The sequence below is a fragment of the Plecotus auritus genome (assembly GCF_963455305.1).
Source record: "Plecotus auritus genome assembly, chromosome: 4".
Taxonomy (NCBI): domain Eukaryota; kingdom Metazoa; phylum Chordata; class Mammalia; order Chiroptera; family Vespertilionidae; genus Plecotus; species Plecotus auritus.
The window spans coordinates 61054949-61199127 of record NC_137775.1 but is presented as its reverse complement, the minus strand read 5'-3'; the positions used below and the strand labels follow the sequence as shown (position 1 = coordinate 61199127).

Below are 144179 nucleotides of genomic sequence, written 5' to 3'. Positions count from 1 at the left end.
AGAAAAACAAAAAGAAAAAATCCAAAAATATGAAGATAGTGTAAGGAGCCTCTGGGACAACTTTAAGCATACCAACATCCGAATTTTTGGGGTGCCAGAAGAAGAGAGAGAGCAAAATATTGAAAACCTATTAGAAGAAATAATGACAGAAAACTTTCCCTACCTGGTGAAAGAAATAGACTTACAAGTTCAGGAAGCAAACAGAACCCCATACAAGAGGAATCCAAAGAGGACCACACCAAGACACATCATAATTAAAATGCCAAGGGCAAAAGACAAAGAGAGAATCTTGAAAGTAGCAAGAGAAAAACGGTTAGTTACCTACAAGGGAGCACCCATATGACTGTCAGCTGATTTCTCAACAGAAACTATGCAGGCCAGAAGGGAGTGGCAAGAAATAGTCAAAGTGATGAACAGCAAGAACCTACAACCAAGATTACTCTACCCAGCAAAGCTATCATTCAGAGTTGAAGGTCAGATAAAGAGCTTCACAGAGAAGAAAAAGCTAAAGGAGTTCATCACCACCAAACCAGGATTACATGAAATGCTGAAGGGTGTTCTTTAAGAAGAGGAAGAAGAAGAAAAAGGTAAAGATAAAAATTATGAACAACAAAGTGACATCAAATACATACCTACCAACAAGTGAATCTAAAAATCAAGTGAATAAAAAATCTGAAGAACAGAATGGACTGGTGAATATAATAGAATCAGGGACATAGAAAGGGAGTGGACTGACAATTCTCAGGGGGGAAAGGGTGTGAGGGGTGCGGGAAGAGATTGGACAAAAAGCTTACACCTATGGACGAAGACAGTGGCAGGGGGTAAGGGCATGGGGTGGGGTGGGGAATCAGGTGGAGGGAAGCTATGGGGGGAAAAAAGAGGAACACCTGTAATAATCTGAACAATAAAGATTTATTAAAAAAAATAGTTCCAAGGAAAATAATAAGGAATTGAATAATGGCCATAAAACTTAAAAAAGTGAGGAAGATATAAAATAGAGATGTTAGTGGATTTGGCATTAGAAAGGATCTTAGTGGAGAGGAATCAGACAAACACACAGGATTCTTGGTAGTTACAACAAGTGAGGTAAATAAATCATAATCATTCGACACAATAAAAGGCTTTATGGACAAATATATTTGTATTGTTATCTGTAAACAGAAATTTATAAATAACCAAAATGTTCAATGATAGACAAATGGGTAAGTAAACTATGGTGAGAATGTAGAGTATCGTTTAATGATCTGACTACATACCTAGACCTAGGGAAACACAAAGTCCATCGTAAAACCTGAGGTACATGCTCTTCCTGAGTTCATGTGATTGTCTCTCCCTCTCTATTTGCGGAAGCTAAGGGTGCTAGGCCTGGCAGGGTTTCCGGGAATCTGGGGAGGATGTGAGAGTTAGGCATGACTTGCTGATGGCTAGAGAGTTTAGGCCAAGAGTGATCTGAAAAGCTGGTCAAGGAGAGCATCCACCCGAGTGCATCACTGCGGGGAGGCCGGGCATGTGAGAAGCAAGGCCTGAGGGTGTCGGGTAACTGAGCTCAGGGGCAAGTAGGAGGTGGACCCTGAAGGGAGCCACTGAAGGGTTTCATGGGTCAGAGGTCTTACTCAGGATGAGGAGGGCAAAGTTAAGAACTCACCCTAGGAAATGAGATAGGGCCTTCACTAGCACTCACATACAATCCATTTCCAGTGAGCACAACCACACCAGCAGAGCTGCGGGAGAGGCATTGTGCTGAAAACAGCATAGCTTTATCTCAACCCTGAGCCAAGAGACTCTGCATTCCATGGCACTGAAAGAAAGATATTGGCTAGGACCAGATAAACTAGAGTCCTTTATGTAACCATGCTTTTTTACATTGTATTCCAGCCAACAAGCATGCACAAAGAATACATTTAGCACAAAATAAGGGCTTCCAGGATGGTGCTTTGCATGCCCAGAGTGCTGTGGTATAATCTTTGGGTGGGGATTGTACCTTCAGTCCTTAAAACTCTTAAGGGATCCGCATTTGCCTGCTACAGGAAGGAGGATGTGGTTAGTTATGCAACCGTTCGCTGTAATGTAAGAGGCCCCGTGGTGTGCAGGAAGGAGTTCTGAATTTGAAGACAGACCAGTGCAACTTTCCTGGCTGTTTGACCTCAGGAAAGTCATTCAATCTGAATCTCAGTCTCCTCTTCTGTAAAATAAGACTAATGGCGCCTTTCTCATCTTTCAGAATTGTTGGGGTGACCATGAGATATTAAAAATAAAAATCTTTAATTGTCTATAAAAATAAATATAACTATTTATAATGTACTACATAAGATAATATTCACATAACGTACTGAAACCTATTCCTGCCTAGTAGAAAATCTTAAACACAGATAGGCCTAGGGTCAATATAACATGTAAATGCTAATGATTCCCAAACCTTGCTTTCTGTTCAAGGCCTTACTTCTGTGGACATCACACAAGCCTCAAACTCAGAATAGCAAAAACTTAACTCCTTCTGTTTTCTCTTTCTTAATGAATATCACTGTCCAACCAATGCCGAAAACCAATGGTTTGCTCACCTCACCCTCCCACTCCATAGTTCACTATTGATTGTGTCCACAGAGGCATCGTCATCCATCCCTATCATTACAGCCTTAGTTCACTTCTCGCTCCCTCTAACTGACCATCATGCCTCTGTTTATGACTCCTTCAGTGACTTACTCATGCTATTGCAAACGATATCTTTCTAAGGGTTAAGTCCAGTCATAACACTCTCCTACAGGTCTTCCGTGTCTTGCCATGGTTGTCAGTATAAACCTAAGCCCTTCATGATTGACCCTGTCTCCTTCCAGAGCCCTGTTCATGTACCTCTCCTTCTGCTCCAGAATCCAAACATGCTGACCTGCAGTCCCCTGAGTGTGTGGCAGTCTCCCCATCTCTATGGATTGTCAGTGCTGTTCCTGGCATGATTTTCCTCTTTAGCTCACTCTTGCTGGTCTTCAAGGCTCAATAAATACCACCTCTTCCAGCAAATCTTGAATGATCTCCACCTCACACCACTCCTCACATACACACACCCCAACTTAGACCTTCCAACCCTATGGCCATAGTCTCCCATAATATTTCTCATACTGTAATATTTTCTTCTCTCTTTCACTACCAGATGAGCTTCGTGAAAGCAAGTACTGAAACTTGCATTGTTTCCTTTCCAACAACTTGTTCTGTGTCTGGCACACTCCTGTTCCTGGCCAGATGTGAAGAGTTGAAGAGATCCACCCAAAAGGAATCTTCTTTTGAATTCCTGCCCAGATAGGAGAAAGGTCTCTTTAATTAGGCATGACCTTGAGGTTGTCCAGCAGATGGAAAAAATAGTTCAGTCATTTAATTATAGGCCCTCTCTTATACCAATGGCATTTCAAAGGAAGGTTCACAACAATCTGGTTATTCTTTACTATGAGCCTGAAGATCAGCCTCAGCAAGTTGGGGAAGGTTCCTTTTATTAGGCTCAAGGCCAGAAGAGAAGACAATGGGAGAGTTTTTCCCAAGGCTCAGAGAAGAACTAGCACCTCAAACAGGAGTGGCAAGTCCAAGGGAGTCAGAAGGCCAAAGAGAGATCACTCCCTGGTGGGTTTAGACCCTTAACCCCTCTACTTATCACAGGGAAAGAACTTCCTACCAGCATTGTGAGCTAATACAATATCCTTGCCCTTGACCTGTCCCTGGGGGTGACTTGGAAAAAAGAGAATAGAAGCTTTGAACACTTTTCTAGAAATCTGCTCCTTGCCTTACATTATAGAAGCCAACTTGACTGCAATTTCTTCCTCAAAACAATTACTTGCCAGGCCTAGGCACTATACAGAAATGCCAGGAGATGTGCTCTCTCTATATTCACTCTTGCTGGAAAGTCAATGCCCATTCTCCCATTTTATCCTAGCAGAGTGGGTAGGTAATCTGCTTAGATCAACCAAAAAATAGGAAGGGAGAGAACTTCTTGGACTGCAGTATGTTTTACTTTTTCTTCTCTGCCAGACATATTTCAGACAGATAGAAGAATGAAGATGCACACCAACACACACACACCCTTCAGTGAGCAAGGGTTTTCCAAGCGTCAAAGCATACAATTTAGAAAAAGTATGAGTTAACATTTCCTTATATATGATCCAACATCTTGTGTTTGAATTTGCATGTATCTCACCTATTAAAAGTTAGTAATGATCCAACATCTTGTGTTTGAATTTGCATGTATCTCACCTATTAAAAGTTAGTAACTGTCCTACTATGTAAGTGACCCGTGTGAGGGGAAAACAACAACAAAATTCACTCCCACAGGCAATGTTCTTCTACCTTCGGTATCACACACTAGATCTATTGAGGCTTTGCAAGCCTTTCAGAATTATGAAAATTTGAGTAAAATTGCTTAATTGTCAGTAATAAAAACACAAAGTTATTTTTTTCTGTGACTTAACCAATAGCATCTAAGAACTTGCATTAGCATGCCATTTATTTCACAATCAGACACCAAATTTGTTTTGATCTATATTCATTTTTAAATTGTCTTCACTTCAAGGAATGATATGTTGAAATTTGATAGTCTCTGTGGTTTTATAAATCACCCTAGGAAATGGTTCATCACGACTTTGCTGGGCTTCTTAATAAGTTTTCATGATTAATGACCATTAAGGGTTATTAGGACCTTAACATGATAAATATTAAATGGCCATTGTGGTAATTACTGACTCTTATTCAGAGTCATTTTCGCAGTGAAAGATTCTGTGAAAGGTCTCTGGAGGAAAACAAAAATATCAAAGACAGGCCTGCATCTTAATAGAAGGCTTAATCTTCAACTTCTGATTTTCATTGAACTGTTTTCCAACCCAGTCCACCCCAGTAAGAGGGTACATGTGGAGCAGAGCTTAGCGGAGAATCAACAGGCAGCCTCTAGGGCCATTTTTTGGTGCTTTTTTTGGGTTTGCTTTTTATTTCTTCTGTGTTCTAGGTTTCCTATTCCAAGTAGTCACTCTGAGGTGAAAATGAGAGGGAAGGCTATTTATTCTCTCCTCTGAATTTTCTTAGATGAGGAAAAGCTCACCTGCCGTTGCAAGAATACCAAAGAAGCCATACTGCCTCGTTAATAAGGTGAGAGTACAGTACTCTCCTGCTCCTGTCCTTCTAAAGTTCAGAGTACGAACATGCAGCTCGTTTGCCTCAGGATGCTGCAAACCCACAGCATCCTGAGGCAAACTAGGAATTGCCCAGGCCCCTTCTAATGTCAGCAAGCTGAGGGAAACCAAAGAGCTGAAAAAGAAAGGCAGGCATTATTTTTGATGCTCAGTTAATAACATTTCAAGGGGATGATGTGGGCAAAGGTAGGGAACAAATCGTAAGAAAATGTGAGCTGAGTTTCATCATTCCTCAGAATTTATCCAACATCTTAAACCAAGTTTGCCAAGAGTTGAATCAATTTAACTAGACTAAATGTTACCGTGTAGTTGGAAGCTGTGAGGATTAGGCAGTTGTGGCATATTGTGTGCAAAGAGGTAAAGGGTAGTATATGACAGTGGTCGGCAAACTCATTAGTGGCTCTCAAGCCGCAGTTTGCCGACCACTGGTTTAAGGAAACAGATTACACATCTCTTTGACTCACAAAAGAGCATATAGCTTAGATGCAACTAGAAAGAGTTAAGGACAGAAGCTTCAAAAGAGATGTTTTCAGAGTCTTGGATCCTAAGATCACATTAGACATGTGTTCTAATAATGATATCTTGAGGGGTGGGGCGCGAAAAGAAAGGGCAGATGACAGAGGAGGAAGTAACTTCACTGGCACCTGGTATGCGGGTGCACAGCCACTGCAGAGGAGCTGCCCCTGGACTCCCTGTCTCGCTTCCCTCCTCCACCTGAACATTCAAAACAGGAACCAAACCCAAGGTCAGAATGTTCCGAGTGTTGTTCAGAATGAACAGTCAGGCTTCTGTGTTGCTTTCTGGGGCGGTGTTTTCAGGAAGACGTGTCTTCTCAGCATTGCTCACTTCTAAGAGCCTGAGATTTGACTCTGATTTTTACTGATCCTGAAACCGGAACTAGCTCAATGTCATGACCCAGAAAAAATCATAAGCTCCTTGGGATAAATGTGAGAAACAGGCAATTCCCTACCAGTTCTAGAATCAAAGTTCTAAGACACCTTGGGAACTCAGAGCATCTTTCCCCCACAGAAAGATGTTAGATCAGCCCGCACAGCCAATGCTACTCATCATGCAGCCAAGATCGTGCTGTGCTAACGGCATTCTAGAACCTGTCGCAGCTTCTGGGCAGACACATCACAGTCTCAAGTACATTTGCCAGACCACAGCCCCCTCACTTTCCCAGTTCAGTGGCAAGATCCCCCCAGCTTCCAACTCCAATCCTGCTGAGCCAAGCCCCAGTGAGAGCTTAAACTGGGATCTACAGGAACAGCCCCACGGGGCCTGGTAGAGGCAAGAGGGGGGTGTAAGTGGGAAAGGAGAGAAAAAGAAGGGGAAGGGCGAGAGGGGCATGTTGTGGAACAGAGGTTTTAAGAGGCGTTACTTCCTTGGGTAGTGGTTTCAGCAGGGCCTCCTTTGGAAGCTGGAGGAGAACAGCAACCATCAAGATTGTCCACTGTTGTCCTGACTGGTGGGTGCCCCTTTAAATGAACCTTACTGATCTATGGTTCAGACCCACAACTCACCTGGCTCCAGGCACCGCCTCAGCAACTGCTCTGTAAACCATGTTCTTCACCTTCTGCCCCTTGACTAGAACGTCCTAGCTCAGCCGGGTCAGTGCTTATCCTTTGGGTCCAGCCCCAGAGGAGCAGGTCAGGGATGTTTCTGCTTCCAGTGCTGACTGGACCTTGGTCAATTTTCAGAACATATTCTGGAATCAAACCATTAGGTTTCGGTGGCCAGGACAATGCAAAGATTACCTGTTTGTCCTCTCAAACACTAAAGACCCACTATAACCTGGACTTAGGGTCTTGGAGAAACAAGAATAAATACTAATGGTGGCAGATGGACTCTTGGTGACAACACACTTCACAGTGTGGTAATTGTTACAGGAGCAGTTGGAATAAATGCTATTGGACCAAGAGGAGGGAGTAACTCTCCCCATTCCTGTGCTAGGGACTTACAACAGAGCTGAGCTCAATTTGAAGCCAAACTGAGTGAAAACAAATAGAACCACATTTTGGAGATACCACAGCAGTGCATCTAGGTTATCCTGCAGCCACCAAGATCAAAGTAGTCACAGTTCCCCATCCAGTGTGGGCTCATTGACAGTTAGTTTAAACAGATCCCCTAGGTGCCCATTTACACCGCCTCCGAGCCACGTGGTTTTCCTTCCCACCTCCAACCTGCAGATGGTCTCATTTGGGGGATGCCATGTGACAGGTAGCCTGCTTCAGAGAGTGGAGAACAACACAGTGACAGTGGGATCCACTGGGCTACGCCCTGATGACACCGCCCTCTGGGCTTTCTCTGCTGGGTGACTCAGGTGTGTTGACTGAGCACTTAGGTCGTGTGAATCCAGCTCTTTGTGGCTCAACTGCCTCCTCATTAAAATGGAAATTTGCCGACCTTGCAGATGTGTTATGAGGGCTGCGCTAGTAGTACTTGGAAACACATGGCATACTGCCTGGCAGGACTGAATGACTGGAAACTGCTCATTCTATTTGTCCCTTTTCCCTTGAGGCTGCCCTGGGGGAAGACATTTCAAAGTAGCTTCCTCTGAAATTCTCAGAAGCTCCATCCCTCATAACCAATGTTCCAGGGTTGAGGTTGTTCCCTACTTGGGCCCCAGTGAGCCACCTGTGTTTATGGGATTGTTCATCAGGACTTGGTCCACACTCTCCTGAGCCAGAGACCAGGAGATGTCACCAGACGGTTTCTCCCTTTGCCTAGGCATCTGTGGGATTTCCACCGTCCAAACCTCCTTCATTGCTACTTGCTTTGCAATTACCTTAGGGCAGTGGTCGGCAAACGCATTAGTCAACAGAGCCAAATATCAACAGTACAACGATTGAAATTTCTTTTGAGAGCCGAAGACCTACTTCTGCGCATGGGCCACGAAGTTTCAATCGCACTGTACGTGCGCACCCGCATGTGGTATTTTGTGGAAGAGCCACACTCAAGGGGCCAAAGAGCCACATGTGGCTCGCAAGCCGCAGTTTGCCAACCACTGCCTTAGGGTAATGCTCCCAGCAGATGCCATGCCCACTGGCCAGAGCCTGGGGCCCGCTTTCCTCCGTTTCTCGTGGCTGAGCTGGTCTTTCATCCTGCACCCTAAGGGCCACAGCAAGGGAAGGGCCAGGCAGGGTGCACGAGGCCAGGCTGCTCTTGGTCAAACGCTGCCTCTGAGGTCCCTGCTGGGAAGCTCCTGGGCCACGTCCAAATGCACGTGATGTGGGATGTAGTCGTGGGACACACACTGTGTGAAGAGACTAGTCTGTGGAGTATTTCCCCGCCCTGTAGAGTTCTTTCCTTTCCCCACGTTTGACCAGGAAGTAGGCTCTGATCCACTCCAGGCAGCGGATGGTGGCTGTGAGTGTGTCTCAGGACGGAGGAGGGAGAGCAGCCTGCCAGTCTCTCTGGATTTTGCTTTCTAAGGCTAAACCTTTACAGAAAACATATACAAGGTTTGAAAGAAGCGAGAGGAAGAAGTTACAAAGAGAATGCCTTGAGGAAATAAGGGCTACACAGGCTTCCCTCTTGCTTCCTCCAAACTGGAAATGGAGGCCTGGGCAGAAGGAGGAGAGGAGAGACCAAAGGCCTTTGGTGCCTGTCTTAGTTTTCCATTGCTGATAGCCAATGAGCACACGCCCAGCAGCTGAAACACTCACTGGCTCCCAGTTCTCGGATCCAGCGTGCTCTGAAGTTCTGTAATTCACCATCCCAGGGGGGCAGCCTGGTGTGGTGGTCTCTGCTCAGAGCATCACTAGGCTGAAACCCAGGTGTCAGCCAGGCTGGGTGCCTGTCTGGAGACTCTGGAGAGATCGCTTCCAAGCTCATTCAGGTTGCCAGGGCTTAGTTTCTTGCATTTGTGAGGCTGAGGCCCATGTTTCCTTGCTAGCTGTCAGTCAGTCAGGGCTGCTCTCCGTCTGTCCTCAGGCCAGCAATGGCGTGTTGAATCCCTCTTGCGCTTCGAATCTTTGACTTCCTCTTCTGCAAGCAGCAGGGGGAAATGTGCTGCTCTTGAAGGGCTTATGTCATTAGATCAGGCCCACCTGAATATTCTCCCTAATGTAAGTTCAACTGATTTGGGACTTCAATTACATCTGTAAAACCCCTTCACAGCACCACCTAGGTTATTGTCTGTTGAATAACTAAGAACAGGTATGTGAACCCCTAGGACAATGGTCGGCAAACTCATTAGTCAACAGAACGGCAAACCGTGGCTCACGAGCCCCATGTGGTTCGCGAGCCACAGTTTGCCGACCACTGCCCTAGGACAAGGAGCTTGGAGGCCATCACAGAATGCTGCCTATTGCAGTCCCAGAGCACCATTTAAGGCCATGGAAGGAGTGGCTGGGTGATGTGCCCACAAACACAGGACTATAGGGAGCCCTGCGAAGATTTCCACATGCCCTAGGCTTGGCTCGAAATTCCCAGTCCTGAAGTCACCACGTGGAACTGGGCGTGGGCATCTGAGAAGTGACCAGCAGTAATCATACTCTCGAAACCTGGTACTGTCACAGCTTAGGCAGGCAGTAAGAAGTTAAATTGAGTTATAGACATTCACAACACTGATATTTCCTACACACCCACAAGATAGCAGTGGGAGACCCTAGTTTCTCCAACACCAGCTATAGTACCTGCTATAGCTTTTCATTATGGAATGAATGAATGAACAAAGAAATGAAGCTAGTAATTGTAAGTATTTGTAAGATCTACCAGCTACTCGAATCAATCTATCTTTCAGGTAACAGGAAAACAAAACAAACCAAAAGCGCATTAGGGCACCTCATTAAATATATGTGCTTGATGAAAAGCTTTTACACATTATTTTTTAAATAATTCTTTAATCAAGATAATTGGAAAAATGCTAGATCTCAGTGGTAATAGGTTTCTTTCTACAGGATATTTTTTTTTACATTCTTTAAAATGCCAATGTACATTATTAATTTTTTTAGTTGGAATAGCATATGCAGTATTTCCAAAATTTATTTGACACAACGCTTTTTTTCTTGGAATATATCAGTAAGGATGAGCTAAGTAATGGTGCAGTAACAAAATCTCAGTAGTTTATAACAACAATGCTTTATTTTTTATTCACTTTACATAACAGCTGCTACATGACTGTAGCTCTTATCAACATTGTCTTCACTCTTAGATCAAGGCTAAAAGAGCAGCTCCCATTGGGCCATTGCTGGGCTCATGGAGGAGATAAAAGGAAAATGGTAGAATATTGTGAAGGTCTTAAGGCTTTTGTTGAAAGAGGCACACAGCATTGTATCTGCCATTTCATTGGCTGAAGCAAGTCACTAGGCCAAGCCTGATGTAAATACAGAGTAGATGTGTCATCCTTCCACAGGGAGCATTTGGCAATCCTGGTTCTGTGTGGAACACACTTTGAAAAAACCTGCATTAGGAACACACAACTTGAAAATCACTCTGGCCTTGGGTGACAGAGAAAGGAATGGGGACCTCAGGGCAGTGCAGAATTAGACCACATTCAAATCTTGGATTTCAGCTCAAATCTGTTATACTTATAGTTTGCACTTCCCTTTCAATTTGACAAAAACAGTAGATAAAAGAAAATGGTATAATTATCCAAAATTTTACTCCTTTAGATTAATATGCCTAAATATATTTATAAAAGGAGGAAAACATTAAATATTCCATTATCTTCTGCCTAAAAATTCTGGCTGTGGACATATCCAAGGACAAACTGAAACCTGCCTGCTTTTCTTGGAAGGGAACAGGGTTGGTTTGGTTTGCTTTCAGCTATGAACGGGATGGGGCTCCATGAGTCGTAAAGTAATGTTGGTCACGGGATGCCCTATCTCTTCCCAGCTCTAGGCTCATCGTCTCTGACAGGGCTGTGTTCACTCCCCCACTTGGCAATGTGTCACTGCACACAGGGCTGGATGACTTGATGAAAAGCAAACAGTTTTGCTAAATGGCTACCTGACTGCAAATTACCACTGAACCAGTAGCAAAGCTGGTGATAGGCTTCACAATCCCAGTGATAGAGCATGGCATTCTCTTAATAAGAACAAGAAGATTCAAGAGAAAAGGCACAAATCTAAGTTAATGATTGAGACTTTGTTTTCCTTTTCTACATCTTGCCCTCACCTCCTTTACTTCTGAGCTAGGCAGAGGACAGAGATAACTTGCCCCAATTAAGGAAAAATAAAAACAAAAGTTATGCTAGTTGCAGATGCTAAATTGACAGGCTAATAGCTGATCCCAAACTTCACTCCTGACTGCAACCTGAATGCACATTAGATTTTTTACTTATAATCCCAATAACACGTTCACCCCAACGAATCATTATCTGGCATTTCCAGAGTAAGGGTCATTAAGGAGCTCCACTCTCTTAAGAAATACTTTCTGGGGAGAAACCAAGATGGCGGCATACGTAAACACCTAAACTGCTGCCTCGCACAACAATTTCAAAACTACAACTAAAAGACAAAACAGACCTCATCCAGAACCACAGGAAGGCTGGCTGAGTGGAAATTCTACAACTAGAAGGAAAGAGAAAAGCACACTGAGACTCAGAGGAGCTGCAGGAGGCAGAGGTACTGAGACACGCACACGGAGAGGACTGGCAACTGAGTGCGCAGCTGGCTTTCTCAAACAGGAGGGGGACAAAAGCTCTGGACTGCACTGAACTCCAGTTCCAGGTGAGACTCTTGGGACCCAGACTCATACGGGGTGAAACTGGACTGTCAGGAAAGAGAAAAGCACACTGAGACTCAGAGGAACTGTGGAAGGCAGAGGTACCGAGGCACACACATGGAGAGGGCGGGCAACTGAGTACGCGGCTGGCTTTCTCAAGCGGGAGGGAGACAAAAGCTCCTGACTGCACTGAACTCCAGTTCTGGGAGAGACTCTGGGGACCCAGACTCATTCAGGGAGAAACTGGACTGTCTGGCAGCAGGCGGAACTCGAGGGCGGCTTTCTCTCAGGGGTGCTTGCAGCGATTACCAAGGGACACTGAGACACAGGGGCCTATTAGGGCAGGGCTGATGGGAAACCAATGCTGTATGCTCCTCCCCATCCAAGCTGAGCACAGAGGCTTTTGCAAGTCTTGTCTCATAAGGGTGTCTCCAGCACAGAAGTTCTCCCAGCGTAGACACAGCTGATCCTCACAGCCAATTGGCCTGGAGGTCAATTCCTCCCAGTGATACCAACAATAATCAAGGCTTAACTACAACAAGACTGTGCACACAGCCCACAAAGGGGTGCACCAAGAGTGTCCACCTCAGGTAACTGGGGAGGCTGAGTCACTGGGCCCTATAGGACACCTAGCACACAAAGCCACTCTATAAACACAGGGAAGCAGCCAAAATGTGGAGACAAACACATCACAAATGAAAGAAATGGAGGAAAGCGAACGACTGGATATAGAGTTCAAAACCACGGTTATAAGGTTTTTCAAGAATTTTCTAGAAAAGGCTGATAAATTTAGCGAGACCCTCAAGGATATGAAAAAGGACCAACTAGAAATTAAACATACACTGACTGAAATAAAAAATGTTATACAGAGATCTAACAGCAGACTAGAGGATCGCAAGAATCAAGTCAAAGATTTGAAATACAAAGAAGCAAAAAACAGTCAACCGGAAAAGCAAAAAGAAAAAAGAATTCAAAAATTTGAAGATAGTGTAAGGAGCCTCTGGGACAACTTCAAGTGTACCAACATGAGAATTATGGGGGTGCCAGAAGAAGAGAGAGAGCAAGATACTGAAAACCTATTTGAAGAAATAATGACTGAAAACTTCCCCCACCTGGTGAAAGAAATAGACTTACAAGTCCAGGAAGCGCAGAGAACCCCAAACAAAAGGAATCCAGGAGAAACCAAGATGGCGGCATAGGTAAACACCTAAACTGCTGCCTCGCACAACAATTTCAAAACTACAACTAAAAGACAGAACGGACACCATCCAGAACCGCAGGAAAGCTGACTGAGTGAAAATTCTACAACTAGAAGGAAGGAGAAAAGCTCACAGAGAATTGGAGGTACGGCAAAGGGTCTTTGTGCGCGCAGAGAGGAAGGGCGGCGGAGTGCCTGGCTGGCTTTCTCTGGCGGAAGGGGGAAGGGAGCCCCCGACCGCATTGAACCCCAGTTCTGACTGCACTGAACACCTATTCCGGGCGAGCCCCTGGGGACCCACGCTCTTGTGGGGGGAGTCTGGACTCTCGGGCGGAGACTCGGGAGCCGGGGAAGGCGGAAGACTGAAAGTCCGCTCGCGCCAGTGCGCACAAAGGCTGCGGGAGGCTGCCACAGGCTTTCCCTAGCGGAAGGGAGTGAGAGGCTCCTGACGGCACAAAACCCCAGTTCTGACTGAAGTGAGCCCCAGTTCTGACTGCAGTGAACCCCAGTTCCAGGCGAGCCCCTGGGGACCCACGCTCTTGTGGGGGGAGTCTGGACTCTCGGGCGGAGACTCGGGAGCCGGGGAAGGCGGAAGACTGAAAGTCCGCTCGCGCCAGTGCGCACAAAGGCTGCGGGAGGCTGCCACAGGCTTTCCCTAGCGGAAGGGAGTGAGAGGCTCCTGACGGCACCGAACACCAGTTCAGACTGAAGTGAGCCCCAGTTCTGACTGCAGTGAACCCCAGTTCCAGGCGAGCCCCTGGAGACCCACGCTCTTGTGGGGGGAGTCTGGACTCTCGGGCGGAGACTCGGGAGCCGGGGAAGGCGGAAGACTGAAAGTCCGCTCGCGCCAGTGCGCACAAAGGCTGCGGAGGCTGCCACAGGCTTTCCCTAGCAGAAGGGAGTCAGAGGCTCCTGACGGCACTGAACACCAGTTCTGACTGAAGTGAGCCCCAGTTCTGACTGCAGTGAACCCCAGTTCCAGGCGAGCCCCCGGAGACCCACGCTCTTGTGGGGGGAGTCTGGACTCTAGGGCGGAGAATCGGGAGCCGGGAAGGCAGAGGACTGAAGGCACACATGTGCTAGCAAGGGCAAGGCTGATGGGAAGCCAAGACTGAGACTCCACCCCATCCAAGCTGAGCACAGAGGCTATTGCAATTTGGCAAGTCTAATCCTATAAGGCTGTCTCCAGCACCGGACTTCTCCCAGCATAGACACAGCTGATCCTTACAGCCAACTGGCCTGGAGGTCAATTCTTCCCAGTGATACCAACAACAATAAAGACTTAATTACAACAAGGCTGTACACACAGTCCACAAAGGGGTGCACCAAGAGTGTCCACCTCAGGTTAACTGGGGAGGCAGACCCACTGGGCCAAATTGGAAACCTAGCACACAAATCTACCAACTCAGGGAAGCAGTGAAAATGCGGTGTCTAAGAATCAGATCACAAACGAAAGAAATGGAGGAAAACAAACGACTGGATATAGAATTCAAAACCACGGTTATAAGGCTTTTTAAGAATATCCTAGAAAAGGCCGATAAATATAACGAGACCCTCGAAGAGATGAAAAAGGACCAACTAGAAATTAAACATACACTGACTGAAATAAAAAATATTATACAGAGACCCAAAAACAGACAAGAGGAACACAAAAATCAAGTCAAAGAATTGAAATACAAAGAAGCAAAAAACACTCAACCGAAAAAGCAAAAAGCAAAAAAAAAAATCCAAAAAGTTGAAGATAATGTAAGAAGACTCTGGGACAACTTCATGCGTACCAACATCAGAATTATGGGGGTGCCAGAAGAAGAGAGAGAGCAAAATACTGAAAACCTATTTGAAGAAATAATGACCGAAAACTTCCCCCACCTGGTGAAAGAAATAGACTTACAAGTCCAGGAAGCCCACAGAACCCCAAACAAAAGGAATCCAAAGAGGACTACACCAAGACACATCATAATTAAAATGCCAAGAGCAAAAGACAAAGAGAGAATATTAAAAGCAGCAAGAGAAAAACAGTTAGTTACCTACAGGGGAGCACCCATACGACTGTCAGCTGACTTTTCAACGGAAACTATGCAGGCCAGACGGGAGTGGCAAGAAATTTTCAATGTGATGAATAGCAAGAACCTACAACCAAGATTACTCTACCCAGCAAAGCTATCATTCAGAATTGAAGGGCAGATAAAGAGTTTCACAGACAAGAAAAAGCTAAAGGAGTTCATCACCACCAAACCAGTATTATATGAAATGCTGAAAGGTATTCTTAAAGAAGAGGAAGAAGAAAAAAGGAAAGATAAAAATTATGAACAACAAATACATATCTATCAACAAGTGAACCTAAAAATCAAGTGAATTAAAAACCTGAGGAACAGAATAATCTGGTGAATACAATAGAATCAGGGGCATAGAAAGGGAGTGGACTGATAATTCTCAGGGGGAAAGGGGTATGGGGGGGTTCATAAAGAGACTGGACAAAAATCATACACCTATGGATGAGGACAGTGGGGGGTAGGTAAGGGCAGAAGGTGGGGTGGGAAATGGCTGGAGGGGAACTATGGGGGAAAAAAGGAGAAATAATTGTAATAATCTGAATAAAGATTTATTTAAAAAAAAATCAATAAAATATATTAAAAAAAACAACAAAAAACCTGTGGTACATTTACACAATGTAATAGTATGCTGCTGTAAAAAAGAAGGAACTCTTACCATTTACAACAGCATGGATAGACCTGAAGAGCATTATGCTAAGTGAAATAAGCTGGTTGGAGAAAGACAAATATCACATGATTTCACTCATGTGGATTATAATGAACAACATAAACTGATGGACAAAAATAGATCCAGAGACAGAGAAACACTGAACAGACCATGAAACCTCAGAGGGAAGGTAGGATAGGGTGGGAGGGAGAGGGTAAGAGATCAACCAAAGGACATGTATGCATGCATATAAGCAAAATCAATGGACACTGACAATAGCAGGGTGAAGACCTATGCTAGAGGTTGGGTTGGGCTGGGAGAGGTCAATGGGGGAAAAAGGAGACATATGTAATACTTTCAACAATAAAGAATTTAAAAAAAAAAAAAAAAAAAAAGGAATCCAAAGAGGACCACACCAAGACACATCATAATTAAAATGCCAAGGGCAAAAGACAAAGAGAATATTAAAAGCAGCAAGAGAAAAACAGTTAGTTACCTACAAGGGAACACCCATATGATTGTCAGCTAATTTCTCAACAGAAACTATGCAGGCCAGAAGGGAGTGGCAAGAAATATTCAAAGTGATGAATAGCAAGAACCTACAACCAAGATTACTCTACCCAGCAAAGCTATCATTCAGAATTGAAGGGCAGATAAAGAGCTTCACAGATAAGAAAAAGCTAAAGGAGTTCATCACCACCAAACAAGTATTATATGAAATGCTGAAAGGTATTCTTTAAGAAGAGGAAGAAGAAGAAAAAGGTAAAGATAAAAATTATGAACAACAAATACATATCTATCAACAAGTGAATCTAAAAATCAAGTGAATAAAAAAATCTGAAGAACAGAATAAACCGGTGAATATAATAGAATCAGGGGCATAGAAAGGGAGTGGACTGACAATACTCGGGGGAAAGGGGTGTGGGGGGTGCGGGAAGAGACTAGACAAAAATCGTACACCTATGGATGAGGATGGGGGCGGGGGGTAAGGGCAGAGGATGGGGTGGGGAGCTATGGGGGGAAAAAAGAGGAACAATTGTAATAATCTGAACAATAAAGATTTATTAAATTTTAAAAGAAATACTTTCTACTCATGACCTGCGGCTCTGACCCCACTCAGTGCAAAAAGAGAATCGCTTTTCAACGCAGCTTTAAAAATGTGATCATAGCGATTGCACTCTCACCTGTCACTGCCCCTACCATTCACTAAAATACCTTAGAGGGATTTTTAATACACACAACATATGCACTTACATCTAAGTTAAAGCATATAAATATATATATCAATAGTTTTAAATTCAAATAGCTGTATATTGATGTCTAGAGAAACGATGTTTGAAATCCTCTATTGTAACAAAACGTTTTAAAGGTGGTTTTAACTAATGACCTTTCAAAAGACCTGGAGCTGGCCCAGTGACTGTTTTTGGAACATGTGGGTTTATTCTTTTCTGGGCCACATGTTCCGAACAACATAACTCACAAGGCTTGTGTTTTCATCTCCACTCCGAGTTCTTTGCTTCATACACAATAGGACTGACCTGGATTTTGCTTTGCCTGAATGAAACTGTCCCTGTTCTCATCCATGTCTCCTCGGGTTGTAGCCAACGCTGCAGGAGGCTGTGATGGATGTGCTAGGTCTTCAGAAATGCACAGCTAGGGAGGTTACATACCAAAGAAGTCATACTTCAAGGCCCTTAAGTGGATGTATGCAAAATAAGTTATTTCGCACTGTTTAAAATGAAGACAAATCCAGCAGTGTTCACAAAACAAAACCCACCCTCCTTCCTGTTCCACATGGTCTTTATTGTAGTCTAATTAACTTAAATTATTTTGTTAGCTAAAATCTATAATTAAATGTAATAAGAACCTCCCACAACTTATAACTTAAAGAAGGAGCTAATCATCTTGAAACATCAAGTAGTTTCTCAACTTGACGTTTATTATAAAACTGTCCAGAGAAATGGAATATGATATTTTATTCTTCATCGAGGCCATTAAGAATATATATGTTAGTTATTGCTTTGGCTCAGTGTTATAAATTATTTCTCCAACCTTTTACAATACCAAAGAACTAGCGGAAATTTAAAGACAGAAGGAAAGCTAGGGCTGTGTCAGGAAAGACCACAGCTGGTGAACAAACTCGGCGGGCAAACAGGTGCTCGGGGCCCAAAAGAAAATGATGTAAATGTCACCGGCTTAGAAATATTTTAGATCAAAGTTTTACATTTCCCTTTTACAAAACTGGTCTTCAAGAGAATCTGAATCCAGTTGCCTAATGGCATAAAATCTTAAACTGATTGCAAAAGGAATGCCACTCCCCAGCACCCGCCTCCACACCCGTTTATGCACAGTAAAACTTGCAAAAATGTGTAAATTGGTAGACAAGAAATTTACCGTAAAGAGTTCTGCAGCTTCAGGAATCTGAAGGTCGTTTTCTAAGAGCCTAAGGAAGAAAGTGTCCGCCCTGCTGAGAAATGATGACAGGTGATCTATCTTGCGCTTTCCCCGCTCCTGGCAGATGAGGCTCCCGCTACTCAACTGAGAAAACAGAACAGAGGCAGCTTCTTCTCCAACTTCTTATCTGAAAGCCACAGGCCTGCTTTGTCTGCACTCCTGCTCTCTGTGCTCTCCTGTGAGACGGGCACAAGAGGTCCTGCCCCTGTGAGGATCTCCTTATTCTCCAGAACCTTCACAGGGACATGACTTCTGCCCTGTGTCTTCTTCCCTGCATCCTCTATTTGTTCTTTTTCTCTGGGTGGTTCCATCATCACATAGAATGCTCAGGTCTCCATTCTCAAGAAACAAGTGACAAAAGCAATTAAGCTCTTCTAAGCCCACAGAACCCTCTATTCCCAACTCACTGCTCCCTGCTTCATAGCAAAACTTCTTAAAATGGGTAGCGATTCACTGTCTCCATTCTAGCCCCTTCTCCCCTTCAGTCCACTCTTATTAATCTTCACCCTACCCTCCACTGACTGCTCCTGCTGGGGTCACTGACAAACTGTGTGCTGCCATTTCCAAGGGTCATGTATCTGCCCTCCTGTTACCCAAACTCCCAGGAACTCTCCAAGAGGTGACCACGCCCTCATTCTTCAAGCATTTCCTCTTTGGGATCAGCGACTCCACACTTTCCTCATTCTCTGTCTGTGTCTGCCAGTTTCTTCTTTCTCTCTTATGCTCCTCTTCCTTGATCCAATTTCTAATGTTAGATGCCTCAAAACTCAATGTTCCTTTTCTACATTTTCTCCTGGGATTAAATATTATTTATGTGCTAATGACTCAGGAGTCACCAGTTAGGATTCGTACTGCAAATAACCAAAAATCAAACTCTGTCTTAAGCAATAAAGATGGTTTATTGGCTTACATAACTGAAGTACAAAATGAGAAACATTGATTTAGAGTAGCTTTCTCAGTGCTCTTAGACAGAAAATATTCTTTCTTAGAAGACCAGAAAATGAGACTCTGCATGGCCCACTTGTCCACATTTCTCACAGATCTCCTTCTGATTCAATTCCTTTGGGTAGGGTAATGCCATGTACAGAGTGGCTTAAATCTAAGTTACCTGAACCAGTAACAATGATGTGGGAGAGGAAAGGTTGTCCTGATTGAGATAAAACAATCAAGATCCATATCAGGTTTTAGGTGAGGAGTCAACTCCCTCCAAATAATGTTGGTGACACACAGTGGTTGTGGGAAAGAAAGGATGGTGGGAAATATCCAGACATAATATCCAAAATTATGCTTTATTCCTTCTCTAAGTCCCAGACTTAAATATTCAGCTACCTATTTGACATCTTGTGACATGATCAAACTAGCATTCTTGACTATCTCTCACTCCAATCTGTCCTCCACCAAATTCAATTTCTTCTCCAGTATTCCCTTACCAGTAAATGGAACCACTATCACTTTGCTAAAGACTAAAATTTAGAGATTACCTATGAATTCTTACTTTTCCTTATCCCACAATCTAATCTGTCAGCAAGTCTTACTGATTCTACCTCCCAATTAAATGTTGAAGCTGAGGAGAAACCAAGATGGCGGCATAGGTAAACACCTAAACTGCTGCCTCGCACAACAATTTCAAAACTACAACTAAAAGACAGAACGGACACCATCCAGAACCACAGGAAAGCTGGCTGAGTGAAAATTCTACAACTAGAAGGAAAGAGAATAGCTCACAGAGAATTGGAGGTACGGCAAAGGGGCTTTGTGCGCGCAGAGAGGAAGGGCGGCTGAGAGCCTGGCTGACTTTCTCTGGCGGAAGGGGGAAGGAAGCCTCCGACCACACTGAACCCCAGTTCTGACTGCACTGAACCCCAGTTCCAGGCGAGCCCCTGGGGACCCACGCTCTTACGAGGGGAGTCTGGACTCTCGGGCGGAGACTCGAGCTGGGAAAGGCAGAAGTCTAAAGGCGCACGCGGGCCAGTGTGCACAAAGGCTGCGGAGGTTGCCACAGGCTTTCCCTAGTGGAAGGGAGTCAGAGGCTCCTGACGGCACTGAGCCCCAGTTCTGACTGCAGTGAACCCCAGTTCCAGGCGAGCCCCTGGGGACCCACGCTCTTGTGGGGGGAGTCTGGACTCTCAGGCGGAGACTCGAGCTGGGGAAGGCGGAGGACTGAAAGCGCACATGCGCGCAAGGGTAAGGCTGACAGGAAGCCAAGACTGAGACTCCACCCCATCCAAGCTGAGCACAGAGGCTATTGCAATTTGGCAAGTCTAATCCTATAAGGCTGTCTCCAGCACTGAACTTCTCCCAGCATAGACACAGCTGATCCTTACAGCCAACTGGCCCGGAGGTCAATTCTTCCCAGTGATACCAACAACAATAAAGACTTAATTACAACAAGGCTGTACACACAGTCCACAAAGGGGTGCACCAAGAGTGTCCACCTCAGGTTAACTGGGGAGGCAGACCCACTGGGCCATATTGGAAACCTAGCACAAATATCTACCTTACCAACTCAGGGAAGCAGTGAAAATGCGGCGTCAAAGAATCAGATCACAAACGAAAGAAATGGAGGAAAACAAACGACTGGATATAGAATTCAAAACCACGGTTATAAGACTTTTTAAGAATATCCTAGAAAAGGCCGATAAATATAACGAGACCCTTGAAGATATGAAAAAGGACCAACTAGAAATTAAACATACACTGACTGAAATAAAAAATATTATACAGAGACCCAGAAACAGAATAGAGGAACACAAGAATCAAGTCAAAGAATTGAAATACAAAGAAGCAAAAAACACTCAACCGAAAAAGCAAAAAGCAAAAAAAAACAATCCAAAAAGTTGAAGATAATGTAAGAAGACTCTGGGACAACTTCAAGCGTACCAACATCAGAATTATGGGGGTGCCAGAAGAAGAGAGAGAGCAAGATACTGAAAACCTATTTGAAGAAATAATGACCGAAAACTTCCCCCACCTGGTGAAAGAAATAGACTTACAAGTCCAGGAAGCACACAGAACCCCAAATAAAAAGAATCCAAAGAGGACCACACCAAGACACATCATAATTAAAATGCCAAGAGCAAAAGACAAAGAGAGAATATTAAAAGCAGCAAGAGAAAAACAGTTAATTACCTACAAGGGAGCACCCATACGACTGTCAGCTGACTTCTCAACAGAAACTATGCAGGCCAGACGGGAGTGGCAAGAAATTTTCAATGTGATGAATAGCAAGAACCTACAACCAAGATTACTCTACCCAGCAAAGCTATCATTCAGAATTGAAGGGCATATAAAGTGCTTCACAGATAAGAAAAAGCTGAAGGAGTTCATCACCACCAAACCAGTATTATATGAAATGCTGAAAGGTATTCTTAAAGAAGAGGAAGAAGAAAAAAGTAAAGAGAAAAATTATGAACAACAAATACATATCTATCAACAAGCGAACCTAAAAATCAAGTGAATTAAAAACCTGAGGAACAGAATAATCTGGTGAATATAATAGAATCAGGGGCATAGATAGGGAGTGGACTGATAATTCTCAGGGGGAAAGGGATATGGGGGGTTCATGAAGAGAATGGACAAAAATCATACACCTATGGATGAGGACAGTGGGGGGGAGGTAAGGGCAGAAGGTGGGGTGGGAAATGGGTGGAGGGGAGCTATGGGGGGAAAAAAGGAGAAATAGTTGTAATAATCTGAATAAAGATTTATTTAAAAAAATTTAAAAAATATAAAAAAAATTAAATTGTGATTGTAAAAAATAAATAAATAAATAAATAAATAAATAAATAAATAAATAAATAAATAAATTAAATAAATAAAATGTTGAAGCTATTCATTTTTCTGTGGCCCTCCATTGTTACCTCTCAGGTTCAAGCCATCAGTATCTCTTGCCTAAATTACGGATGCTCCCTGACTTATGATGGGAATGTTTTATGATAAAACCATCATAAATTGAAAAAATTGTAAATTGAAAATGCATTTAATACACCTAACCTACAAAACATCATAGCTTAGCCTAACCTACCTTAAAAGTAGAACAGAACGCTTATAGCCTAATAGTTGGGCAAAGTCATCTCACTAATATTGCCCAGTATCACTAGATAGTATCATACCACTTATCACTAGCCTGAGAAATGACCAAAATTTTAAATTCTAAGTATGGTTTCCACTAAATGCATATTTCTCTTGTACCATGGCAAAGTCAAGAAATTATAACTCGAATCAGCATAAATCAGGGACCATCTGTACTGTCATTCTGATTCCTTTCTTACCTTTTCATAATCCATTCTACACAGCCTCCAGAGCAGTCTTTTCAAAACATCAGAGCATTGCGTTTTTTTAAAACCCTTCGCTGACTTTTCAACGTATTTAGATGAAAACCTAAGCTCCTTATGTGGTGGCCCTGCAATATCTGGCTCATGCCCTCCTCTCCATCAGTATCTATCTCATACCAGTTTCCCTTATTCTCTACATTCCAGACACAGGCCTTTCTTCACACCCTAGTCAGCTTGGATCTCCTTTCACTGTTGAACTCTTAGATCCTAATCACCCATAATTTTACCATAACTTCTTGTCCTTTGAGTCCCTCACTCTGTTACTTCAATCACTCCTTATTATGTTCTCTAAGCCCCTGACTCTTTCCTGATCCACAAGTATATCAGTCACTCCACCAAAGTTCCTTCCAACCCATCCAAGACAATAGGATATCATCATATACAATAGTCAGCATAACAAAGTACACATTTTGAGATAAAATCAGATATGCAGGAGACTTCTAGAAGCTAATGAATCCATTTCCTCTCCTCCAGCTATGTTGAACTTAGATCTATTACATTAGGATTTCTGTCTCATATTCTTCGTCCTTTAGGTACCTCTGCAGCTTTCCTGAGCAAAATTTCCATATTCTACATTTTGAACCTCTATTCTGAAGGAACTGCTGAGTCTCTATTGCTCTGCAATGCATTGATCGGAGAATAGGAAGAAATACAGTTAACTCTATTAGGTTATGTTTTGCTTGAGCTGCAAGGCTAAGATCGGTTCTGATATAGGTGTGGAGCTTGAATTTATCCATTTTTGTTGCTCTCTATAGTAAATGGTGTCCTTGAAAAAGTTTGCTAATAACTGGATTTGGGTTTGTGCTTCTATCATGTAGACTCTTCTCTCTTTCTTTGTGTCCTAGGAAGATTTTAAGGCTGAGTAGCTTTTATAACTAAAATCAGAATCTTTGGGTGTATAAACATTAACAATGAATCAAAAAGATAATGGCCTATAAAGTGATGAATAGACTTCTATGTAATTTTTCTCAAAAAGTACACATCAAAAATCATATAATTATTAAATTCACCTTTAAGTAGAGAACAAATACCTTCAAATTATTTTGACTCAAAGAATAGAAATATGACTATGTGGATGGAATTAATAAAGAGCAAGAGCTGAACATTGGGAAATTTTGTGGAGCTAGGTTAATTTTGTAAAGCTGATTGTAAGTGATTAGAAACTGTTTAAATTTCTTCAGAAAAGGTTCTTGGAGTAAGAGCATTTCCATTAGTATTGACAAGAGAAATGGAGATGCAGGGTATACAGCAGGAAGGAAGACAGAAATTATTCTACTTAGGGAAAGTGAGGTAAAACTAGGCAGTTCAGAAAAAGCTCAAGAGGAGGAGTGCACCCAGAGGTGGGGACTCGTATACGAGACTATGGTTGGCATTCGATGGAGGTGATTAGAACCCACAGGCAGGAATTTGAATTTCATGCCAGAGGTCACTGAGAAGTCCTCGAACACATGTGACCCGTTATATATGACCCTACCGGACACTCCCATTCTCTTTTCCAGACCCCACCTCCATGAGCAGTTAATTGGTATTGCACAACCCAGTCTTGTGGCTAAGACAGACCCACTTCGTTTCTTAGAAATTACCCAAAATATTTGTAGCTTGACTAAGCTGATTTAAACCACACAGCACCAGCATGCCATGCCTCATGCTCTCTGGGCTGCAGCTGTGGACAGGCGGCCCGCCTCTCAGCCAGCGGTGGCTCGTGCTCCGCTCGTGAGGACTGCTGCATAGGTTACACACGACCCCACTGCTCACGGGGTCACTGTCTAGTGGGGATGCGACTGTTTCCTGTCACGTTTTTTTCAGAACTTAAACACTCCAGGCATCCAAGCCTTGAGCAAGATCCTGAGCTCTTCTCAGAGTTGAGGTATTTCGTGTCCAGATCCAATCAAATCTTTTACAAACCATTTCCTAATCCAGGAAAAGCTGACTCTAACCCTTAGGTAAACCTAAAATGTATCCTGAAAAACAACAAACAAAAGCAAATTAAATGAAACAGTTGGAAAAAGACTTCCTTTGTTCTGCCAAGAAGATTCCGCGTTTGCCCCAGGGTCACAGCCAGGCCCTGTGGAAGGCAGCCAGCACCCAGCCCTGGGCGGCTGAACCAGACCCAGGCTTGCTGAGTCGGCTTCTCATGCTTCAGGGGGAGCAATGATTGTTATCAGCTTCTTTACTATCAGAGATGCACCAAGTCTCCAGAGAATGTGACGTTGATCAACTCTAGGTAAACTGGACAGACTCTTATTCTTCTGTTTAAAGTAGCAGTGCTTCTTCTGGAAACATCGTTCTATCATAAATTAGAAAGCACATGCAAGGAGAAATTTTTTTTCTCTCCAAAATGTACATGAAGAAAAGGAAAATGGAAGAGAGGTCTGGAAGGGGGCTGCTAAGAAATGAGAGAGACCACCGGCTGCGTTTGTTCTAAAAACTTTTTTTTCCCCCCACTCCTCACCCAAGGTATTTTTCCATTGATTTTTAGGGAAAGTGGAAGAGAGTGGGAAAGACAGAGAGAAATATCGATGTGAGAGAAACACATGGGTTGGTTGCCTCCTGCACATGCCCTGACCAGGGCCCGGGCCAGGGAGAAGCTGCAACAGAGGTGCGTGCCCTTGACTGGACCCTTCGGTCTGCAGGCCGACGCTCTATCCACTGACCCAAACCTGCTAGGGTTCCGGAAACTTCTCCTGGCCGACATTAATTTCATTCTGCATTTGATATACATCTGCCTCCTGATAAAAGCAAGGGAATAAAGTCACAAACTCCGGTTTTGTCATCACCATAAAGCCATGCCCGGGAGTGGCCTGGCAGCTTCGCCCACCGGAGGGCCGCTGCTCTACTTTGCTTTTATTGTTTCTACATTAAGCTCCAGGGAAGCCAGCAAGGAGCTCCTACCAGGCAAGTGTTGTAATTCATGAAACCCACGAGGAAGGGCCCTCCCCACCAGTGAGCCCCATGGCTGAGCCTGGGCGGAAAGCAGCCTGAAACCAGTCACACAACATAGAATGGTACGAAAGATGACTCACCAGGTCCCAGGAGAATACGTGAGCGTGACTGGCTGGTGCACCCAGGGCAACTCAGTCCCAAAGGGCAGAGCTGACAGGCCTGCCTCCCACCTGCGTCCCTGGCCCTGGGGTTAAGGAGCTGGAGGTGGAGATGCTTAAGGGACGAGCTGGCTGAGGGAGCGCTCCTTTTGGGCTGGTAGCACTGCAGTGGCTGCTTGTTTTCAGTTAAGGATCTTTGTGGCCAACAGATACATCTGCTCGAAATGCTCTCCAGGGTGTGATGTGAAATGATTTATCCAGAGGCTGCACAGCTGACATCCGATAAAACATTTGGAATCAGTTTAGACGTGCGTTACCTAGAAGCAGCATTCCCTCCCCACTGCTAAATTTAAGCTCTAGGAAATTTGTTTCTCATAGGCTGTCTCTGTCCTGGAAAGAGCATGCACCCCTCTTCCCCAACCCGTGGATTTGAAGTGTATAAATCACCCGTTCTTCTACCTCCCTTTGTGTAAGCACACATGCAGACGCACACACACCCCTATCTCTTTTAACAAAAACATTTCAGAACAGAAGAAGGAATTCATGGAAGTGATAACGATGAGCTTCCCAGGCTGAAAAGAGGAGGGCGGGTGCCTGCCAGTAGCTCACAAGCAGCGGCTGCCTGACTCCTGCAAAAGCCTCAGAGGGATCATCAGGTCCCTCAGCCGCCCTTTAGAACAGAGACAGAAACCGTGAGATTATAAATGTCCCCACAGAACCCCTGTGTTACTGGGTCCCAGAGAACCGGAGGCTTACCCTGCCACTCACCATGCTGGGGTGTGAACAAGCTGACGTGCCCAACAGCTAAAACCTAACAGGAAACAGTCAACACACACACGTAGTCTGATTCAGTCAACCCTATTCTATGCTTGAACATTAAGAAACTTATTTTAAAACTAGAGGCCCAGTGCACAAAATTCATGCACAGGAGAAGGGGGGCTCAACCCGGCCTCCACCCTCTCGCAATCCAGAACCACTGGCTCCTAACTGCTAGTCTGCCTGCCTGCCTGATTGCCCCTAACCACTCTGCCTGCCTGCCTGATTGCCCCTAACCGCTCACCTGCCTGCCTGATCACCCCTAACCACTCGCCTGCCTTCCTGATTGCCCCTAACCGCCTCTGCCTCAGCCCCCGCTGCTGTGGCTTCGTCCGGAAGGATGTCTAGAATGATGTCAGAAGGTCGTTCAGCTGTCCAGTCTAATTAGCATATTACGCTTTTATTATTATAGATGTTTCTTGATGCAATTTAAAAGCAAAATCAATATGTGGATGTTAATATCCTTATCTCAACTATAGATTTCAAAACAATTTCAAGAAAGAACGAGCCAAGTTTAAGCAGAACCCAGGAAGAGTTCCAGGGGCTCAGGGGCTCTGCTCGCAGCGCTGGCGATTATAACCCACAGTCACAAGGATACCACATCTTTCACTTTGCCCACTTGGCTTGGTTTTGCATGGTGATGATGCTACTTACCTGAGTTCTTCACCTCGCCTGGGATTACTGAGCCTGAGAATGGGAGGCTATAGCAAGGGGGCCAGGAAAGATGCCTAGGACTCTACCCAATTTGTAGCAGTGCTCATAAATGCCTCCAAGTGCAAGAAAGAGTCAGCAAGCCTTGTTTTGTCTGAGTCATCTCCTCCTCCAAATGTGGCTCAGCAGGAGCATCTGACCAAGTACAGGCTTCTGTGGCCCTCTCTTAAGGTGAGGCATCAACCATAGCCACTGTGATGTTTGGACCCCAGACCTGGGAAAAGCCTTTGGCTGTTCTATGCCCAAGGTGGCAGACCTTCTGAATACTTACCACCTTAGAGAGTGCAAACCAGGTGGGTTGCTTGGTCCCTTGAGTTTCCAGGGTTTTCTATCAAGGCCTTTTGCCAAAACTGCTGTGGCCACCATGCGTTGTGAGATTACCGGGCTCTACCAGTGAATGTAGCTAGAAGTTTCCCCTTGGCATTGTCAGGGATTGGCATTAAGCCACTGGGGGAGAAAGTGGTTCTTTGTGGGAAGTCCTAGTGTCCCACAACATACAGCATGTCAGTGGTCAGAGCATCTTCTTCTTAAGCCACATCATCGATGCTTCTGGCCTCAGTGAGCACAAGGAAAACCACCTGCAGTCCTCAGGGCCACAGGAGAGCTTTAGCCTTCCTGGGTTCTACCGTGTGGCTCACCCTCGGAAGTACTGCTGAAACACCTGTCCTCTCACACACTCACTGTGGGACTTGCCACCGGGAGGATGTGTTCTGAAAAGTCAAGCCATCATTGGCAACCTAGTGTATGTCAGTATATCCTGGTGAATGCAAATTGCTGTTGTGTGCACTTACCATATTACTTTGTGAACTCACTGCATGACACATGGATTGCAAGGCCATCTATAGAATGTAACTGCCTCTAGTCTCCAGTGACAGAGCTGATGTTCTACACTGGCTCTGTCCTACAAATGGGACTACGGATTGTCAACATATCCTGGGTGTGCCCTAGCCGGTTTGGCTCAGTGGATAGAGTGTTGGCCCGTGGACTGAAGAGTCACGAGTTCGATTTTGGTCAAGGGCATGTACCTGAGTTGCAGACTCCATTCACGGCCCCCCAAAAAATCAATGGAAAAAAATGTCCTCAGGTGAGGATCAACAACAACAAACAAAAACATATTCTGGGTGGCAATTGGTGGTCACTGCCTAAAGTAGAATTACCCGGTGGGAGGTATCTTAATGAAGGCCAGCCCACGCCCTGCTTGGTTACTGAAATGTTCACTCAGTGCTCAGGACAAAGTTTGATTGATGTATAGAATGCACACAGAATGCAAGTTTTCTCTTTGATTAGAACATGCAGTGATTATGGAGCCTGGCACTATATACTCAGTCATGCAAATCGTTTTTGAAAGTATCCCAAGATGCTTCATAGGCAAGAGTCATGAAGCCAAGCTTTAGAGTTGGATATAAAACTAGACACGGCACTGAGCCGTATTCCTTTTCTAATGAGAAATATTTGCAGATCCCTCCTATTGCGACAGGAAGTAGTTTGGGTTCTGATGAGAGCAGTGTATAACACTGGCTGTCCCCTCGGGTGTCCAGGGCTCCTGGTCAAGGCTGGGCTGTGCTTTCTACAGAGGAATCAGGGGAACTTAATAGCTTTGATGGCAACCTACTGAGATAGGAATAGGTGTAAATCAGGTTCTTATTGGGAGACTGTAGTACTAGTCATGGAGGGGCGTGGTGTGCCCGCGAGCTGACTGCAGTTCAACCCAACCACCGGAGTTCAGCATCTCTGCACTCACTGCCAATCCGTGCGCCACCTGCCCGGCTCCTGCTGCCATCGCTTCCTGCTGTCAGGCAGCACTTGTTCAGTCTGCAGAACTAAATTGAGTCATCTTCCTGTTAAATTGGTGCTTAAACCTTCTGTGAGTTGAAATCCTGGCCTTTATAGCCATTACTGTCATTGTTCAACCATAGCCACTGTGATGTTTGGTAGCAGCTGGAATCGTGTTCTAATGGGAAACTCTGTAGGAAATAAATGCCAGATTTAAAAGTTATAAGGGCAACTGAGCAAGTGCATGTGTCACTAAAACTATTATTCACAGCGGTTTCAGGTTTATTATTCTCAGTGTTCTAATGAAGAGCACACATTTAAATGCTCCTGCACTAACCCAGGACATGGAAGCACTGTTTGGATTCGGTAACCAGTGAAAACGGGCCTCTCCTCGGTGTGGAGCTGACTATGAAGAGATTTTTAAATGTGCTCTGTGTAAAGCCAGGCGTTCTGAGTATCTCCAGAATTCAAACCCAGTCCTAAGGAAGCACTGGAGTGTGTACCAGGGCCTGGCCTTTCTAACATTCAGATGGGGGCTGAGTACAGCTGTCCGTGGACACAGGGCCATGGAGTTAGTTCCACACAAAACATTCTCCTGCAGGACGGGATGGAAAGGCAGGGACTCGGAATATGACAACCAGCATTTACTCACATGACCACTCACAATGAATGGGAACTCAGAACTGGGCCTGTAGCCTAGTCCAGTACCTGGGGGGCTGGGATGGAACGGAAGAGGAAGTAACTTGCCTGTGATTATCTTGGAAAGGGAACAAGAAAGCTACTTGGTCAGGGGAATGTTTAAGCCCAAATACATCAACGTATTGACATAGCTTTGTTGGAGGATTACATTGAGATTATTTTAAAAGTTCTTTTTTGTTCAAAGAAAATAGCAAGGACAGTATCCATAAAGCACATTGACTTTGGTCATCATATGTGGCTTGATTCCTTCTAAGTACAACCTTAACAATTCTTGGTAAATCCGTATTTCAGTTCTATAGAGAGAAGGATAGTACTTTGCAGCCACTTCCTCATTGAAATGCAGTGGTAAGGGAAAGGAGGTAAACTTTGGGATTCCTGCCGAAACCGGTTTGGCTCAGTGGATAGAGCGTCGGCCTGCGGACTGAAGGGTCCCCGGTTCGATTCCGGTCAAGGGCATGTACCTTGGTTGCAGGCACATCCCCAGTGGGAGGTGTGCAGGAGGCAGCTGATCGATGTTTCTAGCTTTCTATCCCTCTCCTTTCCTCTATGTAAAATACCAATAAAATATATTAAAAAAAAAAAAAAAAAAAAAAAAAAACTTTGGGATTCCTCAGGAAAGTGCCTGTTTCTGCTTGTCCATCGACCTTGCTCAAATTCCACAACCTGATTCTCCAGTCCCTCACCCCGAAACCCTCTGTGAGCTTGTCTGTCCCGCCCCCAGAGCCCTGTGGTCAGGCTCTGCCTTACCTGCCTCTGAACCCCACACTTAGGGTTGGTGATGCCCACTGCCAGCATGGGACCCACGAGCTCGAGTCCTGCTGCCAGCAAACCCTCCAGTCTGCCTAGACCCCAGGTTGCTCATTTCTCCAAGTTGTCCTCCTTGTCAGGATTGGGTCTTTGCCCAGCTTTCCCTTTAATTTTTGCCAGTTAGTTGCCCTGTCCACTAGACTCTTCCCCCTCAAAGACAGGCTGCTATATCCTGAGCATGAGTTACTAGTGAGGAAGCCCTGAAGTTGGCACCCTGGCCCCACATCCTCTCATCCAAACGTGGGCAGGTCACCTGGGACCATGGCTCTCCTTTTCTGGCTCCAGGAGCTCAGGTTCTCAGTCTGTGCCCCTGTTTCCTCACTGAGCTGGAGGAGTGTGGCCATCCCACATGCACTTTTTTTAAAGTTTTGTATTTTATAGACTCATGGGTGCACAACGAGTCCCATGTAGCCTTCAATCAATTTCCACAAATGGTGATGTCTAAAGTTAGCTGTAGCACATCACAATTACAGGACACTCTATAGCGATGTAGTACACTGTCACCAGGGAAGTGACATTAGTATATTACAGTTAACCAGACCACAGACCTTACTCAGTTTTCACCACTTTTTAAGCCTCTGTTCATTTGTGTATGTATGTGCACATAGTTCTTGGCAGTCTCACACAGTGTGTAAATTTGTGTGTCAAGCACCACAATCCAGATACAGGACTGTGCCATCACCACCACTGAAGCGCTTCATGCTCCGCGTCTGTGCCACCTCTCCCAAACACACCCTCCGCACCCAGCGCAGTCTGCTCTCCATCTCGGTACTTGTGTCCTTTTCAGAATGTTATACAAATTAAATCATAAAGTACGTAATCTTTTCATTAAGAATAATACCCTTGAGGTCAACCCAGCTTGTTGTTTGCATCGATGGTGCTTTCCTTTTATTGATGAGCAGAATTCCACTGCCCCATGCGCCAGTTGTTCAGCTGAATGAGGATGGCGGGACTATTGCCGCCGCCCTGGGGACAAGCTCCGCAGTCCTCGGCTCAGTGAGTCAGTAGCGGCACAGACCGAGAACCACTCTCCCTGACTGTGGGACTTTGGGTTAAAGGAGCTTGAAGTTACTTCCAGCATTTTGCTATTACACTTACAGCTACTACGAACATTTGTATCCAGGTTTTGGGTGAACCTGAGTTTTCATGTCTCTCAGATAAATGCCCAAGAGTGCCGCTGCTGGGTGATATGGTAAATGCATATTTAGTTTTACGTGAAACTGCCAAACTATTTTGCAGAGTGGCTGTACATTTCACATCCCCACATTCATTTTAGCTGTTCTAGTTGGTGTAAAATGATACCTCACTGTGGTTTTAATCAGTATTTTTCTAATGATTTATGATGTGCTTATTTGCCATCCATATCTCCTCTCTGGTGAAATATCAGTTAATATATTTTGCCTGTTTTATATTGGTTTTTTTTTTTTTATAAATGTTCTTTATAGTCTGTAGATTGTCTTTCATTCTGTTAGCAGGGTTTTTCATAGCACAAGTTTTTAAATCTATTGATTTATTTTATGGATTTTGATGTCATGTCTAAGAACTCTGCAGTATAGAAACTAAGCACATGTTTATGTGTGTTTGAATCTGCATAAAGAACGGAAAGGACACCTGATCTAGTTAAAGCGTGGGGAACTGTGGGACCAGGAGGATGTGGGCAGAGTAGGAGGTATGCCTTTTCATCTTTTCCTATTAAGTTTTTAACTATGTGAATAAATTAATTTAAAAAATAAGAGCATGGGCTTTGAGTCAGATCAGAATTTCAATTCAGGCTCCATAGATTGGTTGTTGGAGTTTGGAAAAGTTATTCATTACTTCAGTTTCCTCATCTGTAAAATTAAATGTAAAAATAGACAAAATACCCCAGGACTTTTTATGAAGATTAAATGAGATAATGTATGTGAAAATACTCAATTTAATAAATGGATTAATTATAGGATTGAATTAAAATCATGAACCAAAGCAAAATTTTTATTTTAATATAAAACAGCTTAAATATTTCCTATTGCTTCACAGTCATCTTTGGTGACATACTGCTCAGTTTTTCTCGGCTGTGACATTCTGCTAGGGAACTATAATGGCTGCATTTGTGATCTCTGCTTCTCCAATAAATGCTGTTTTGATAAGCATTCCTAATGCTTATAAGCTATGTTCTTTACACCAACTAGCAATTTCTAAAATTATCATTAGCTAGGAATTATTAGTTTTTTATTTTGTTTTGTTAATCCCTACCCGAGGGTATTTTTCCATTGATTTTTACAGAGAGTGGAAAGGAGAGGGAGAGACGGAGAGAAAAACATTGATGTGAGAGAGAGACATTGACTGGTTGCTTCCCACACGGCCCCAAACAGGGCCAGGGTTTGAGCCTGCAATGGATATATGTGCCCTTGATAGGAACCAAAGTCAGGACCCTTCAGTTCCTGGGCCGACACTCTATCCACTGAGCCAAACCGGCGAGGGCAGGAATTATTAGTCTTAATGTATAGGTGAGAACCGAGGGCTGAGAGGTAAAATGACTTGATAGTTTGTCTAATTTCAGAGCTTTTATATCTAACTTTGTCGTCAGTGTGATCCAGAATATTCTCCATGGAACTCCAGTCCCTAGGAATATTACTAAAAAAAAAAAAAAAAAAATTCATTGGTCAAATAAATTTAACATACATTTTTAAAAAGCATATTGTAAAAGCCCTTCTTCAGAGTTTGTAATGTATATTAGCAAATCAAAGGTTCTGAGAAGCCCTGCAGTCTTTAACCCAGCATTTTCCAAATTAACCACATATGCTAGTATATCTATCAGCCCCGCTCAGAACTGGCATTCCATAGAAAACCTTTTAGGGAACCTTGCACTCAGCATATGTGCTGCCCTGTTTTAAAATGCTTGATATTTCTGTACTATCTAATCCTAATATGAGTGATACCAAAGTGCTCCAGTTTCACAAGAACTCTACAAATAACATATACGACATGATGGTATCTTACTGATGAAAGTAATAATCCTATGGCAAACTTAGTGAAATTATACATCCTGCATATGCCTTTGGTTTCTAAAGATAACCCTATAGGAGTAGCAAGTTTATATCAACAACTCTAAGAGCAAATAATAAACATAAATCTTCCTAATAGCCTGGTGTCCCTCTTAAATGGTGCACTATTAACATGTTCAAGATAAAAATGTAAGTTTATTGGAGGAGCTCTATTTAATCAAAAAAAATGTTAACATACAACCAAAGAATAAATCTATTTTTTTTTTTAAATCTGAGTCACTACCTTTAATTCCAGTACTTATTATAGGCTCTCTTCTTATAGGCTCTTAGAAAATACTATTTTATATTATTTCTGCCACTCAGCTCAAATGTCAGGAGGAACTACGCTTTCTATTCCGTGTCCTGGAATTCTACCCTCTTATATAGTAATTATTTAAACAAATTCTTGATGATGAGTGTGATGTTGATGGTAATGGTCTTAGATACACCATTATGGGCATACATCTAACATGAAATCATACTAAATGCCTCTTTTTCTAAAAGTTTTCCTTTTGTAATGTTGGCAAAATGACTCCAATACACTCTTTAATAGTAACAGCATCAGAGCAACGAGCCAGCCCAGGCTGGCCACTGTTATGTTGCTCTTAGAAGGTAAAGGAAAATTATGTTTTCATTCCAGCTTGCTGTTTTTTCTTTTTTTCCATTTTGTTAGGATTAAAAATAAAAGGAATATTAGAGTTATAAAACTCGAATGTTTTGTTTTTGTTGACAAGTGCAATTAGTAATCTGTTTCAAAATTATTTAAAAACCTTTAAATGACTTAATAGAAGTCAGTGACATATATAACAAAAAGCAGTTTAAAGATACAATAGTAGTAAATTCATTTTCCCTAAAAACTAGTTTAAATTAAAATGAAAATAAGTTTTATTTCCTCTACATGTTATGCAAGAAATGAAGAACTGGGAGTTACAATAACCAATACAATACCTTGATTACTTTTAATAGAACCACCTGTGATTTTTCCCTATGGACTACTTTACAAGGGTCTAAACTAAGACATCTAATAGTGTCAGGCATAAATTGTCATGAATTGAACTTAAGATTTTCTTATTATTAATTTTTTTCCATGAGGGTGGATATTACTTCCTCTTTGTCCTAAGCTACTAGAAGTATACAAAAGACACTTTGATAATATTCCTGAACATACTGTTTCCCAGAACTTTAAGTCTGGGTCTTTAGAGTAAGCTAAACTCTGCAGTGGAGCAAAATTTAGCTTGATTTGATGTTCATGACTTACAAAACAATCCAACTTTATTTTGCCTCTGACTTTTAAGCTTGACTCACAGTAAGATGAAAAATAAATCGATAAATGCATTTTGTGAAACTGTTTAAATGTTTATCCACCTACCGACTTCAAATATCTTCATATAGAACACTAAACTATTACCTTTTTTGTTCTTAAGCTAAAAATTGTGATACAATTCACAACTTAAGATTCTAAACTAATGCCATCTGTTGCTATGAATCTGAAAGGTAGTGCCTCATTTGGCGACTTTCATTACATTAAAACCAGGTAATTTGGACTTGTGAACTCCCAGTAACCCATAAAAATGCTCTAATTTCTAACTTGGGAATTAGAAATTAGAATTCACATGTTCTTAAAATGCAAGCCTCAAAATAGTGATTCCTGAGGCTCAAAATTAAAACCAATTTTAAAAAGTTTAACTTTAATAGAAATCAACCCCAAGCATTCATAAAATTTAATATATTTTGTTAACTTACTGCTTTGGATTTATGTTCTTTACTGACTGACGGTCCATATAGGAGGAACCATCAATTAATATGTTCATTAGAAAAGGGTTTATTCAAATGCTTATCTACTGCTCTAACTATATGGTATATATTGGTAATACCAGAATACACAATTTACTTGTCTCTTCATATCATACATAATTATAGGATTCAAAAGTTTACTTTTATTTTAACAAGTCTAAAAAGTACTTATTTTCAGGGCTATGAAACAAAATTTAATATATGTAAATAAATTAAATGCTTGTTAACACTCCACCAGATTTTGCCTTAAAATATCTGACAGTTATAGTGTAGAGTGAAGATAGAGACTTTATTCTTATACATTTTCTTAAACTGGGTCTGATTTTATGAAGGAAACACGGCTTAATAATTGGAGCTTTCACGTGTTAACCAAGTTCAGGGTACTTATTTTATACTGTCTCAGATTTTAATATTAAAACAAGCTAAATCAATATACTAAGCAAAAATTATGTTTGGTTCTCTCTTCTATAAAGCCATCTATCTACTTACTAAATTTTTGAGCTTATAGTTAATTTAAAAATTTTTTAATTACTATAAAATACACTTGCAGAGCTTAGAAGTTAAAACTGCAAATGAAAGCGAAAACAAGCAGAAGAAAAGAAAATAATAAAGGTCAAGATCAAAACCAATGAAAAAGAAAGCAGGAAAACAAAATTGATAAGATCAAGGGGAAGGGAGAGAAAACAGAGATTACCAAAATCAAAAGTGAAAGTGGGGACCTCAATACCAACCTCACAGAAATTAAAAGGATTAGATAAAAACACTATGAACAACTTTATGCCAACAAAATAGACAATTTAGATAAATTGAAAAAATTCTTAGAGATAGAAATTATTGAAACTGACTGAAAAATATAGAAAACTCGATAGACCTGTAACATGTAAAGAAATATAAATAAATTGAATAATTACAAATCTTTCCATAAAGAAAAGCCCATACAGGTCAGATGGGTATAGACTTATTGGAGTGATCACCTCATAAAGTTATATAACTAATTACTATGTTGTACACTGAAACATATAATATTGTATGTCTATTGTAATTGGGGAGAAAAAAACCCATACCCAGACTGCTTCACTGGTTAATTCTATCAAACATTTAAGTAAGAAATAATACCAATCATTTATAAATACTTCCAGAAAAGAGATTGGAATATTTCTCAACTCATTCTATGAGGTCATTATTAAGCTGATTCCAAAGCCAGGAAAAGACAGCAAAAGAAAACCACAGACCAATATCCCTCATGAATTATAGTAAAAATCCTTAATGAAATAGTAAGTAGTAAACCAAATCAAGACCCTCTTCTCTTTCTGCAGTGCTGTTAAGGGTCCACTTCTTGACCTATTGGTAAAGTACTGAGTGGATATTTTTGTCTTGGCCACTTATGGTTCAAGATTTTTAGATTTAAATACACACAAGAAATAAAAGAATGACTAGTCCATGCCTTAAAAATGTAACTAATTTAGTAGAAGATGAAGATTAATAGAAAAAATAAAAATGGCAGAATATGACAAGTACCCTAAAAGGTATAAAGTGTTTGAGGAAATAACCTAACTGACCTATATATTTAACTGTTTTTATTTTATTTTTGAGGGTACATGAGAAGAAAAAGACAAGAAAAACTTTATAAAGGAAATATAGTTTGGGTTGCCTTAATCATGAATAGGTAAAATTTCAATAGGTGAAGAGAAAGAAAAATTTAGGTAGAGATTTGCATGAGCAAAGCTTGAAGTGTATCTAAAGGGAGAAACATAAGGTCAGGTTTGACACTGCCACTACATGTATCGATTTAGGGGGGGGGGGAAGGCACTTGAGGCCACGCTGAAGATAGGAACTTACTTAAAGTGTAGAGGAGTAATTTAAATTTTCAGAGCTGGTTGAGAATGCAATGGTTCTCAACCACTTTCTCAACCTTTCATGTGTTGGTGAGATCAAAACTATCTTCATAACATGTTATTTGCCTTTTCAGTTGTTCAAGTTTCCAGATGCTACATGACATCTGATATCATAAGACAGTGAATGCAGAGGCAGATATGAGAATCTGAGTCCTCTATTAAACCAGGCAGTAAAGACCCAAACCTGAAGTAATGAGTAAAAACATAAACCAATCTCATTCTTCTTGCTATTGTTTTGTAAAATAGTTTCATTAAAATGTTATTTACATTAACATATAATGGTTTATGATTTTTATATGAATTAAATTTTTTAAAAGTTCTCATTTTATTTTTGAGAGAGAGGAAGGGAGGAGAGAGAAATATTAATGATGAGAGAATCATTGATCAGCTGCATCCTACATGCCCCCTATGGGGATGGAGCCCACAACCCAGGCATGTGCCCTAACCTACAATCGAATCATGACTTCAAACACTGAGCCACACCAGCTGGGCAAAGTTTGTTCTAATTTTGAATACATTAAATTTGGAAAGATGTTACCCATATATATAAAAGTTACTTGGGGTCCTCAATAATTTTTATCCATATAAAGGGGTCCTGAGACCAAAAAGTTTGAGAACTTCTGAAAAGAATTAAGACATTAAACACAGTAGTAATAAAAATGAAATGGTAAAGATTAAATAAAAGATAACTCAGAGGAAGAACTGATAAAATTTTAGGGGCAAAATGGGGAAGGACACAAAATAAAAGTTCAGCCTGAATGATTTGGGAGAATAACAGATTAAGAGATAAGGAAATTAAAAATAATTATGTTTTGACACACAAAATGTCAGCCAAGCCGCCAAGTACAGACATAGATGAAAATGAAATATAAAAAGGCTGAGATACAGTTGATGGTCATATGTGTAGGAAAGACCAGGCTGTTTTGGTTTCTTGGATCACTTGTCCCCAATTCCTTGTTGGAGGACTGTTTTAGTTTCTTCTGAAAACAATCGCTTATACCACAAATTCTGGAAGCTTCTGGGTTACATTATTTTTACTGAGTGCTTTTTAAAATATTTTCTTAGTGGCAGTCTGGTGTAGTTGTAGGGGAACCAGACAAAAGACAGAAAACCTCGTTCTCCTTACTTTCTCTGGAGTTCACATTCCTCAATTTATAAAATAAAGGGGAATGTGCAAAGATAATCTGTAAGGCTTTTTCAGATTTAAAATTTTTATGAAACAGCTATCAACCCCTTATCATGAACACACATATATCCCCCAGCCTCCAAGAGCTACAGAACCAACCCAGATTATTACCCAGCAATACCTTTCCCAATTAACTGCGTCTGTTATTGCTCCTAGGTAAACTAAGACTGTCGTTAAATTTATTGTGAAAGCCACCTCTGTAGAATTTTAAGAGGCCTGAATCTTGTATTCTGCCAACAAATTTGAGTTTATCTAACTGGTAGACTTCTTGATTTTGCAAATTTTAAGCATATCCTACTCTGACACCTACTTCCTTCCCCCAATCCCCTACCTACCCATCCCCATTCCAGGCTAAATAGTTCCATGTTTGTTTTGCTTCATCTTAAAAACCAATCCTGTCTATTCCACTGATCCTTTAAGTTGCCTTTTGCTAGAATTTCTTCAATTCTATTAAAGTCTTTCTTGAAGTCATGAGATTAAAGATGAACTAATAATTGCAGGCTGAATGTCATAGGGAAAAAACACATCAGTTTCCTGGGCCTTTTGGTGGCAATGTATTAGGTGCTATCTTCATGGAACAGCTTATGAATTATAGTTTCTAGCAGTGCTTATCTTTCATTTCACGAGCAAAATAACTTTTTTTCAATGAAATTTAATAGGATACCCTACAGTATAAAACAGGCCATAAAATGCAACTGCTGACTGGGGTTTGTTGAGGCCTGAAGCCCCACAGGTTGGATCAGCCCTTGTCCCTCCTTCAGATCTCATCCAACCAAGGCCCAGTGGTGCCCAGGCAGCATGAAGCGCACATAGAAATCCATAGCATTGTTATGTATTAAAGATGTCAACGTACATGTGAGAATCAAAGTTTCAAATAAATTACTCAGAAGGCCTCTTTACTGCAACATCAATAAAACATTCATCTCAATTTACTCAAACACATAAAACTTTTTCACAGGTGCATTTTAGGGAAACTGACCTTTTTTAAGAAGTCAAGGAATGGATACAGCATTCACTTAAAACAAATACTGACTATAATAACAGTAATTCCTCCTATAATAGATGCCAACATAGTACAAAATATCAAACACACATTAGCAGTGATCAAGATTAATTTTTATTGCACATTTGCTTACAAGTTTGCTTCTTTCAGATAGAGCTAAATAAGTACTGAGTTAGTTTCAGCCATTCTTCCATCATCTGAATTACAGCAGTGAATTTCTTGCATGTTCCCCTAGACTCATGTTCCAGAAACTAGAACATTAGCCTTCCCTATCTGTCTAGGTACTGGAGCACAGACTTAACATTTTCTAAAATTGTAACCACTCAAAAACAAATAGCACACTGTAAAGAAAACAATGTGTATGTCTTCATATAATCCAGGCTCAGAGAATTTCTGATAACATAATATTGTAAAGGCAATTGTAAACCCATCATCTTCTAAATTATTTAATTCTTTTAATGTATAATTAAGCATTGATTTCAGAAAATTTTAACACTTTGGAAAACTGATTCTCTCACAATTAGGCTTTTATAAGGTCTCCCCTCCCATGAAGAAACAACCCACAATGACTCCAAATCTTATTGAGGAACTATTATCTGAGATTAAGCTGTTCAGTAGTGTTCCTATTTCCTTTCCACTGTACTGCACAGTTTAATGCAAATGGAGAATATGCTATCCAAGCTGAAATAATATGGCATTTGAGCAGTTCAAACTTTAAACATACTAGAATGTTCATAGCTTGATGAACAAAAAAACACAAGAATGGAAAATTACTATAGTAAACACAAAATTTTGGCCATTAATGGAGCAAAAAAGTAATGTCTAATACTCCTACTTTAAGATAGTCAATATTATAGCAAAAAAGAAGTGACAACAGCTATTTGGCAAAAATCTTCTAAACTGTCCCAAGTTTTCAAATGGGAAGTTATTTTTAAAGCATCACTCAAATTTTACACTTCACTCACTCACATTTTCCTTTTTAGACTTATTCAGAAGAAATTATTCTATTTAAACTTAATCTAGTTGTTCCTCTGACACACTTTTAAAGAAAATTACTAAAATTGCGAGTCTAAGGAACTTTTTAATCACTCAAATATTATAAGCTTAAACTGCAGTATAGAAATGAGATCTTTCTTACTCTATCTAGAATGATCTTGTTACCAAATTTGTGAAAACTCTATTCCACAGCTTTTCTGTATAACAATCACAATTTATGAAAAATGCATCTCAATTCCACAGCAAACTAGCATCCATGCTTATTCCACATAGGTACTGCCAGTGGTCCCTGCGGTGTCCTTTCAACAATGACAAACTCATCAGGATTGCCAAATGCCTCATAGTAAACCAATAAATCTTGTATTGCATGCTCCTCAATCTGAAAGGAGGGAAGAAAAAAAAAAAAAGGATTTGTTTTAGTCTTTTAATTGCCAACTGAGGAGGAGGATGTTAGCATTCCATTTTCCTTCTGTGGAACTACCACCATCTGGGAATACAACATAGTGGAATTAAAATTAGGCACCCTACTATCCTCTTGGCAAGAAGAAGGCTTGAGGCCTCAGCAAGGATAATCAGTACCCACCTTTCCTTGAATTTTAATCTTGAGTAGAAGAAAACAGAAACTGAAAATAGTTGTTAAAATCCACTCATTGTGAGATAATTTCTGTTATTGTACAGGTCTTTGAACTTTTGCTTCTCAGGTCTCTAGGGCTACTGTGGGTCTTTGTTTCCAAGCATGGCTCTTCGGTCTTTCAGCTTAAGTTTGTGGAATCTTAATACCCTTCAAATAAATTTTCTTTTCCTTAAGTAAACCAGAATTGGTGTGTGTTGCTTCAAGAACTCAATGATTCTTACTGAACTTCCAAGGCAGGTGTAATATGCTATATAATGCCAAATTCTCTACAGGTCACTCTTAAAACAGTTCAAAGAATCACCAGTGCTAAATATATTAGCACTATCACAATTTATTAGTTCTAAATTAGTTATCCTGAATACGTCAATACTTAGCTGAATCTGTTTACTTTTATATTGCATTTGCATTTTAATCTGACAAACATATGCACCTACACAAAGCAAACAAACATAATTTTTTAAGATCTAAGGATAAAATGTAGTGTAGAACTTCCCTAAATTAAACCCATTTAGGCATATTCTTTACCTGAATTAAAGCCAAGGGTTTTTCTCGACTTCTGATAAGTGCTGCTTCCTGTTGTAGTTCCTCTTCTACAATAGATGCGAAAGTGACTGGGGCTACCACAGGAGGAACAGTCAGTGAAGAAGATAACCAGGGACTGAAAGAATAATAATAATGAGTTTTCATTCATCTTCCCAAAGTTCTGCACACAGTACCTCCTCTGAAATACTCTTTAACAGTGTTACATTTTTTTCCCAGTGACCTACAACATAAGGGACCTGGGAACTTTTGCATTCAGTTAATAGAATGATGAGGTGAGAAACAGAAAAAAAGGAGAACTAATATTTTATTTGGATTAGTGCTGTAGAGAAAACTTTGGAAAACTCCAAAAAGTGGGATGGGGCAGAAGCAATATAACAACAGAAAGGTAACTCAAACTGTGTAGCACATTGTACTCAGAGAATACATTCTATTCAATATCATACTATTCCCAATATCTTAATATTCTCTTTCAGTGCTAAGCAATGGCCTATCTTTGGAGGTCCCAAAGCAAATCAATTAACCTTACTTGTGACTTTCCAGAAGGGGTACATCTGAAATATGGTTGCTTTCTGGTCCTGGGGTGCCATGAGTAGAGCATCTGCAAAACAAATGCCAAACGGAAGACTAAAGCTTCTAGTTACACATCAGTAACACTGCATATGAACAGGAATCCAGAGGGAGACTGCAATCCCAAACCAGGGACAGATTAATGTGTGCAGTTAGACTTACCTTTAAAATTATAAGAAAAAAAAAATCTATATGTACTTATAAAATCTTGTATATAATATACCATAAGAGAAGATTTTGCAAGAAATGGTCCGTTTGTTTCTTTTTATATTCATGGAGCCATTTATTGTAATCAAACATACATTAAGAAATACAGACAACTTTGTGAAGAATGTTTTACATTAATATTTTGACTAAAAAGTGACAAATTTGCACTACGTTCCAAACATCGTTTAGTTATAATGTTGATGAGATACAGTAGGAATTTAACTCATATTTTTATCAATTAGCCTAGGGTGAAATTAGTTTCATTATACCTCTTATCTCTTAAAGTTGAAGAACCTATCAATGACATTAAAAGAGCACTTACTTGTATATAAAAACAAGATAATTAGCTTCTAAATTTTGTGAGCGACTAATATACACTGAGTGGCCAGATTATTATGATCTCAAAATGTATAATAATCTGGCCACTCAGTGTGTGTGTTGTGTGTGTGTGTGTGTGTGTGTGTGTGTGTAAATATTAGAGGCCCGGTGCATGAATTCTTGCATGAGTGGGGTCCAGCCAGCCTGGCCATGGGCAGTTGGCCGGCCTACATGCTGGTTGAACTCCTGGTAGAGGAGACAATTTGCATTATTAGCCTTTTATTAGATAGGATATACATTGAGTGGCCAGATTATTATGCATTCAGAGATCATAATAATCTGGCCACTCAGTGTATAATCTAAATTTTGTGAGTGGCTAAAATATAGTAAATGTTTTGACAAGCTAGGGACTGCAGATAGGAAAGAAATATACGATATGATCTCTACTTTCATGAAAAAACAACATATAAAATGACATATAATACAACAGAAAATAATTTAAGACAGTGTCTAACAAACTGAGATGTAGAGACCAGAAGGACCTATATAAAAAAGATTTGGTCATTTGAGAAGGCCCAGAGCAGAAAGGGGTGTGAGATGAGGAGAGTAGGAAGCATTCCTGTATGGGGGAAAATTAACAAAAGTACCAAAGAGATGGGCTAATTATGGAATTTTAGAGTGAGAAAGGTACCTAGAGATTATCTAGATTAATCAAGTGCCCTCTTTCAGCAATGAGCAAACATAGACCTAGACAGGTTTAACAACCAAGTCTGAGGGCCTGGAATATTAACTTCCTGATTCATTTATGCACATCTGGGTGTGGGGCAGCACTATGGTGCTGAAAATCAAGATGATTAAAACTCCGAAAGAACTTTGGTAGGGAAATTTTTAAATGTATTTCAGCAATGATAAAACATGAGAATACTATAATTGATATCTATACCAATATGTACAAAGAACTATGGATTCACAGATGAAATTAATAGGGAAGAGGACATATGCTATTGGCTTCACTGAGGAAATGACATTAAAACTGAGGAGAGTGACATAAAGATAAGGTTTTGGTCATACAAATACATGGACAGTTAAAAGATTTTGGTGGCTTTAAGTAAACAGAAGAGTATGGAAGAGATTAAAAGGGAAATAAAGTTAAAATGAGGCAGAGGGGCCAGAATGCAAAATGCACTGTAAGCTAGAATGTTTAGACCTTATGTGTGGGCAAAGCTACTGAGAATATTTCCGTATACTTATTTAATCTTTGCAATACTCTGGGAAGAAAGCATGTATTATTTCCCTTATACTGATGAGGAAACTAAGACTCAGAGCATTATATAATTTGCCTGATTCACAAATTGGGTAAGTGGCAGAGACCAAACTCAAATCCAGGCCTTTTTCAGAGTACAGTGTGTTCTATTATCACAAAGCTATCATTATTTCTAGTATTCCCCTTAGTCTAGAACCGTGGTTGGCAAACTAAGGCTTGCGAGCCACATACAGCTCTTTGGCCCCTTGAGTGTGGCTCTTCCACAAAATACCACGGCCTGGGTGAGTCTATTTTGAAGAAGTGGTGTTAGAACAAGTTTAAGTTTAAAAAATTTGGCTCTCAAAAGAAATTTCAATTGTTGTACTGTTGATATTTGGCTCTGTTGACTAATGAGTTTGCTGACCACTGGTCTAGAATACATTCCACGACTAATATCTTCTCATTCTTTAAGGACTGGCTCAAAAATCACCTCCTCTCGGCTCCTACAACAAAATTACTCTTACAGAGCCTCACATGCTGTATTATTATTGTTTACTAGAGGCCGGTGCATGAAAATTCATGCACTGGAGGGGGGGTCCCTCAGCCCAGCCTGCCAGTCTGGGAGCCCTCAGGGGCGGGAGGTGACCCGGCAATCAGGGAAAGGTGACACCCCCATCACACCTCTGCTGCTGCCACTGCCGGCAGCGCAAGCCTCGGCTGGTCCTGGTTACCTGAGCCTCAGGCAGCAATGGGTGGCTGGGCAGCTGCCATCCGAGGCTTGCCTGCACCTCGGGCCAGCCCTGGGGGGCTGCGGGGACTTGGGGACTCCGGAGGCAGGCCCGCTCGGCCTTGCCACGCGCCTGCCACCCTGGCGTGGCTGAGGGGACTAGGCACCACCATCTTGTGGCTGTGGGTGCCGCCATCTTTGAGGGTGGGGCAGTCAATTAGCATATTCCCTCCTTATTGGCTGTGGGCACCGCCATTTTTGCGACGGCATGAGGGTCAATTACCATATTCCCTCTTTATTAGATAAGATACTCTGTTTTACTACTAGACTAGTCTCTTAAGATATAGGACTGTGTCTCACTCATCTTTGTATATCAATGTCTAACACTTGGAACTTAGCTGTTTATGAAAAAGTAATTACAGAATAAATTACTGAAGCAGAAAGCCAAAAGATTTTTAAGACCGTGATAAAAGCCCTAGCTGGTTTGGCTCAGTGGCTAGAGCGTCGGCCTGCGGACTGAAGGGTCCCAGGTTCGGTTCTGGTCAAGGGCATGTGCCTTGGTTACGGGCAAATCCCTAGTGGGGGGCGTGCAGGAGGCAGCTAATCGATGTTTCTCTCTCATTGATGTTTCTGGCTCTCTATCCCTCTCCCTTCCTCTCTGTAAAAAATCAATAAAATATATTTAAAAACAAAACAAAACAAAACAAAAGACCGTGGTAAAAGCAGAGGGCCTAGTCAGTGAGCTCAGTGTTTGAGTGTTGACCTATGAACTAGGAGGTCATGGTTGGATTCTCAAGTCAGGGCACATAGCCAGGCTCAATCCCTGGTAGGGGGCGTGCAGAAGGCAGCTGATCAATGATTCTCTCTCATCATTGATATTTCTCCCTTCCTCTGAAATCAATAAAAAAAACCACATGTGTATATATGTGTGTGTGTGTGTGTGTGTGTGTGTGTGTATATATAATGTATATTTAAAACCAGAGGGTTTTGTGTGTGTGTGTGTTTTAAAGTAACTTATTCCTTTGGATTACTGGTAACTTCTTTCTTCCAGATGTAGGTGATGAAGTACAAATAGGTATAGTTACAGGGTTCTTAGTTTTAATGATGTTCTATGATTTGATATCTACTGGATACCTGACCTATGATATCCAAAGTCTCTAGGATGAAAAAAAAAACAGAAGAAAAAAAAAAGCCAAAAATATGACCTAGAAAGCTGTTGGGATAAACATGAGATGATGAAAATCTAGATTAAAATGGCTGTAAAATAAATTTTAAAATTCTACATTCTGATGGAATAGATAACTAACTACCTTAAAGACTAAATGCAAATTCCCTCAAGTTCCGTGAAAGGACCTAAAAGTCAGTCTAAAGCTGGAGATAACAGACCTAACATAGTGACTTAATGGTGATCAGAAATCATCCTGGTGTCTAGAGATCAGCTAAAGTGTTTTGAAACTTTCAAAGAAATGGCAAAAATAATAATATAGAACCAATTATTATTTAATTGTTAAGAAGATGCGGCTACAAGCTCTCTTAGAAAATGGTATGTCACTGGCTAACAGAATTGAATATTAGGACTAAAGTATCTTATGTAGGCCTTGTTAAATCAAAGTTAAGCAATCAGAGCTTAAATATAACAATTATCTATGAAACATTTTGTAATTTATAAAGTCCTGTCATATACATTAGTAAGTCTTATACTAAACTTACAGGATAGGCATTACTGTTTTTATTTCATACTAGAGGCCCGGTGCACGAAATTCGTGTGTGTGGGGGGGGGTCTCTCAGCCCGGCCTGCACACTCTTCAATCCAGGACCCCTCGGGGGATGTCCGACTGCCGGTTTAGGACCGATCCCTGTGGGACATCCCTCTCGCAATCCAGGACCACTGGCTCTTAACTGCTCACCTGCCTGCCTGATCGCCCCTAACCACTCTGCCTGCCTGCCTGATGCCCCTAACCGCCTCTGCCTGCTGGCCTGATTGCCCCTAACTGCTCCCCCTGCTGGCCTGATCACCCCTAACTGCCTCTGCCTCACCCCTGCCACTGTGGCTTTGTCCAGAAGACGTCTGGTCTATCTGGTCTAATTAGCATATTACCTTTTTATTAGTATAGATATGAAGCTGAGGTTCAGGAAAGTTCACAGAAGCCTATTGTAAGCGTTAGACTAAACTCATATCTGTTTCATAAAATTATAATCCCAGAATTCTTTCTAATAATTTTTTAGTGGATAATCTCATTAATTATAAAATTATCCAAACAACTTTATGTCTATCGACATTTCATCTTTTTTTAAAAATATATATTTTTATTGATTTCAGAGAAGGAAGGAGACAGAAACATCAATGATGAGAAAGAAGCATTGATCCATTGATTGGATGCCTCCTGTCTGCCCCATGCTGGGGATTGAGCCTGCAACCCGGGCATGTGCCCTGACCGGAATCAAACCTTGACTTCCTGGTTCATAAGACCACACTCAAACACTGAGCCATGGTGACCAGGAAACATTTCATCTTAGAATGAAGTGAAAGTGTTAAATAAAAAATAGAAATATGATTAAGCAAGTATAAAAATAATTCTAAAATTTCAGATAATATAGCATTATTAAGCTTAAGGTATTTGCAACACATTGTTCCAATAAACAATTTGTATAAAATTTAGTCTTCTGAAGAGAAATACAACATAACTTTCCAGCAAAATCTTACAAATATTTGTTCAAACTTAAAACCATTAATCTTGCTGAATTTAGACTTTAAGAAAAAACCAAATTACTTTTCTCATACAGTTCACTTTTTAAAAAGAATTTTGTACTAGCTTAACTACAAATAAGATTAGAGCTGATATAACAATTCTTGTCTCATAAGTAGTTTTTCTTACTAATTAGAAACACAAGATCACATGTTCTGCTCAGAATTACACAAGGAGGTATTTAAGTGAAAGGAAAATGAAAGAAAACATTTTAAAATGAAAAAAACACATAATAATAAACAAATAGAAATGGCATAAATCTCTCTTTACTACATTTTTACATCCCCAAATAACATTGCCATTCTTGGATTTCCCTGGCCTTGAGGTGGGGAGAGGGGGGAATCACATTTTTAACAATTGGTAGAATTTCTTGAGATAAGTCCCCTAATCTCTGCTCCCCCTGACCCCGCCCCATTCCCTCAAGGCCCATAAGGATTCCCGTCTTCTTGATTTAATTTCCACCATTTCCTCTGTTTACACTGTCCCTTCTCTCTTCTTTTAAAAATTCCATATTATGTTAAAAAACTTGTGGCAATGAAATGTATCAATATTTTTTCTATTATTACTTATATGGCCGTAAAGATAATGATCAAATATTTGGGATTGAATACATAAAAGTATTTATGAAATAATACAACTGTGGCCCAGTCATTTTTTTCCTTCTCTGAACCACTCATCTGGGACTTAGATATTACTCTATGACATATTTAATACTATTATTAAACTGTACAGCAATTCCATTCTTGTTCTGTCATTTAACCTCCGTGTGTGCACATTTAGACTTACTAAATATATTTTAAACACATTTAAGGCTAGGCCTGTGTATTATAATTTTACATATAACCGAGAGGCCAGCAGAATTTTGTCCATATATCAGGTGTCCCATAATTTAGTGAATTAATAAATATTTTATTTTATCTGTTATGGTTTATCATTTCCTTTAAAAAACTCACTTATGAACTTATGATTACATTATGACCTATGGTTAAATTAAAATTGAAAACTCAAGCTGTTTTCTTTCCCAGTGATCAGATGGTAACACATAGCTATTTAAAACATCAATTTCCACTTCTACCCAACGTATGGATGGCATAATACTATCATATACTCCTTTAACTAAAATTTCCAAAATAGTACAATAGCACATAACACCATTCACAATTAAGAGCCCTGATGTTATAGCACACTCTAGTGATCAACTATGAAACCACATGTCCTTAAAATTTTAGAGTTCCATAAAAATAAAAATATGTATCCCTGCCATGGCTGATGTGGCTCGGTTGGTTGAGCATTGTCCCGTGCACCAAAAGGTTGTGAATTCGGTTCCAAGTCAGAGCACAAATCCAGGTTCAATCCCCGATGGGGGTACATACAGGAGGCAACCAATGGATTTTTGACATTCCTCTCTCTCTCTCTCTCTCTCTCTAAAATCAATCAAAGCACATTTTAAAAACATTTATCCAAAGAAAATAAGAAATTTTAATGTATAGTTACAATATTTAAAATATTTAAAAATGAACTTCATACTTTATCATCTAAGGAATACAATATCACTTGCTATATTACAAACGTTACTTGAGGCAGAGGTATAATTTTATTTCATTTATTTATCCTGTCATTCAAAAATGCTCACTGAGCACCTACTAAATGCTAGGAAACATTCTAAATATTGGTGATGAGCAAAGAGATCAATCTTCCTTGCTGTCACTGAACTATGGACTTGAATATACAGACATTAAATACTTGTAGCAGAAAACATTAAACAAAGAATCCTACTGAGAAGTGTGATGAATGAGAAGTGCACGGAGGACATACATAAGAGGAACCTAACCCAAAAAGGGAAGTCAGACTTTTCCAAAGAATATGACTGAATAGAGACTGAAAGAAAGTCAGAGTCGACGAGTCAAGGGGTAGGTAGGTAGAAAGAAGGAAATGGCCCAGCCTACATGGCTCAGTGGTTGAGCGTCGACCTATGAAACAAGAGGTGATGGTTCGATTCCCAGTCAGGGCACATGCTGGGGTTGCGGGATCGATCCTGTGTGGGGCATGTAGGAGGCAGCCCATCAATGATTCTCTCCCTCTCCCTTCCTCTCTGAAATAAAATTGTATTTAAAAAAAAAAAAAAAGAGAAAGAAATGGCATTTGAGAAACTAAGAAAAGGCCAAGATGGCTAGAATACAGAGATCATGTTAAAAGATAAAGCTAAAGAGGTTGGCAGGAGCCAGGCTAGGAAGGCCTTGAAGACCATATTAGAATTCTAGCTGTTATCCTAAGAGCAGTCAAATCTGCATTTTAAAGAGAACATACTGGCTCAATATATTGAAGGAAAGGAAGAAAGGCTATGGCAGGACCAGTTAGTAGGCTTACTCAGGTGACCAGGTGAAAGATAACAAGTCTGAATGGGGGTGATAGCAGTAGATAGAAAGTTTAGTAAATGAATTTGAGAAATATCCTATATAATAAATAGGTAATATGTAAATTGACCCTCACACCCTCACACAAGATGGCCGCCACAAAATGGCCGGCAGGGAAGGGTAGTTGTGGGGGACTGGGTCTGCAGGGGAGGGCAGTTGGGGGGGAATGGGTCTGCAGCGGAGGGCAGTTGGGGGCAACTGGGCTGCAGGGGAGGGCAGTTAGGGGCAACCAGGCCTGCAGGGGAGGGCAGTTAGGGGCAACCAGGCCTGCAGGGGAGGGCAGTTGTGGGGGGAACAGGCCTGCAGGGGAGGGCAGTTGGGGGTTACCGGGCCAAGAGGGGAGTGGTTAGGGGGTGATCAGGCAGGCGGGCAGGTGAGCAGTTGGGAGCCAGCAGTCCCAGATTGTGAAAGGGATGTCCGACTGCCGGTTTAGCCCCGACCCTGTGATTGGGGCTAAACAGGCAGTTAGACATCCCCCGAGGGATCCCAGATTGGAGGGTGCAGGCTGGGCTGAGGGACACCACCACCCACCCCCAACCCCAGTGCATGAATTTCATGCACCGGGCCTCTAGTTTAAGAGATAAAAATGGCATGTCCTGATGACACACTGGACATTGGTGAGGAAGATGAACATGTCAATGCCATTTATCAAGGAAGAAAAATAGGCTGTTTAATGTTTTCTCTATATATTTGTTTGATTTTGGTTTTATGAGAGAGGTATGAGGAAAATATTAAGTTTGAACATATAGTTTAAGGTGTTTCTGAACATCCAAATGGGATAGAGATATCAAGAAGGCAGTTGGATAACTAAGTCTAAAGCTCAGATGATAGATGTGGGCAGCAATATAAATTTTGAGTAGCTGATAACTGAGCATAGAATCTCATGAAATAGATGGTATAGAAAGCATAGCCTATAATAATTAAAGCCTAATATCGTTTGTTCAACCTTTCGACAGTTGCTATGACGCGCACTGACCACCAGGGGACAGGCACTCCGATTGGCAGGTTAGCTTGCTGCTGGGGTCCAGCCAATGGGGACTGGGCGAGATGAGCTGGACATGCCCTGGAGCCTTCCCCTGGTCCCTCCCCAGCCCTGATCGTGCACCAGTGGGGTCCCTCGGCCTGCACCCTCTTGCAATCTGGGACCCCTTGGGGATGTCCGCAGGCCAGGCTGAGGGACCCCACCAGTGCACAAATCCATGCACCAGGCCTCTAGTAAAGTGATATGAGAAAATGACCTGTAATTGAACTTGAAGTACAATGAGTCACATTAAAGTCTATGGTGTTGGCAATATGGAGGTCACTGATTTAGCCTGAATTGTTTTAGTAATGGGACTGGAAGCCAGAATATATTATGAAGTGAGTGGGAGCTGACAGCTCTTTGGATAAATCTGGCTGTGAAGGGAGTAGGGCAGTGGTCGGCAAACTGCGGCTCGCGAGCCACATGTGGCTCTTTGGCCCCTTGAGTGTGGCTCTTCCACAAAATACCACGGCCTGGGCGAGTCTATTTTGAAGAAGTGGCATTAGAAGTTGTTTAAGTTTAAAAAATTTGGCTCTCAAAAGAAATTTCAATCATTGTTCTGTTGATATTTGGCTCTGTTGACTAATGAGTTTGCTGACCACTGGAGTAGGGGATTGGTAATGATAGGACAAGTGCCAGAAGAAAGTGTGGGGGTTGAACGAGGAACTGATTACCTTACTCAGACCACATGAGAGTCCTGAGCTTATTCAAAACCAGATGGGAAGAATCTACTTAAAGGGAAAAGGCTGAATATCCACAAGAAAAGAGAGGCTTAATTCATGGTTGAAGAATTTTGAAGTGTAAAGGGGTTAAGATACAAGCTAAGGTATAAGTATTAGCCTTAGATGGAAAGGATAACTCTTCTACTGCAAAACAAAAAAGGAAGGTAAGATGAATACTAATAGAGGCAGATTTCTGTGTCTCACAGTAGGCAAATAAAGAAGTTACATTTTGAAAAGATGGTCTACAGGATATCAGTCATTATACATCTTACAAAACCAGTGATATTCTTAAGTTTTTCTTATACAAAAAATACTATATATTATATTCAGAGGATAACCAAATTTTAAAAATTCTTCTAATTAAAAAAAAACTTGTCTGGAATAGATGTACTTAATGAAATATTTTAATAACTTTTTTAAAATTTTCTACTACAGTTTACAGTCAATATTATTTTGTATTAGTTTCAGATATATAGCACAGTGGTTAGAAAATCATGTACTTTACAGAGTGGTCCCCCTGCTGGCCCAGTACACAGTTATTATAACATTAACTATATTCCCTATACTGTGATTTACATCTCTATGACTATTCTATAACTACCAATTTGTACTTCATAATCCCTTCACCTTTTTCACACAGCACCCCAACCCCTGCCCTCTGTCAACAGTCTGCTCTATGTATCTAAGTCTATTTCTGTTTTGTTCTTAGATTCCATATATAAGTGAAATAATATGGTACAGGCAGTCCTCGGGTTATGTCGCGCCAGAGGAACAGATCTCCGACATAAACCGAGGACCTACTGTATTTTTCTATCTCTGATTTCACTCTTTTTTATGGCCACGTAGCATTCCACTGTTTATATGTACCATAGCTTTTTTATCCATTTATCTATTGATGGCACTTGGATTGCTTCTATAGCTTGGCTACTATAAATAACATTTGAAATGAACATAGGGTTGCATATATTCTTTCAAATTAGTGTTTCCTGGATATATTCCCAGAAGTGGAATTGATGGGTCATAAGGCAATTCCATTTATTTTTTGAGGAACCTCCACACTGTTTTTCATAGTGGCTGCACCAATCTGCATTCCCATCAACAGTGCACTAGGGTTCCCTTTTCTCCACATTCTTGCCAACACATTTGTTGATTTAGTGATGATAGCTATTCTGACAGGTGTGAGGTGATATCTTATTGTGGTTTTGATTTGCATTTTTCTGATGATTAGTGATATTGAGCATCCTTTTATGTCTATTGGCCATCTGTATGTTTTCTTTGGAGAAATGTCTACTCAGGTCTTCTGCCCACTTATAACTGGGTTGTTTTTCTGGTGTCATCTGAGTTTTTTATACATTTTGGATATTAACACCTTATCAGATCTATCATTAAAAAATATCTTCTCGGAGAGAAACCAAGATGGCGGCACAGGTAAGCACCTAAACTGCTGCCTCGCACAACAATTTAAAAACTACAACTAAAAGACAGAACGGACACCATCCAGAACCACAGGAAAGCTGGCTGAATGAAAATTCTACAACTAGAAGGAAAGAGAAAAGCTCACAGAGAATTGGAGGTAGGGCAAAGGGTCTTTGTGCGCGCAGAGAGGAAGGGCGGCTGAGAGCCTGGATGACTTTCTCTGGCGGAAGGGGGAAGGAAGCCCCCGACCGCACTGAACCCCAGTTCCGGGCGAGCCCCTGGGGACCCATGCTCTTACGGGGAAGTCTGGACTCTCGGGCGGAGACTCGGGAGCCGGGAAAGGCAGAAGTCTGAAGGCGCGTGCGTGCCAGTGCGCACAAAGGCTGCGGAGGTTGCCACAGGCTTTCCCTAGTGGAAGGGAGTCGGAGGCTCCTGACTGCACTGGGCCCAAGTTCTGACTGCACTGAACCCCAGTTCCAGGCGAGCCCCTGGGGACCCACGCTCTTGTGGGGGGAATCTGGACTCTCGGGCGGAGACTCAGGAGCTGGGGAAGGTGGAGGACTGAAAGCACGCGCGTGCCAGTGCGCACAAAGGCTGCAGAGGTTGCCACAGGCTTTCCCTAGTGGAAGGGAGTCAGAGGCTCCTGACTGCACTGAACCAAGTTCTGACTGCACTGAACCCCAGTTCCAGGCGAGCCCCTGGGGACCCACGCTCTTGTGGGGGGAATCTGGACTCTCGGGCGGAGACTCGGGAGCCGGGAAGGCAGAGGTCTGAAGGCGCGCAAGGGCAAGGCTGACGGGAAGCCAAGACTGAGAGTCCACCCCATCCAAGCTGAGCACAGAGGCTATTGCAATTTGGCAAGTCTAATCCCATAAGGCTGTCACCAGCACCGAACTTCTCCCAGCGTAGACAAAGCTGATCCTTACAGCCAACTGGCCTGGAGGTCAATTCTTCCCAGTGATACCAACAACAATAAAGACTTAATTACAACAAGGCTGTACACACAGTCCACAAAGGGGTGCACCAAGAGTGTCCACCTCAGGTTAACTGGGGAGGCAGACCCACTGGGCCATATTGGAAACCTAGCACACAAATCTACCTTACCAACTCAGGGAAGCAGTGAAAATGCGGCGTCAAAGAATCAGATCACAAACGAAAGAAATGGAGGAAAACAAACGACTGGATATAGAATTCAAAACCACGGTTATAAGGCTTTTTAAGAATATCCTAGAAAAGGCCGATAAATATAACGAGACCCTCGAAGATACGAAAAAGGACCAACTAGAAATTAAACATACACTGACTGAAATAAAAAATATTATACAGAGACCCAAAAACAGACAAGAGGAACACAAAAATCAAGTCAAAGAATTGAAATACAAAGAAGCAAAAAACACTCAACCTAAAAAGCAAAAAGCAAAAAAAAAAATCCAAAAAGTTGAAGATAGTGTAAGAAGACTCTGGGACAACTTCAAGCGTTCCAACATCAGAATTATGGGGGTGCCAGAAGAAGAGAGAGAGCAAGATACTGAAAACCTATTTGAAGAAATAATGACCAAAAACTTCCCCCACCTGGTGAAAGAAATAAACTTATAAGTCCAGGAAGCACACAGAACCCCAAACAAAAGGAATCCAAAGAGGACCACACCAAGACACATCATAATTAAAATGCCAAGAGCAAAAGACAAAGAGAGAATATTAAAAGCAGCAAGAGAAAAACAGTTAGTTACCTACAAGGGAGCACCCATACGACTGTCAGCTGACTTCTCAACAGAAACTATGCAGGCCAGACGGGAGTGGCAAGAAATTTTCAATGTGATGAATAGCAAGAACCTACAACCAAGATTACTCTACCCAGCAAAGCTATCATTCAGAATTGAAGGGCAGATAAAGAGCTTCACAGATAAGAAAAAGCTGAAGGAGTTCATCACCACCAAACCAGTATTATATGAAATGCTGAAAGGTATTCTTAAAGAAGAGGAAGAAGAAAGAAGTAAAGAGAAAAATTATGAACAACAAATACATATCTATCAACAAGTGAACCTAAAAATCAAGTGAATTAAAAACCTGAGGAACAGAATAATCTGGTGAATATAATAGAATCAGGGGCATAGAAAGGGAGTGGACTGATAATTCTCAGGGGGAAAAGGGTATGGGGGGTTCATGAAGAGATGGACAAAAATCATACACCTATGGATGAGGACAGTGGGGGGGAGGTAAGGGCAGAAGGTGGGGTGGGAACTGGGTGGAGGGGAGCTATGGGGGGAAAAAGGAGAAATAATTGTAATAATCTGAATAAAGATTTATTTTTTTTAAAAAAATATCTTCTCCCACTCAATATGTTGCCTTTTCGTTTTGTTGATGGTTTCCCTTGCTGTGCAAAACCTTTTTAGTCTGATGTAGTCCCATTTGTTTATTTTTTCTTGCTTTCCCTTGCCCAAGAAGATATGTTAGAAAAAAATGTTGCTAAGAGAAATGTCAGAGATATTACTGCCTATAATTTCTTCTAGTTTTATGGTTTCAGATTTTCCATTTAACTCTTTAATCCATTTTGAATTTATTCTTGTACTAGAAGCCCAAAGCACAAAATTCGTGCACTCAGGGGGCCGTCCCTCAGCGCAGCCTGTGCCCTCTCGCAGTCCAGGAGCCCTCGGGGTACACCTGCCTGATGGCTTAGGCCCACTCCCCACGAGGAGTGGGCCTAAGCCATCAGTTGGACATCTTTAGCGCTGCCACAGAGGCAGGAGAGGCTCCCACCACCGCCGCTGCACTCACCAGCCGTGAGCCCAGTTTCTGGCTGAGCAGTGCTCCTGCTGTGGGAGTGCACTTACCACCAGGGGGCGGCTCCTGCGTTGAGCGTCTGCCCCCTGGTGGTCAGTGCACATCATAGCGACCGGTCGTTCCGCTGTTCGGTCGATTTGCATATTAGCCTTTTATTATATAGGATATAGGATAGAGTGTAAGAAGATGGTTTAGTTTCACTTTTATGCATGTATGTTTCCAATATTCCCAACACCATTTACTGAATAGACTGTCTTTTACCCCATTGTATGTTCTTGCTTCCTTCATCATAGATTAACTGACTGTATAGGCCTGGGTTCGTTTTTGGGTTCTCTATTCAGGTCCACTGATCTATGTGTCTATTTTTATACTAGCACCATACTTTTTTATTACTATAGTATTGTAGTATAGTTTGATATCAGATAGTGTAATATCTCCCACTTTTTTCTTCTTTTAAGATTTCTTTTGGGGTCTTTTGTGTTTCCATACAAATTTTTGAACTATTTGTTCCTGTTCTGTAAAATACACCATTGGTATTTTAATAGGAATTGTGTTGATTGTATAGATTGCTTTGGGTAGTATGAACATTTTAATGATATTAATTCTTCCTATCCATGAGTACAGTATATGCCTCCATTACTAATCTTGTTTGATTCCTTTCTCCAGTGTCTTATAATTTTCTGAGGACAGGTCTATTTTAAAACATTTATAATTATGTATGTAACAGATACAAAATATCTGTGTATGTGTACAAGTGGCACTCAAATGTAGTTAGACAAACATTTAAGAGATTACATGTATGCATTTAAAATTTGAAACATCTTTTAAAAGCATACAGGACTTTAAATAGCTAGACAAAAAAAACAAAACAAAACTGGAAACACCCAAATGTCCATCAATAGACACAGATTGTTTTCTATCCATAAATTAAATACTACTCAGCAATACAATGTAATAAACCATTAATACACATAGCAACTTGAATGAATCTCAAAATATATGCTGAGTAAAAAATGAATTTTTTAAAACATACATACTGAATGAATCCATCGACACAAAACTCTAGAACATACAAGCTAGTCTGGACTGACAGAAGAGGTTAGTAATTGCATGGGAGGGAGAAAGGGATTACAAAGAGGAATGAAAAATGAGTTATAGTCACTGTCTTCAACGTGGTTGGTGATAATGGTTTAATGGGTGTATTCACATGCCAAAACTTCCAATTATATAGTACTTTAAATATATACAGTTTATTATTAATCAATTATACCAAAATAAAGCTTTAATAAAATAGACATGTTAATTCCAAATGTATAAAAATCTGCCTCATAAATATTTAAAGATTATTTCAAAACATAAAACCACCATAGAAGATTTTAAGGTAGAAAATGTGTAAGTTATTTTATTACCTTGCAACTTTTGGAGCCTGGGGATTTTCAATTCCTTTAAAACAAACTTTTTTTACATGATCTCCTGCAGTATACCCAGTTATAGATTTTTTTTCTTCTACTATAAAATCCCGGAATGATTTGGATGAAAATGAATGTAGAGAAGATCCCCTATAAAAGATAATAGATGTTAAAAATATTCATTTTTTTAAAAAAGCTCATTGCTTAAAGGCACAGGTAAGAACATAGACCAAAAATTTTATAGTTGTATACATTAAAGTTTTTAATGCAATGTTGGAATTTTTTGCTATTAACTGTGGTGAACTAATCAAAATTATGTGATAAGAATGAATAACAGTGATATTAATAATAGCTATTACAATTCTATCTCAGGTAACAACAAAAACTATGCTCACTAAATTAAATAATTAAACTCAGCAGAGGAAACATTACTTCTGCTAAATAATGCTGATAATTTTACTTCTTGATCTGATTGATAGTTGCGTAAGATTGTTCAGTATGTGAAACCTCATCAATCTATACACTTTTAAGTGTACATATGTTTCAATAAAACGTCATTTAAAATTTAAACCTAATTTTACATGGACAGAATAGAGGAAATAAAATATAAGTTGATCTAAAACATAAAATAAATTACACCCAACATAGGTGTAATAGTTTGAGTATTAGTTAAATAAAAAAAAACAGGCAAAACATTAAAAATTACCTATACAGATTATTTTAGCTTCCAAAGATTTCATACTTATTTTTTTATGGTATCAGAATCTTTATCCACCTAATCTTTTTATCCACCTATCAGTGTTTTACTTTACAACCCTTTACAAAAGGATTTACAGGGTGGCAGGCAGGATTAGGCACACAGGCTCTGTTGCTAGACTGAGTTCAAATCTTGGCTCTGTCATACACCAGCTTTGACCTTGGGAGGTTATTTAACCTCTATGCTTCAGTTTCCTCATCAATAACATAGTTATACTAATACCATCTCCATCATAACAGTTCTTAGGATCAACTATTAATTTATGTATTTTAAACAGTACCTGATTCAGAGAAATGCTACGTAAATCTGCTACCATACAAAATTTTCACATTTAACAAAACTAACTTATTTTTAAGAGAAAAAGAAAATGAAAACACAGAAGTTATGACATGAATAAATATAATCAGTTTATAGGCTTAGTATCTTCTTTCCTTCCTAAAGTCTGACTTGGAAAAATTAATTCAAAAAGAAACTTTAGTTATTATTTTGTCTTTTTTTCTTTTGTTTTTATTTTTCTATTTTTTTTAGTTAATATTTTGTACACTAGAACTACACTGTACCCTTAGCATCATTTTCAGAACCTATAACATTAGACTAGGAAATTTTTTACATTATTATTGCTCATAATTTTGACTTTCTAATTTTAATTTTTATTTATTCAGAAAATAAAATGACCATGTTAATAAGTAAACAAAATGCTAACCGGATAATTCCCAAAAAAGTTAAATTCATACTTTTAAGATACCATAAAATCCACATCCAGATTAAGTTCATAAACTACAGGGTAGGGCAAAAAGTAGGTTTACAGTTATTCTTATGGAAAATACTGTTACTACAAGAATAAACTTTCACGTACTCACAACTATAAACCTACTTTTGCCCTACTCTGTATCTGGGGCACCCTATAAAAAACAAGGCCTTCTAAATTTCTGTATCTTGTTTGAATAACTCATTTGTACCTGCCTCTGATCAAACCATATTTGCAAAAGACTTTTACATGCATCGTCTCATTTAATCCTTACAATAACAATCCTGACAGAGAAGTATTTTTTCATCACCACAATAAAGTACAACCAAAGTTCAGTGATCTCAACGATCGTAAAATCACCAGAGATAAGGCAGAACTGGGAGCGAAACACAATTCTTAATGACCACAAAACTCATACTTTGTCATCTAGACTACCACTCCCTTCAATAAGAAATCAAGACAACAACATTCCTTATTAAGTGCCAAAGATGGGAGGAAAATAATGATGATTCACACTTTAGTTTTATTAACATACGAAGTAAGCATCCATTCATAACAAAATTAGCTAAAAAAAATTTACCAAATTTCTATTTACTCAATAAAGATTAAATGAACACAGACTGCTTCACATAATATTTTTCTTTTTAAAAAAAAGTCATCAAAAATTTAATATGTTAAGGAAATCAGTTAATCATGTGAACATATTACAAATTAAGTTACTATTTGTTTATGTAATATTGATGGTGCTGTGTTAAATGTATTCCATATACTACCGCCTATGAAATAGGTACTGTGAAACCTTCACAGTACCCTTGTGAAACAGAAACTATTTTTAGCTCTATTTATAAACAAGAAAAGTAAGACAGAGAAAGGTTAAATAACTGATCTAAGTTCACAATGCTACCAAGTAATAGCTCTACCAATTAAATTCAGGCAAGGCTCACTCCAGAACCCCAGCCTAATCACTATACTACTCTACTGCTGTATCCACATTTAAGTCATTTACCCTAAAATCTTAGCTCATTATGACTGAAATTTTCTTTATAGATTTGTATCAGCAACATGGCCTACTAAAAATACTTCAAAAGGAATTTACCTGTCTCTGACTTTAAAATTTCCCCAAAATACATATATACACAGAACATTAAAAAGTTTTTATATATATACAAAAGAACCACTCCCCATTTCCTTACCAATTCCTTTCTCCTCCCAAAAAGCACCTGAAGGTTTCTACTGGTAAACAGGGTAGCTATGGTGTAAAGTATTGTATCATTAGTCATTTGGGAACATGCTGGCAAACACTCTTGCCAGAAAATCTGCTGAATGTCTCCTACAAGCAATTCACATCTCTAAACACAAAAACTTCACAATGATGTGTATAAAAAGCACAAGTTGTCAGATTCACCATAATGGTAATTCAGGGACTTCTAGATGTGGTAATCTGTACCCTAAAAGCTTTTTTTTTTTTCATTTATAACATCTCCTTAAGAGTAAATATAGGTAAATATAGTAGTTACCTATAAAATGTCTTACGCAGGTTTCTTCAAATGAGTTCTATTATTCTTTCCGCTGATCATACCATACTTTGAAAGAGAGTCTGATTTCCTATGATTTTACTTTCCTAACTCACAGGCTCTGGCCATTTTCCATCATAGCAACTAGAGGAAATTCACGGAGAAGCATTTGTAGGTATTTGTATCCACACAAAAATTTAATCAAGATTTGTTTCTCAGCTAAAGCAGCCCTAAAAATTTTGCTTAAATGAACAAAATTCCTAGCTCTAAAAAGTTAATAATTGAAATAAGTCTATAACTTATACGCTAGCTCTAAATGGGATTTGGAAGAATTTACAGTCAGAAATCAAGCCAGGCCACAAAGACTTCTTCCACTGAAGATTTATTTCTCCAAGTAAAACACTGGATAATGCAAAGTGGCCAACTCCCATATATACTTGGTGTTTTCACATTAGATTTAAAAGTCAACTGGCTAGAACTTCATGCTAGTGTAAGAACCAGTCACTTTTAATACTTACTGTCACATCTAACTGCAAACAGCAGGAGTACAACTATATGCTGGGAGTCATGGACTAGGTGAATGAATGTTTGAACAAACTAGTAAAAATCCTTATTACAACCAGAGGCAGATGAAGAAGGCTAACTTGTGATTTGCTAATGAATTGTACATTAACCTTAATACTATATAATAAAGAGGTAATATGCAAATTAACCCTCATGCCCTCACAAGATGGCTGCCTACGCCCAGGTCGGCAGGGGGGTAAGGGACGACCAAATGACTGACCAAGCCAGCAGGGGGGTTAGTGAGGGACGACCTAATGGTAATTATTTCCATTTATACCTAATATAAATCAAACTGCAGGAATACCAATCAATCATTTTATATAAATGTGTTCTTAAAATTTCTAACAAATGTTTTCTCATCTATGCCATTAACTTAGGATAAAATTTCCATAACCAATAATAAATTATATGTAAATGCTTACTTTATATATATATTGTTTATACATATATATTGACATATATCTTACATATATATTTTTTATTAAGTTACCTCAGCCCACTGTTAAAGAGTATAAATAAAAGCAGTACATAATTTCAAAAGAATTTATGAGAAATGAACTTTAAAAGATCCTTCAGATACCAAAACTATGGTTGCAAGAAATCATGAAAAGGGCATAAATTTTATGGCAATTCAGATAATTCTCACTTTGATAATTCAGAACTAAATTATCTATAACTGGTCAGTTAGATAAATTTTCTTGGTACCCTAAAACCCATTATTCATTTGTTTGTATTTAAATGTTCCAATCACATTTTCATCAAATAAATGTATAATAAACATTACTTACATGTCATAGCCACCAAATTAATTTTCAAGGAAAAATAACCTGATTACATTTGGGCCAAATTTTTTGGCATCTTTCTTCCTGTTTTTAGAATTTTCTTCAATATGCCATAATAAATTTCTTTTGAAACTTAATCTCTTCAACATGGGAATCTGACATTATGTTGCTAATAATTACTGGGGGAAATTTTTTCCTAAATTTGAAAATCAAACTCTGAAGTTTCAGATAAATGACTACCTTAATCCTTTTCCCTGAAATCACATATACAGTGAACAGGCATGTCATCAGAAAGGCAAACAGAATAAAGCAATAAGACAATAGTAAACTAAAACTAGTACTAGTTTTGGAGGATGGAAAAGAGCTAGAAGGATCACTGATGTAGTAGAAATAAAGGAAACCTAATTGCCATCAAGTGGTGATACAGTATAAAAACCCAAAACCTTGAAAAGGCTCACACATTGGTCTCATCTTATGTATCAAATCCTAAAGTAGGCACTCTGAGGACGGACGTAAACATGAAAAATAGTTCAGTTTACTTGTGGAGTGGTAGGGAATATCAGATATTTTCCCTATTCTCCCTGCTTAGAGGATTGCCCCTTCTTTATCCTGACAGAAGGAAAATGTGATTAAAAATCACTAGTGATAGAGGCCTACTGAATATCTGTTATCTTTACACTTCCCTAAACTGTCATCCTGGGAATTTCCCTTGTTTGTATTTGCTGTGTACCTTCTACAGGCAAGGCACTGTTCTTGTTTTTGGTGGTAAGGCAATGTATAAGACTGATTTGATCACTGCCTCTGTAGGGTTTATGGGGTAGCAGTTAAAACATGCGTTTTCCTTAATCAAGAGTATGAAAAAGACAAACAAAGAGTTCTCTAGATACTAAATATGTTATGATTTGAGAGAATAAAAGCCTTTGTCTAAAGTTTTACATACTTTTTTACTTGGGCTTTCTTTTTCTGTGATCATGCTTTTGATCTACTAGTGGCTATAAGACACCAATTTAGGCCCACTGGTGGCATTCAAAATAAAGAGTTGTCTCCCTCAAAATAATTTACATTTTAATTGGGAAAAATATTTCATCTCAAAAAAAAAAATATGGCTTTAGAGGCAGTGAAGGAATTCCCCCAAAACAAAGGTAGCTTCCAAGATCCTTTTCAATGCTTGTGAGAAACAGGGTTCTGAATTCCTTCTTGCCCTTCACACTACCCATACTTTTCCTAATTATAATGATTGGCAATCAATTCTAATCAGTTACAAAGAAAAGAGGGGAGCAGAAAGTACAATCTCAAAATTGCTATCTAAGCTTCTGGAAGATTATTCCTATTAATGCTGCCATTTTGGGTAAATTTTAATAGAGAAAACTTATTCAATGTTATGTAAATGGCCCTGCTTATAAACAATGACAAGTTTTGATTATATAATAATGTAAAAATATTCATGATGCACACAGAAGGACAAAGAAATTAAGGTGGTAAAAAACAAGTTTGCTCTAATCAAATTTTTCTATAATATACAGGTGTTGGCAAAAGTAGATTTATAGCTGTTCATATGGAAAAAGACATGCAGGTTCTGATTATTAAAATAGCTTTATTCAAAAGAATGTCACAATGCACTTAGGTACAATTTCATAAGTGCTCAAATAAATAATTTAAAAATACAAGAATAAACTCTGTTTTGCATACTCACAACTGTAAACCTTCTTTTACCCACCCCTGTATATTATTTCTTATAAAACATGAAAAAAATCAGAATGCTCCTGTAAAATGCTTTCGCAATAAACACTAGTTAAAATACAAAAAACTTTTGAACACCATGATGTACTGTCAAAACAACAACAACATTGCCCTAACTGGTTTGGCTCAGTGGATAGAGCGTCGGCCTGCGGACTGAAGGGTCCCAGGTTCGATTCCGGTCAAGGGCATGTACCTTGGTTGCGGGCACATCCCCAGTAGGGGGTGTGCAGAAGGCAGCTGATCGATGTTTCTCTCTCATCGATGTTTCTAACTCTCTATCCCTCTCCCTTCCTCTCTGTAAAAAAAATCAACAAAATATATTTAAAAAAAAAACAACAACAAAAACTTGTCTTTATTTCCCAAGGAACTGTTCTAACTAAAAACAAAGAGGAAAATTAAATATTTAAAAAGATGGGGAAATAAGACATAGAAGCCAAGAATTACTTTAAAAGCTAATAATGCACAGATCTATGCTTATTAAAAATTAGACCATACCACGCATATGCTGGTTTTGAGGTTTTTGAAGGAGCAGTTAAAGCTGTTTCCGTGCTATTCACTCCTGAATTATTTTCTTTGGTATTCATTGCAATCATTTTTCGTTGTTTCTGAGAAAGTTTGACTCCAGGAGAAATCACTTTGCTAGAAATTAAGTTAAATTAATTAGTTTCACTACCTCTGAGAAAGTTCAATTCTGTAAGAAATAATTTTGCTACAAATTAAACCAATTAACAATTTCTGCTTAACAAAGGTTATAGGTAATTATGTTGCTTTCTCTTTATCTGATGTGGTTTTACTACTACTGGATCAAAATGACCACAAGAATCAACAGTGACAATATCAGTTTATACTATCAATAATCAAGTAATACCTACATATGAGCTTTCCACTTACTAATACACACACTTGCATCAGAACTAGTCCACAATGATCATTTTAAGGGCAAGTTTCTGGCATTTAATACTGTACTTCACAAGAGTTGGACTATTAACCCAACTAAATCTTTAGCACATATTTAAGAAATATGTATTAGAGGCTAAGCTACCTAGGAAAGAGCTTATAATGAACTTTAACATAAAATGAAAAAAAGTAGTAGGAAAAGTTCTGTAGGTCTTTCCAATTCTTTAGTGCAGAACTACAACAAAACATGGACTTTCCTTTTTTTTAAATGATTTTTTTAAACAAACCCCAAATTTGTCTTTGGCGTAGCTCCACATTTTTGTCTGTTTTCTTCAATTTGCATGATGGTTCTGAGATCCATGATAGGAGGGCTAACAGGACTAAAAGACATAAAAGTTACTTTACAATGCATTCATTTTTCCATAAAGTCCTACCTCCAAACTTCACCAAAACTGTAAATTATATATAAGGTTTATAATGAGAGGATAATTTAGGTTGGCTTCATCAGCTGTGGACAACTTCAAAAAAATTTTGAATGAAAGCTAATTTTATACACACATAAATAACTATTTAAATGCATCCAAAATCATAATGGTAAGTAATATAACAAACTCTTAAAGAAAAAAAAAATGCCAAGCAATAGATTCATAACTTATCTGACACCATAATGAGAAAAAAATTCTACAATCTTCAGAAATAGCCAATATATTTTTCTGACTTTACACCAATCTATTCATAAAACATGTTTTAAAAATAGTCTAGCCCAGCCCAGCCAGTGTGGTTCAGTAGTTGAGCATCAACCCATGATCCAGGAGCGCCTAGTCAGGGCACATGCCCATGTTGTAGGCTTGACCCCCAATAGGGAGAATACAGGAGGCAGCCTATTAATGTTTCTTTCTCTTTCCTCTTCTCCCTTTCTCTCTCTGAAACCAATAAAAACATATTTTTAAAAAAATTTAATAAAAGGTAGTCTAATATGTTTACTTAGGCAAAAACATTTGAGACTAACTTCTAAACTATCCTTAGACCATGAAGTAACGTACACTGCGACATAATAATCCATGTTCCAACTGTGCAAAATACAGCATATTTCAAAGTAATTATAGATATTACCCAGATAATATAATTGGTAAGTTAATTGACAGTTTTAGAATATTATAAACCATAGTAGGTATATAAAATGAAGCACAGTTCAATAAATGCTGAAAAAGAATACTGTATTTTAATATCTACTCCTTCAGTTTTAAAAACTGACTTTTCTAAATTTAAAAATATGAATAAAATATAGGTTAAGTTAAAAGCACAGTATTAACATTAAATGAATAGCCTCTAAAAATTAACTGTGATAATACAGTTTGTGAGATCTTAGATAACCCTTAATGTACAAAAAAAAAAAAAAGTAAGCCTACAAATGACAAAATGGTCTTCCTGAGTGGGATTTTTAACTAATGTATATTATCCTCCCCCTACACCAGCCTTGGGCAAACTACGGCCCGCGGGCCGGATCCGGCTGTTCTATCCGGTTCTCTTGCTCTCCCCTCCACTCCTTTACTTTGAATTTATATTAGTTCACACAAACACTCCATCCATGCTTTTGTTCCGGCCCTCCAGTCCAGTTTAAGAACCCATTGTGGCCCTCGAGTCAAAAAGTTTGCCCACCCCTGCCCTACACCCTCACCCCATAAAAAGATGATATCAAGTCACTATTATGTGTGTGATAGTATTTACTAATATTCACTGATGACAATACAAAGGTAATTAAATTGTCTGGAAAAAAGGAGCCTATTTTAACTGGTTAGTAATTTGTATACATTAAGGTAATTTTCTGTGTATTATGTTAGAAATCTATCCAGTGAAACCTCGGTTCTCAAATTAAATTTGTTCCAGAAGGGTGTTCGAGAAGCAATTTGTTTGAAAACAATCATTTTTCCCCATTAGAAATAATGTAAACTGAATTAATCCATTCTAGACCCACAAATGATCCCCCGTCTTAACCTTTCTTTTATACAGTACATGTCTCATGTACTTTTTAATTTTTAAACATTTCTTTTCTTAAATTTATCAAATCACCTTCTACTAGCCTTAAAGGAATCACTTTCAGCGTTCTTTACAGGACTGTCTTTCATGAGGTCAGTTTGTGGCATCTTTGCTTTTTCACATACCATTGCCTCCTGTCACCAGCTACCTGCTTCTAATTTATTTAAATCAACAACAGGTTTTCTAACTCTTCAATTGCCTGTGATTGTTGTTTTATGAGCACTTTCACACCCTAGCAACGTTATAGCATTCTTGATGACCTCTTTATGTTTTAAAATTGTGCTAATCTTCGATTTTGCCACTAACAATAGCTAATCTTCAGATTGTTTCCAGAGAGGTGGTTTTGAGGTTATCAGCAAACTGAAACATTTTTTCTGTGAACAACTTGGTCTAGAAACGAGGTTTGCCTGCATTCATATTTTTAAATATGCTTCATTAAAAATATTCATTTGACTAAAAATGAATTATATTTTTCAGACTATGGCAAAAAAATGAATATCCTACCTGAAAGAGCCAGCAGCCCAACTAGAAGAGCTTGAACTATCAATTCTGTTACTCGGAATGGGCTGTGGAGCAGATATTTTAAGTATTGGTGATTTTTCCCATGGTTTTAAATCTTCTCTGAAATATGTAGGAGGTGTACCATTAACATATGGTTTCTTTTTCCCCTGGGAGTAAAGAAACATTTAAAAAGTGAATAAAAAAAGCCAGCTCCTAGCAGAGCAGCTAATACTGTTGGCACTTAAAGAAATTATATTAAAGAGTAAAATCATCTTTATAATAAAAGCCAAAGTGACCATTAAGGTGGAACAACCAGAATGACCAGTCGCTATGATGCGCAATGACCACCAGGGGGCAGACACTCAACGCAGGAGCTACCCCCTGGTGGTCAGTGCGCTCCCACAGGGGGAGCGCCAGTCAGCCAGAAGCCAGGCTCAGAGCGCAGTGGCGGTGGCAGGAGCCTCTCCTGCCTCTGCTGCAGTGCTAAAGAGCAGCGAGCCAAGCAGTAAGGAGCAGCGAGCAGGCGGGCGGTAAGGAGAGAGGGGGGTCCCACCTGTCGGCTTAGGCCCCCTAAGCCAGCAGGCAGACATTCCCCAAGGGCTCCCAGACTGCGAGAGGGCATAGACCGGGCTGAGCCCCCCCCCCCCCCCGCCCCCAGTGTACGAATTTTGTGCACCAGGCCTCTAGTATGACAATAATCAGCTAGCATTTTTAATTCAGTTCTTCCACAGTTTAGTGCCTTAACCAATTCTCAAAACAAATCAGTGACTATAACCCAATTACTGTGAGCTTTGGGAATAATTTTTAGGAAAACAAGTTTACATATTAAATCCCTGTTTACATGAGAATTAAGCAAAAATGTTAATAAAAGTTATTCAAATAAGATATGAAGCAGTAACTTAAAAATTAAAGTCCATGGCCCTGGCCAGGTGGCTCAGTTAATTGGAACATCTTCCCATACACTAAAAGGTTGAGATTCGATTCCTAGTCAATACACATACCTAGGTTGCAATTTGGTCCCCAGTACAAGAAGAGTGTATGGGAGGCAACTGATTGATGTTTCTCTCTCTCTAAAAATCAATAAAAGAACATATACTCAGGTGAGGATTAAAATAGAAAATTAGCCTGGCCAGCGTGGCTCAGCGGTTGAGCATTGACCTATGAACCAGAAGGTCACAGTTCAATTCCCAGTCAGGGCATATGCCCAGGTTGCAGGCTCGATCCCCACAGTGGGGCATGCAGGAGGCAGCCGATCAATGATTCTCTCTCATCATTGAGGTTTCTATCTCTCACCCTTCCTCTCTTAAGTCAATAAAAATAAAATAAAATGCTATTATAATTTTGTGTTCAGGTGAAGAAAATGAATTACTGCCGCTTAATGTAAATTGTGCTAGATTACGAGAACTCCATTCCAGAGAGTACTGCTTCAGTTAACACTATGGAGAAGAGACTGCAGGATTTAAATATAAGCTTACATTCAAATCATTTTCCTTTGACAATTTTTAGGTGATGCTAACTGACATTACACAAAATAATTTCCAAATAACTTAGCTATAATATATTTTCCAATATGTTTATACAGTGTTCCTATATTTTCATAAAGTGCTCAAAACTGCCATTAAAATCTTTAAAACTAGAAACATTATGCAAATTTGAGAAAACTAACGGCATATATTGTCATTAATTAGGTTTTTGTTATTTTTACTTCAAAACACTATCCTGATTGATTTATATAATAACATATAAAGATAAACTGTCTATACGCCTAAATTTTGAAGTTAAGGAAAGAGTACATTAACAGACAAGTAAAAACAAACCTCAATTTTATCTGAATGAAATGCTGTTGTGAAATCAGGGGACTGTAAATCTCTAGGACTACCCACTCCTGCATAGCTTCCTTCAGAGTCTGATGTCAACAGTTCTGGAAGAGATTCCACAGAATTGGTCTTACCAGACTTTAATAATCCTAAAAAGTAAATTTAAAAAATATATATTACACACAATAAACCAAATAAAGCCAAAACTTCCACTTAACTAGACTTAACATTTAAATTATAGCCACTCTACCAAAATCTTAATAATTCAAGCTAAAAAAAAAAAAAATCTACATTTTACGCAATAGTTCTAATTATATACCAATTATGCAATTATCCCAAGGAAGACAGTTCTCTGGGATATGCTTTAAAAAAGCAATTCAGGTTCCTGGCTGGTTTGGTTCAGTGGACAGCATCGGCTTGCAGACTGAAGGGTCCTGGGTTCAGTTCCAATCAAGGGCACGTACCTCAGTTGTAGACTAGATCCCTGCCCCTGGTCGGGGCATTTGCTGAAAGCAACCAATCAAGTGTCTCTTTCACATGGATGTTTCTCTCCCTCCCTTTCACCCTCTCTAAGAATCAATGGAAAATATCCTCAGGTGAGGATTAACAAAAGAAAGAATGAAAGCAACTCAGAACTTTATTTTTCCAAATAAAAACAAAGACAAACTTCAGTCCCCTGCCCTTTTCCTTTCACAACTACCTCTCTGTACAGAGGTATTTGCACCCTCACAGAGGAGGACTGGCCCCATTCTGTATGGGGGAGCATCGTAGCCTTTCTACCTCTCAGCTAGCCACCAGATTGGCCCAGTAGCCCTGAAGCCAACTATGGTCTGTTTGAGGGTTTTCTTCCGCATTAAAAAAAGAAAAAAATCTGTGGATTAAGAGCTATTTTTAGTTAGCTTATTACCTAAAGGAAGAGCTGTTATGAAATGTATATACCATTTCCTCTCTTAAGCAGGCTAAATACTTGTCTCCCTGCCATACCTGGTATCCAGATTCATTAGCTGGTCAGCATCATAGCAAATATAAACAGAATAAAAAGTAAATTTTGCTTCAGTTCGTATTTCAAATTTAGTACAATCTAAATGAAGTTGCAAAATAACCAAAATAAACACATTATATGGGCTGTAACTAAAAGTTATACAATTGATTTAAAAGCAAATAAAGGATAGCAACTCATATATTCAAATAAGTATTATTCTTTTGGAAGTAAATCACTTTGATCATATATATGCCTTTTTTATGGTAATCACTGCTAAAATAGAGTTCAGAAATAACATTCAAGGTTTTGTTTTTTTAACTACAATATTTTAAATACTTTTCAGGGAGGCAAATTTTTATCTAAGAGAGCATTATTTAATACTGAAATGTTCCTAAAAGTCGATCAGAAATAAATCTAATAAATAAAGAGGATGATTAAAGTAGCCAACAATTGTTTGGGGTAAAAATATATTTTTCACAGAATGTCTTTTGTGTAACTTTAAAGATCAAAGCAAATAAATGTTAAGCCTTTGCACAACTGTCCTTGATAAAATTTGCCTCATACTCAATTTTTTTTCCAGAATAGATGTTTTTGGCCCCCAATTAAATTTAACCTTTCAATCTGCCTTAAAAATCCATCGATAGCTAACCACAGTCTTCAGAATAAAATCTAAATACCTTAATTTGGCATAAAATATGCAATACTCTCCAAAATATGACCCTCTCCAACCCATCTCCTATCTGCACACAACCTATATATATGGCTGGGCCATGCTGAACTATATGCACAAGAAATGTGCAGTTCTTTCTATTGCCTCTAGGCTTGGAAACATATTACCCACTTCTCTTAGTAGGTCCATCTGCCTCCTTTTCTTAACTAACTTCATTCTTCAAGATCCAGCTCAAGTATCACTTTCCAGTCTAAGAGATCCTTCCTGTCTTCTCAGACTAGTTTCTGTGTCCCACAGCAAACTTCAGAGTACTTATCACAACTACTATCACTTTCTGTAACCACCCTAACCCTAAAACAGTTTTTTTTTTTACAATTTTCTATTTCAGTAGCCCCAGCAAATAGCATATATTAGTATTTAGTGCATGTCAAATGAATTAGGTAAAAGAATAGAGACATGAAAGATTAAATCCGGAAATACATCCTAAAACACTTTCCACTAACCTGTAGATGGTAGGCTCTGAATAATATCTGAAAGGTTATAACCTCCAGAACTATCTGAACGTTTACGTGGCTTCTTTTTTGCTTTTGTTTTGGCCTTCTTGAACATACTTTCCCTAGGAAATAGGAAACATAAAAATCACTTTTAAAAAATAAATTAAAATGAAACAAAAGAACTATGCATGTTGAAAAAACACATAAGGCCTGGCCATGACTCTCTCTCCCTCTCCCTTGGTGAAATCAACTTTAAAAAAATAAAAATAAATATTAAAAAAGAAAAACATAAGGATATGCATGCTGGTCACATTTATCTATGTGATCTAGAGCAAATTCCTCAATTTCACTGAACTTCCGTGTGTTACTATTACTTATTCTAACCCTAGCATTTCTGTGAAAGTTAGAAGATGGTATATGAGAAAATTCTTTGAAAAGTAAAATACTGCACATGTTCATATAAAAGCTATTATAAACTATAATCTTGAATGAGAGATATTTGCTGATAACTTTAAAGCATTTAAAGGAATACTTAATTCCCTAAATTAAGTATTATTAATCAGGAAAGGAAAAATAAAATTATCTATGAGGACTACAACTACCTTTCACTAAAAATTACAGATTTCATTCTATAATTTCAAGTTATACAGGTCTGCTATGAATACTATTATTTTGTAAAGGATAACATGTCAATGCTAATAATTTTATTATAATTTTTAATATAATAACATGTCATACATCTACAAACTGCCAAGTATCCCAAATGCTAACAAACTCTAGAAAAGGAATTAAAAAAAAGAAAAGAAAAAGAATATATCAGAACCCAAGAGCAGTTTTCAGTGAGCTACATAGTGGGCTACTACACATACACACGTAATACATTGCATATATGTAGTAAATGACTTGAACAACCAAAGATTTTAAGTCATTTACCAAGTGAACTAATTCTGTTAGCAGTTGATAAGGGAGCCTCAAACATGAATTGGAAATTCTAAGCAGGGCTAGTCAAATGGTAGGCCTAGTAATGGACATTATCTAGAATCTGGAATACTTTGCTGAAGGACTCCCTAATGTTAAGTCATTGTAGGCCACATCTCTTGAACCAGTTAGTTTCTCTATAAATCTAGTCTTCATACCAACGTGGGGCAGGAGCAATCACTTAGTTGAATGGGGTTCAGAAAGAAATCAATGCTCTTTTCCAAATCCAACCACTTGCTCTGATTTTTTCTCTCTCTTGTCTTCTACCTCTAATTCTTACGTCTTTCCAGAATTATGTTTTAGTTTTGTTCTGTTCTGTCATTACTGCTCAGCAACCTCTTTCCAACACCCAAAGCTGTCATCACCTCGTGACTGCTATCTTCCCCTTTCCTGCTCTCTGGGCTTTAGTGCATCATGCTTTTTATTTCTTTAACCTCAGCAGGGCTTGGGAAGGTAGTTAAGATAAATGCTTGAGAAGGTAGTTTAATCTGAAGGCTACAGTCCTTTCATATTTACAGGAAATTTTGTTATATCTGCAAATATAAAGTATTCATTTACTTTGTAGTACACTAAGGCTAAGAATGAGCATAAATGCATGTCTTATGTCAGGTTTCTCAATTTTTTTCTTTCAATGTCAATATGAAAGTGTCCAAGATCTGGAATGGGGAGGGAAGGGGAGAAGAAAAAAAAAAGAAAACAAAGCTTACGAATTATTTTGTTCCATATTTATTTCTTCTTTCAAAAAAGTATCTCCATCTTCTAGTTCCAGGTAGCTAATATCTGGTCCATCCTGATATGGAGTAATGACTCTTTTATCCATTGCTGGAATCTACAGAAAAAAATATGTCACCTTTTAAATACAAAATTTACAAAGATCTCTTTAAAAATTGATATAATATACCATTTGTTTTAATATATAGTGACATTAACTAGAAAAAGTCTAGAATGCCTAATGGCTTTCTAAATTTAAATCAAGGGGTTGATTAAATAAAAGATTATTCCATTAAGGCATGGGGGACAAAAAAAAACCTTGACAGAAAAGTACCCCTTTATTAAAAATACAAACTAGCCCTGAAGGATCCCGGGTTCGATTCCCAGTCAAGGGCACATGGCCGGGTTGCAGGCTCAATCCCCAGGAGTGGGTATGTGGGAGGCAGCCGATCAATGATTCTCTCTCATCATTGATGTTTCTCTCTCTCTCCCTTCCTCTCTGAAATCAATAAAAATATTTTTAAATGCAAATTAATCTATTTGTTATAGGAATCATGTAAATACATGTTTTTGCACTGTCCTGACCTTGGGTAAGTAATAATGAAAGTCACTGAAGCTTTCAATAACTTTCATTTATGAAGAAATTAAAATATACTAATCTTATCATTAAATATCTTCAATTTCAATTATCCTATTTATGGAATCTGTAAAGAAATACTAGAAGAGGTCAATTAGGGAAAAGAGGGGGTATATGTAATACTGTCAACAATAAAGATTTAAAAAAATATATGTATATAAAAAGAAATACTAGGTCCTGTTTTCTAAAAGACCCTAAAATATTAGAATTCATTAGGAAATTATTCTATTGAGATGTCTGACCTAATATAATGCTTTAGATGATAATATCAAAAGAACATAAACCTTACCATTTTTCGGTAAAATGCAGAAAGATCCTTCAAAACACCAACACTTAAAACATCAAGAGACCTAACAAGTAAGATACAAAATTTTATGTTAATACTTAAGTAACTTAATACCTGTCAAGGTTTTCAAATATGTAGAGATAATTTATATTGCTGAATAAGTAAGTTATTTTTAAAACATTAATATCCAGCTGCTACATATTCTTTTAGGAAGCATGCATAGTTATATATTTCAATAAACATTATGAACACACTAGACAAATATCTTATATAAAACTCAAACAAGTCTTATAAATGATAGAAAAATATTTTCTATTGTAATGAAATAGCAGGTACATATTCATTTTTCAACTTTCATTTTCCACAAATTATAATTTTTAACTACAGAAGGAGTGCTTATATTGATAGAACAATTGCCTAACTATCAGGATACCTAAATTTTATCTAGCATTATCATTGCTACCAACTAACTTCATGACCTTGAGCAACTCATATTACCTTTCTGGGCTTCAGTATCTTCCTGTGTAAAATGACATTCAGAGTACATCAATAGTATTAAGGAACTCTCAGATCCCAAAGATGTACTTTAAGGCACCAGTGAAAATTTAAATCAATTTACATTTTGAAATATATCTTAAACTATTTTTACAACTAATCCAAAACAATGTGCATATTCAAATGTGTACCATACCAGTTTTAATATTTTGAAGATAATTAACATGTGATGCTATGTCTTCATTGGTGTGCTCTTTTTTTTCTGTGCATATTTATTTGCACTTTTTCAAGCAAACACGTATTTGATTAGTAATGGTCAAATCTGTACAAATCTTTGTTTTAGTGCAAGTCATAAATGCATTATATGGCTACTCACGTAAAATTACACCAGTACAGACACTTGTGTCATCCTTAATATTAATAGTTCAGCTGATACTTGTCACAACATAATAATTGGGTAACAGTAGTATGACTCATCATTTTCCAGTATATTTTAGATAGGTTTGGTGCTTATTCTACATTTTGGTTGATCCTATCTGACAAACTGAATGGGCTTAATTTGGTTAATAATTGCTGTGATTAGAATTACTAATTTAACGTCAGCAAATAAATTAGCTTTATTCTTCTGCAATTCTAGTCTGTCTCTCACACTAAAATCCAAAAGAAATTTTCAAATGACATTGTCTAATATTTCATAACATTAATTTGTACTAGAAAAGCATTGTTTACCAAATAACAAAGCATTAAATTGCCAAAATATTATTTCCTCTAAATTGAACCCTAAGAGGCAATTATTAAAAATCTGTTAATAGAACAATTTCAATCAGTTTTGGAATTAGTTTCATTAAAGATTATACTGATTTTAAAAAGTCAGTTATCGCCCTAACCAGTTTGGCTCAGTGGATAGAGTGTCAGCCTGTGGACTGAAGGGTCCTGGGTTCGATTCCAGTCAAGAGCATGTACATTGGTTGCGGGCACATCCCCAGTGGGGGGGGTGCAGGAAACAGCTGATCGATGTTTCTCTCTCATCGATGTTTCTAACTCTCTATCCCTCTCCCTTCCTCTCTGTAAAAAAATCAATAAAATATATTTTTTAAAATTTTTTTTAAAAGTCAGTTATCAAAAACTGTTATGATTTATAATAAATTATGTAGGTCAAAATTTTCTTGATTCTTTATCAAAAAAGTTTTCTGGGTTTTCTCAGCTTTAATATGAAGATATAAACAGAATCTGCTTGGCCTGTGTGCTCAGTGGTTGAGATTCGTCTCATGCACCAAGAGGTCCCTGGTTCAATTTACTTTAGGGCTCAATCCCCAGTAGGGGGCAGGCAGGAGGCAGTGGTTCTCTCTCATCATTGATGTTTCTATCTCTCTCTCCCTTTCTCTTGCTCTCTCTCTAAAAATCAATTAAAAAAATAATAAAAACCAGAATCTAATTCATAAAGTTTTCATGAAATTAACTGTATCTAAGTAATACCTTTAGAATGCTACCTGGCACAATAGTATTTGTTATCATTAATACTTTTATTGTCATTATTACCATTAATAATTATTATGGCAGTATTAGTTGTTATTATTGAGTAACACAAAATACATTAGATACCAAAGCTTTAAAAATACAAACTGACACCAAGATCTCTAAACTCAAATTTGTGTTCACCAAACACTCATTTTTCTCACCACTGACTTTATAATGCATAAATGTAATAAAATTTTGACTTTATTAAAAAGAAGTATGTAAATTTATTTCATTAAAAAAATACACTGCTAAAACAATTGAAAACAGCATGATATTACCAAGATCCCTCTAAATCTAAAATGTCTATGACTCCTAAATCATTAACATCAAATAATTTCCATCCAGGTAATCCTCATAATATGAAATATTAACTTATAAAACAGGGTGTATATATATTTAGCTGACTTTTTATGTAAAATGAGTAATTTTTCATAAGAAGCATTTCATTACTCATGGATTTCTACATAAAGCCTTCCACACACCTACCAGCTTGCAACAAACTAGAGAAAATAAAATTTTCAGACCATCCCTTGAAACCTAAGTTGGACAGGAAATGTCTTAAAGAGAATAAATACATACAGAAAATAGAAATCAACCAGTAACAAATTTTATGCATGCTTACATATAAATTAAGTACTAGTATTACAGATAGTGTCCAAAAGCCAAGGTCACAATTACATAGTTACAAACCAACCTAAACAAGCAGAGAGATGCAAACATATAAAAAAATATACTTGTGATAATATTGTTTCACAACTTTGCAACCAGAATGTAAGCTCTACTGAGGATTTTGTCTATTTTATTCATTGTTGTAGCTTATCAATGGCTAGCATATAGTAGGTACTCAAATGTTCATGGAATGATTAAATCTGCTTACATTTCATTTTTTCTACAAAACCAGAATTTATCATTATTCACTTTTAAATTACTAATATAACTGCCATTATTTCTAAATAATTGCTTTTCAATGATCATATAATATATATACCCAACCTACCTTGCTTCAAGTAAAGCTGCCATATTCAGTCCTATAAACTGTAAACAAGACAGTTTCAATTGCTCAGCATTATACATTGCTGCAAATTCTAGTAGCATAGCAGCATTCTTGAGGGTAACTACAAAGGAAGAAAATACATGCAAAATGAGATAAAAGGCATGTTACTACAGAAAATAAAATACTCTTCTAAAGTTGTTAGGTTTGAACATTTAGAACAAGGAAAATTGTTCATTTCTTGACAAAAATAATTTATACAGAGACAAATATAGAACTCACTTTTCTTAAAATATATTTTTATTGATTTCAGAGAGTAAAGAAGAGGGAGAGAGAGAAACATCAATGATGAGAGAGAATCACTGATGGGCTGCCTCCTGCACACCCAGTACTGGAGATTGAGCCCACAACTCAGACATGTGCCCTGACTGGGAATCGAACCGTGACCTACTGGTTCATAGGTCAATGCTCACCCACTGAGCCACACCAACTGGGAAGAACTCACTTTTCATCCTAATATGCCAAAGTAATTTTAAATGATTGGTTATGAGAAAAAATAAGCACACATAAAAAAATTTTAAGCAGAGAAAATACAGAAGGTGCATTATAGTCACCTAAAAGCAAACACATAAGAATCAATAATCTTCCACCTAATATTTTTTAATTGATAACCAGCTTTCCTTTTCATTTATATAGCACAGAAGTCATTCTCTCTTCTATAAAACTAAAGCTATTCTTAAGAATAAGAGAAACTTATGAAATATATTTAATATCTATAAAATATGTTAAGTAATCTATCAATTTATGTGGGTATATTTGCATATATAAACACATACACACACTATATATTTTGGAATATAATTATATCTATATCTTACCATATTGTTCAGGCCAGTGCAGAACCTGGCATTCCGTACAAAACATTCTGGATTTTATTAAAATGCCAGTAACAAAATATATACTTTATATATGAAGTAGGATATTCTGGGACAATCTTCTAGCAAAACATACTTCATATATACTAGCATGTAACTTTGACTTCTCCAACTTCTCCATTCTTTTTCTTATTTACTTTGAGTCCCAGAGAAACAGGACTATCTTCTATGCAAGCTTCCACCACTTCTTTTTTCTTTCTCCCTTGTAACTCTGTCAAAAGTTATAACTGCAAGCAAGCAATAATTATCTCTGTCTCACTTCTGATTGACCTAGTTTCAACTAATGAATAATGAATCCAGAGTCTCCCATTTCAAAGAAATTAAAATGGGTCATATAAAAAATTTGGAATTGTTCAGTTGGGAATAAGGATTGCCCAGTAAATGAAGACCAAACCATTCCTCTTGCTAGGTTCTAGGAAGATCGAGGAATTCATTAATCAAGGCAACTGTGCAGCAAGGGCCAAGAAAAAAATATCCAAGGGGTACCAGGAAAGTGAATTGGACAACTAAAAATGTCTTCTATATGGATACTTTATACCTGTTGCATCCTTTATTTTATATATCTTTTCCTTTCTTGATTAACAGATGAGAGCTATTGTTCTCTTTCTGATAACCCAGGAGAAGATACTCCATAGAGTTCAAGAAAAATATAAATAAGACACTAAAGCTAAGACAAACTACTAGCATTTACAAATTAGATAAACTTGTCAGGAAATCACTTCACACTTCCTCAAGTGGCAATGAAGGAGAACAAAGATTAGATTAGAAAGTCACAAAACTTTTATATCAGGCTAAGGAAATTTAACCTTTATCCTAGAATAAGCAATTAAAAATATCTAAACAGGGGAAGACATAATTACTTCCTACAGAAAGATTAAAGAGAAGTTAGAAGAGGGAAAGAGGATTTAAAAGACTACTGTGACATTACACAGAAGAGATGGGTAACAGTGAATTCAAATGAGCATGATCACAGAATAAAAAGGTGGGGAAAATGTGATCAACACAGTTAAGATGATTCAGTTTTGACAACTAAAAGAATCTGGTACACAGAACAAAAAATACCAAAAAAACCCCAAAAACTGGCAGTTTCAAAGTTGAGTGTTCAGGAGAAAAGCCATGCAATTAACTGAAATAATAAACAGAGAAAGAAATAAACGTTTAAGAGAAAAAAGATGTGTTTTGATCAAATATATGAATGGAATGGTTAAATAAACATTCCATCAAATAGTAGGAAATGGGTAGCTAAACATAGACCTACAGTCAATACTAGGAAAAGGGTAAAAAGTTTCTGTTTCCAAATTCACCCTTGAAATTCCAAAATAAGTATCACAACATCTTTATTATTCAAACTAGAGGCCCGGTGCATGAAATTCGTTCACAGGCGGGGGGGGGGGGGGGGCGGAGGGGGTGTCCCTCAGCCCAGCCTGCACCCTCTCCAATCTGGGACCCCTTGAGGGATGTCCAACCGCCCGGTGGGATCGGGCCTAAATGGGCGGTCGGACATCCCTCTCACAATCCAGGACTGCTGACTCCCAACCGCTCACCTGCCTCTGCCTGATTGCCCCTAACCACTTCTGCCTGCCAGCCTGATCATCCCTAACCACTCCCCTGCCAGGCCTGATCAATGCCTAACTGCTACTCGGCCGGCCCGACTGCCCCTAACTGCCCTCCCCTGCCGGCCTGGTCACCCCTAACTGCCCTCCCCTGCCAGTCTGGTCGTCCGTAACTGCCCTCCCCTGCAGGCCTGGTCACCCACAACTGCCCTTCCCTGAAGGCCTGGTCCCCCCAAACTGCGCTCCCCTGCAGGCCTGGTCCCCTCCCCACTGGCCTCCCCTGCTGGCCCAGTCATCCCTAACTGCCCTCCCCTGCTGGCCCCGTCACCCCTAACTGCCCTCCCCTGTAGGCCTGCCCCCCCCAACTGCCCTCCCCTCCTGGCCTGGTCTCCCCCAACTGCCCTCCTCTGCTGGCCCCATCACCCCTAACTGCCCTCCCTGCTGCCCTGATTGCCCACAACTGCCCTCCCCTGCAGACCTGGTCCCCCCCCCCACCAACTGCCCTCCCCTGCAGACCTGGTCTCCCCCAACTGCCCTCCTCTGCCGGCCCCGTCACCCCTAACTGCCCTCTCTCTGCTGGCCTGACCGCCCACAACTGCCCTCCCCTGGAGGCCTGGTCCCCCCCCCCGCCAACTGCCTTCCCCTGCAGGCCTGGTCCCCCCCAACTGCCTTCCCCTGCAGGCCTGGTCCCCCCCAACTGCCCACTCCTGCAGGCCTGGTCCCCCCGCAACAGCCCTCCCCTGCTGGCCTGGTCCCCTCCAACTGCCTGCCCCTGCAGGCCTGGTCCCCCCCAACTGCCCTCCCTTGCTGGCCTGGTCACCCTCAACTGCCCTCCTCTGCCAGCCTGGTCACCCCCAACTGCCCACAACTGCCCTCTCCTGCCAGCCATCTTGTGTCCACATGGGGGCAGCCATCTTTGACCACATGGGGGTGGCCATCTTGTGTCTTGGAGTGATGGTCAATTTGCATATTACTCTTTTATTAGATAGAATTTTTGTGACACTTTAAAAAAAGAATATATTTCAATTATAATGTACATTTTTTCACATACTAACATCTCTGAAATAGATATGCTTACAAATGATGACATGAAATAATGTAAGTGTTTTCACATTTTTCATGATACAAAAAATATTGGTACATTTTACCATAAATGGCATCAAAAATCAATTAAATACAGCAATCCTAGACCAACCTGAAAACATACTAATATCCTAATTCAAAAATACTCACGTTTTTCAGTTAATGCTACTTCACAAATCTCTTTCAATCGAGTTATGAGAAGCTGATCAGCCACCACAAGAACACTACAAATAAAATCCACATTTTGAGATTCTAAAAGAAAAAAAAAGGAAACAAGCATCACTCTTCATTGCTTTACAAACGTAACACCTAGGAAAAACAAGTAATTAAGACAGTAAAAGAGAATTATACTGGTTATTTTCTAAATGTTGGAACTGTAACTATGATAAACAGTAATAACATAAAAATATTTCTACCTAGAAAGAAACACAACAAAATGCTCTGGTTCGCGCTAAGACCACAAAATGAGCAACCTGAGTTGATCTTTTTAGTAGAGAGGGCTACTACAATGCCTGACTTATTTAAAATCTCCCATGTTGTTACACAAACATTTCTCAAATTAATAAATATGAGGGAAAGTCAAATCTCAACCTCAAGTTTAATATAGGTATGTGTTAACATATAAATATACATCTATGTGTATATATGAGGGAAGGAAGGGGAATAGGGATAAATAATGTTCTTAGGCTTATTTAAAACAAATCTGGTGCCCTAGCTGATTTGGCTCAGTGGATAGAGTGTCGGCCTGCAGACTGCAGGGTCCCAAGTTCAATTCTCAGTCTCTCAGTCAAGGCCACATGCCCAGGTTGCGGGCTCGATCCCCAGTAGGGGGCGTGCAGGAGGCAGCCGATCAATGAGTCTCATCACTGATGTTTCTATATCTCTCTCCCTCTCCCTTCCTCTCTGAAATCAATAAAGATATATTTAAAAACAAACAACAATGAAAATTCACATCGTTAGCTAAGAGTACATTTTTTTTAAACGACAGGAATTCCTTAATTTAAAATAACCTTATTGGTCCAGCATACTAATGGCCGTAAGCAATGCCCCTAAGCCACTGCCAGAATAACAACATAGGTAGAAAAAAAAAAAAAAAAAAAAAAAAAAAACAAAAAACAAAAAAAAAAGGAAGAAAGGGGGAGAAATGGTTAAGAAGAAAAAAATGGAAAGATGGAGTCATTGGAAATGCCAAACTAAGGACTATTTTCAAAATTTCTCTCCTCCAACAAAGGCAATGAGAATACTGCAAAAAAAAATTGTCAAAACTTTTTCAGAAATCTAAAAACTAGCCAAATACTTGTAACAATCTGGGGAGTGCTGACTCAAAGAAATTTACCTAAATCTTGTAAGACAAGTGAGCTTTGGGACACTGCAGCTTTTCCTCCTTATATTCTCCTCTCCCCTCTTTCACAGTAGTCTTAAAACCAACAATCATGCAATTACAGTGGAAATGAACAACTACAGCCACTGGAGGAGACAGAACTATAGTGAAGCAACATTATTATTTTTTTAAAGTCATTATGTGACATGTCTGGCTATCCCCTGGAAACCCCACCCACTAGCAGGGCTTGTCTTTAATGGACCTACTCAAAGCTTGCCCAATGTGAATAGCCTCTTCCTTAGGGGCATTTATTAAAAGCGATCATCAGTAATTGTCTCACACTGAATCTGACTGAGACAATGATGAAGGATGGAGCAAACAAGAAACATAAAATTAGAAAAACACTTGAATAGCTAGGAAAAGAGAAGTTATGACTGAATGTTTGTGTCCCCTGGAAATTCACATGTAAAAGCTCTAATTTAAATATAGTATAGCTATATTTGGAGACGGAGCCTCTAAGAAAGTAATTACGGTTAAATAAAATATGAGGTTATTATCTACACTAATAATCTACACTAATAAAAGAGAAACATGCAAATTACCATCACTCCGCTATGCCCAACAGCCAATCAGAGTGAGTATGCAAATTAACCTGAAAAGATGGCAGCAGCCCCGCCCCCCAGCCGCTCTGGGCCTGTGGGAGTCAGAGAAGTCCGGTGCCAGCGCCTGAGGCTGGCTGCAGCCAGGGAGACCAAGAAGCCGCCTGCCCCGTGATCCCAGGCTGCAGCCAGCAGCAGAAGCCTCACGTCCGCCTGCCCCACGTCCTGGGGGAGACGGAGAAACAGGGCCCCAGCCCCTGAGGCTGGGTGCGGCCCGGGAGACGAAGAAGCTGCCTGCCCCGTGATCCCAGGCTACAGCCAGCTGGAGAAGCCGCCCACCCCATGTCCACCCACCCCAGGTCCTGGGGGAGACGGAGAAACCGGGCCCCAGCACCTGAGGCTGGCTGCAGCCCAGGGGATGAAGAAGCCACCTGCCCCGTGATCCCAGGCTGCATCCAGCAGCAGAAGCCTCATGTTCGCCTGCCCCATGTCCTGGGGAAGACAGAGAATCTGAGCCCCAGAGCCTGAGGCCGGGTGCCGCCCAGGAGATGAATGTCGGGAGCCATAAAAGCAGTTCGGTCTTACTTCCTGGTCAGCCCTACTTCCTGATTAAGCAAGAACAAAGAAAGCGCGAGCGCCAAAGAAGCCCGCGCGCGCCAAGGGCCAGAAGAACCTCCCACATCAGAAAAACCAATCAGCTAGGACAGATACCCAGTCCCCAACCAATCATCCCATGGCAACTCCTTATCCTACCCCTCCCCTCCTGAGTGCTTATATACCGCAACACTCGAATAAAAAAACGAGGCTTGATCAGAACCCTGTCTTGCCTCCGTTCTTCGCGTTCCTTGTTTGTTTCATTCTCTTAGGTGGTTCCTGCGTGCCCTCGTTGCTGCCCCGCGGGCCGGGGCAGATGAAGAAGCCGCCTGCCCCATGATCCCAGGCCGCAGCCAACCAGAGAAGTCGCCCACACTGCATCCCAGGGAAGATGGAGAAGCTGCCTGCCTGCGGTCCAGGCACCAACACCTACGGCTGGCTACAGCCTGGCAGACGGAAAAGCCGCTTACCCCGCAGTCCCGAGCACCAGTACCTGCAGCTGGCTACAGCCTGGTAGACGGAGAAGCCGCCGACCCTGCAGTCCCGGGCACCAGTACCTGTGGCTGGCTGTGGCCCTGGAGACGGAGAAGCCGCTTACCCCGCGGCCCCAGGCGCCAGCACTTGTGGCTACAGCCCAGGCGAAGCCACCTGCCCACCATCCCCTGCAGCTACAGCCGGCCTGGGTGCCTATGCCTGACCAGAGGGAGGGAAGCCCGGATCCCAGGTGCCTGTGGTCGGATGGAGGAGGGAATCCTGGGTCCCAGATGCCCAGCTGAGGCAGAGGTGGTTAGGGGCAATCAAGCCAGCAGGATAGCAGTTAGGGGCAATCAGGCAGGGAGGCGATCAGTTAGGAGCCAGCAGTTCTGGATTGTGAAAGTGATGTCTGACTGCCGGTTATCCCCTGAGGGGTCCCAGATTGGAGAGGGTGAAGGCTGGGCTGAGTGACACCCTTCCCCCCACCTCCCATGCATCAATTTCATGCACCAGGCCACTAGTACAATGATAAAGGGGTCAATACATCAATAGGATATAATAATTATAAAGATATATGCAAACAACATTGAACCTAAATATATAATGGAACTATTAACAGAATGAAAGGCAGAAACAGACATCAATAGCCCTAGCTGGTTTGGCTCAGTGGATAGAGTGTCGGCCTGCAGACTTAAGAGTCTGGGTTCGATTCCGGTCAAGGGCACATGCCTGGGTTGTGGGCTCAGTCCCCAGTGTGGGGCATGCAGGAGGCAGCCAATCAATGATTCTCCCTCATTGTTGATGTTTCTATCTCTCTCTCCCTCTCCCTTCCTCTCTGAAATCAATAAAAATATATTTTTTTAAAAATAGACATCAATATATAATAATAAAGGAGGGCTTCATATTCAAAGTATGGATAGATCATCCAGTTGAGAAAATCAGTACAGAAACAGCAGACCTGACCAACACTATAGATCAAATGGCCCTAACAGACACATGCAGAGCATTCCATCCAAATGAAGCAAATACATATTTTTCTCAAGTGCACACTAAACATTCTATAGAAGAGATCAAATATTAGGCCACCACAAGTTTCATCAATTTAAAAAGATGAAATCATACCAAGTATCTTCTCCTAATAAAAAGGTAAAAAACTAGAATAACAGGAGAAAATTTGGAATACTCACATATGTGGAAATTAACACAGTCCTAAACACCAGTGAGTCAAAAAAGAAATCAAAGAGAAAGCAAAAATATCTTTTGAGACATGAAAATGGAAACACAACATACCAGAACTGATGGTATGAAGCAAAAAAAAGTTCTAACAAGAAAGTTTATACTGATAAATGCCTTAATAAAAAAGAATTCAAAGGAATAACCTTAAATATTTTGCACAACAAAATAACAAGAAAAATAACAAATGAAGCCCATAGTTAGAAGAAAGGAAATAATAAAAATTACAGCAGAAATCAATGAACTCAATACTGAAAAATAAACACCAAATTTAAGAGTTGGTTGTTTGAAAAGATAAATAAAATTAACATTTAAGTAGACTAAGAAAAAAAAAAGAGAGGACTCCAATAAAATCATAAATGAAAGAAGAAAAATTACAAATGATACCACAGAAACACACAGGATCATAAGTGACTACTTATTATGAACAATTAAATGCTAATGAATTGACAATCTAGTATAAATGAATGAATTCCAACAAGTGTACAACATACCATGCCCGAATCATGAAGATCTGAACAGACCAATTACAGAGTAAAAAGAGTGAATCAGTAATCAAAACTTTCCCCAAAAAGATTAGATGGCTTCATGAGTGAATTTCACCAAACATTTAAAAGAAAAATTAACACTGGCCCTTCTCAAACTTGTCCAAAAAATGAAAAGAAACACTTCCAAAGTCATTTTAGGAAGTCAGCATTATCCTGATACCAAAGGCATGCATGATACTACAAAAAAATTAATAATATCCCTGATAAACATACAAGCAAAAATCCTTAATAAAATATTAGTAATTCAAATTCAACAGCATTAACAGTATTACACACCATGATCAAGTGGTATGTATGTCTGAGATGCAAAGAAGGTTCAATACATCAAATCAATAAATATGATACACTACATTAACCAAATAAAGGATAAAAATCTTGTGATCATCTCAATAGATGCAGAAAGTGCACATGAAAAAATTCAATATCCATTCATGATCAAAACTCTCTACAAAATTAGGTATAAAAGGAATGTACGACAACACAATAAAGGCCATATATGACAAGCCCATAGCTAACGTAATCCTCAACCGTAAAAATATGAAAGCTAATCACCCTAAAATCAGGAAGATCTATTCACCACAGTACTAGAAGTCCTGGCCAGAGGAATCAGGCAAGAAAAATAAATCAATGACATCCAAATTGGAAAGGAAAAAATTGAACTGTCTCTATTTGCAGATGATAAGATCCTATATATAGAAACCCTAAAGATTCCACTAAAAAGCTATGAAAAGTAATAAACAAATTCAGTCAAGTTGAAGGATACAAAACCAACATAAAAAAAAAATCAGTTGCTTTTCTATGCCTAATGAACTATCCTTAAAAGTAATAAAGAAAAAAGTCCCATTTACAATTATAAAATATAAAATACAGAAATAAATTTAACCAAGAAGATGAATGATCTGTATGCTAGAAAATACAAAACACTGAGGAAAGATATAGAAAAAGACACAAATAAATGGAAAGATATACTATGTTCATGGACTGGAAGAATTGATATTGTTAAAATGTCCATTCTACCTAAAGCAATCTACAGTCAATAAAACCCCATCAAAATTCCAATGGCATTTTTCATGGAAATAAAATATAAAATAAAAAGCAGCCTGGAGGGACTAGTATCATGCTAAGTGAAATAAGTCAGTCAGAGAAAGACAAGTATCACATGATCGTACTCATATGTGGAATCTAAGTAACAAAATAAACTGTTGACAGAGTGGATCCAGAGACATGGAAGCATGGAACAGTGAGGAATCTCAGAGGGAAGGTGGGGGAGGGTGGGTGGGTGGGAGTTAATCAACCAAAGACCTTGTATGCATGGACACAGACAATAGGGTGCTGAAGGCCTGGGGCAAGGGACAGGTGTGGGCTGGAGGGGGTCAATAGGAGGATAAACGCGGACATGTGTAATACTTTCAACAATAAAGGATTATTTAAATAATAATATTAAAAAGCAATCCTAAAATTCATATGGAATCACAAAAAATCCCTGAATATCCAAAGCAATCTTGAAAAAAAAAAAAAAAGAACAAAACTGGAGGCATGGCACTTCCAATTTTAAACTCTAATACAAAGCTATAGTAATCAAAATGGTAATGTATTAGTATAAACACACATAGACCAGTGAAACAGAATTACAGAGCCCAGAAATAAACCTTCATATATACAGTAAACTAATTTTTGACAAAGGTGTCAAGAATACAAAATGGGGAAAGGACAGTCTCTTCAACAGAGTGTTAGGAAAATTAAAAGTTTGCAGGCAAGAGAATGAAAGTGAACCCATACACAAAGATCAACTCAAAATGGATTAAAAATTTTAAGGTGAGACCTTAACCAGGGGTCCTCAAACTTTTTAAACAGGGGGCCAGTTCACTGTCCATCAGACCGTTGGAGGGCCGGACTACAGTTTAAAAAAAAAAACTATGAACAAATTCCTATGCGCACTGCGGGCCCAGGAGGAGTCGGCTGCTAAGCAGGACAGGCAGCGGCACCTGGCGGGCCGCATGTGGCCCGCAGGCCACAGTTTGAGGATGCCTGCCTTAAACCATAAATCTCCTAGAAGAAAACATGGGGGGAAGAAAACATGGGGGTAAAAAACCCAAACATTGATCTTGGAGAAAATTTTCAGACATGACACCAAAATCACATACTACAAAAGCAAAAAGAAACAAGTGGGATTACATGAAACTAAAAAGCTTCTGTAGAGCAAGAAAAAAAAAGGGAAATCAACAACAACCTTTGGAATGGAAGAAAATAATCTGCAAACCATATCTGAAAAGGGGTTAATATGCAAAATACATAAGAGCTCCTACAACTTAAGAGCAAAAAATAAGCAACTCAGTTAAAAAATGGACAAAAGACCTGAACAGATAATATACAAAGACATACAAATGACCATCGAGGTATATGAAAAGGTACTCAATGTCACTAGTATATAATCATCAGGGAAATGCAAATCAAAACCACAATGAGATGTTAAGATGGCTACTATCAAAAAACAAAAAGTATTGATGAGGATATGGAAGGATCACTTGTGCACTGCTGACCATTAAATTGGTGCAGCCACTATGGCAAACAATATGGAGGTTCCTCAAAATATTAAAAATAGGAATACTGTATGATACAGCAATACTACTTTTGGGTATTTAGCCTAAGGAATTGAAATCAGGATCTTGAAGACATAACTGTACTTTAAACAAGGGGAAAAGCAGGCAAGACAGAATTTTTGTAGTCTATTGGTCAAAACTATACTCCCTGTTGTCAATTCATCTCAATCACAGAAGTAGTTGTGTCTGAAGCTTTAAATCCAATCTCAACCATTAAATACAATTTTTACAGAGTTCATTTTCACATAGGTAAGGAAAACTTGCTTTTTCTATGTCTTTACTGTTAGTAATCATCCCTATTGCTAACTCTAAATTAAGCCTGTGTTGAAGACTTATTTCAATTAAGAATAGAAATTAAGATTCATGTTTTTACCATTATTCAATTATATCTTAAAGATTTAAAATACCTATCTCTTATTAATACCTTTTATCAACACAGCTTCATCAGTATAGAGGTAGTCCAAAATAACTTTCAGTATGTCAGACTGTATTGGCATTTCTAGAGCTGCACAACTGGAAGCCTAAATAAAATAAAACAAAACAATTAAACTACAAAATACTACTATATACTGATTGAGATTGGTACAAAAATTTTGAAGAGGAATCGCATCAAATGCAAAAGAATATAACATTTATAAAACACAAAGCTAAAATAAGATAGTTTTAATTTTAAATTGCCTTATAACATGAAAAAGAATCAAGAAAAATTGAGATAAAAAACACACTGCATTCTAAATTTCCAAATAATGGGGAAATTTTGATTTAAGTAGTTTTTCTGCACTAATTTTCATTTCTAAGTATTGCTATTTTCCAGCAGGCTTATGCATAAAGTTTAGTACAAAAGAAAAACTGAGTTAAAATATCAGGTTCCCATTGTTACTTTCTTTAGTATATAAACCTCCCCAAAATCTAAAGAAGTTTTGTTAACCAACCTAGTTGGTTTATACTTAAATCTTACCTCGATCCATGAGCTACTCAGCATACTATGAAAATAATCTGAAAGAAAAAAAATCAATAAGAATAGTGAAACAATACTGAAACAAATAAATCAGCAACTAAGAAAAAGTGTACCTACCAAGTCTAGCACAAAGAACACATTTATGACAAGGAAATTCCTTTCCATCCACTGATTTCATGGTCACATCATACACAAATGAACTGCAAGAAAAACGTTTAATTAAAGCAAGAGCAATTTCTTTACATGTTTAGCAAATAAGAAAATTCTTTATAAAATCTGGCTTGGCTTTTGACTTTCTTTTCATTAAAGGCAGCAGAGAATAAACAACTTGAGGGTATACAATGAAGTACTTCATCTCCTTCCATTTTACAATAAAAATATTTAAAAAGGAAACTGAATTCAGATAAATATTCAAAAATCTTTCCTCTAACTTTTCTTTTTCATTACTGGCCAATAATATAATGGTAAGTTACAGCACAGTCAAAGGTCTTTAATTCACTTATTTGTACAACCCATTCTATTCTAAGCATAATCCAGATATCTCCAGTTTCTCTTTCTCTAAAAACTTCACCTATAAATAAATACCTAAAAACAAAATATTTAATAATATACTATCAGTATAGTATATTCATCACTGAAAAGACTTACAAAGGAATCATCATAATGATGAGGCATAATCAGTTTGATTTTGGAGTTAACATTTCCTATTGATCAAAAAAATGCAAAATGCAGGCAAGAAAAAAATAATTAAAAATTCCTTTCTTAATTAGAAAGTAATCAGAAAAATGAATTGTACCAATGTCTATTAAACAGTTAATATTTTATCCATTTACTTCAACAACTCCCCATTATTCCCCAAAATGAAGAATATTAGTAACGGTGAAAGTGTATCTACCTATACATTTTGCTTCATATGTAAGAAGAGTTCTATTTCCATACTTAGGTCCCAAAATCTAGAGATAAAAAGTTTACTTTCATTTCCTAACTTACCATTTTTTCTGATTTAGCTTTGGTTTGTTACCAGTTTTCTTGGCAATAACATTAATTTTTTCATTTTCAAATCTGACTCCATCTAGTCTATCAACAAGAAGAGATAAAAATTAACAATGTATATATTTCCCTACCAAAACAAGCAACAAAAATCCAACAAATCCAAAACAAACAAGCAACAAAAATCCAACAAATCAAATCTGAACATGATTATATAACTTGTATCACCTGGAAAAATATCTCAAAGAACTCCCACTCTGTGGTAAAGAAATAATCATACATTCTCTTTCAATTTTACTTAGAATTCAAAATGTGTTAAAATATCACTACTGACCAAAAAATAGTAATTTTTAAATCAAAGGTATGATATAAAGCCTTTCATTGTTTTTAAATAGAAAATATGCACTCCTCCCCAGCTCCCACCCCACAACTAAGGTTACATTGCCATAGGCAATATAAATACCTTAAAAATAGAGAATTCCAAAAAGTCTGGTCTGTAATATGACAAATACTGTCAGCATATTTACATGTGTTATATGACAAAAGTACACAAACAATATGAAGTCAGTGTTATCCCTCCCATTTCGTATAAAGAAAAACTAAAATTCAAAGAAACTAAGAAATCTGACCCAGCTAGTTATAGTAAAGCTAAGAAACAAACAGAGGTCTTTCTAACTCCAAAGAGAGTACTCTTTCCAGCAACCACACTGCCTGCCCCTCTAGATCTCTATTGCACAAACACCATAGAGAGTTCAAACCCAGTAACAGTCTTCCCATATGTGAATGTTTTAATCCAGGGAATACCATAGAGGTAGCTTTAGCAGAAAATGGAGAAAACAAACAAACAAACACATACCTGCCCAGAAAAAGGGGAGTGGGGAGAGAGGGAGAAAGAAGAGAAGAACATCAAAGGAAAAGATAATTTTTAAAAGGAGGACATAAAATACAAGAATAGATATTAAGGAGGAGCCATACCTACTACACAAATTACTGAAACCAAATTTCTTTGCAACATTTTGCAACATTCTTACAGGATCATCTTCCCCAACACTTTTTACTTTTTTGGAAGATTTGAGTTTGCTTCTCTGTTTTTCACTAATTGTATGTGCTTGATTACTTTTATAAACTTCAAATGCTGATTTCTGATTATCTTCATGGGAATTCATTTTATTCAAATGAGGATTCAGAGTACCCTGATATTCTTCCGGTTTTTTGTTTAAGATAATTCTTGGTTTGAAGCCATGAGTTAAAAAGTCACAAGTATCTGTATATATAAATTGTAAAAGGTATTCAAATAAGTCAGGATGGACCTTCTCTACCACAAAGAGAGGGCATCCTACAGAATCTTCGTCTTTCCGGTAAACATCTGTAAAGTCTAAAGAAGTACCATCTGAAAGGAACAATTTCTGAAAAAAGTCAGAACGCAATGCCAAAATATATTTATGAGCAGGGAAGATTCTGTTGCCAACTTGAAATGTCACATCATGGATGCTGTCCATTTCATCCGCTTCCCTCAACAGTTTGCCCAGCTCTTCAAGAAAAGATGATGAAGACACAGCTGGAATTTCATAAAGGCTAGAAATGAAACAAAAAAATCATTTTCACTTTCAAGAAAAAATTTTTAAAAAGCATCCCTAGCCCGGCTGGTGTGGCTCATTGCTTGAGCATCGACCCATGAACCAGGAGGTCACAGTTTGATTCCTGGTCAGGACACATACCCAGATTGCCAGCTCGATCCCCAGAATGGGGGCATCTAGGAGGCAGTGGATCAATATTCTCTCTCATCATTGATGCTTCTATCTCTCTCTCTCCCTCTCCCTTACTCTCTCTAGAATCAATAAAAAATCTTTAAAGCATCCCTAGCCAATTCTCCATTTAAAGTGCAATTTCTTTATTTGCTAAACTTAGAAAATTTTACATTTGGCATTTCCTAAAATATAAGAATATTGCACAGTCTTAGATATTGTATCACCCTTTAAATTTTTCTATTCCTTTTTCTCCTAAACTAAAATAAGAATTAAGTTTTCCTTTGAAAGCAGTGTTTTCTCTTTCAACAAAGAAACACTAAAATATAAATTTCAAATGACTATTTCATAGAAAATTTTTAAATGATAAAAATAACTAAAAACATTCAAAAAAGGATACAGTTCTCAACCACTTCCTCTTTTATGTCCACTTATTTTACAAGTAAAGAAAAATATATAAGGAATTGAGTAAATATTTTGGGTCCCAAATCCTAGAATAGGACAGAAACTCAAGGAAGTAAAAATAAACATACACACAGACACACAATTGGTCTGTAACCCTGTGTCTTTTAGTACTTTAAGAATGCTATCACACTTCCCAATCTACATTTTATCCTTCCAGGTCTGGGAGACCAACCCTCTTGGTTTGCCTGAGACAGAGGGGTCTCCCAGTGCTAAATACAGAATAGGCACAGGCAAAACAGGATGGTCACCCTACTTCTAGGACTTCTTTCCTTTTCAATACTTGATATTTACCTTAACCTGTCATCTCTCTACTAATGTGACTTAAAAGATTTGTACAGAGAATCACACTACCCTACCCTACAGGTGACTCTACACTACTTCTTTTATCAATTCTCATCATATTCAAGGGTCAGAAATTGTTGCAAACTACATAACAAATATTTATATTTTTCAGGATCTGGGACCTTAGAGTACATCACAAAGCACTAAAGGTATAAATAAATTTGTGTGCCTATTCTATATAACAAAAGCTTAATATGCTAAGTGTCCAACCATTCGTTCGACCATTCAACCAGTCGCTATGACACACACTGACTACCAGGGGGCAGACGCTCCGACCAGTAGATTAGCTTGCTGCTGGGGTCCAGCGGATCGGGACTGGGCAAGACGGGCCAGACACACCCTGCAGCCCTCCTGCGGTCCCTCCCCAGCCAGTCAACCTCCTGTGGTCCCTCCCCAGCCAGCTGGCCCCGACAGTGACTGGGCAACACGGGCCAGACAGGTTCTAGACTCTAGAATCTAGAGCCTTCCCGCGGTCCCTCCCCAGCTCCGATCGTGCACCGCTGGGGTCCCTTGGCCTGGCCTGCACCCTCTCACAATCTGGGACCCCTTGAGGGATGTCAGAGAGCCAGTTTTGGCCTGAACCCCGCAGGCCAGGCCAAGGGACCCCACCAGTGCATGAATCCATGCACTGGGCCTCTCTTGTATACATAAACATATATGTATACATCTTCAATATTTTCAATAAATATCATTTTTCAAACAAATTACCAGTGTAACAAATTCTACCTGTGAGTTATCCTGGTAGCATGATTCTATATCTAAAGTCTCTATAAGACATGGCAATAGCTCTTCAATTAGATTTGGTCTAGGAGCTATGGAAAACAAACAAACACAAAAAACTCCAGTGATTGTTCCTTCTAAAAATGAAATGTAATATATACAAGTATACCTTGTTTTAGGATCTGACTGCAGAATTGCAAAGTTGCATCCACTTGGATCTGTGCTGACACTAACAGCTCTGTGGGCAAATGTAAGTTTCTCAAGTCGAATTCTTTCATATACACTATTTGTATCAGAGACACAAGACACATCTGATGAAGAATTATGAAGGTTTGATAAAATCTCTGCTAAAAGGAAAAAAATTCCAATTAATTAAGGTTTTATCAAAATGATTTAGGAAAAATAGAAAAACAATTAGAATACAGAAATATCATTCATATGTATTCAGTCCATTTGAAAAATTACATCCTCTTTCTCTTTAACACAATGTGTACCCTATATATTGGTTGTATAATACATGAAATTTTGGGGGGCAATTCTCAATTATCCATGAATTTGTCCCTTTTAATAAAAATCCTCCACTTGCAACCAAAGTTACCTTTCTAAAAAGCAAATCTAGTGTTAAACGGGATTTTAAAATTCCTGTTTGCATTACAAATATGTAAACTTGGCATCTACATAATTGATTGCTTATTTGTTCCTTTCTTTCCTCCTCCCCCTTTCTTCCACTATTCAGCAAATATCAGGATGACTACACTATCTACCATACAGTGATCACCAGTCTATCCGTAGTGATACAGTAGTGAACAAGACAGGCATGTCCCTACCATCTTGGATACACTGCTAGCAGAAAAGACAAACATTAAACAATGATAACGATAACATCATTACAAGTCATATCAAGGCTATGAAAGAAAAGTATGAAATTTACATTGAAAAAAAAATGATTTTGCCTACAGTATGAAGTATATTTAAAGTATATGGAACCAAAGACAAAGAGATTAATCCAGAAAATATAAATGATATAGATTTAGGTTGTAGAGATGAAACTACAGAAAAGTGTAAAGATTTCAGAAATATTGAGACAAAAATGACAACACTTGGTGACAATTGGATGCAGAGGGTAAGGGAATTTGGGGTGTCAAAGATAACCATAACCATTTACTAAAATTGAAACACTGAAAAGTAGATGTGGGTGTTTGAGTTCAGTTTTAGACCACTAAATATGATGTAAGTAAGACACAATTTTAAGAACTTCAACATTTATAAGTCAAACCTGAATTCTGGTTACTCTTAAATTCATTCTATTTCAGTCTCAGGGGTTTACTAATATTCCCTCAATACACAGTTATTCCAATTTCTATATTCTCAAAAAACGTATTAGTATTTGTCTCCATGACTGCAAATATTTATATACATGACTATGCCCCTACAAATTTGAGTGTCTCAGAACACGGCCCATCTTATATATTTTAGTATTATTAAAACCTGGCCCTATATCTAGCATATAGTAAATGTACCTTAATGTCAACAGACTTGACTAATTTATAAGGAAATGAAAACAAATAATTATCCAAAAATCATTCTTTTGTGGCTTTATGATTTTGAAAAACATGTTTATATAATTACAAATGTAATTTATATATTTTTAGCATACAATAACTGATTTGTTCATTCAACAGACAACTACTATGTGCCAGGAAATATGCTGAATGCTAAGGATATAGAACAGACATGGTCCTTGCCATTTTATAGTCAATAGGAGACAAGCATTTAAAAATTAATCACAAAGATAAATACATAAAAACAAGTAAAAGTAAGTTGCATGATGAAAATACAAAGGGAATATTTTAAGTGAAACCGGATAACTCAGTTTAGATTGAGGAATCAGTAAAAAATATTTTTGATGAAGTATAAATGAAGCTGAGATGTAAAAAATTAGGAAAGGCTCTGGGACTAATCACAACCGGGGTGAAAGGAAGAAACTCCAAGAGTCAGGCAGGGGCCTAATAGGCCATGTGTTGGTAATGAACAAACAATTAAAGAGTTTTAAACACAGGCATATTAGGATCTGATCTTAAAAGCTCACTCTAGTAATCATTGAGAATAGATAAAAGGAAACAAGAGTGGAAATAAGAAAATTATTTTTTCAGTAGTCCATGTGACTTGGGCTAGGGTGGGGGCAATGAGATGTGAAGAGGTAAATAAATTCTAGTTTTTCTGGGAGAAAAGACAAAATCAACTGATTATTAATCATGGATGAAACAAAAATTCACTAACCTTAGTTAAAAAACAATGCAATTAATCCGCAAGTTTATAAATTTATAATCAGATAATTAAGAATGAACTATACAGCCCTGCAGGAAAGGCTCAGTGAATTGAGCATCATCCCATGGACCAGGAGGTCCTGGATTCGATTCCCGGTCAGGGCACATGCTTGGGTTGCGAGCTCAATCCCCAGTGGGGAGCATGCAGGAGGCAGCCAATTGATGTGTTTCTCTCATTGATGTTTCTATCTCATTCTCCCTCTCCCTTCCTCTCTGAAATCAATAAAAATATATTTTTTTAAAAAAAAAGAATGAACTATATAATAAAAAATTTCTACTTCCACTGGTGGCATCTTAAAACTATCCTTTATATTAATCAAGAAATGAAAAAAAACACTTGTTTTCAATTATTTGGCAATTGTTTAAAAAGCTATACTTTTTAAAATTCTCAATGAACATAAAAACTTTATTTTCCCTGTGATTTTTCTGTAAGTCATGTAACATAACTTTTAAATCTTTAATTTTACCCTATATAATAAAAGCCCAGCAACTGAACGGTGGAACGGCCAGAACAACCGGTTGACCAGTCGCTATGACGTGCACTGACCACCAGGGGGCAGACACTCAGCACAGGAGCTGTCCCCTGGTGGTCAGTGCACTCCCACAATGGGAGCGCCACTCATCCCGGTCAGCCAAGTGGGAGCAGCCACTCATAGGGCGAGTCCACAGCTGCTTGGCTGACTGGAATGAGCAGCTGCTCCCACAGCAGGCTAATCCCACCAGGCCATGCCCCCCACACCAGTGCACGAATCCCGTGCACTGGGCCTCTAGTATATATATAAGTATGTAAAAATACAAAAAACAAAAAGCATAAGCTACTAAATTCTCAATTTGGGGAGAAGACAAAAAAGGGAGTTTGGAAGATGGTTCACAACCATCTGGGGAGTTGTTTTTTGGTTGCTTGCTTATTTATTTTTTAACTTTACACTTACCTAGCCCTAAAGTAAAGTCTAGCAATTAGTAACAGTGAGCCACTGTTACTAATGAGAATGTACCATGACCTCAGGATATGCTGAGGTAGATAAAAAGTTGAAAATTTCAATTTAAATAAATCAAATTCTTTCCACTTACCTGCACATAGACAAACCAAAATCAAAAGACACATAAGGGTAAATCTTATGAAATTAAAGGTTACCTGAAAGGAACCTTTATGTGCCATTCACATATATGAACTGACCTTTCTTTTCAGAACTCTTTCTTTTTTCATCAAACCATTTCCCTCTAAATCCTTCTCCATCCTGGGTGACAAATAAAATTTCATTCCTATTTAAAGCAATATCAGAAATGAAGACTTGGCGTGGATAAGCCCATCGACACTGCTTCAAAGAACTGCTGACTGATCTCCAGCAAAACACCTAAAATAAACCAAATTACATCCTATATAATAAAAGGCTAATATGCAAATTGTCCCCTCAACTGGGAGTTCCACCGGAAGTTCAACCAGGGGGTGGGGCCAGCTGGCCAACCACCCACAGCCCCTCACCCTGGCCGGCCCTGCCCCTGATCAGCCCTCCCACCCCAATCAGGGGTGGGGCTGGCTGGCCGGCCGGCCGGCCAACCTCCTGCGTCCCCTCGATCGGGGCGGGCCGGCTGGACCCCACCCATGCACAAATTTGTGCACCGGGCCTCTAGTTGGAATATAAAGCACTATAGCACGTGATCAACCAAAAACTGAAATCAAAAGGTAATGTTTCTAAAATAAAGTTCTGAGTAATATGTTTCAATGTTCATTCTGCAGAAAAACCTAGATACCATAAAAGTCAAGATGGTTTTTGAGAGATTTTTGTGGATGACCTGCTCCTCTCCCATACTGCAGGTAGTATTGGAATAAACGCTCATATGATTCAACCCTGTCTCTGCTTAACTGGCTCAAGTAGTGACAGGCAGCACGGACCCACTGATTTTGTCTGGTTACCTATTCTTGCAACCACATAGGGATATAAGTAAGAATTTCTCTGGGTGAGTACTGGGGATCCCACTTGCTGCCTGGACTGGGGGTTCCTGGGGCTGAAGCCTGGACTCTTTATTTGCAGTGCTGCCAGGAATTTTCCTGTTCTGAGTTCCAGCTGCAGCCTCGGCAATTCCCGTCGTCTCACCCGAGACCCTCGTTGAATCAAGCATTTTTGTAGAAGGAATTAAGCGTGTTTTTATGGCATGAGAAGCACTTGCTGTCTCTAATCTGGGCTTCCTTGTAAGGAAGCATGTACTGTGTATGGCAGCACTGTGTATGCCACAGGAGGCATTTTACCAGTACTGCCTCTCATCTGGTTGAGCATGATCGGCTCTGGGTGGCAAGGGACCTCCAGCCATCCTTGCGTGGTCTCCGAGCCCTCAGTCTGATCCACTCTGGGATGAGAGACATTGCTCTGCTTTGGTGGTTTTAAATGCAGGGCATTCTAAGGTTTCTATGGCTAGACAGACAAGGAGCATGGTGTGAAGCTCTTACCTGTGGTTTGTGCGCACCTGTAAATATTGTACATTGAGAGTGTCTGTTAATTATTTTGTGTCTCTTTGTTGTTTGGTTTAATTTGTTGAAAGGCAGGCACATCCCACTTTGCTAGGAGCTCCAGCTACTTGTAGCAGGCTGAACCCATGGCAGGGATTGCAGGAACTTCCCAGCAGCTGCCAAGAATCCTTAATCTTGGAGACCCTTCCTGCGCTCCCTCTCAAGGCATCAGCTGCTGGAAACTCTTAGCTAGTGAAAGTTCTTGTCTGTCTGTGATGTAACTTGGTTACTGATGTTCTTTGCTTGCTTTCTTATCTTTGGGGGACTTAGTTTGCTCTTCGCTATTTTATGAACATAGGGAATCCCCTGTCTCTGCTGTTTGGGCTTTGTGCCACTCAGAACCTATTTGCTGTGCTGGGTTAGTGTGAGATAAGATTCTAAGGCTAATGTCCCAGTCCACCCTTTTGAGAGTACTCATTTATTTACTGTAGGGGTTTTTGTTTCTATTTTTCAGATCTCTTCTTATATATCAGATTTCATATTGTTAGTCTGCTCAGAAGAAAAAAATATGGGAAATAAAATCTTCTAAACCTACCAAGTCTTTCTCTTAGGAGGATCAGGATCTGCAGAAGTGCCCTGCCCAGGCTGCAGAAATAGCAGTGGGAGGCCACTCCGAATTTGCAAAGAAAACTAAAATAGTACTTTCACATTAAAGTCACCGGAGGCCAAATTTAGCAATTTTTAACAAGTGGCAATACGTTTCTTTGCATGAATTCAGTAAGACCTGTTTCCAATTGTGGCTATATTAACCAAGACTTTGACTGGAATGTCATGTCTGAGAGAGACATGCCCAGACTCTGGATGTCACCAGAAAGCTTTAAGAAATGAAGCCAATAAGAGCACCTTGGAGAAAGCCTAGTACCTTGCTTGGTCACATGGTTCATGGCAGTCTTTTCAGGTTACAAGCCCTACTCAGACTCAGGGAATACCACCTCTACACACCATTGCCACCTCCTCCCAGGCCTCACTGTCCCTCTGACAGAGAGTAAGGATCTCTTGGCTCTGAAGGAAAAACTTCGTCCCTCCTCAGCATGAAGCAGTTACCTGCCTCCCTTTTCTCTGAAAGAATTCAGAGCCAAGGTCCCTGGGAATGTGGTAGGCAGTTAGACCTGAGCAGAGCAAGGGCAATGGCCAACCAGGGGAGAAATGGACTAGAGTCCATCTAGACCCTGAGTTGTGCTTTTCACCACTCCAACTGCTCTGAAGCTGGCAGTGGAGGAACCTATGTAAAACTGACTTTTACATTTTGCTGAGTAGAAGTTGGGATACCTACTGATAATATAAAACTATTCCATTCATTTTGGAAGTCATATACTGGGACCTTTATATGTTGGGACCCACTGCCTGGGAAAAGGATGCAAGGTTACTGCAGTAGTTCCCTGTAGTAAATGTCTGACTGTTACTGAGTGTTCTAGTTATTGTCTTTCAGTATCTAATAACTACAATATGAATTGTTCTGATAACTTCACCTTCCCTTATAGTAATGGACATATTAAGCTGCTGGCTGGTTGGTTTCTGATATCTGGAGTAACTCCCTACCAACAGCACCGAAGGGCCTTAGGATCTTTATGGCTCAGAAACATCACAGGGTCTGAACCAAGAGACTTTCTCAAGGCCGTGGCACCGGACTGCAATGACTATCTCCACCTGTGGAGACCTGCTGCATATATTGCTTTGACCACTTTTGTTATGCTGGTAACGGTAGGCTCCATTAATGTAGGAAGTGACCCGGCTGGCGTGTAGCATAGTAAAAACCCTGAATGTCACCTCCAGGGCTATACATAGGATAAATGAAGAGCTGAGCCAGATCAGGGAGGCAGTTCTAAAAAATCAGTCAGCAATAGATTATTTGATGTTGCAGCATAATCATGGTTGTGAGGAATTTAAAGGAATGTACTGTTTTAATCTTTCTGACAATTCTCAGTAAATAGAAAACATATCCAAGATCCTGCATTTGGTGTATTCCATCCCTAGGAACTGCTTTCAAGGCAGAAGCAAATGCAGTCCAGCAGGATTAGACTTTTTCATCTAATACTAATCTCATAGATATGAGGTGATAGAAATAGCAGTGGGGAAATGTTAGGGGCAAAAATAGAATATTGGGGACTAGCTATGTTATGGGAAATATTAATCATGCTCTGTTAACCATGATTGCCTTGCGTTGGTTAAAGTAAGGACATTCTGACCTGGCTGGGAGGTGTATGCCTCCCAGAACCTGGGACTCAACCTAGGACCTGAGAATCAACCTTGGAACCATTCTCATTCAAGAACTGCCTATTGTCATGGAAAGATTAACAACTTTGTTGCCCAAACAATGGAGTCCCACTCCAGCCTACTTTCCCATGTAATCTTTGTCCTACCCTATATAAGCAGCTGGTTTATGGGGTGGGGGTGGGGGGGCAGATTTTTGTGGATGACCTGCTGCTCTCCCATACTGCCGGCAATACTGGAATAAACGCTCATATATGATTTTTTTTTTTAAAAAAAGGTCAAGATGGTTTTTAAGAAGTGTCTTTCAGAAAAAGTACATCAAATAAACAGTAAGTATTAATTATGCTTCAAAGACATTCCTCTTAAGTAATTTTCAGTATTGCTTGTTTTGGGCATATAGAGCTGCTACAATACTAAAAAAACACAAAAATCTTATAGGTAAAACTTAGGTATTAGACCTGCTGTAGTACTATCTGTTTACAAGAGGAATGAAAAACATCCTGTGAAAATCCAAACTTGACTCTAAAAGAAAAAAAAAGTATAACTAAATTATATTACTAACATAAAACTTTAGAGATAGAAATAATCATCATAGTTTGACATGCTTGGTTTAAGGCTTCCTAGTGGTTCTGCAAACCATAGTATTCCTGAGAAATGGCTTAGGGGCTGTTGCCCAAGGATATTGAAAATAATGAGATGGGATGCTGGGCTTCCCAACCCAGCTTTATCCAGAACAGCTACCCTTTTATCAGCTTCATAGATTAGCATTTCAAGTAAGATTTCATTTGAAAAATTTTAACAGTGCTGATTTTAAAAGTTCAATCCTCTCATAACTAAGAAAAGTAAAGCACAAAATTGTATCTGCCAAAATTACTCAAAAGTTATGCACACACAAAAAGACTACATTGATTCCCTCACAGTTTGGTTTTTAATGTAAGACTAATTTTAAGCAAGTAAATATCCAGAGGTATAAGTCATATTAATATAAATGAAACACACCCCAAAGTCAAAGTAAGTTTAATACTTAAGATTTTATGCAATCCTATGTCTCCGCTCCCTTCCATCTACAAATTAGATCTAAATCTTAAATATAGTTCCCTCTATTAAAATGATCAACTACAATAGGTTTATGCTTGTAGTGTACCTGTAGGTGAAGCCTTATGATTTTAATTCTTCAAATTCTAAAATGTCAAATTTCACAGCACTTTATAAACATCAGAAAAACATTCTAATTGTATGATTTATTTTATAGCAAAAAGCAGAAAGCAATCTGTGTTTTTCTAGTCAGTGTAAAATTTTTTCAGTGTACTAATGTATAATATATATTTTTTAATTAACAGTTTTATTGAAGAAATATACTGGTATGTTTGCAAAGGGAACTAAAATTAAAACTCTATAGCATTTACTTCAATGAAAAGAAATAAGATTCTTTACATAGTGATCTAGAAATACATTATCTTTTATATATGATAGTTATAATATCTACATATATATATATTATGTATACATTTGTTTAAAACTGAATCTGTGGAAAAAAATTTCAATTATGCATCAAATTTTTAATATTGCCTGCTTAACTTTTTTTTAAAGAGTAGTTACATAACATAGCTCATAATTCAGTATCATTTATCAATACTGTGTATATATAAAACAACTCATCAAAATCCCTTATTTCCATTTTAAGCACAGTAAATGATATTTTAAACTACAGTTTAACAAAGCAGTACTATGCAACATTAAATGTCATCGTACTTTCTTTAAAATACCAGCTCCATACTAATTAGTACTGAATGTCAAAACAAATTGAGAAACAAAGTCAATAGAAATCATCACTATCATGGAAATACATTTACACATTATCAGGTCCTCTACCAACTGACATTAAGATTACTACGCTTTTGCATAAATATATACTCACCCTTCCAGCTCCATCCATTGCAAGAATACAAATTTTTTCACTCTCATTTTCTTTCAAATGTTCAGGATCAACCTTGTATTCCAGACGCCCCCCAGATACAAGAACCTTTTTCAAGTTTAGCTGTCTGGGTAAAAAAAAAAAAAAGTCTACATTATGTTCTCTAAAATACACATGCTCAATATTAAAGAAATTACTACTCAAATAATAACTTAGGGTGATTATTGTGAAAGGGGAGGTAAGATGATTTAGCCTTTGGTATTCTTAGTCCCTCTCTTTCTATAAGTTTCCCCTACACAACAGCTGTTTTTTTCTATGGCAGTCCTTTTCTCCCAAAAGCCTCTTCCCATACAGATATACACATTGAACACCTAAAGCCCAGCTTCCTAATGCACACATTCATTCTACCTTAAATAACTGATAAGGCTAAAAGTTCCTAAGTGTATTTGCATTTTATCAGAAAAGAAAAATTTTAAACCTCAAAACAAAATAGAACCCTTAGTTTCAAATATGGACAACCCTAAATAGATACAGCTGCCATGAAAATTATCAATATTGTTAATTTAATAACTCATCCACTAACCACACATTTCATTATAGCTGCACATGGGATATGCCTGTAGTATTGTGTGAAACCTGCTGTTACTGCCATGATTATCCTCACTATAAGATATTCTGTCTGCATTTACAATTTTTTTCATTTCAAAATTACTATGTTGTAACAATCTGCATCAAAGAATTTTCTTAGTGAAAACTTGGATATAACATATTTATGTAATTTAATGTCACCAGCGCAAGTTTTATAAATGTTAACTAAAAACCTAATATTCCACAAATCACCTCATACTGACAAAGACCCTAGTCAGTTTTAAGGAAGATGTATGCTCACATTTTCATGTTTCTGTAACAAATATGACCTACAATAGATAACTTTTCAATTGTTATACACAGAAGTTGTAACAAATTGATGATTGACATTTTCTGCTCATGAGTTAATTTTTTTTTTAATATATTTTATTGATATTTTACAGAGAGGAAGGGAAAGGGATAGAGAGCTAGAAACATCGATGAGAGAGAAACATCGATCAGCTGCCTCCTGCACACCCCCTACTGGGGACGTGCCCGCAACCAAGGTACATGCCCTTGACTGGAATCAAACCCGGGACCCTTCAGTCCGCAGGCCGACGCTCCATCCACTGAGCCAAACCGGTTTCGGCATGAGTTAATTTCAAAGATGGTATCTATTTATGAAGTTACCATCTCATTTATATTAGCAAAAGCACATTTCATTGCATTTCAATTTCAATGCCTGTTTACTTTTTAAGTTAGATGGCTACTCTCTAGAATTCCTGCACACTACTGCTTCCACTAATTGAGCTATACTCTTCCAGGATCAAAGATCTATTTCTCTACTTGTATTTATTATTATTATTATTATTATTATTATTATTATTATCCTATCTAATAAAGAGGGAATATGCTAATTGACCGTCACACCCTCACAAAGATGGCGGCACCCACAGCCAATAAGGAGGGAATATGCTAATTGACTGCCACACCCTCAAAGATGGCGGCGCCCACAGCCACAAGATGACAGCGCCCAGTCCCCTCAGCCCCGCTGGGGCAGCTGGTGCGTGGCTCCAGAGTTCCCTCAGCCCCCCAGCCACCCAGGGCCGGCCCAAGGCGCAGGCAAACCTCTGATGGCGGCTTCCCAGTCCCCAGTGGCGGCCCGAGGCACAGGCAAGCCTCAGATGTTGGCTGCCCAGCCGCCTAGGGCCGCCCCAAGGCACAGGCAAGCCTTGGATGTCGGCTGCCCAGCTGCCTAGGGCCGGCCCGAGGTGCAGGCAAACCTTGGATGTCGGCTGCCCAGCCGCCCAGGGCCACCCGAGGCTCAGGTAATCAGGGCCGGCCAAGGCTTACGCTGCCAGCAGTGGCAGCAGCAAAGGTGTGATGAGGGCGTCGCCTTCCCCTGATCACCATGTCGCCTCCCGCCCCTGAGGGCTCCTGGACTGTGAGAGGGGGCAGGCCAGGCTGAGGGACTCCCCCCTCCAGTGCATGAATTTTCATGCACTGGGCCTCTAGTAGAATATAAAGAAATATTATGTAAACCAATAAGGTATTAGTCTGAAAGAGTGTTCTCTATAAAAGTTTAATACTTAGGAATGACATGATAAATATGAGTAGCAAAAAAAGTTGTTACATCAGATATGGATTAATCAACTATAAAAGATTGAAAATGTATGAAAATTATAGGATTCTGCACTTAACTTACTTCACCATTGTTTTTAAACACTTGTTCCTTAAATCATTCAAAATGAAATCATAGATGACACATTATGACTTATGCAGAAAACACAGGAAACTCCAATTGGTGGACCCATCCATACTTAAAACCTTCATGTTACGATTTTCCATTGTAACTGTCATTTTGATTGGCCAACTGCTAGTTTACTGAATGCTACTATAATACGCTTTCCGATAATAATAAGCTGGCTAGACAAAGATTAAAAATATACCAGTCAGGTAAAAACACTTGGACTGGGTCCATGATATATGATTAACATCTTCTTAAAATAAATAAGTGCACAATATAAAAAAGATCACACATGAACCAATGATGATTGTATCACAAACCAGAATTATGTTTCCTTCAGAGAAATACACATACTTGGAAGCCATCTTCTTGCACTGATAGTCTGTAAGTAAATAAATATCTCCCCTTGTAGTAACACAGACTGTGGCCCCATCACTTGCAGCAACCAAAGATAGAGTGATGTCTTTATGATGAAGGGCAGAGACTTGACGAGGAGCAGTTACACATTTCTCTCCATTGGGATCTAGTAAATAACCTAAAAAGTTATACAAATATACAAATCACAAAATATCCATTTTAAGAATCCAATTTACTTTTCAGATAGTGTCATCAAAGATTTCTTACCCAGTTGTCCACCATTTAGTCCCATAGTGTAAACAGCTTCTTTAGTCCATAGCACTGTATGAAACCTGCCTGCTGCTACTCCAATGATTGTCCTTCCTTTCAGATATTTTGCCTGCATCTATTATAAAAGACAAATAAGATTGCAGTTTACTATATATCTATTAACTAGTACAATTTTGCAAAGATCCAGTAGAACAGATAGAAAATATATGGCATATTTGCTATCAGTGCTCCCTCAAGTGCTCAAGGTAGTTGTCACTAACAGATGTTAGCACTAAGACCCCAACTCTTCTCAGAATGCAAGACATTTTGATACAGCCACTTCATGTCAGCAGTTTTAATATATAAAAAGCAATATGCAAAACAGGCATATTCATCCTTACTAGAAAATATGGTGCTTTTAAATTTGACATATCCAGGGTCTCTCATCCATGGCACTAATAACATTTTGGGCCAGATGATTCTTTGCTGACAGGGACTGTCTTAGGCATTGTAGAAGATCTGGCAACATCCTTAGACTTTAGCAGGGGTCCTCAAACTTTTTAAACAGGGGGCCAGTTCACTGTCCCTCAGACCGTTGGAGGGCCGGACTATAGTTTAAAAAAAAAACTATGAACAAATTCCTATGCGCACTGCAGGCCCGGGACGAGTCGGGAACTGTCCTCGGCAGGCCGCATGTGGCCCGCGGGCCGTAGTTTGAGGACCCCTGCCTTAAGGCATCCCTAGATGCCAGTAGCACCACTCCCACTCCTGCCCCGAGTTGTAACTGAAAATGTTCTAGACATGGTCAAATAGCTCCTGGGGAGCAAAACTGCCCCCACTTGAGAATACTCAGATATGGTCCTATCAACCTAGAGCTCTGACAATGAGAATAAAAATAGAAGTAAGTATCTACCATTCCTAAAGAAGTCTTACAAAATGATTAAATATCCACAAATCCCAGTGGGAGGAAATTGATCTTTTTCTTTTAAAAAAAGTACCACACATTGGATGTGCCGGCCAGGTGGCTCAGTTGGTTTGGAGTGCTGTCCCGTGCACCAAAGGGTTGCATGTTCCAATTCCTGGTCAGAGGACTAGGTTGTGGGTTTGATCCCTGGATGGGGTGTGTATAGGAGGCAACAGATCCATGTTTCTCTTGCTTCAATGCCTGCCTGCCTCTCTTCCTTTCTCTCTCCCTCTCTCAATTACTCTTTCTAAATATATCCTTGGGTGAGGATTGGAAGAAAAAAAAAAGTACCACAGATTGAAAACTACCTCCAATTATTTTGGGGTAATTCTTATTGATTCATTAGTCATCCCAAATGGGAAATCATTGGATTTAAAAGCTTATTACAAATGTGTATCTAATAATAACTTTAAATCCAGAGGATTAAATCCAGTGAAGAGATTTAACATTTGAAATACATAATATTTTGAGTTGAAATCACATCTATTATGGTGATGATTCCAGTAACATTAATTTAGAGCATCAGTCCCACTTCTGTGTACTAGGTCCCTGAGTTGAGGGAAGAGTACTTTCTGGTGGTGGTTGTACAAATTGGAGGGAGAAAGTAGGACAAAGAGCAATGGCGTTTTTATCTATATTCCATCACATCAGCTTGCCCGGTGTGATTTCTTTGCAGAGGTAGATTTATCATGAAGCCAATATGCTTAGGCTTCTAGGTGCCTCATTTGCATAGCCCATTTTGTATTTATAAACTTGTGTTTTTATTATCTATAATTTTTTGTTATTGTTGTTAATCCTCACCTGAGGATATTTTTTCCATTGATTTTTAGAAAGAGTGGGAGGGGAAGAGGGAGAGAGAGCAAGAGAGGGAGAGAAAAAAAGGAAGAAACTGAGGAACATTGATGTAAGAGACACATCAATTGGTTGCCTCCCGCACAAACCCCGACTGGGGCCAGGTACTCTCGAATGGGAATGGAACCAGGAACCCTTTCAGTGCGTGGGCTGATGCTCCAACCACTGAGCAGACAGGCCAGGGCTGGGGTTTTTTTTTTGTTTGTTTTTTTATAAGGCCTTAAACCCCAAAAATCTGGGTCCCCCTTGGTTTATGAATACTTAGAAGTTTAAAGCAGTTTAGTGCCTAATTTCCCAAGTGCTTTCTTTCGTACTCCAAACAAATGTTAATTTGTACCATGTTTAATTTCTCCTGTGAAAAATATATATCACTGAATATAAATAAAATAAGTTGCTCTGTTAATACCTTCCATCCTTTTGTCCATACAGGTTTTATAGCAAATAGCCACCTTATTGTTTAAAAAAAGAGAAGTTTACCTGTCTGGGTACATTACAAATGGAAGGTGGAGGAATAATTCCTAATTGATGAAAAGTATTACGACCAAATGTATAAATACATCCATCTTCAGTTAATACAATAGTATGATCCTCAGCAGCTGCCACTTGGGAACAATTATGACCATTCAGCCCTTCCACAAGCCTAGGGACCTACAAAATAAAATTAACTTTAGTTTAATAACCATTTATATAGATATACAAATAGAATCTGATAATACTATGTCTAAAATGACATGACTGATACATTGCTCTATCATGACAAATTCTACAATTCAGTAAGGAACAGATAGATGAGTTTAACAAAATACTGGTTTATTAGTAAAACACAAAACGCCTAGTAAGACACTTTAATAATTTAATGCAACAAATAATTTTTGAGCCCTTAGTATACACCAAGTACAAATTTGTTTGGTATAGATAAAGGGAGCTCTTCAGCCAAAGAACTCATTGGTATATTGAAAAAGTAAATAACAAATACAGGAAACAATGCATCCCTTCAATGAGACATTTACTAGCTATTTGAAAATCAAATCTCTTAACTTCTCAGTAGTTCATTTTCTTCACATAAACACAAAATTATAATAGCATTTTATTAATTTTTATTGACTTAAGAGAGGAAGGGAGAGATAGAAACATTAATGATAAGAGAAAATCATTGATCAGCTGCCTCCTGCATGTCCCCCCTCATTCCCCCCCAGGGATCAAACCTGAAACCCAGGCATGTGCCCTGGACCAGAATCGAACCTGGGGCCTTTCAGTCCTCAGGCCGTCGCTCTATCCACTGAGCCAAACTGGCTAGGGCTCTCTCTCCTTTTTAAAGTACCCTTTAATCGACGGTAAATATACCAGTAGTCCCCTTCCCAATATTTGCTATAAAAAGAAAGTTTTTCCTTGATGCTTCACAATTTTGCATCATATCTAATTTGAACATGATATACTAGAAAAATCATTGATTGTTAAAAATCTATTACCAATTGAGGCCTGGCCAGTGTGGCTCAGTGGTTGAGCATCAACCTATGAAACAGGTTCAATTCCTGTTCAGGGCACATGCCCGAGTTGCAGGCTCAATTCCCAATGGGGAACGTGCAGGAGGCAGCTGATCAATGATTCTCTCTCATCATTGATATTTCTATCTCTCTCCCTCTTTGAAATCAATAAAAATATATTTTTTAAAAATCTATTAGTAATAGGTACATTATTTTCTCCTTATATTTGGCTAAAAAAATTTTTGGTTAATGTAAGCTTCCAGTTTATCAAAATTTTACTAAAGTTACCTAAATATATCAATTACCAAGCATGTCTGTTCATCTCCATGGCCTAAACGTCCTCCAGGACCATGACCACAGGTATAGACCTGCCCTTTCTGAGACAGAAACACTGAATGAAATTTACAAAGCACCACCTGTAGGAAAACAAGAAAATATTATTAAAATTCTCCAAATAAAACATTCTTAATTTTATTTTAAATTAATAATAGATTATTGCTAACTGTTTAAGCTGGATGATGGGTACATTCGTATTCATACTATTCTCTCTACTTTCAAGTTTTCCATAATAAAAATTACAAATATACACATTTTATTTTAAAACTATGTTTAAAAACAGACACATGAAAAAAAAATAACAAAGAAGGAATTAGCACGGGTTACCCATAGAAGAGATTAAACAAAGGAAAATGCAAATCTTAAGTCTTCAACTACAAAAAGTAGTAGCCAGTTGTTTCTCAAACAGCAAGAACTGAGCGGAGTGCAATATGAAGCATAAAGATCATCAAATAGTGATATATGTTATTAAATTATGGAAATGTTTTAAGGTAAAGGTATTTTTAAAAACATCAGCTATACATGGGAAATGTGGGGTAGACAGTATAGTCCTTTTTATTTCTCTAATTTTGTCTAATATATCTTTAATAGCACACTTACATATCAACACGCATGTACTTACATACCTAACCCCCAGGCCACACTGTTTTATTTTCAAATGCATCTAATGTGCAGCATATTTATTTTATGTTAATACCATTTAATAACCCTTTTTTCTTATTTTTAAAAATTATTTGCATTTATATTTTTTAATTGATTTTATAGAGAGGAAGGGAGAGTGAGAGATAGAAACACACACCCAAAGTGGTAAGAAAAAGATGAATATGTTAACAGTAGTAAAATCCATAGAAGTGGAAGATAACATCCAGCATAATGATAAAAGACCCAAGATAAAATCTCTACACTTACATGAATTAATTTTATAATTACTTATATTTAAGAACTCAGGTTCACTTGCCTAAAACTATTAATACTGAGCTTCAACAATGAATTCACTTGAGAAACAACTTGAAAAATTCTAATTTCACTAAAGGCCCGGTGCACGAAATTCATGCATGGAGGGAGGGTTCCCTCAGCCCAGCCTGCACCCTCTCCAGTTGGGGACCCCTTGGGGGATGTCCGACTACCGGTTTAGGTCCTATCCCTGTGGCTCCTAACTGCTCACTTGCCTGCCTGCCTAATGGCCCCTAACTGCCTCTGCCTGCCTGCCTGATCCCCCCTAACTGCCCTCTCCTGCCGGCCTGGTTGCCCCCAACTGCCCTCCCTTGCCAGCCTGATCTCACCCCCAACTGCCCTCCCCTCCTGGCCTGGTTGCCCCCAACTGCCCTCCCCGGCTGGCCTGATCTCATCCCCAACTGCCCTCCCCTGCTGGCCTGGTCTCCCCCAAGTGCCCTCCCCTGCTGGCCTGATCTCGCCCCCAACAGCCCTCCCCTGCAGGCCTGATCTCCCCACAACTGCCCTCCTCTGCTGGCCAATTTGGTTCTGATTGGTCAGTTTCTATGCCAGTCAGAGTCAAAAGCTCTGCCTCCTAGGCAGCCATTGGCTCCCCACAGCACCCACATTTGGTTCCTATGCCAGTCAGCATCAGTGTCTCTGGGCCTATCAACAGGGCCTGATCAGAAAGGCAGAGCTGATCAGCAGCCCCAGTGGAGGCCCGGAGAGAAATGGAGGTGCGGCTGCTGACCAGACTGGGAGAGAAAGAGAGAAGCAAGTGCTGATCAAAAGCTGCCACAGAGGCAACGGTTCAGTCCCTGCTTCTCTCTTCAGGCCTCTCTCTGGCCCTGATTCGCAGCCCCCTCAGCAGTCAGTGCTGGGGCACCACGCCTGCAGCGGAAGCAGTCAGTGCTGGGTTGCCGCAACCCAGCGCTGACTACAGGACTTACTTCTGGTTGGTCGAGCCTTGGCCGTTACGACCCAGGGTTTTTATATATTAGGATGTTACACAGAAACAAAAGCTACAAAATCAACAGAAGCTCTACCTTTTTAAAATTAAATTAATATCTGTATAATGCCTTTGAATTTCTAACAGTGCTTGAAAAATATCTCAGTTTTACACTATTTTACACAGAATAGATATGCTTAAGGCTAACAAAATCTAAAATAAATTAGTAAATTTGTTGAATGATTCCTTCATTCAAATATATTATACCTTCAACGAAGTTAACATAAGCTAAATGAAAAGATGAGCTATCGAGGAGGATCCAAGATGGCGGCGTAGATAAACACCTAAACCGCTGCCTCGCACAACAATTTCAAAACTACAACTAAAAGACAAAAAATCTATCACCCAGAACCACGGGAAAGCTGGCTGAGTGGAAGTTCTACAACTAGAAGGAAAGAGAAAACAGCACTGAGAGGTGCACAAACGCTGAAAAGCTGAGGTACGGAGGCAGGCAAATCGGGCTGGTGACGGGCGACTGGGAGCGCTGCTTTTTTCAACCCGAAGGGAGACAAGCTCCCGATTACTCTGAACTCCAGTTTCTGGGGAGACGCGGGGGAAGAAGCTGGACTGTCTGCCATCGGGTCAGAAGTGAGGGAGGCTTGCTTGCAGGGCTTCGCGCAGGAATAATTGTTTACTGTGCTGAGGCGCGGGATGCGGAGACGCAGTCGGAGACGCAGAGCTGGCTTACTGGCAGCCATCGCTGTTTGCCACACCCTAGCCTAGTGACGCCCTGAGACCCCACCCTGCACAATCTACAAACCCACCCAAGCTCAAAGCAGTGGCTTTAGCATATGAATGGCCTGCCTTATCGCAGCTTAACCTAGCAAACTTGCAGCCCGGGTCAGACAGCTCCAAAACCTCCAAACCCCAAGCAAAGAGGAGAAAACTGTAGTTCTCCCTGTAGCGCCTGCTGGGTGGCCTCAGACAGTATCTGACCTGCACCCCATTGGAGATCCAGAAGCCAGTGTACCTAGTGGTCAGTGTGAGACACCAGATTTCAACTCCTCACATCCGTAAGTGACACATTCAAGAGGCAGACTCAGTGAGCACCAAAGCCCCACTGAAACAAGTCCTGCACCATAAGCGTGTCTCCAGCGCAGCAGCTCTTCCATTATAGACACAGCTGGTCCTCACAGCCAATTGGTCTGGAGGTCAATTCCTCCCAGTGTACCAACAGCAATCAAGGCTTAACTAAACCAAGACTTTGCACTCAGCCCACAAAGGGGTGTACCAAAAGCGTCCACCTTAGGTGATTGGGGAGGCTGAGCTACTGGCCCCTATAGGTCACCTACCACACAAAGCCACTCCATCAACACAGGGAAGCAACAAAATGCAGAGACAAAGAAACATGTCAAGAATGAAAGAAATGGAGGAAAGCAAACTACTGGACGACATAGAGTTCAGAACCAAATTTATAAGGTTACTCAAGAATCTTCTAAAAACTACCGAGAAACTTGATGAGACCTTCAAGGACCTTAATGAGAATGCCAAAAAAATGGAAAAGGACCAGTCAGAAATTAAGCATACACTGTCTGAAATAAAGAATATATAGAAACTCAACTGTAGATCAACATACCCCAAGAATCAAACCAAAGATCTGAAATATGAGGAAACAAAAAAACACCCAACCAGGAAAACAAAAAGAAAAAAGAATACAAAAATATGAAGATAGTGTAAGGAGCCTCTGGGACAACTTTAAGCGTAACAACATCCGAATTTTTGGAGTGCCAGAAGAAGACAGAGAGCAAAATATTGAAAACCTATTAGAAGAAATGATGACAGAAAACTTTCCCTACCTGGTGAAAAAAATAGACTTACAAGTCCAGGAAGCACACAGAACCCCGTACAAGAGAAATCCAAACAGGACCACACCAAGACACATCATAATTAAAATGCCAAGAGCAAAAGACAAAGAGAGAATCTTGAAAGCAGCAAGAGAAAAACGGTTAGTTACCTACAAGGGAGCACCCATACGACTGTCAGCTGATTTCTCGGCAGAAACTATGCAGGCCAGAAGGGAGTGGCAAGAAATACTCAAAGTGATGAACAGCAAGAACCTACAACCAAGATTACTCTACCCAGCAAAGCTATCATTCAGAGTTGAAGGTCAGATAAAGAGCTTCACAGAGAAGAAAAAGCTAAAGGAGTTCATCACCACCAAACCAGGATTACATGAAATGCTGAAGGGTGTTCTTTAAGAGGAAGAAGAAGAAAAAGGTAAAGATAAAAATTATGAACAACAAAATGACATCAAATACATACCTACCAACAAGTGAATCTAAAAATCAAGTGAATAAAAAGTCTGAAGAAAGAATGGACTGGTGAATATAATAGAATCAGGGACATAGAAAGGGAGTGGACTGACAATTCTCAGGGGGAAGGGGGTGTGAGGGGTTCAGGAAGAGATTGGACAAAAATCTTATACCTATGGACGAAGACAGTGGCGGGGGGTAAGGGCATGGGGTGGGGTGGGGAATCAGGTGGAGGGGAGCTATGGGGGAAAAAAAGAGGAACACCTGTAATAATCTGAACAATAAAGGTTTATTTAAAAAACAAATAAAAAATAAATTAATTAATTAAATAAATAAGAAAAGATGAGCTATCAAATTCCAAGTTCTTTTTAATTCTAAAAGTACTTAGATTGTACTTCAAAATACCTGTTTAATATAAACCCCGCTCCTAGAGAACAGATCCACCAACTCTGGATGATGTTTGCTATTCTGGCTTCCGTGACCCAGGGTGAAATTTGTATTATCTCCCCAAGTGTAGACATCTGTAGGATCTAAAATGAAAATTAATTTTTATACTTTTATATTTTAAAACAAATATTAGTGTAGTTCAATTATAGATATATTCCACTAATCATTTTATCTCTCACATGATTCTTTACAGAAATTTAACCACAATATTTAGAAAGATGTTTCCAGCATTCTCTTTTAAATTATGAATCTACTAATATATTATATAATTCTAAGAACAGAAATCAGAAAATCCAAATCAGCACAGGCCTGCCTCAATGCAAGCAATCTATTATTTGTTCTTTGTTTCTAAAGTTTAACTAAAGTTTAAAGTTTAACTGCCAAATGAGTAAAATACCACCTGCCATAACCACTTAGTCTCCATGAAAATAATACTTGAACATAAAATGTTATTAACACACATATATATAAAGGTCCTAAATAAAGCAAATGTGATATTAATTACTGTTCCTACAGAAATATTAATTTTTTAAAATATATTTTTATTAATTTCAGAGGGGAAGGGTGAGGGAGGGAGAGAAACATCAATAAGAAGAATCATTGATCGGCTGCCTCCTACACCGCCCCCAACTAGGGATCTAGCTTGTAACCAGGAACTGTGCCCTGATCAAATCATGACTTCCTCGTTCATTGGTTGATGCTCAGCCACTGAGCCATGCCCAGCCGGGCTAGAAATATTAACTTTCAATAGCTTGGTCCTTATTGATATAAATAAAACTACAGATTAAGGTACCCATTAAACTGGGATAAAACTTAATCACAGCTAAGTTTATGATATGAACCTTCATTTTTATTTTGGAAGTCTCATATAATTCCTTTGTAATATAGTATCCAAGGTAGAAATAAAATGAAGAATGAGTCCTTTCTTAGCTTGATCACTAGTTAAATGAAAATTATAGAGTGTCCCATTTAAATCTCTTCTCTTTTTCAGCCAATTTCCACTTCCAAAGCTCAAAGGGCAAATTGGAGGGATAAGTAGAATTAGAAGAATATATAGGTGGAAGAATCATTTCCTTTTTCCCTCTACCTTAAATGTTGATGCTATTTTCTAGATACACACTAATGACTTTACAGTAGCTAAAATTCTAAATGCCTTCTCTCTTGTAGGCTGTTTTTACTTGTATAGACATAAAATAGATTAAAATTGAAAAATGTAAAATGGAAGTGTACTGGACTTCTTTATGCGTCCTGATTCCAATAAACTAAAACTTTTATCAGAGGTATTCTGACAAAATTATCAACCCACATTTACCAAAGTAAAAGTTCTTTGCAGAGATATAAACACAAATTTCCTCAGATATTTAACAAGAATAAAATGTCATTAAAATTTTCTAAGCTGCACCTTAATGGAATATATATGTGTGGAATTTTCTTACCAGTATTTTTGAATACTACATGATTTGGTCTATCCTTCATTACAAGATCCAAAGCTGACAAGCCTTCTTTATCTTGGGTATACAGACTAACACCATGCTAAAAAAAAAAAAAAAAAAAAAAAATATATGTGTGTATACATATATATATACATATTTGTATGCATGTATTTTTAACCATTTACCTATAGTCATTAATTTTATTCTTATTTATCAAAAATACAGATTAAGCCCACAAAAACATTTAAAAAACAAACATTGAATAGCAATGATCTCCTATGACCAAACACATATTTTTCTCAGAGAACTAAGAGAAATCAAATACCCAATTCTTGGTAGACTAAGGAAAGACCAAAAAATATGAAGAAATAAGTAACATTTCAAATCAAAATGAGCCCTGGCTGGTGTGGCTTTCTGGTTAAAGTGTTAGCCCTTGGACTAAAGGGTCCCAGTTTGAATGCAGGTCAAGAGCACATACCTCAGTTGCAGGCTCACCTCTGGCCCAGTTGGGGTGCAAGTGGGAGGCAACCAATCCGTATGTCTCTCTCACATGGATGTTTCTGTCTCTCCCCTCCCTTCTACTCTCTCTAAAAATCAATGGGAAAAATATCCTCGGGTGAGAATTAAAAAGAAAAGATATCAAGGCAACGGCAGAAAAATATTTATAGGATTTTCTGTACATAAACATAATGTGACCAACTATGTTCCATATCTTTTTGCCTTGAATTCTATTGAATCTATTATTGACACTGAGACTATTATATTCTTGTATTTCTATTTTTGTGATGTGTTTTCATGTTTTTTCCTTAAATTTTTAATAGCATTGTTTAATTTTGGTTTCGTGTGTGTGTGTTTAAGGATGAACTTAAAGTAATCTGTATAGTTTTATATCTCTACAATTAAAATTCAAACATGAAATAGAACACCCTATTCCTATCACCACCCTTTCTGTCTTTGAAATCATAATGACGGTAAGGGGTGATAGAGAGCTTGGTTCAAATCATATTACTGTTACTTCATCATTACAGTTTCTGAAATATAAAATATATGCCCAGCCGGTGTGGCTCAGGTTGAGCACTGACCTATGAACCAGGAAGTCAGGGTTTGATTCCTTGTCAGGGCATAAGCGCAGTTTTCAGGCTCAATCCTCAGTAGGGGCGTGCAGAAGGCAGCCAATCAATTACTCTCTCTTACTGATATTTATTTCTATCTCCCTCTCCCTTCTTCTCTGAAATCAATAAAAATGTTTTAAATAAATAAAATATAAAATGTACTCCTTTTCAAGAATAACTTCTGCCCAGCCTGTGTGACTCAGTGGTTGAGTGTCAACCTATTAACTAGGACAGTGGTCGGCAAACTGTGGCTCGCGAGCCACATGTGGCTCACGAGCTGTGGTTTGCCGCTCTGTTGACTAATGAGTTTGCCGACCACTGAACTAGGAGGTCCCAGTTCGATTCCCAGTCAGGGCACATACGCAGGTTGTGGGCTCGATCCCCAGTAGGGGACGTGCAGGAGACAACAGATCAATGCTTTTTCCTCATCATTGTTTCCATCTCCCTCTCCCTTTCTCTCTGATCAATAAATATATATATATATAAAAAAAATTGAAAGAATAACTTCTAATATTTTCTGGTAGTTTAATAAGACATTAAACAATTACTAACACTCACCTCTATTTTAACTGGTGCGAGTCATCACTGCCTGTCCACACACAGAGTTTGTCTGGGTAGTTATAGGCTGAGATGAACCAGGAAGTTTTTAAACTCTAACTGTGACATGTTGGCACACTTGGTTTTGGGTTACTCAGGAAAGGGAAATCCCCTATTACCTCATAACAATGGATTCTAATAAACTAAAACCAATTCTAACTTTATTATGTTCTAGTTGGTTATAATACCTGATTTCACAAGGATTGTCAATGAACAAAAAACACTCATTAGTGAAAAAATAAGTAAAACAAAAATCAGAAGTAATCTAAGATCATAATAAATTTAAAACTTTATGTTGCTTACTGCTTTCAAAAAAATTAGACACAATAAATCCATATGGGAAGACCTAAGCTTGGCCTTTTACAGAGTGTGGCAGGTATATTCTAGGGCAGAGTGTTCCAAGCTATGAATGATAAATGGGATCCCAGAAACTTAGATCCCTGGAGAGTTTATTTTGAAACTTTTGTCAATTTGTTCTAAACTTTACTTATACCAACTGAACGCTAGTAAGACTACATATACTGGGTTACCCTAAGTAGCCCAACCTACATAAAGGACTAGGGACTCTTTTTTGGCTTTAGAGCTCCCTAGAAATGGTGGGCTCTGAAACTTTAACATGCTTATCTTAAATTCTAAAAGTAGCAGGATGACCAGTGTGTACTCTATCCCATTTCTTCAAAAATCAATTCTTGCCCTTGCCAGCGTGGCTCAGTTGGTTGGAGCTTCATCTCCTGCACCAAAAGGTAGCGGGTTCGACTCCTGGTCAGGACGCATAAAGGAGGCAACCGTTCAATGTTTCTTTCTCACATTGATGTTTCTCTCTCTTTTTCTCACCGGCCCCCCTCTTTCTAAAAACACACCTTCTGGTGAGGACTAAAAAAACAACTCTTTAAAGAGCCCCAAAACAGTAGATAAATCCATTAGCATATTAAAAAGCATCTAAGTCTATACCAGGTTTATTAACCTGAGCATTTCATGCCAATGCCCTACAAGGAGCAAAAGGACTTTAGACACATCTATTCCACTAGTAACACTACTGGAAATGTCTATCTGCAAGAATAGAAAACTGTTTTTGTTTGTTTTTACTGTCTTCCCCAAAACAAAGCATAAGATAGACTGGCACACAGGTAATTTTCTTGGGAAGACATCCTAGAAAGCAGCACTGCGAGACCAGGAGAGTAAATCAAGGAAAGAAGATAAAAAAACAATACAAGGATGTGTTACTGAATAGGCCACTGTTAAGGAGGCTAGTGCATGATCCTACCAGGACCTTATAAAATATACTACAGAATAATTGTCCTATCAAGGAACAAAGGGAAGAAGGAAGTATTTACCCCTAGTTCCCAGGTTCCCATTCTTCATTAATGGAGAGCTGCTCTTATAGGGACTTTAACTCTCCCATACTTTTAACTGGTCATGCATTTGAAAAGCCTTGAGGCATAAAATCGGAGGCATGCAATACATGCCAGAAAAGAAATGCAGATTATACCTACACAAAGCTACTAGAAGCCTGTGCACATTGGTCACCACAGCTATGGCTGGAGTAAGATATAAGGCCAAGATGACATGAAGTGGTTCAGCAGAAGTGCCTGATTCATTAATATTTCCAAACTGCTTATGAGCTAAGTTGAATTACTTTAATATGGCTATCGGGCTACCGCTGCCCATATATTACCAAAAAAGTCAGGATTAAAAAGAGTATCTTGAAACTAAATTGCTAATGGAATAAAATAAGGATGTATTCTACTCTCCTTTCAAGAAAGACATAATAGTTTTAAATAAACAAATTACACTTACCTTCAACAGAGACCAAACACAGTCAATATGTCCATAAAAGATGCTTCTGTGCAACGCTGTCCATCCTGACTCCTTGTCTTTCACCAATGGATCCACTCCTTTCTCAATAAGCCATTCTAATACTCCTTTCTTCCCACAGGAAGAAACAAGGTGGAGGGCATTTCTGCCGAAGTCATCCTTGATAGTTGCAGCATTATAACAATGACTGGAGAGAAAGGCCTTAATCTGGTTTTCACTCCCTTTGGTTACCACAGAAAGGACATCCAAAGCATGCTTCAGGGATCGACACTTTAATGTGCAGTCGGGGATGGAAGAATTCATCCTAATTGTTTTTATACTGCTATTTCTTTAGATAAAACTATTTTTTAAATGAAAAACAGGGCACAAAGGTGCTACTCAGAAAAAATTTTTAGAGAATAAATGGCCTGCTTAGGATTGTAACTTAAACCCTAACGGCAACAGTATAAAACTATAAATCTTAGTACAATTGGTGTTGGCACTTAATCAAAAAATTATAAATAGCGCTATAAAATTTATATTAAATACAAGTTCGTTTTTTAAAAAGTTTCCACAGTTTATATATTATTCCTGGAGTCAAGCACCAAGGGGGAGTGAGGAGGGGGACTCCCCCTCCACACTGTCTGATTCTTTTAAATATCCATAATTGCAAGGGTGACCTGTAAGAGAAGGGAGAAGGAAGAGAAAGTGAAAATACAAAATCTCTCACTCTCCTCAAGTATTTCACAATACATCTAGGCCCTCCCTCAGGCTCACCAAACCCTTGGCTGTGCTGATGCGGCACAAGCATTATCATCCCTTCCCCTAACCTTTAAATGTTGGGCTTCTCTCAATATTTCATCTTCAGTCTTATTTCCTCTCTACTTGGTATCCTCCCTGAATAATTTCAATCTCTCATGTGAGACTTTAACGTACATGCTCATAATTCCCAAATCGGTTTCCTGCCCACACGTCTCTTCTAAATTCCAGGTCCATATTTCCAACTAGAGGCCCGGTACATGAAATTCGTGCACTCAGGGGGGGTCCCTCAGCCTGGCTTGTGCCCTCTCACAGTCTGGAAGCCCTCAAGGGATGTCCAACTGGTGGCTCAGGCCCGCTCCTCTAGTGCAGGCCTAAGCCAGCAGCCAGATATCCTTAGCGCTAAGGTGAGCCCAGCTCAGGGCTTCTGGCTGAACCGCACTCCCCCTGTGGGAGCGCACTGACCACCAGGGGGAAGCTCCTGAATTGAGCGTCTGCCCCTGGTGGTCAGTGCACGTCATAGCGACAGGTCATTCCACCATTTGGACGACTTGCATATTAGTTTTTTATTATATAGGATACCTAGTAAATCTTACTTATGCATTCACACAAATGCTTACTGAAAGACAAAGAAAAGGAAATAAATATTAAGCATCTAATACATACTGAGTATTTTACATTGCAAATCATACCACCAGTAGAAGAGTTAGAATTCAAACACAGATCTGTTTAACAGTCAAGTCCAAGCTATTTCTACAACACTACACTGCTTCTCCAGTGCATCCACAGTAGAGCACAAGGTAATGGGAATACAAAAATAAATAGGACTTAAATATTTTAGGTAAGATGATAAATATAGGTTCAAGGATAATACTTAAATGAAAGCATAGCTCATTTAACAACTGTATTGATTGAACAAGAATTATTATCTACTAGAGGCCCAGTGCATGAAAATTCATGCACTTGGGGGGGTCCCTCAGCTCAGCCTGCACCCTATCACAATCCGGGACCCCTCGGGTAGGGTCCCTAGGCCTGGCCTGAGATCAGGGCCTATCAGGGATTTCTTTCCCTTGGCTGCAGGCAGCTGGCCCCACCCCCACCGCTGCCACTGCTTGCAATCTGTGGCCTCCCTCTGCAGGTTACAGGCTGGGGTGCGATGGCTTGGCTGGCCTGGGCCTCCCTCTTTCTTTGCTGGGGGATGGGGTCAGCCCAGCAAGGGGCCGTCTACCTACCTGATTGCCCCTAACCGCTCGCCTGCCTACCTGATCTCCCCTAACCACTCTGCCTGCCTGCCTGATTGCCCCTAACCACTTGCCTGCCTACTTGGTCACCCCTAACAGCTGGTCTGCCTACGTGATCACCCCTAACCACTCTGCCTGCCTGCCTAATTGCCCCTAAACGCTTGCTTGTGGGCAGGGACAGCTCATGAGGGGCTGTGGTGGTCTGGTCTCTGGTCGTTTCGGTCGTGATGCCTCTGGCCTTTTATTATATAGGATTAACCAGTCTCAATCACTAAATGATAGCACTTTGGTAGAGAAGTCTGATTTTATTTAAGCAGGTAGTAAAAATGTATCATGATCATAAACCTATTATGGTGAAGATAAAACAAACAACTCATAGGAATGGGGAGTGGACAAGAGGGATCTAGGGAAGATTTCCTACAGGAGAAGTTTAAGCTGAGACTTAAAATGAGCACATTTGCCTGGCAGCCATGGCTCAGTGATTGAGCATGGACCTATGAATGAGGATGTCACAGTTTTGATTCCCAGTCAGGGCACAAGCCAAGGTTGCAGGCTAGGTCCACAGTGTGGAGCCCGCAGGAGGCAGCCGCTCAATGATTCACTGATGTTTCTACCTTTCTCTCCCTCTCTGAAATCAATAAAAATGTATTTTTTTAAAAAGATGAGCACGTATGCCTGATAAATTCAGGGTGGGTAGGCATTTGAGGCAGAGGGACCAGTAAATATAAAAGCATTAGGATTATCCTGGTCCATTCTGAAAATTCCAAGCAATTCAGAAGACAGTAATGAGTGAGGCCTAATATATACACAAGAAAAGACTAGAGTATAGACAGCCTTATCTGCCTTTTTTAGGAATAAAGAAAATGAGCAATTCAGAGACTAATTTAGGATCTTGAATTGACAAGATGTGGTGATAACACCCAGGTTTCTGGCTTAATTACAGAAATTCTTGACTATGTAAATTCTTTGGTAATCAGAAAAACAAAAAAAAATTTAAACAAAAGAATAAATAAAAATTAAAATTGAAAATTTGTTTTATATGTGATGCATATGAAGTGCTAATAGCTACAGGCAATTGTTCAACCGTGAAGACTGGTCCACTACAGCCAGTGGTGGTTGAGCCCGCACAATGGCTCACAATTCTACTTATGCTTGGTTAAGAGTTCGGTTATCTTTCTAAAACACAAATCTGATCATGCTATTCTGACATATCCAACCAAAATAAACCAGTATCTGCACAGGCATACCTCAGAGATATTGCGGGTTCACTTCCAGACCACCGCAATAAAGCGAGTTGTAATCTTTTTGTTAGTGGAAGGTCTTGCCTTCAATGTGTAAAACACACATCAGTGAAGTGCAATACTGTGAAGGGCAATAAAACAAGGTATGCCTGTATTACATGTGCTAAGAATAGCTTTGTGACTTCAGGAAGAGGATTCCAATTAGGCCTGGTGACCATTGCAGCACATAAAGTTCAGACTCTGAATTCAGAACACCTGAGCTGGTAACCCAGGTACACCACTAACTAGATAAATGACCCTGGGAAAAACACCATTTCCTAAGTATCAATTCTCTCACTTGTAAAAAGGGGATAACAACTATCTCCTTCTGAAAAATAAATGAGACAATTCCATATGTAAGCACCTAACAAATGTTTAAAAAGAGGGAGGAAAGGGGACATATTGACATACAGGCTGGATGTCAAGAAATGGCCTAACTATATTAGAGTTCTTTCTATTTGGAATGCTTTTCAACCAAATCTTTACAGGGCTGCCAACTTGCCCATGGCTTACAAACATAATATCTACCATCTCTTAAACGTTCATGTGTACAAGCACAGTGCTTTACATAAATTAACTAATGTAATCCTCTTTTCAGCCGCAGTATTGCCCTTGTATATGATTAACTCCATTTCATAGTGAGGAAATTGGTGTGGAAGTTTAAGTAGCCCAAATACAAATCACACAAAAAAAAATAAATCACACAGAGAAAAGAGGATTCTAGATTCTACCTATTCTTCCCAAAATACTCTTAAAATGCAGTTGGGAAACCTTCGATGAGAGGTAGAATATTGCTGTTGAAAAAAATTACCCTTACTTGTAGGCACAGAGTTGGGTTCCCACTGTCTAAAACTACTTTAGGGCCTGACAACATGATACAAGAGCAAAAGCCCTCTGGGTCCCTCTCCGCAAAAGGAACCGCTCCCTTTTCGCACAGTCAACTCACACTGAATTCCCGAATTAGCATCCGGGAGTGGACTCAAACTGTGCAACCCCGGGAAGGGGAAAACACCTCGAGGAATGGCCTCAAATTCAAAGCTCAAGGCTCCAAGGGAAGGGACACAGCACAACTATCTGAAACTCGCACAGCAACAGCGTAAGAGGGCGTGTCAGGCAGGTCTCCAAGGTAGCGCGCCGCCCAGATACACCATTCATAGCTGAGGGCAGCGGCGGGAAGGTGGCTCCGGGAACCCGGCTCTCCGCCCGTCCCGCAAGGTCTCGCACGAAGCCCGGCAGCCTGGGCGCCGCCGGGCCCCCTCCCGCGGCCCGCCCGCACCCTCCGGAGAGTGAACGCCGTCCCATTGCCCCCCGGCTGGAGGGACGCAGCCGTCTGGGCCCGCTGCGCGCGGTCCGGCCGAGCCCTCCCTCACCAGTCGCTAGATGAAAGTGCGCCGGCGGTCTCCGCGGGGTGCGCACACAGCCGCGCAGGGACACATCCTCAGTGAAGGCGACGGGAGGAACCCAAGGGCGCCAGGGGGCAACCAGGCCCCAGACCAGGGGAGCTGCAGAGGCGGCTGAACCTACAGCCGCGACTACCGGCACCGGGGAGGGGGCAAGGAGAAAAGGCTGGGGCGGGTTGTACCCAGGAATAAGACGGGCGTTGATTGGCTGGGGCTCGTGGATGCCTCCCGGGGATTGGCTGCCGTCTGCCCAGAAGGCCTCGCGTGGCAGCACCTAAGCCGTGGCCTTTCCCTGGAGCCCGAAGGGAGCGTGACCTGCGGCCTTGGGGCAGCGGGCGCGAGCCGGGGGTGGGGAAAGGCAGTGGCCGGGACTCAGGGCCAACAGCGGGGGTGGAAATGCCCTTTCGGGGTCTGCTGTCGCCCGAGTGGAAACGTTGCTCTCCCGACAGCTGGAGACTCGAAATTCAGGATAAACCCGGTGGAGAGACAGCTCTGGAGACCTGGCTGAATGCCTGGGGCAGCCGGCCACCACAGCAGAAGCCAAAGGCCAGGGATCTTGCACAGAAGTGGTTCCTCCCATCGCCCTACTAGTGGGGTCATGGAAAGCCATAGGCGTTGTCCCGAGGAGACGCAGTCTCGCCCCTCCGTGGCTTACTCATGCACCTAGAGATTATCGGGGAGTCTCTCCCTTGGTCACTGCCCTCTTGACCAGCTGCCAACCGGGTCACGCCCGTTAGTGCCTGACGCTAGGCTTGCACTCCCCTTTAACTGCACCTAAAGGAGCGTTTTAGAAGTGAAGGAAAAAAATTAGGGAGGAAAGAAAATAGCCAATAGTAGCCAATAATCAATACTGGGAGACTGAATGGGAACGCTGCGGAATGCCTCATACAGTAGGCACTCAGTAAATGTTTGTTCTGGGGGGGCGGTGTGACTCAGAGCAAACAACACTAGGAGCTGGTTGGCCATACAGCTCTGCCACGCTGTCAATTATGCAAACCCTGTAGTCTCATCTATAAAACGAAGGAGTTGAACTAGATGTCTTAAGGGCAACCTGTTCAGCTTTACCTTTTTTTTTTTTTCTTTTTTGGTAGCCTTCCTTGTGGAAGTCCAAAGCCATATGGCTAATTAGGGAGAATAACTAGCTCTCCTGTTGCCCTTTCCAATTCAATATTCTCGCTCTTTATCCCTTATTCTAGGTGCCCTACTTCCTACTTTAACATGTAACAAAAACCAGTGTGTAATGTAAAAGTTGAGTGATTTTGAAAATAAACTATAAATACAAGGTGTGGCAAGAGTAGGTTTACAGTTGTTTGTATGGAATATAACAATAATAAATTAATACAATGATTAATTAATAATATAAGAATAAACTGTTTCACATACTAAAAACTGTAAACCTACTTTTGCCACGCCCTGTATAATGACTTTTATATTCATGAACAAAGAAGCCAATAATGTCAAGTAAAGCTAATAATGTAAATAAATGCATTGATGTAACTTCAACCTTTTATCTGTGTCTTATTTGGATCCTGGTGAGTTAATTAGCTTTTTTAAATTTATTTTATTTTGTCCCCTCTATGCCCCCTTCTACCTCCCTCCTCCCCATAATCACCACACTGTTGTCCATGTACATAAGTTCTCTCTCTCTCTCTTTTTTTTCTTTTTTGCTCAATACCTCCACCCCCCCTAATTAGCTTTTCAGAAGCCTTAGTTTCTTCATTTGTAGAATAGGGGCAATAATGAATTTTAGAGTTGTGAAAATGTGATTATATGGATAGAGATGAACAGCACTTAGTAGAGTGCCTACCACATTATAACACATCATAAATAGTAAATGTTACTTTTTATAACTAAAGAAGTAGCAGTGGAATTATTCCAGTCATTCATTTTAACAATTGTCAAGTGTCAGGCTCCTGTGGTAAGCATAGGGCATCCAATAGTGAACAAAAATACATATAGACGCAGATAATCCCAAACAAGAATAGATTGCGGGTGGAAGGGGTCAGTTAGGGAAAAGGGGTGGGGAGCATCTGTAATACTTTCAAAAATAAAGATAAATTTTTAAAAAGAAGAGACTGCAACTTTTACAAGGCCTGCAAAGAATATTATGCTACATTTAATCTGATTTCCCAAAGAAGTGACACTTGAACTAAGATCTGAAGAATGAGTAGGAGATAACTGGATGAAGCAGGAAAGAAAAGAACAATCCAGACCAAGGATGTCTAATTACTCCCCATTTCCTTGGAAAATTAAGTTCCTTCAAAGATATTGGTTATTTTCAGGACAGAATATCATATGAAATGATTAGGAAATAGTACAAACAAAATACAATTAAATGAAAAATGCACTATAGGTGGGTAGGGAAGGAAGACATTAAAAATAGTCATTTTGTTTGGCTTTTTAAAAATTTTTGTTACACATAGAAGAAAGATAAATATACCCATAACAATGATTATGTCTGTGTGAGGGTATCCATGATTCTTAGTTCCTATCATTTTGAATTTTATAATTTATTATTGTTTGCAATAATTAAATGCTACTTGATTGATTTAAAAAATCAAAATTTGAAAAATAATTGGAATTTCTAAAAAAAAGACTTAGAGGAAGAACTAGATCTAGAGATGGCTGTCAACGACTCCAATGATTTGGAAAGGGAGAAACAGAAAACGAACAGCCCAGGCATCAGGCATGGCATTGGAGGAGAGGCCAAAGGAGAGCACTGCAGAACTGGTTTTAAGCCAGATAGCATCTGCAATAAACTCCCTAAATGCCTTTTTTCCAAAATAAATAGATAGGGCTATCTATAATCAAAATGTATTTTGCTGTTGTTCAAATTGTATAGAGGTTGCCAGGGTTGGCCCTACTTCAGCTGGTGCCAGAAGAGAGAATATTAGAACGTGTATGGTTTCAATAGACCAAAACCCAAACCTGATTAGGTTCTGCAAGAATGGTTATTACTACAGGAAGGTTAGTAGTACAGTGGGCCTAGAAATGACTAAAACCTTATTGTTTGGCTTTATTCTCTTCTGCTCCAGACTGTCACCCATATGAAAAGCCTTGTCTGGTAATAGCTTTTTGATACAGAACTTTGCCATGAGGGAAGAGATCACTGAGCCCTCTGCCTCAAGCACGAAAATTCCAGCAGCCCTCCCGATGGGTTCATATTGGCTTAGATTAGGTGAAGAGTCAAGGATACCATGATTGGCAATCTCTATTAGTCATATGGCTGAAGCCAAGTAAAGAGTAGTTCACCCACAGAAGGCAGTAATAGGGCAGACAAAACAATAAACAACTATTGGGTGTTTCTATATTATTAGATCCAGGAGATATGGCCCCAGGTGCATTCTTCCTCTGTAATGATTATTTTTCAAATCCTCACTTAGAGGAGACCGCCGTCTCACCAAACTGGGAATCTTCTCCTGATGCCCTTTCCTAACAGTTGTCCCCTCCCCTCTACTGCTTCTATAACTTATTCATATTATTGTTACACACTATATAGAATCTATATTGTTTTCAGATTTATTAGTTTCACATGTGGATGCAGTAAAAGCAAGGGCTGTGGAAGCAGACTGCCTAGATAGAAAATAGACTTCTATCCTTACTAGTTTTGAAACCTCAGGCAAGTTGCATAACCAGTTTCTTCATCTCTAACATAGGATTAATAGTACTTCTGAGACAGGACAATAAGCCAGGACCAGCGGAATAGGGAAACAGAGACAGATAGTTAAACAGCAGTTTGCAGCCATCTAGTAAATCCTACCTTCTCTAAACCAGGAACATTTGAGAGGAAATGGTTTGCACTTCTCCTCGCCAACCAGAGGGTAAATAGTTTGAATCACCCTACTCAGGGAGACAGCAGAATTCCAATTAGTGCCATTTGCCAACCACACCAAAGGACAGATGAAGTTAAGGGAATAAATTTGGTACATCAGCATAAAGTCCCCTAAAATCTCTCCTAAATGCCCAGAGTTTAAAACCCCTGAAAACAAAGGACTCAGGGCAAGCTCTCCCTCCTCCTTACACTACCCCTTTTTGTTCCCCCACAGGCGTGCAATCAAGGCAGCAATGAATAATAATGAGCAGCATCAGCTCATCCAGGACAAACCCTCAGAACCTGTCCCCAAGGCCGCCTTTTCTCTGACTTCTTAGTAAGCCAAAGCAGACCATCCTAAGCTAATTTCCCCAGCCCTTTCTTGTTTCATATCCCCAGCTTTAATAAACATCCTCTAAAATTCATCTGGACTCCTATTGTGACATTTTTCCTGCACGAAGTCAAGAACCCACACACTACCAGCTGGCCCTAGGCAGCCCAGCTCAGGGCCAGGTCCCCCTTTCAGTAACACTTCTTTCATAAAGTTCTTACGAGGTTTAAATGAGATGACTATCTGCAATGCTCTTAGTAGAACACTTTGCACTTTGTAAAAGTTGACATACCTCTACTCTTCTGGATGGATATATTTGCATGAGATCCTGTGACAGGTGGGATGGAAGACACCAGGAATGACCCACAAGATGGCAGTGTTTGCATATAACTTGAGAACTGTATGAGGTTGAAAACAAGAGTCCACCAACACATCTAAAAATTCAAGGCAAATAGTGGAGAAATTCAAGGCAAATTCAAAGCCTACACAAACAAGTAAAACTTGTAAGAAATCAAACATATGAATTTGGTAAGCTTAGCATTCTTTTATTTTTTATTTATTTTTTAAAATATATTTTATTGATTTTTTACAGAGAGGAAGGGAGAGGGATAGAGAGTTAGAAACATGGATGTGAGAGAAACATCAATCAGCTGCCTCCTACACACTCCCTGCTGGGTATGTGCCCACAACCAAGGTACATATCCTTGACCGGAATCCAACATGGGACCCTTGAGTCCGCACGCCAACACTATCCACTGAGCCAAACCGGTTAGGGCTTAGCATTCGTTTAGAATCAGAACAATCTGAACTCACCAAACTCTCTCTGACCCTTGATTCCGCACGCCAACACTATCCACTGAGCCAAACCGGTTAGGGCTTAGCATTCGTTTAGAATCAGAACAATCTGAACTCACCAAACTCTCTCTTCCCCTTGACTGTGACTGAGAATCTTACTTAGAATTGCTTGTGTTCCTTCCTTACCTATGTGGGGTGAGGAGAAAACTTGCCTTTCCCCTCATGGTTCTTTTGGCTCTAATAATCAAATAGACGTGAGACAGATTAACAAGAGAAAACAACCAAGTTTATTGCATACATATATATATAAAACTCAAATACATGAGAGTCAGAGACCCCACATGCAGGAGAAGTTAAGAAGAGAAAAAGGAAATGGGTATATGGGACATTCTGAGCTAGGAATGAGGTAAGGTGCTTTGGGGGCTTCAAAGGGTAATTGAGAGGCCATATGAAGAGCAGATGTTTAGAAAATAGAAGCGTGTCCTGCCCTACAGAAAGCTCAAAAGAAGTTATCTCTGATAATCTCTTATTACAGGCAAGGCCCCTAGTTCAAATTCTTCTAGGTAGTTAAGGGAGAGGCAGAAGTTTCTCTTAAGCCTGCAGCTAAAGCTGCCTTTAGATCAAAACAATCCGTAGACAATAGAGGCACATCTTGGGTGACTAGTTCTGAACCCCCACACCTAACTGCATAAATAAACAGGCTGCTATCATCACTACTTGCTTAAAAAAATAAAGAAAAACAAGTTTGATTTAAATTGGCAGACTGGCCCAACTGGCGTGGCTCGGTGTCAGAGCAGCGACCTATAAACCAGGAGGTTATGGTTCAATTCCTGGTCAGGGCATGTGCCCTGGTTGTAGTTGCAGGCTGGATCCCCAGTGGGGGGCATGCAAGAGGCACCCAATTGATGATTCTCTCTCATGATTGATGTTTCTGTCTCTCCCTCTCTAAGTCAATAAAAATATATTTTAAAAATAAATAATAAATTGGCAGACTGGACACATACTTTAGTTTTCTTTTTATCGCACAAATCCCTAGACCTGGTAGAAAATATATATATTTAAAATAATTAAATTCACAAGAAAATATATATATTTAAAATAATTAAATTCACAAGTGCATTGGAAAATAAGAAGGTTAGCTATTGATGGTCCAGAACAGAATGTATGAGGATTCCCTGAAAGATGGATAGAAGGCTGGATGGGTCAGAAGGAAGGATTGACAGTTCCAAACAAAAAGAAGACAAGACTGCTATGAAAGATAGTAGCGGCACCAAAAGGTTTCACATCTAGAGGTGGCTATTAGGAGCAGGAAGGAATCCAGACTAAACCACAAAGAAATTAATTGGAGTATCACAGCAGGAGCAGTGAGCCCATTGAAGCTTCCTCATCCCCCACTCCACAATAGCAACAGAGGCATCTGTACCTGTCTCCACGTAGAATAAAGTACAGTGCTCTGTGGCTGGTGACACCTGGAATAATCAGGAAACTCTTATACTCAGAATTGTAGCTACTAGTTTTTCCTGTTCAACACCAGGCCGCACCCTTCGCCTCACCCTTCCCCACACCCTTCCCCATACCTCTATTGATGACAGGTACTCAGTGGTGACAAAAGATCTTATTCCTCCCCTCAGGGAGAGTGTAAAACAGACATAGCCTCCTCCATAAGCAATTTTTAACAAATGAATCTCAAATACACAGATGATCACAAAACCAAGAATTCCCAAATATTTGAGGAAAGCCAACATCCTGCAAGACATAAAATTACAGATCCAAGAAGCTCAGCAAAACTTAGGCATGATAAATACAAAGATAAGTATGCCTAGAAACATCGTAGTCAAATTGCTGAAAAGCAAAGATGAAGAATAATCTGGAAGCATTCAGAGAGAAATGGATTATGTCATACAAAGATTAATGATTTGAAACCCTATGGATTTCACAACAGAAACTAAGAAGATGACAGTATATCAATATCTTTAAAGGTTTTTGTTTTTTTTTTTAAATATATATTTTCATTGATTTTTAGAGAGAGAGGAAGGGAGAGGGAGAGAGAGAGAGAGAAACATCACTGTCTTCTGCAGGTCCCTGAATTGGGGATTGACCACAACCCAGGCATGTGCCCTGACCGGGAATTGAACCAGCAGCCTTTCGGTGCACAAGACAATGCCCAACCAACTGAACCACACCAATTCAAGTAATCCAAAGGAAGCAATAAACCAGAAACAGTGTAACAAAAATCTGATGAAGCAGGATATCAGTATCTTTAAAGAGCTGAAGAATGAAACTGTCAATCCAGAATATGCTCCTCAATAATGAAAGCAAAATAAAGATATTTTCAGAGGAAAAAGAAAAAACTAAAGAGAACTAGTCCCATCAGAACTGTCTCATAAAAATGCTAAAGAAAGTTCTTTGGCCTGAAGGGAATGCTAACAAAGGGGAACTCAAAATTTCAGGAAGGAAGGAAGAACATGAGAAATAGAAAATATTCAAGGTAAAACAGTCAACGCTCTTTTCACGGATTTTGTATTCATGAATTCGTCTACTTGCTAAAATTTATTTGTAACCCCCAAATCAATACTCAGGGCTTTCGCAATCATTCAGGGACATGTGCAGAACAGTGAAAAATTACAGTCGCTCAGTGGTAGATTCCCAGCTGAGTTCAAACAAGGCCATGCTCTGCCTTCTTGTTTCAGCCCCCATAATGTAAACGGGTATCTTTCTGTGTCAATCTAGTGCAGCCTTGGGCAAACTACAGCCCGCGGGCCGGATCCTGCTGTTCTATCCAGTTCTCTTGCTCTCCCCTCCGCTCCTTTACTTTGAATTTATATTAGTTCACACAAACACTCCATCCATGCTTTTGTTCCGGCCCTCCGGTCCAGTTTAAGAACCCATTGTGGCCCTCGAGTCAAAAAGTTTGCCCACCCCTGACTAGTGCCATATTTTGTGCATATTTATGCTCTTTCTTGATGATTTTTCTCTTTAAAATGGCCCTCAAATGTAATGCTGAAGTGATATCTAGTTTCTAAGCCCAAGAAGGATATAAAGTGCTTTATGGGAAAATGCATGTTAGATAAGCTTTGTTCAAGCATGAATTGTAGTGCTGTCAGCCATCAGTTCAATGTTAATGATTCAACAATTTAAATTAAATAAGGTTGATCAGTTGGCAATATTGTGACCAGAGGCTCACAGGAACCTAACCTTGTATTTCCCCAAGGAATGAGGGCTCAATTTTACTAACTTGATGTTTGTAGTGACTTTATAGAACATAACTACTGTAAATAATGAGAATCCCTGCATAGGAAAGTTTATTTTCCTATCAATACCTTTAAACACATGACTCCAAAGCAAAAGCTATGACATTGCCTTTTAGTTTATAATGAATTTAGACATAACACGAATGACAACTATAGCCTAAAGGACAGAGTGGGGTAGGTAAATGGACCTACACAAAGGCAAGGTTTCTGTATTTTATGTGAATTAGTACAATACTAACTCAAGTAGACTGTGGAAAGCTAGTAATACATATTGTGATTCCTAAAGCAGCTAGTAAAAAATACTAATGGAAAGAGGTATAGCTAAAAAGCCACACATAAATTAAAATGGAATTATAGAAAAGATTCAAGTAATTTAAAGGAAGCAAGAAACCAGAAACAGTGTAACAAAAATCTGATGAAACAAATAGAAAAAAATAATAACATGATAGAAATAAATACAGCCTTATCAATAATCACATTAAATGATTAAATGCTAAACACTCCAATGGAAAGGCAGAGATTGTCCCAATGAACTTTTTAAAAAACACCCAAGAATATGTTGTCTAAAAGAGACTCACTTTAAATATAAAGAGGCAGATAGATTAAAAGTAAATGAATGGAAAAGGATATATCATGAACATAATAAAGCAGACCATTATTATAGCAGAAAAACAGACTTTGAAATAAAAAGTATCACCAAAGATAAAGAAGAACATATTTAATAATGATATAAGGTTCAATTCATCAGGAACAAATAATGTATATGTGTCTAATCATAAATATGTATGATACAGATACTAGAACTTCAAAACATAGGAAGCAAAAATTGACAGAACTAAAAAGAGAAATAGTCAATTCCATAATCATAGCATGAGGTTTTTAAAACCCATCTCTCAACACTAGATAGAACAATTAAACAAAAAAATTACAATGTCTGTAGGTGATTTGAACCACTTAGACCTCTAAGATTGTTAGTTTTTATGTGTCGACTTGACTGGGCCATCAGTTTTCCAAACTTTTGGTCAAACATTGTTCTGGGTGTTCTGTGAGGGTGTTTCTGTGAGGATGAGACTAACATCTACATCAATAGGCTGAAGAGAGCAGATTGCCCTGCCTAATGCGGATGGACCTCAGCGAATCCTCTGAAGGCTTGAATAGAACAAAAAAGCTAAGGGGGAGCTCCTGCCTGACTGCCTCAGAGCTGAGGTAGCAATTTTTCGTACCTTTGAGTTTGAACTGGAACATCAGCTCTTCCTGGGTCCAAGACAGCAACATTTAGTCTAGAACTCACACCATCTGCTCTCCTGGGTCTTAGGCTTTCAGACTGGAACTGGAATGACACCATTGGCTCTCGTGAGTCTACAGCTTGCCCACTGCAGATATTGGAATTTACCAGCCTCCACCCTATATAATAAAAGCCTAATATGCAAATTGTCCCCTCGACCAGGAGTTCAACCAGGGGGCGGGGCGGTCGGCCAACCATGGGAAGGGAGACCCCAGCCAGTGGCAGCTGGGGTAAGGGAGGCCCTGGCTGGCATCCGGCAGCTGCTAGGGACCCTACCTGTGCACGAATTTCGTGCACTGGGCCTCTAGTAATCACAAAAGAGCCAATGTCTTACATTTTCTCTGTCTCTCTTTCTCTCTCTCCATTTATATTTATAAATCCCCACATCCAATAACTGCAGAATACATATTCTTTTCAAGTGCACATGGTCCATTCAGCAAGACAGACCATATACTGCATCTTAAAACAACTCAATAAATTTAAAAGAGTATGTTCTCTGATCACAATGAACTAAATTAGAAATCAATAAAAATAAGATCTAGGAAAATTCCAGTTCTTTGTAAAATAAACAAGATATTTAAAATAATCCATGGGTCAAAGAAGAAAATCACAAAGGAACTTAGATAGTATTTCATACTAAATAAAAATAAAAACACAACATATCAAATTGCACATGATTTATATACAGAAATTTATAGTTTTAAATACTTGTTAGTAAAGAGACATCTAAAGTCAATGACCTAATGTTTCCCCATTAAGAAGCTAGAAAAAAGAAAGGAAAGTAAATCTGAAGTAGGTAGAAGAAAGAAAATTAAAAAAATAATCAAGGTAAGAGCAGGAATCAATTAAATTGAATATAGAAAAACAATAGAGAGATATAGCAAAGCTAAAAGTTGTTCTTTGAAAATATCAACAAAATTGATGAACCCCTTGCTATAGTTAGTTATCAGGAAAACAATAAAAATTGAGAACTGTGAACAATTTCCAAGGTTTGAGACTGTACCATATTTGCAAAGCTAACAAATTAGCCTCTATTGTTTCATGGGTGCTGTCATACTACAAAATGCATCAAAAAATATAATTTGAGCCCGGCCGGTGTGTCTCAGTAGTTGAGCATCAACCCATGAACCAGGAGGTCATGGTTCGATTCTCAGTCAGGGCACATGCCCAGGTTGCAGGCTGGATCCCCAGTAGGAGGCAGACAGGAGGCAGCCAATCAATGATTCTCTCTCATCATTGATATTTCTATCTCTCTCTGTCTCCCTTCCTCTCTGAAATCAGTAAAAAATGTATTTAAAAAGAGAAATATAATGTGAATAAATAGATCAATAAATGATAGATATGTGATAAAGCAAGTATATTAAAAATGTTAATGGTGTAATCTTGGATACATAGTTCACAGTAAAATTCTTCCATGTTTGTTGTATGTTTAAAAATTTAAAAATAAAAAGTTGGAGGAAATGAGACTTAAAAACATCAATGACAGCGCATGAACTGTATTTGGGTCATAATTAGATAAGCTGTAAAATAAGAATTATGATATGCTAGGAGAAATCTGAATACTGACTAGTTCCTTGTTAATTGGTTTCAGGCCTGTGTAGGCGATGCTGTCAGTCCCCAGGGGCCACACTCCCTGCCCTTCCCACTTCAGTGCATGTTCCCCAGAGTTCAGTTGCCAGCACCTGCATATCTTTGCCTGAGGGCTTTCTCTGCCTGCTGAAATCTTCTTTGCCTACTCATGTGGCTGCCTGCAAGTGCTGAGGAGCTCATGTTTGCTGCAGGAGCCTTCTGCCAATGTCTAACTTACAACTTTCCCTTTTCTGTCTCAATTCCCCCACCCCCGCCCCCTCCCAAATAGACTATTTGCACTCAAGTCTTAGTTTCAGTATCAGATTCTGGAGGAACCCAAAGTGAGACATTGGGATACTGGCATTTTTGTTATGTTTTTAAAAAAGAGTTCTTAATTTTTAGAAATACACATTGAAATAGTCGCAGATAAAGTTATACTGTCTAGGATTTGCTTTAAAATAATCAAGGGAGAATAGATGGATAAAAAGGTGACAGATTGATAATTGTCAAAGTTCAGCGATGGACATGGGTGTTCATTCACACATCTGTCCATGTTGTGGATGTTCAGAATTGCACTGAAAATGATCTGTAAGGGCTAATGAAGATAAAAGATCTGTTAGGCCTGGACAGAAACTCTGGCCTGAGCTCTGTTCCTCAGGCCAAGCAGACCTGCCTGAGGAAGGCGTTGGTTCAAAAGTTGACCAGAGAACCTGCACATGAATAGCCACAGTAACCTTATTTGTAATAGCCCCAAACTAGACACAACCGGAATGTCCTTCAATAGGTGAATAGTTAAACAAGCCGTGGAATAGCCTTACTTTGGAATACTATCCAGCAATGAAAAAGAACTAATTATTGGAATACACAATAGCCTGGAAGGACCTGAAGGGCAATATGCTGAGTGTGTGTGTGTGTGTGTGTGTGTGTGTGTGTGTGTGTGTGTGTGTGTTGAGGGGGGGGGACAGTCTTAAAAGATCATACATTATTCTATTTACATAACATCTTGAAAAGACAAAAATATAGAGACGGAGATAGATTAATGGTTGTGAGGGGTTAGGGACAGAAGGAAGTAGGTGTAACCATAAGAGGGTAGCATGACAAAAATCTTTGTGGGAATGGACCGTTTTTGTATCTGAATTATAGTGGTGGTTACATGAAACACATTTGCATAGACTTGTACATACATATACTAGTACACAAATGAGTACATATAAAACTGGTGAAATCTGAATCTGAAATAAGGTCTATGGATGTTAACAATATTAATTTGTTTTGAATTTGAGCTATTGTTATGTAAAATGTATATATGAGGGGAAACTAGGTGAAAGGTTTTTGCAACTTCCTGGGTATCTATTGCAAAAAAAAAAAGGGTTTTCTAAAAAGTAAATAAATAGAAATAATTTTTTTAAAGGCATCCCGATTCCAATGGTAGATAGGGTAGAAGCCCTAGCAGTTGACAGTGTTGACAATGCAACACTGCAACTTCCATTCCTCTAGAAGCGGAAAGGGTAGAGTCTTCACTGGAAAGCCCAGAAGCCTAATAGTTACAGGCCATGCAGACTGTAAACCTATTATAAAGTCCTATTGCAGATTGGATAAGGTGCTCAACATTTTAACACATTCCTTTTTCGATTAAACTAGACAATGTGGGCTCTGTTGTTTGTAGTTTTGAAAGCTGGCTGATTTTTATTCTGATAGTCTCAATTGGATATCTTCCATTTCTGGGGGATTTTGAGGAGTGATAAGCAACTCTAAAACATATCTCTGCATACTGAAGCCCCTAAGAAATTGATATCAGGCTAGACAGCAATAAATAGATATGCAATATTCCTCAAGAATTTCTTATGAGCCTGATTATAGCTGCCTTGTCACCTCTAGAAGCCAAGAGAACTGAAGCCTGTGCTAGCTTGCAATTATTGAAGGCTTTCATCTTCTGACTTTTTTGTTCTCCTGAAATCCCTGAAAAACGAACTCTGGTGTGGACTTCTGTGTCCAGGACATAGATTTTTCTTCTATACCTCACTAATGGTACAGAGTACTGCTCTCCCTCACACCTAGGAGTGGGCCATACAGGTTCTTAGATGGTAAGGAGACTGCCTGGAAAACCCTGTGCTGTTATATACAGCTTCAGTAAGGGCTCTGAAAAGGGGGGTGTTGAAAAGGGCTTTACAATTACCCTATATTATTAGATCAGGAATGGATAAGAGGACAAGCAAATGACCAGAGAAGAAAGCATGAGAAAAAAAAGTGAAACATCTAGTTCAGAAAAATAAAAAAGAAGACTTATAGAAATTATCTTACCTAAGTGAAAGAAGAATGAGGAAGAGAACCAGGGCAGGATCTTTAAGGACCCCATAGTCAATATTTCCGCTACTACTCTTATTACTACTTTGTACTAAATGTATATGGGTCGGGATCCTTGTTGATATTGGGACTTGTACCTAATTCACTCATGTTATAACATGAAGAAATTAATTTACAAAGTTTACAAAAGCAGAACCACACAAACAACTTGATATGAATGGAATTTTTCTTTGCTCCCAAACAGAAACGGCCAGTTTTATTATACATCTATCTTGATACTAGTTTTACATTTGTGAGTATAATGTAACTGGATAAGCACTTTCTAAAATTTTACACAATTGCACAATGAGCCTTCCCAAAATGAATATGATAGAGAGGATCATCAGAGGTATGCATGCTATGACTTGCATAACAATTATTTCTTCTTTGTTATTGTTCCTTCTGTATCTTCTAAAATTCCAACATTACATTTTAGATTTTTGATGAAAAAATGCAAAGCAAAGCAAAACAAAACAAAAACAGGGAAGTTGGGATAGCTCTGGGTGTGCCAAGGGCCACCATTAATTATTATTATTATTATTATTATTATTATTATTATTATTTTCATTGCCTACTTTTCTTTGGTGCTTTCCAGTTTAGAAGATATTTTAATATCCTTTGTTTCCCATTAGTATTTTGGTTTGCCATAACAACACTGAGAAAGAAGTAGGGACTCAAATTATTATCAAAAAGTTTAAAATGAAAAAGATGATACCCAAGGGGTTAATTGACTTGATCAAGGTCGAAGAGCAAGTAACAAGATCCCTCATCTCTCACATCAGGAAACAGATTATTAAACCTTCTGCCCTCCCTAATGCTAACAGGTTAAATGAGAGAAAAGAGAGCCCTGGGGAATTTCCTCTAATCAGCCCACATTAGCTGAATGTCACAGATTGCATTCCAGTTCCTCTCAAATCCCACTGCACTTGCCATCTGTAAAATTCACCTGAGCGAATCTTCCTCCTGTTTTGACTTGTCTTCCTTTTAAGAGTTTCATAAATGAATGGGGGAATGGTGTGTGTGTGTGTGTGTGTGTGTGTGTGTGTGTGTGAGCTCCCTAATTATATAGCTCAGGTATTAGAAACAGAAACCTAGACTTTAGTCTAACAAAATTTAACACAGTATAATGCTTATAAATAAGCTATTTGAATGTATTAGATTAGGTAATAGCATGGAAAATACACATGTGGCCCTAATAAGGTAAGTCAAAGACAAAAAGAATTTTAGTGGAGGTAGATCAGGTACTTTTGTACCTATTGAGTCCAACACTATCATTTTAATCATTCTTTTGCCAAGACATTTAATTCCCTTGACCTTTGTTGCACATGCTGAACTCAATCACATCCCCAGATCAACCTACAGTCAACTTGGCCTTCTTCACTCCTTACTTTGGTTAGACTAGAGACAAGATTACAAACAACAGAAAGATGAACATACATTTGCTTAAATAATAAAGGGTATTTGGGCTAACATGTTCAAAGGTAAAACTGGCTTCAAATGGGGCTTGATCTTGCAGCTAAAATGGTATGAGCAAGACCAAGCTTCTTTTTTATTCTGCCTCCCTCAGGGTCAGTTTCATTCTCAGTCTAGGCATTGCTCCATTGCCTTCTGGTTTTCAGTAGTGCTATTGAGAATTCTGATGCCATTCTTGTTCCCAGTCCTTGGTATGTGACCCATTTTTTCCTCATTAGAAGCCTTATCATTCTAAAATTTCAAAATAATTTTTCTTCATTCATATCCAGCAGGAAAATATGTGTCCCTGAATTCAGAGTGAAAGTACTAGGTGACAGGCCCACCATTGAACCAATCACTGTGGCCAGATAAATTGGAAAAACTGATGGGCTTAAACTCAGTTCTGTGCTCCCATATTGAAGCTGGAATGGAATCAATTTCTCTAGAATCACATGGATCCCAAATGGAGATTAGTAGCTATTGAAAGAGGGAAATAGATACTATAGAAATAATTAACACATGTTCTCTACTTTCTTCCATCTTGGCTCGTAGGTGTTAGTAGAATAAAGCAAACAATCATTTGTAATGCACAAATGAAAAATTGTGGTCTCCAAAGTCTGCAGAATTCTAATTCCATTAATTATTCTGCCCCCCTCCTATTTCACTCTCTACTAAATGCTTTTCCTCAGTTTATTAACTTGATGGAGTACCTCTCTTCACATAAACAAGTAAAACTCACTCAAACCAATGCCACTTAACTATTAATACCCAGCTAAAACTCAAATCTGATTAACAAGTTCTTCCTAACACCCTCTTACTAAAACACCCCTGTTCCTCACGGTGTTCTTGCAAAAAGTAACAAAACCAACTTGTTCAACTAAAGGTGCATTCCTGGTGGGTTTTGGCTGAAGAGTGCCAGCATTCCTTGCTATATCCAATTCAGTATTCACTGAAACTCATTGAAGTATCCTTCATTTCTCTTCTGAATTACTATGACTCAGATCTGATCCTGTCACTTCCATGCCCCTATATTCCTAAGAATAAAGTTTAAATATTTTACCCTGGCCTGTGACACTGACCTTACAATCACACCTTTTCTCTTCTTAATCACCACCTCCCCAACTCCAGCTTTATGCACCAGCCTGCATGCATTTCCTTGCAGCTCTTCTAAAGCATTTTTCTGAACTCTGGCATGCCCTTTGGACCTCTTCTGATGCCTAGAAATCTTCATCTAGCTAATTTTTATTTGTGCTTAAAGACTTGGCTTAAGCATATCTGCCTCTGAGAAATATCTCCTCTAATATCTCCAGGAGTCATTAGTTTGTGTTTATTTCTTTCATAGCATGTATTACTGTACTGTATTTACTTGTCTATCTTCTCTATAAGGCTACTAACTTCTTGAGGTTCACAACCTTGTCCTATTTATCCTGATATCTTTCTGGCAGTGGATCATACCCAGGGTTCTTCTCCTGCAATGTTTGAAAATGGAAATGAGGAGTGGGTTAGGTTGCTCAGGGACTGAGAACTTCTTTGTGGATTTGTTAAAGGTAATAACTGTTTTACAATATACTAGACAGTCCTGTATTATTCCCCTCAAAATGTCAATAGTATCTCCATTAAGAAACACGAGAGGTTCTCAATAGGTGTTCATATATTCAAGAAATGAACAAATGAACATAAATAAATAAATAAATAAATAAATAAATAAATAAATAAATATGAACATGAGAGAATAAATTGATGAATAAATGACGAGGGAGAAAAGCAGCGTGTATTTGGAAAAGAAAGTGTTCTCGAAGGGGAAGCCTCATTTGGGAAATTCATGCTCTGACAAGTTAAAAGTTTCTCCTGGTCATATTCACTGTCCCTTTCCCCTGGGTGTTGTAAGTGCAAGGTATAACCTGAGTTAAAAAAATTAAAGTTAAAAGATTCAAATAAAGATATCTAGGGTGGGATATAAAATCAAGCTGTTGAGATGTGAAAAGGGAGACATTTCTACAAGGCTTCTCAGACTTGTGCCTATGACATTTACCTTGCCTTTTTCAAGACAAATCCTCTTAATTCTGATTTGAACTTTATATTCAACCATTTAACCTAAAGCCTATTACTTGCAGTTTATTGTTGCTGCAAATTAAAATCCACAGGGAACAGATATGCACTGTGGTTTTATTTGTCAATGCAAGTAATGTGTGAGTCACTTCCTCCCTTCAGGGGAAACTTAGCTGGGTAAAATTTCTCTGAGGCTCAACTTTTCCTGGAATAACTTTGTCATTAAAGACTGAGGCACTGAATCAAAAGCTAATTGAATCAAAATGGTGGTAATTTAATCTGAAATTCTACACCCACTTAGTGTCTAAATAATTGGTACCAAGTGTCTTTTATGCAAGGATGACAACTCTTCTGGGTCCCAGTACAATCATTTCTAGTTTTGAAGGCAGTGTTTTAAACTTCCTCAATGTGTTCATATACCCAATGACATAAAGAAGATTTCAATGTAATACCAACGCAAAAATATTAGCTGGTGATCATGATCTAACTTCTAACCTGTACTTCAACAATTAAGAGGCACCCTCAAAATGTTTTTAAAAATTTAGAACATTTTTTATTCACACTTTTCACGGAAATATTTTTCTAAACTTCTAATTTCACTGGAGAAAATCGTAGTAGTCTTTTCACAAGGATGACCAGGGAGGACATCTGTTCATCTTTAATAATTATAGACCCAGCATATTCCTAACTCTCAGTGTTCTATTTCTTCATTTGCTGTGTAAAAGGAGGGGAGAAACCCTTCCTTTTCTTATGATTCTTTTGAGACCTATCAAATTGGTAAACTACTCCATGCTGATCTATCAATGGGAGCTAATGACTAGCAGAGTACTAAAATAGCCTTTAGAGATTCACTAAATTCACTAGTAAATTCAATGGTGGAAATTATTTTAGGCACTCAGTAGTTCAAGAGAGATAAATTTGGGAATAGACTGGATCTAAAGCAAGCAAAGCCTGGAGTTATTCAATTTATATTAATGAAGTAAAAGATGATTCCATACAGAGATCAGCTCCTGAGATCTTACTTTGCAGGAAGCTGCCATCTTGACTTTTAAACAAAGCTAATTAGGTGTAGCTGAATGGATGTAAGAATTACACTAAATTTCATGAGGCATATCTATTGGGCACGTTACATATGCAGGCCCCCTGATAGCTACTGCACAGAATTGTAAAAACTCAATTTATAATCCATTATGGGGAATAAGATAGGTCAGCAATTTTCAACATTTTTCATCTCATGGCACACATAAACGAATTACTAAAATTCTGTGGCACACCCACACAAAATATTTTTTGCCAATCTGACAAAAAAAAAAAAAAATAGGTGTAAATTTGATTCATTCATACCGGACAACTGTTGTTGTGTTGGCTGTTGTCATTGTTTGACAATCTAAGGGAAAGTAGGTCAGTGTCCCTGACTAAACAGTCAGATATTGCATGTTTTAAAAATTCTTGCAGCATGAGAGGTGGAGTTGGTGTTGCGGGCCGGGCGGGGCCCGCGAAGCTGCCATGCGGAGGGAGCGCGTCAGGACCCGAGCTGCGGGCCGGCTGACATGACCTCCATGAACTCGCTGGAGCAGGCGGAAGATCTCAAGGCTTTCGAGAGGAGACTTACTGAATATATTCATTGTTTGCAACCTGCCACTGGACGCCGGAGAATGCTTCTTACGGCGGTATCTGTCTGTACAGCTACTGGTGCCTGGAACTGGTTACTAGATCCCGAGACATAAAAGGTGCCCTTCCTCGCGTCCTTATGGAATCACCCATTTTTCACCGTTAGTTGCATCACTCTAATAGGCTTCTTTGCTAGAATACACGAGAGAGTAGTTGCTCCTCCCATTATAGCCGCGCGATGTCGAACCACGTTAGCAGAGCACAACATGCCTTGGGATGACACAGGAAAACAGGTTCTGAAACCGAGGCCTCGTGTTCGGTGACAACCTGCAGTCCCGGTAACGGGACCTACAGCAGCCTTTCTTCAGAGAAGTGGCCGCAGAAGCCAGCAGGGCTCCGGTGCAGTTGGAGGGGGACGGTCAGAGCCACAGCCGCCAAGACGTGTGCAGTATTTACGCAGATTGCTTGGCGGTGGCGACCTGCAGGATCAGCGCTGGTGCCGGGGGCTATTTGCGTATCAGTATTAGTGTCACTTTAGTACTTCAGATCCTGCAGAGATTGTTGCAGATGAAGTGTGTGTGTGTGTTACTAAGTTAAACTTAGAAACGGAAACTCATCCAGTTTTTATCCTGTATTTTTGCAAACTACTGTAAATAGCAAATCAGCGCCAGTGTCAGAGAGGAAAGCGTTATGGGGACTTGGTTCTCCTGCACCAGTTCCTCAGGAACATCAGCTTGCCCTCTCCACGCCTCTTTAAAACCTACTGTTAAGGGTAGCGGTGCCTTTCGTCTTACACTCCTCTCTTTAACCAGAATGCAGGAAACCATCGGGTTGGGCTTGGACTGAGGAAAACTCATCTTCGTTATGCTGTAAGAAATCGTAGATGTTTTGAGAAACAATTTTTGTTAAACCAGAGAGTGAACTTCAGCCACTATTGGGGAGATATTTTCCTATTCGTTGCTTTCATTTAACGCTAAATTTACTTTATATTTTAAAAATAATTTTAAGAACGCTCCAGAGGCTTCTAAAAATACCAGTTTAGTTATAAATTGTGTATCGTCTGGGAATTTGACAGTTATTGTTTTAGATAATTGGATTTTATGCTGTGATCAACGTGCCATTGCACTAGTATTGTACAGTGTACTTGATCATCCACTCCATCACAAGGAGAACTGGGGGGCAGTGCCACAAACGGGAATCTACAATTCTCACTGCTTAGAGAGTGTTATTGACCTACTGTGTATGCATATTAGCCACAGGTACTATAATAACTTAAAATTAAACTATTGGGATTGCTTAAACATTTTAAAGAACTGGGGGTGCCTTTTACCTGTTTATTAGAAGATTTTGAGATGGTTTAAATAATTTCAAGAGCAATCTTTTAAATTTCATTTGACATAAAGCTGAAAATTCAGTAATAGGACAAAAACTTTTTAACCAGGCTACCATTTCATGGAAATGTGTTCATCCTGGCTTTCACGTGCATCAGATTTTATTCTTTGAACTGTAGCAATAAAACCCTCTGCTCCTAAGAAGTCTTAAGAAGGTATTCTCTGTACTCTGTGTTGTTTTATTTTCTGTAAATTTTGTAGGTAAATATGTGTATAAAAATAAATACTATATATATAAATATAAAATTCTTGCAGCAGTAAACCACGGCATACCGGTTGAAAATCTCTGAGATATATAACATAACTATTACTGATGGTAAAATGAAATACAGTACTGCCATAAAAGAGACACAGTGGAATTGTAGAGCTACAAGAGAGAGATCACAATCAGTTGAAGGGATCAGAAAAAAACTTCTAAGTGGAATTATTTGTGAAGGAATTTAGTAATGAATAGGACTTTGTGGAGCATCTAAAAGCAATTGCTTATTTCCATGATTGCCAATGTAGGGAAAAATTGTGAAAGACTTTGAAATGGACCAAAAAGGTTACTGGATGACTTGAGTAGAAAACTACGTGAAAGTTTCATTGTCTTTGAGCTATTTTACAACGCTATAATTTGTAGATGAACTGATAGCAATGCAGATAACTCCTGTTCATAGATATACAAATCTAACAGTCTATACCCTCCCCACCACCTATGTTCAGTCCAGACACCTCAGGTAAACTCTCAGTGCCACAGTCCCAGCACCAAGGCTGTCAGCTTCACTTCCACTGACTTTCTCACTAAGGCCTCTCCTTGTAGAGCATGATGTCCAAGGAAGTCCTGATTTCTTTCCCAAAGGAGCCCATAATATCAGTCCTTCCCAGTACCTGCCCATGCATCTTCCTCTTACTTGTATCCCTAACACACAGGGATCACCCTATCACCTTGAAGAAAAACAACAACACACAGTTAAATAGTCTCTTTAAACAATATAACTATAGACTGTGGATTCAAGATCATGAAGGAACAAATATCTTATGTTCATCCTTATCAGTCAACTTCTCTTTAGTACCTAAAGCATAAAAACCTCTCTGAGGATAGGAACTATAACAAAAGGGACTATTAGTACTTTAGAGTTATCTGAGTTTGAGGTTATGTCATAAGGTGAAATGTCCTTTTGCCTCCTATTATGTCCATAAAACCCATGAAGTTGTTTTTTTTTGTTTGTTTTTAATTTGAGAGACAGAGAGGGAAGGAGGAAGAGGAGAGAGAGAGAGAGAGAGAGAGAGAGAGAGAGAGAGAGAGAGAGAGAGAGACATCAATTTGTTGTTCCTCTTATTTTATGCATTCATTGGTTGATTCTTGTATATGTTCTGACCAGGGATCGAACCCAAAACCTTTGCGTATTAGGATGATGCTGTAACCAACTGAACTACCTGGCCAGGGCAAAACCCATGAAGTTTTAATTTAGAAATCTATATGTTCTAGAAATATTTTTTGATGTAGACATGTTTTTCTTATTACTTAGAAATGGTGTGAGGCCATGCAGCCTACGGCCCAGCATCTAAGCCTGCTCTACTTGATGTCATTGATAAGAATGCAGCAGACAGGTATGAGAGGGTCCTCTGTCTCACTCTTGGGTATCATTATTACACTTTAAGAGAGCATACAATAAATAGTGTCTTACAGGTTTTTAGAAAGCTCAAGAACTAAGAGAAACCAGAATTACTATATTCCCAGGAAAACTCCGAGTGAATGCCCACCTGGAAAGGAGAGAAAGAGATGCCAACACAGATTATGTATTACTTTAATTGAATCTCTGTATATGATTTGCTTGCAATTTTTTCATGTTTAAGGTTGCAAGATAGTGCATTCATTATGACCTTGCATTATATCATATTCAGTTATGTAATTATAAAATAATTAAACTGCCTTCATAAAATTATATGGAAATTAAATGATTACATTTTAGAAATGGGCTACTTGATCATGTTCAGTTTCTAACCCATAATAAACTTGGCACCACTAGCGAGAGTTGGAAACAAGACACCAAGTGAGCACTGCTTGGCATTCTTCCACTAAAATCCCTGCTGTGGAAGATTGGCCCTTTTAAATAGCACCAGATACCAAACTGGCATTTAACTTAGAAATCTGTATCAACAAAGATCTCAACAGCCACTTACATTTTGCTGCATGGCAATTCTAACTTACCAATTGTGAAATAGCTGCTAATACCATCAATAAAAT

General features: G+C 39.3%; 1 protein-coding gene and 1 pseudogene across 5 annotated transcripts; one reads left to right on the top strand and one right to left on the bottom strand.

Moving 5' to 3' along the window:
• Window positions 1-39360: 39360 nt before the first annotated feature.
• On the bottom strand, window positions 39361-122215 carry IBTK (inhibitor of Bruton tyrosine kinase). Of its 4 annotated transcripts, none has more exons than XM_080663517.1 (29): window positions 122032-122215; window positions 117385-118061; window positions 113882-113978; window positions 112404-112528; window positions 107774-107884; window positions 106462-106632; window positions 104187-104304; window positions 103917-104097; window positions 101252-101375; window positions 95794-95971; window positions 92459-92636; window positions 89993-90592; window positions 89018-89104; window positions 88145-88227; window positions 88028-88065; window positions 87494-87590; window positions 79851-79952; window positions 76136-76253; window positions 73129-73189; window positions 72199-72320; window positions 70523-70635; window positions 68368-68516; window positions 66554-66717; window positions 64300-64392; window positions 63611-63754; window positions 57011-57160; window positions 41965-42036; window positions 41421-41553; window positions 39361-40640 (listed from the first exon to the last, which is right to left on the bottom strand). In XM_080663517.1, exons 2-29 carry the CDS (start codon window positions 117703-117705, stop codon window positions 40509-40511), a joined length of 4062 nt encoding a protein of 1353 aa, XP_080519643.1. In that variant the 5' UTR covers window positions 117706-118061; window positions 122032-122215; the 3' UTR covers window positions 39361-40508. The 4 variants fall into 4 exon arrangements, with proteins under 4 accessions (XP_080519643.1, XP_080519645.1, XP_080519644.1 ...); XM_080663519.1 differs by having other exon boundaries at window positions 68368-68471; window positions 122032-122204; XM_080663518.1 differs by having other exon boundaries at window positions 92459-92633; window positions 122032-122204.
• An 18291-nt stretch (window positions 122216-140506) lies between these two features.
• LOC308246699 (nuclear envelope phosphatase-regulatory subunit 1-like) lies at window positions 140507-140881 on the top strand (annotated as a pseudogene). Its single transcript has one exon. The product of its transcript is annotated as a nuclear envelope phosphatase-regulatory subunit 1-like (transcript).
• The last annotated feature ends 3298 nt before the right edge of the window (window positions 140882-144179 follow it).

Coding starts and splice junctions, on each gene's coding strand:
- IBTK (XM_080663517.1), bottom strand. CDS start 117,705: ATGAATTCTTCCATCCCCGACTGCACATTAAAGTGTCGATCCCTGAAG. Junction 76,254..79,850: donor AGTAGCATTAACTGAAAAAC/GTGAGTATTTTT, acceptor CTTCCTTTGTAG/TTACCCTCAAGAATGCTGCT. Junction 70,636..72,198: donor AATATGGAACAAAATAATTC/GTAAGCTTTGTT, acceptor CCTATTTCCTAG/GGAAAGTATGTTCAAGAAGG.